This window comes from Mustela erminea, chromosome 15, assembly GCF_009829155.1.
Source record: "Mustela erminea isolate mMusErm1 chromosome 15, mMusErm1.Pri, whole genome shotgun sequence".
NCBI lineage: Eukaryota > Metazoa > Chordata > Mammalia > Carnivora > Mustelidae > Mustela > Mustela erminea.
Window position 1 is genome coordinate 73,206,057 of NC_045628.1, and position 144,179 is coordinate 73,350,235.

General features: G+C 38.9%; 1 protein-coding gene across 1 annotated transcript; it reads right to left on the bottom strand.

Annotated features, from left to right (window-relative positions):
• Nucleotides 1-1,332: 1,332 nt before the first annotated feature.
• Nucleotides 1,333-59,109, bottom strand: RXFP2 (relaxin family peptide receptor 2). Its single transcript, XM_032314842.1, has 18 exons — nucleotides 58,999-59,109; nucleotides 42,487-42,633; nucleotides 39,976-40,053; nucleotides 36,929-37,034; nucleotides 36,012-36,083; nucleotides 28,729-28,800; nucleotides 28,058-28,129; nucleotides 26,507-26,578; nucleotides 25,381-25,452; nucleotides 21,458-21,529; nucleotides 19,927-19,998; nucleotides 16,548-16,619; nucleotides 16,369-16,440; nucleotides 14,163-14,234; nucleotides 11,315-11,544; nucleotides 10,284-10,694; nucleotides 7,114-7,332; nucleotides 1,333-2,892 (listed from the first exon to the last, which is right to left on the bottom strand). The coding sequence occupies exons 1-18, from the start codon at nucleotides 59,039-59,041 to the stop codon at nucleotides 2,633-2,635; spliced, it is 2,214 nt and encodes a 737-aa protein (XP_032170733.1). The 5' UTR covers nucleotides 59,042-59,109; the 3' UTR covers nucleotides 1,333-2,632.
• Nucleotides 59,110-144,179: the final 85,070 nt, after the last annotated feature.

Consider the following 144,179-nt stretch of genomic DNA (forward strand, 5'->3'; position numbering starts at 1 on the left):
AGCAAATTACCCAATAATGACTTGATCTGGTACCAGAGTCCCCTTAAGAGACAAACATCAGGGTGATGGGCCTGCATTTGTGGACTCATGATACCCTATAGAGACTAGGTGGTTGGGGCTGCAGAGCTGTAGTGTATGGCGGGGTAGAGGGATGGTTTACTGCCACCTGGGAGCTAAAGCTCAGGTATGTGTAATCCCACTTAATTTCCCTCATCATCAAGGCCTCTTGCAGCAACTGCAGTGGGCATAAACTCTAATTTTGATTACAAATAAACCTTAAGAACAAAACAAAGTGATGTATGTAAGCTTACCTAGGTCTAACACAGATAAACCATGTACCCTCTTTTTGTATACTCATTTGAGACTCCATGTCAATTTTTTAGAGTATCTTTATTTCAAGACCAGACATTAGTAATACATAGAAACATGGTGAGAATGTGGATTGGATAATTTGCCCCCATTTTTTCCTACTGAGAGATGGCACAGTCTATGGCCTCTTATATTCTCAAGTCATGTTTACTTGCTGTTTGTATTGTCATGGGAAGTGGTTCAAAAACAGAGGTGGGTATTTTCATAACCATCCAGAAATACCAGGTTTAGAAAACAAGTGTAACCTAATACAAAAGACCTTACCCAATCCAAATAAAAGACTTATTTGCTAAAATCAAACATATTTCATACAGGTTTCTAGTCATATAACAGTACGGAATAAAAGTGTAGATCATTAACCCATTAGTATTCAGTTTTATACTATTTGTTGGCTCACAACTGACTAGTATAGAGCTTCAATTTTTCTGTGAAATATGCTGCCAACTTCCCATACCTGGCCTTGTGCTTTTCATGTCTGTTACTTAACAGTGAGAGTGTAGACATTCACAAACAGTTCCCAGATGCTTGATGCATGGGTCATGCCTGATGCTTTTCAAGAATGAGAGACACACATTTGTGCTAAGATTGAAATACTCTGGGCTCAGGGTCTATTGCTTATTTATGTTCCTGATGTTGTGAAATGTATTAGGAAACAAATCATTTGATGACCAAAGACTGGCAAAGGACATTTAATAAAATGTCAGCAAATAAAGAAAAGAAGCTGGGAAGTAACTCACTGTAGTGAAAAGACAAGATGGAGGAAAGTTTGAAACAATAAAGGAAAAGGACAGCCTACTTAATGGAGAGGAAAATTATTTATAGAATCCTAATGGAAAGATTTGACTGATGCAAAAAAATATTTCACTTGATCAAAACAAAATGGTTCTTTTAGTCACTATTAAGCAATAACAGGTAAATTACCAGAACTGCTGTGACATATGAACTCTAAGGTTCTTTCTTGGATGCTACTGGGTCCCCATAATAGGAGGTAATCAGGAGTTCTCAGTCAGCTGCTTACATCCCACTCATTAAAGGCACTCAGAATGAAGCCAGCAATGAAGACATTCAGTTATTCCCTCATGCTTTGGAAAAAGGGGGAAGAGAAAAATCCAAGATATGTCTTGTTAATTAAGGTGTTGTGTTTCCTAGCTATAGTCTCTGTCAGGAGAAACATGGTAACAGCTAATAATCACTATCTGTAGACTTTGCTTTAACATAAACATAAAATAATATGTGGACAAATGCAAAATATAACTTTATTTACCCGATTTTTTTCACATATAAACTTTTATGATAACAACATGTCCAGGTCTTCACCATTACTTTTCATCCTCAAAAATCAAATCTAAACTCACTGGCCTTTTTGTTAAAAAGAATGAGAATTTCTCTGAGTATGCAAATGGTCCCAATCAAACCACTGTTCTTAAATCCCCTTTAATATCGCTCATCAATGGGTTCTGTGAAGGCAGAACTTTCTAGCAATAGGGATACTGCTGTACGGAAATTAGACCTGAAAGTTACTAAAATATAGCATTGACAGTTCAGGTGCCCCATTTTTCTTTGTGTCTTGGGAAAACTGAAGAAAGATATCTTGTTTGAGATCTCAGCTCTATCGACATTAAATAATATCCAAGAAGGCAAACGGTACTAGGTTTAGTCAGTGTGTCTTTCTGCTTTTCCACTGGATGCGATAGCTTTGTGTGAAGATCTTCTTTCAAAGTTTCTACTCCTTTGGCCTCTGGAGGGCCAGGCTTGAGGCAGGTAAACATCTCAGAAATCTTTTTCCATCAGAACAGCAGGATGCTGATGATTTCATTTAACATTGAAAAAACAATGGAAGAGATGCTAAGATTATGTTATTATGGCTACACTGGAATTAGATGTCCTGAATGTTTTTATTTTGTAGACAGTGCAACCCAACTTATAAGCAGACTATGCAGTGCCAACATGTGGGTGTTCACTGGTAGGTTGGTCATGTTGACTAGCTGTAGATCAACTGCACATCAGCCTACTATACACGGATTCACTCATGCATGTCAGGAACATAAGGGTGAGAAGAACCCATACGTATAGTTCTTGGCACTGTTGATAAATAGTACAGCTGTCCCTGGAATGTGGTGCAGGCCAGAAGTCATTCTGCTGTGCTCTCTGTGTAGAAAGGTTTGGTGTTGGTGGAGATGAAAAGCATTGCAGACATCATCTTCCAAACACTGTACTTTTCTTAAAGGTAGTCCACTAAAAGTCCAGGGATCTGAAACCATTACTAGGAAATTGGTTTCACTGTACCATCCCCAAGGGTTATTTTGTTCAAAACCCCAAGTTTAAGTGAAGAGGAATCATCTGTCCACACAATGGATGTAGAGAGACTCTTTTTTTTGGTTTTGAAAATCGATTTCCTTCGATGTTTGTGCAGCAGCTGTTTCAACTTGTCCTTGAAAAAGCTGGTTGTGAGAGTGTAGAGGATTGGATTCAAGGCACTGTTTACTGGAAGGAAAAAAATGACTATCCAAGAGATGACTGTGCCTGGAGAGGGAAATGAAGTGTGGAAAATTTCATGAAGTGGAAGTGTTAAACAACACAAATAACATATAACATTTTGTGGTCAGTGCTCTTTGGGGAGGGCTACCCAGTTCACTCAAGTTTTCTTTCACCTTATTGGAAATCTGTCTGTTGGAGGAGCATAGGAACTATGAATCCAACGTCCTACCATTCTGAATTTCAGTAACTATTTGGTAGTTTGTTGTAAGGTCAAATGAGAGGAAGTATGTAAAATACACTTTATAGATGTAAGTTGATATGTAATTTATTTTTCTTGTTTTCTTGATAGAAAAGTAAGAAAATGAGGAAATACTTCTTAATCAATATGTCAGTGTTGAGAAAACATCTGGTCCAGGGTCATATCTGACCTGGGTCTTAACTCCACTCTTGAAAGCCTTATTGCCCACCCCCTATTCCAACCATCCTTTCCAGAGTGGAGGCTGAAGTTGTGAAGAGCAAACAAGAATACATCTTCCAACTTAATCAATCTTATCTTGTGAAGCATTACAGATACTAGTTAGAATATTAAGGGAAAGATGCCACAAAAAGTCCTTTGTGAGGAGAAATTTGTGATGGTAGTGTCCTTTCCAAATACATCATGCACTTGGTTGGGATGAAGTGTGTTTTCCCCTTTATGCACAGCCTGCTCTTAGGGCCAGACACTTAGCTACGGGACTATGGGCAAATTACCTAAGCTCCCTGGACCTCAACTACCCTATCTGTGAAAGGGGCTGATGATAACTTACTTGATCGAAGTCAGGGGGCTGGGTCAGAGTCGGCGGCTCTGCTGACGTCCCTCTTCAGCACTAATACCTGTGATCCTCTGACCCCACCACACTATGCTGCCTCTTTCCACGTCTCCAAAGATGCAAGGAACTCCCAGCTCAGATGAAGAGCTGAATTCTAAGACCAGGAATATGTTCCCTGTCCCACCCCCTTTGTCACCTTCTCTTTCCTACCCACCCTCACAATTTTCTTATCCTTTAAACACCATTACTTGTTCTTCTTTGCCTTGTTTTGTTCCTTCCATCTTTTCTGTTCTTCTCTTTCTTTTCTATTCTTCCTGACTGCTTATCTGGCCTTTCCTCCTCTCCTGCTATCTCTCCCTTCTCCTTTTTCCTGTTTGCCTTCCTCTTTTCCTATCCCATCTTCTCTTTCTTGTCCTTATTTATTTTTTTTGAACTGGAAAGAATATGGAAGAAAAATATCTATATTTAGCATATCTTAGATTTATTAAAGTTTCATATTACTATATCACTTGTATTTATTTTTTTTTAAATTAGACAATATGGACAGTGCATGATTGAAAAAAAAAACAACAAATCAAAACAGAACAAATTAAGTTGCTTTTTGTCTGCTACATCCCCAAATGAAATTGTGACCAGGAATGAGGCTTCCCATTCAGTCTCAGGGTAACTCACTTTATAAGGTCAGCAGGTGAGTTCTGAGAAAGGAGCGCTAATGCTGCCTTATCTTTCAGGCTGATCACACATACTATCAGTGACATGCCATGGTGGAGCACACCCCAGAGTTCTTGGAGGGTGGGCACAAGATGGGTTTAGTTCAGTGAGTACAGCATTTCCTACAACACATGGGAAGTCAGGCAAACAAGAAGGGGCTTAGTAAAAAATGATCAGAGCTACTCTCCTAGGTCCACTGATGTATTCAAGACAAACCTCAAAGTACTCTGCTACAAACATAGAAAAAGACTGATGGATTTCATAAGACACTTTTTTTCCTATTCCAGTTTCCCATCATGATCTGAAATGTCATAAGCTTTCAAGGACAATGACTACTCCTATAGTTCTCTGGTACCCTGGATCACCAGACATCTCCTGATTTTAAATCAGACAGTGTTATGGGATGAATTTTGTCCCCCACCCCAAATTCATACATTGAAGTCCTAACCCCCAGGACCTCAGAATGTGATTATATGTGACAGCCCTTTAAAGATGTCATTATGTTAAAATAAGGACATTGGGGTGGGCCTTAGTCCAATTTGACAGGTAGGTGTGCTTATGAGAAGAGGGAAACTTTCCTATATGAGAGATACAATGGGAACAGGCACAGAGGAAAAACCATGTGAGGACACAGTGAGAAGGTGGCCATCTGCCAGCCAAGGAGAGAGGCCACAGCAGGAATCTGTTGACACTTTATTCTGGAATTCCAGCGCTCCAGAACTGTGAAAAATAAATTCTGTTGCTTCAGCCACCCAGGTCGTGTTTGTTCTGTGTTATGGCAGCCCGAGCAGAGTAATACAGAGAGAAGGGCCTCAAGGAGCTGACAGACTCACAGAATAAGAAAACTGGAAGGAATTCGAGAGGCCTTATGAAAATCTTCTCAGTGCGGTGAGGTGACCTCCCTACATTTCCTCAGCTGCTCAGTGGCGGGGTTAGGACAGAAACCTAGGACTCCTGCCTCGCTTGGTCCTTCTTCCACCACACAAGGCTGCCTCCTCCCACACCCAAGAAAATCAAGTGCCTGAGGTGAGGAAGGACATCAGAAACATGGAAAGAGAAGCTGGGGAGGTTGATGAGATCATCCTGCCGCCCTGTTCCATCATTCTTGGACCAGCGCAGCATCTTTTGTTGAAAATGCATGTATTAAATAACATTATGTGAAAAACACTGTGGAAAGATGAATGAGACATGGTCCCTAATATTCTGAAGCTTATAAACTGAGGGGAGCGATGAACATATTAAAGAATAACACTGGTAAGAAGTGGCTCAGATGAGGCTAACAAGTAAAGTATGAACAAAATGTTACAGACATTTAAGCAATTGAGTTGGATGGGAGTGGGTTGGAGAGGGGTAGGGAATGGCACCATGGGTGAGTGAATATTTGGGTTGAATTTTGAAGGATGAGAAGGGCTATTTAGTAAGCTTAAGTCTTACAGATTGAAGATACAACACCGTTGGAGAGAACAACTTCAGCAAAGGCAAGGCATTAAAAAGGTGCCGAAGAAAAGAATCCCAATAATTCTGATTGGGCCTGGATCACAGAATGCCTGAGGGCAGAGTGGGAGGTAACATTTCTCAAGCTGATCCCAGCATTTGGACTTTATTCTATGAGCAATGGAGGCCAAAGGCCATTTTAGTCCTGTTAAATTTGGAATGTAAGGGTATAAACATTGAGATGCCCAGGAAGCTGTAGTAGACCGGACAATTCAGACTGGACAATTCAGCTCTCGTCTTAATGAACTCTGCTCCTCCCAGCTTCCAGGTTGTCCCCTACCCCTAAGTAATGGCACACACATTCTTGTGTCCTCTGCTCTCCCTGCCCAGTGGAGGTTCCTGAGTAGTCAGCCCCGATTGCTCTCTTGACCTGCACATTCACACCTTACATGGCTTCAGGGATGCCTCTGCCTTGCGGTCAGGCTAAATGGACGACAGGTGAAGGGGGAGTTGTGGATGTTGTGTCATTTTGCAGTGAGACAGCGACAAGGCCTCCCATGACTCTGCACAAGCTGGAGGGACAGAAACTGTTCCAGCTGTTGGTTACTTGTACATTCATCATACTTTTGTAAGTGCTTCTGAAGTGCCAACCCATGTGTAACACTAGAGTGCCAGGATGAATAAGACCCAATCTATTTCACAAAGTTAGGCCAAAGCCCCAGGGTGGGGGCTCTCCATGGCTGTGATTTCTAGATCCTAGAAAGGGATTCAGATGAAATCCTAACTCATGAAAGAATTTTTCCTCTGGCATGTGGGTGGGAAACCTGGCCCTCTGGATGAAGCACTTGAACAGAACATCTGACATTCTGCAGCTTGTGTGACAACCACAGGGTAAGGACCATAAAGTAGACCTGCAGTTCTCAACCAGGGGTGTGTGTCTCAGAAGCACGAGGGGAACTTTCCCAAAATCCCAGGGTACAGCTCTTTGCCCCTATAGATTAAATCTAGAAGCCCAGGGAGGAACCTGGGCATGTGTATTTTGATTTTGTATGTTAACTCTTGATTAAGAATCACTATCTAGGGAAATGAGTTAGTTATTTTTCCTAGCTCCTGTTTTCTCGTCGTTCTTGTCTGGATTATACCACTACCCAGTTTCTATCTTAGATTATAAAATGTTGAGAAAAATAATAGCTGTTTGCACCAAAGTTGTAGTTGTTTACAGCGAATTTACTATACGTCAAGCACTGTATTCTGACCTCGTCAGGAAATGTAAGATGGCACAATGTACTTGGGAATAATAGAAGGGACTGACCTGGTATTTCCACCCGGAAGAGGGAGAGAATTTTAATTACAAATACAGGAATCCAGCAGATGGCATCAGAGAACACTATAAAAAAGAAACGATTTGCAACAGCCACCTCTCTTCCAATGTGATTCCTCACTTCTGAAGTCTGCAAGGCAGTTTTTTTAATGGAACAGAACATAATAGTATAGGAAAACACAATGATGAGAAAAGCCAGCAAGTTCACACCTGTTGGAAAAAGCACAGCTTTTAACATCTCGGTGTATAAATCAACAGTAAAATACTGTTACACAGATGTTCATTATGGTGCCTCTTCTTACGCTGTACTTCCAAGAAACATTCTTTTGTATAAGCCCAGTTGTAATCAGCTGAAAACCTTGAATCTAAGCTTATAAGCTAATGGAATTGCGTTTGCCAAATCAAAAAGATATTGGAAATACACAAAACTTTTATGAAGAGTTACAGATCTCTGAAATTCAGATCTAGGTGTGTATCATGAGGCAAATTTTAGCCTTTTTAAAGTCAGAAAAAAGCTATTTTCATTTTTTGCTCTCTGCAGATTCAAATCTTAAAGGATTACTGTAACCATATGTACACCTCAAAGAATAAATATGATTCTGTTTCTTTATCTTATAAGTATGAACAAGATAACCTTGGAATATCCTAAGTAAAAATAATATATAGAACAAAAATCCATTTTTTCAGATACCTTATAGTAATTTAAGCTAAGATTCAGAACCCTTTAGACTTGTTTTAGAAAAAATATATATATAAGAAAAAATAATAAATTCAACTATGAATTTTTTTAGGGTCAAATATGTTTGGACGATTCTCACTGAACATCACTATCTTATAGTGTTGACTTCTCAGTCACTTTGTTATATTTTTTCTATAATAAAATTCCTAAGAGTAATGATCTTATTTCTCACTATGAACATAAAATATGCACAAAATTTCAAAGTTGTTTAAAAAAATGTTCTTCTGAATCTGGACTATGTAAAACAGGTGAAGTCTAAAGGAAAGTTCTATAAATTCCCAGTGTTCTATTGTTTTTATCTAAAATATTTCACATTCCACAGAATCTCATAATAAAGCCATACAATAGAATTTTATAAAATTGGTTTATGTTGGGCCTCTTGTCAGAAACTTCAGTTAAGAACAATAGAAAATGACTGTTAAGATGACCCCCTGATGCATATTATGAAAACAGATGTGAACAGACCAAAAGTGTGTGTTCTGAAAGCGACATAGGGATGTGAGAGGTTAGCAACAGAAGATACTGGGCGAGGGGCATAAGGAAACTATACTATCTTTGCAACTTCTTTCTAAAGAACACAATTATGTGTTCTAAAATAATGAATTCGTTTAAAAACTGTGTATTCTTATACTCTTTAAAGAGAAGAAAGGGCTCTAGGACTCCTACTCTCATAGGTAAACCAAGTATATATAGATGATGAGATACGTGTGTGTGTGTGTGTGTGTGTGTTATAGTTACTATCTCATTGTCTATCTGGAATACATCACAGGTGCTACACCCATTTTAGCCTATCTCACACCCATTTTAGCCTATCTCACAACCTTTAAGATCCAGCCAAACCTAACTCCTTGGCCCTTCATCTGAACCTGTTCCTTGGTTATGGACCTCTACATCCACTATGTCTTTTTCCTGGAATAGACTTCATTTAGCTAATACCTCCTTATCCTTTGAGCCCAAGGATTTCAATTCATTTCTACTGGAAAACTTCCCCTGGTGCTTAGATTTGTGGCTCCTAGAACATCCAGTACTCCGTTTTTACAGCATTTGTGAATCTGTGATGTAAGAATGTGTTTACTTGTCTTTATTCCCCTTTCTAGTGGTGGTCTGTGAGGGCTGATCTGTTGTATCTCCAGTGCCCCAAGTAGTGTCTGGCCTATAGCAGGTGCTTAATAAATCCTTGATGAATGAGTGAATATAATGTAGTGTGTGTGTGTGTGTGTGTGTGTGTGTGTGTGTGTATCTACAAAGTGCATCTATGCTAGGAAGAGCTTACAATATCCATGAAAAAATAGCTATAGGACAGGTAGTATGTGAAGAGTATTATTAAAGTGGTGCTAAGAAAGTGTATTTCTCAGAAGAAGAGAAGGAATAGATGAAGAGCTGGGACTGGTGGTTAGAGCCATTTTGTGATGTGTTTTAAGTGACTCATTGACAATTGACCTTGAGAGTAGCAGGAAGTCACTGAAGGTCTTGGAAGGGGAAACAGTCTTTTGGATATTCAGGTAGGGAACAGGTTAACAGGAGAGAGAATGCCTCCAAGGCCAAATGACAAGTAAGGGCTAATGTAATAAACCTTATTTATAAGCCCTTGGGGGTTGAGGTAGTGAGGTTTTACATGAAGGTGCCAGTAGGTACAGACTAGAGGAAATAGAAGGCAGAGGCATAGTTGGATGAAAAAATTATCCAATGTAAAAGAAATGATGATAGAGCTTATTGACCACTTTGAGGAGTAGAAAAGATGAGAAAAAGGGAATTAAAATGATAATACTCCCCTAGTTAAAAAATGACATGGAAATTTTCTTTAAGCAGGAGGGTTACCTATTAGGCAATAACAAATGCTTTTTTCTAACCTTAAAGAGCTAAACTTCCCATTCATTTTTTTTTTTTAAACAGAGGAAGTAAGATCTTTTAAAAATTAGGGGGAATTAAGAAAACTGAAAAGTGAACCGTTTTATTCAGCACTCTTACATTGTTGACTTTAGAGCTGCATTTACCAAAGACAATAAACATTCTTGGTATTTCCATTCCAATAATCTCCTGCCAATGAGTTTCCAGAATTTTATTATTATTATTTACTTATAAGTCATATCTAGATTGTAAGAATAAATGATTTCAGATAACTTGGTGGGGTCACAGTTCAAGGCACTAAAGCTCAGAGTCACGGTGTGAGAATCAAAGGGTCTTATAGATAATAAAAGACTATCCAGAGATCTTGACAGTATGCTTTTGTTTCCCCTACTAAATCTCTATAGTTAAACGTTTAATAAAAACTATCAATACTTAGTAAGAACTTTTCTTTCAAAAAGGACCCAGTCTGGAGTAAAACTGTTTACTTTCTGAGGCGGACAAACACACCTTTGCTAAAATTTCTGGTATTTCCATCAGAATTACGTTGGTTCAGAAAATGAGAAATATAATTTACCTAGGAAAATTCCAAGAGAATACCCTTTGCTTCCAATATCTTCTGTTTGGTCATAATACAGTGGGAAACATACGCCATTTTTTCCATAAAAGTTTCCAAAATAATCTTCATTCCAAAATGGAATCACAGCTATTAAAAATCCCACAATCCAGATGCAAATGAGGATGACTGATGTCTGCCCTTTTCCCGGACGGATGTTACTGAAGGGAAAGACAATGACCAGGAACTTCTCCAAAGTCAAGTATGTCAGGAGCAGGACGGAGACTTCAGTAGATAGCATGGCCAGAAACCCCATGAGGCGGCATTCTAAACTCTCCATCCACAGCAGCGCATACTTCTGATATTGCCCGCGGTATTTTATATCAAAAAAGCCAATGAAGAACAAATAAATACCCATCAGGCAGTCTGCACCTGTTAAAGAACCAATACAGTGTCTGTTGGTAGTTTCCAGCGTCTCTGTTTTGGTTTTTTAATTAGGTCTTCCTCCTCCTTCTTGTATTAAATGAACTAATATAAACACTGACAACAGTCTCTAAAGGACAAGGACTTCAGGAAAGTTCTCCTAATTCTAAAGTACCACACTGGGTCTTTGATTTATAGTTAAAAAAAAAAAATGGCAGAGTGTGTGTGTGTGGGGAGGTGGTAATTTGTGTGGGGCAAGTTAGTTTTTGAACAGCAAACAAATAGTACTTGCATAGTTAATAAAGAGAATGTTTTCTGGGCTTGAGGAACATGGGTGCAGAGTTTAGTTTATAATCCACAACCTATCCTCCATAATCTGTCCATTGATTGATTCATTGGCTCCCTGTTACCCCATTTCCAAGATATAACCTCACACAGTGGGTGCTGGGTCACTGCAAACTCATGCTATCGAAAACAGAGAGCCAAAGAGAACAGTAACTTCATACTTAGAGAAAAAGCTGCACAGCTCATATAATTTATATTAAGTGCCATTGTTGAAGGCCAATATGTATCTTGTGCACAGGTCACAGAAGACATCCTAAATCCATTTAAATAGGAAACATACTTACAACAAAGGATTTTGATGGACGTAGCGTGAGTCGTATTTTCAGCTTTAATGAAAGATCTCATGCCAATGACAAAAAGATTTCCAAAGCAGGTTATGAAAGCTATAACCCACACAAATATTCTGAGGATATTGTTAGCCAAGAGGTCCTCAAATGAAGAAATGCCGTCAGTCAAGGGCATACATATGCGGACATGGGGAGCATAGGAGCAGTATCGAAAGTTTGTGAAATAACTAAATTCAAAGGGAAAAAAAGAGTCACTTTACAGCAATGACAGAGAAGCTACAGTTGCCATCCTGTATCAGAGCTACCGCTCTGTCAGGTATGCAACTTCACTAGGCCTGTTTATTTTTGTGTAGTAGTGATTATGCAATTATAGAATCCTCATTAAATAGGACGTTACTCTAGGCAGTGTGCTTCTTGGGAAGATGAAGAACCCTAAGGACACAGAAATTCCGTGCCTTGACTGAGATGAATCAGGGGGACAGGAGAATATGAAGTCTCCAGGACTCCATTTTCCTCATCACATTGGATGATTCTCTAGGGTGTTATAAAAAGGAAATTGTCTTTGTTACACTGATCTACAGCAAACATTCAGGGACTTGGGTTTGGGATGTAAAGGACCTATAGCAGCTCACTGAAAACATCTCTGTCTTGTACTTTGTTTTAAGTATACTCACTTAACCAGCCTCTTTCTCCCTGACACTGGCAGGAAGGGAGGGTCTCTGAGACTAGGAAAACTCAGTCTCACGGGAGCTAGGAGAAGAAGCAGATTTCATACCAGGGCCTCATAGGGCTTAAACAATTTCTAGAGGCAAATATAGGTTTGTGTTGGATCTAGGTGTATGGACGCTTGAAATGTTTGAATTGGGAGTTCATGTGGCTTATTGCCATTCTCCAAACCTGTGTGTTTAGGCTTCCCCCACCGCCCCCATAAAACATATTCCATTTTTGTTTTCTCATACCATCTCTCGTAGCTCATTTCTCTTTGTCTAATCCTTTTTTTGCCATCTCCCCATTCAGTTTTGAGACTAGCAATGTGAACTAGCTTTACTTGGCCGTGGACTCAAGGTCCCTGCGGTTGACTGGCTGCCCAGACCCACCTCACCTTCCCTTTCTTCATTGTTCGTTCCATTCAGGCATATTGGCCTTCTTCCAATTCTCAAAGGAGCCAGGCTCACCCCCCTCTTGTCACTGCAGTGCTTTTGCTGTTCCCTCTGCCTGGAAGATTCTTTCCCTAGACATTGCCAGACCTGGTCCCTCCCTGCATTCAGGTCTGCTCAGACATCACTTCTCTCTTCGATGTAAACCATCTGCATCCTCTTTGTGTCCTTTCATCTTGCTATATTTTTCTTCACAGTGTTTTTTTCACAATTTATTTGTTCACTTTCTGTTTCCCAAAGCTAAATGGAAGCTCCATGGGCAGACACTTCTGTCTCCTGTTTGTCCTGGGTTCTCAGATCTAGAACAGTACCTGACACATGGGAAGTACTCAACAAATACTTTCTAGGTGAGTAAGTGAAATGTGGAGAATTTAGTGCTGGGCTTTTCAGGTAGAGAAATAGGGGGCAATCATTGCCCTCAAGCAGCTGACAGTCTAGCTTCCTGAAATCATCTATCCAATTAAAGGAACTTGATATATAATTGCCTTTTTATCTTCTCCTTGCCTGGAGTCTTTGGCACACACTTGACTTAACCTCTTTGTTCCTTTAAGTTTCCATTATGTCCCCTGTCTTCAGATGGACCCAGCTTGGGTCTCTTGGCTATTCATTCTCTCCTCCTGCTGTGACCATGGCACTGGTTGGCAGGTGGAAGGGCAGGGGATTATGAGGTGGGGACATATTTCAATAAATGATGGACAAATAAGTTGAATAACTAGGTCACTTAGTAGGGAAATAACCAACTTAACACATTTTCTGTTAATTGTTCGGTCCTTCTTGACCTCAACCCAAGGTTCATATTTTAAGTGACGCCTTCTCTATCAAGTTCTGAAAAGGTTGAATTTCTCTATTCTAAGAGGACTTCAGATTCTACCCCCAACAGTGAAATGATAGCCTCATTAAGTAAGTATCTACTGGTGCCACAGAAAGAGAAATTATGAAAAACCATGTGGATATGCATTAAGTACTTGTCTTTTAGTAATCACACCTGCTGCAGACTTAAACAAAATGTTCTCCCAAAAAAGCACCTTCACACCAACCATTTCATCCACTTGCTGCACCCAACTTGTAATCTTACACCGAATCCTCCCTATTGTTGTGGATAACAAGGGTTAATTTTTGAAATCATGAACACATAGATTACACAGTTGATAAAGAAATGAATCATGTCATAAACATATATATTAACACAACTTACACAGTGTACTTTAGCCAAATATATTAAAGTGACATCAAAAACTACTATAAAGATTAATTACCTCCATTTTGTAATGCACTTAGTAACAGTAACAACACCTGGAATTTATATAGCACCTTTCTTCCTAAGGGCTCAAATCTTAGAGCAGCCGACTGCTCATTCATGTGAGGTGAATTAATGTTTCCAGGTCTCCTGAGTACCATTTAGCCAGGGACTTCATCTTGTGTAATGTGTGGCATTCTGGTACCCTGATCTCTTATTGGGCCTCAATTGGATAAACAGCGTGTTTCCAGAGAGAAGTGTCATTCGTGTCGGCACATCATTATATTGAACTCTATTTGAACAGGGACCAAAGGTGACAAAATTAAAAAGTTCTCAATAAAAAAACTTTTCTTGCATATAAACACATTGCAGTGATACATTAGACAGTTTATACTAGAATATTGGCAATACTTGGCCATGCTTACTTCTCCATTCTTTCATACATACATACATGTGAGAAAGATTCGTCATGGGTTGAAACATCCGTGTGTTTATATTTGGAATCTCTATCCTTTCCAGGTCTCTGGAAAATATGCACAATAGGTTTCATGTTTTCAGGACTGAACTTTAATAATTGCATTGTGTGTCATATGCTAGATACCATACTTCAAAGTCTTATTACCAGTCCAAATTAGGATGAAAGTTTTACAGTAAGCTATCCTAGAAGATCGCCATTTCTATTTATGACTTCTGTAAGTTGGAGCTGATTTTGTCACTTCATATGCAGAATTACATTCTAATAGAACATTCCCATACATTTCTTTGATTTAAAAATGGCAGTGGTGATTTGTGTGATCATTAAATTGGCTGCCTCGTTTGATTTTATAGACCACGCCATGTGAGTTTTAGAGGCTTTCAGACAGGAACTCGTGTTTCCAACCTGAGAAAATCACTGAAGTAAGTTTTGTGAGAACCTGGATTTGAATGGAAGCATAATGCCTTTCCTTCCTCCAACCCTATGAGATATCCTTGGAGGGCTCCAGTGGGAACCCCTATATTCCTCATTTATCCAGAAGCTTCTTCAAATACAGATTCTTTGAAGATTGTTTAGGGTGGCATGAATTAAGGGAGTCTGCCATGTTCTCAGGAAACAGATGGAGAGAGGAAAGTCTAAGAAAACGGAAACATTTACTTTTAAGGTTTATTTTGAAAGATGTTTGATTCTCACTCAGTTTCTTTTTTGGCTGATCTGAATAAGGATTTCTTGACATGGTTCTGAGTTTTCCTTTATCCATGGAGTCCTTCACAGAACTATCACAGAATGATAATCAACATGTCATGCCTTGTTCTTTGGCAGTCAGAAATGAAACCTTGTGGAGCAATTATACTCCAGAATTGTCCCAGGGCCTCTTCTGTAGGAAACTCTTGAGTCATTTTTAAAGGATTTGTTTCCCTCGTCTTTCTTTTGCCCTCTGGCTTTCTCCTGGATTCACCACAGTTTTCGCTCTACATGGATTGTGTGATTATTTGATTAATAGCCAATAGTCTCCAAAGGGGCAGAGGTTACTATATCTTGGGTGCCCAAGCCAGTGCTATGGATAAATTGGTGACCAGCAAATGTTTGAAAAGTAAATGTGTAAATGAATTAAAAAAAAAAAAGAAATGAAACAATAAAGAAAAGTGTTGGGTAAATTGTTTCTAATTTGATTTTTAGAAAGGCATGCTATGATAGCATGATATTTTAGCTTTTAGAATTCAGTGTACAGTAAGTGAAAAATCATTTTGTTCACATCCTAAGGCCTATTTTATATGAAAAAACAATATGCTATATATATATATATATATATAACATATTTAACAAATAACATATATATAACATATAACACACACATATAACATGCATATCATTGTTCTTTTTTTTTGTATTCTTGCTTCTTAAGAACAGGAACCAAGTCTTTTTCATCAGTGGATGCTCACCTATACATATTGAAAGGGAATCTAAATCTGAAATTAATTTCCAAAAGAAAACTATTTAGCAAGAGGAAAAAGTGATATTAAAGATTAGTCTTTAGAATTAAATGAACAAAAGCTTTAGGCTGTGGTCACGTAACGTGTATGCCCTCTGCGTAAAAACAAACAACAAACTTGAACCAAAAATGGTTATTTCTGGGAAAGGAATGAGGAAGTTCAAAGAAAAACTGGCAGAGTTCTTGACGGTATTTAAACCTAATACATTTGAAATTTAAAAATACTAAACAACATTAAGTGCCTGAATATTCATATTGGTGGGATAATTTTTTTCTTTACTTTTGAAATATAGAAAGCATACACCATAGATCAATATCAAGGAAACTGTTGTAGCAAAGGGGAAAAGAAAAAGCAAGCAAGTCTTACATAATTGTTTTTTTTTTAAACCAGTTTTTCAGTAACCAAACTACAGAAAATTTAATTTTTTGGGAGGATTGCAGGTTGAGATTTTTCCATGTAAATCTGGTATAGGTAACTTCAAACAAAGAAATGTTCTTTAAACATATTGAATGGTTTTCGTTGTCATGCAGTACATACTTGATGATAACAATGATATTTACAACTGTCTGATGATACATGTTCAACTAAAAAGCTCTCTGTGTATAAAGCACCCATTTAAAAATAAATGTGGTTCTGAGTAAAGTACATCCACTAAAATGATAATCAACATGTCATTATATTTCACTTACAGAGACTGAAGTTGTTTAAGACTTTCAAACTGGTTCTTGTGGAGATACAAAAGAGGATTGGACGACAGATTCCTTTTGTACCATCAGAAAGAGGGAGGAAAGAAGCATCAGGAGGTTATTATTTTGGAAGCTCAAGATATTGCCATTTAAATCTGATGATGGTGGGAAAAAGAACTCACAGTTTTTGTAGAAGCTTCAGGTCTTTAAAAATGTGAGGTGGTAGCTCCATTATCATATTGCTAGACAGGTCCCTGTTGATGACAGTGAAAACCCAACACAGTTACATTGGAAATAATTGACAGGGTTATTACTTCTTACAATTATCATCATCCCATTTGACATAACAGAAAATATGATCTAATTTAACCAACCTGATAACTTGTTACAAAACAAGGCTGAATGAGACAGACAAATGGATATGTTTTCCATCACTTTCAGACATGTGACATTTTGCTCATCCAGTTCCTGTCTGGAATTTCCTCTCAGTCTCTTTCCAACACATTCCAACCTGGCTTCAGTGTCTACTTTGGGTAATTTTCTCTGTTTCAGGTACTCTCTGTACACTTCAATCATTCATTATTTCTTTGACTCCTCTTTGTTTCAAGTATGTAGTCTCTTGTTTATCCAACTGTATTACAAGCTTTCTGAAGCCAAGACCTATGTCTTCTACTTATTCTGCATTCCAGATAAGACAGTATTGGCCACATATTATCTGCCCAGACACTTTCAAATGAATAAGTTTGCACATTTTAAATCTATTTTAAAAAAGATATTAAAAATGTAGAATGAAATATATTAGGACTGTCCAATCCACGAAGAATCATAGGGAACTGCTTCTGTAGAATGTAGAAAAGGATTTGCTCATATCAGAAGGAATCAGGACTCTTCAAGGGTCCAAAATATCCTTCTGAAGGAAAGATGTTCCAAGGTGAAACAGACGTGCAATTGCTTAAGACTCAAGCAAAAGATCTTATCTATTTTTGATGTTTTGGAAATGCTGATGAATATGTGGAAGTTATGAATAACTAAGACTCACGTCTCTTTCTAAAGAACCTTACAATTAGAATAAACAACTAGATTATAAAACAAGGAAGTAATGAAGTAAGTGCTATTATAGATATACTGATAAAAAATGGAGGAAGGAGTTAAAAGTCAGGAACTGTTTGAACAAAGCTTTATGATTTTCATAGGTAGTATAAAAGAAGAACAGCTTTTTAGGTGAGAATTAAGCAAGATCAGTGAAATAGAAACTTGAGATTCAATGACCACTTCTGAAGTTGGCAAATGGTCCAGCATGGGTGGAGGATGGAAAGCATAGTGAGATACAGAGGAAATGAATCTGGAAATGAGCATGGAGACAAAATAGAAGGGCCATGAATACATTCCAAGGCAGAACTTCCTTGGATAGTCCAGGGCATAGTACAGGCATCAGAACCAAAGAGGATGCTTATAAAAAGGGCACATTCCTGATGTCTACTCCAGAACTATCACCTCAGAATCTCTGGGAGGGAGCCTGGTAACATAGTATGATGAATATGTGGAATATGTGGATAACACAGTATCCCTCGTGATTCTTCTGAACATTAATGTTGAAAGCTGGCAACAAAGAGTGAGAATATGAAGCAGGAGAGCGGCATATTATGCTCTGGTTTATGGGATGATGGTTCTGTCAGAAGCATGAAAAGTCGGAGAATCAAACAATGGAGACCAGGCACGAGGCTTTGGCCCTGGACCACATGAAAGCTGATGAGGGCTTAAGGGGCTCATGGGCAGGTCTTACCATCTGATAGGACATGAAATGTAAGGAGGTTTGGAGGGAAAGGAAGAGGCTTCAAGCCTGGCTGCCAGGAAGGATGCCATACTGCTATGATGGTAAGTTCAGGGAAAGAAGCTGGCAGGAGGTAAGGGTCATCTAAGAATCCATTGTAACAGATTCCTTTTCAGGTGCTACCATGGTATTCAAGTGTAGATGTCCTGCCAGCTGGGAGTTCTGATCTGGGGCTGCAGATAAGACAGGACACCTGGGTCTAGAACAGAAGGGAAGCCACAGGTATGCAAGGGTCAGAGAGAGCACAACAGAGCAAGATGATGATGTCTTGTGCGGCTAGAAAACATCCTGCTAGTGTTATGTTGAAAAATTAAGTGCAGCCTTTTGGAAGAAAGGACTTTAGTGGCCTCACCTAAATGTGCTTTTCCTCTCCAGCAGGGTTTGTTGTCATGAAGGCATAGTAAAATTGTCTAGCATTTTTGTAAATTCAGGAAGTAAAAGTGTCTTGTTCAAGTTAGTTCTGTAAACTTCTGAATTTCTTGCTTTCACTTACTGATGAGCAGTGGATTGGAATAGATGATTGGTGATGTTTTAAAAAACAAGCTAATATCTCTTAATCAGGCTCTTTTTTGGGGTGGGGGGGTGGGAACGTGTGTGGCTCTGCCTAAGCATAGGATGAAAAGAGGATTAGAATATTTTTCAAAATGTGGACTCCATACCACTGTTTCCTTATGTTTGTAACATGCTCGTGTGTGTCCTGGGCTGCTTGCCTGCTCAACCCTATATCCCAAATCCCTATCAACCCTCTAAAGTCTCATCAGGAGTGCCCTTGTGAAGAATGAATGAGCGATTCTGAGGGAGCTGCCTTTCACTTTTTGCCATAAAATGACAATATTTTTAGTTCTAATGCAGTGTCTTGCACATACTAGGTACTTAGTAAATATAGGTGGATTTGGTTTGTGATACTTAAAAATTCATTTGAGTCAATTATTCATGAATTAGTTTTCAAATTACTCTTCCTATTTTCCACAGTACTTCCTGGATTTTGAAGTGAGATATAAAGAATGGGGGAGAGATTAATTAAGAAATTAATTTCCATTTTTAGGCTTCATGTCAGGAGGAGTTCTGTACCCAAGTCACGTCCCTTTGTAATGTAACAGACTTAGTTTTAACTTCCAGTGATACACAGTTATGGGGATAGCAACAAATTAATAGCAAGATAGATGCTTTTAAAAGTTTTAGCTCTACAAAACCTATCTGAGCAGAAAAAGTTACATGAGCTCTCTGAATATTTTTCAATAAACCCGATCATTCTAGACATTTGTGTTTGCTTCATCAGCTCTGCAAGTCATAATTTCTCAAGGGATAATAAGCATCTTTGTTCCTTTGTTCGGTCATGATTAATATGATTTCAGTCAGTCATTCATTTAGCAAGCAAGTATAGTTATTGAGAATTAACTATACTCCAGCCATTAGAGATAATGATCCTGGAGTTTAAGGAGCTCTGGAAAACTCATTTGCTTCAAAACACACACACACACACACACACACAAACACTCACCCAAGAAAACAGGGAGAGAAATTAGAGTAGGCTAAATCCATATTAAGCCCAGTACTTGATTTTAATTTGCTTTTGACTTTAGGATAATGTTGATTTTCTTAATTGATTTTGAATATCCAGGAGTCTTCAGGATTTGGTTGCCACTAGTGAAAAAGCAGCCTCCCTCGTCACTTAAATTTATAATCTTGGAAGAAGCAATCCTATTTTCCTAGTAGACAATGCTACTTACAGTTCTCCTAAATTTTTTAATGAAGAAAATGTCTTCTCTGGAACAAAATCAATTTGATTTCTAGGCAGAAACCTGTAAGACATGGTGAGAGTCAGCACTGTTGGTCTGTGTCTGCTGTAAGAACCAGTTCTCATTGGGAGATGCCACTGATCCGGGGGTAATTCCACAAGGCCTCCTTTGAAATCTCAAAGTAAGGCTTGTTCTGGTGTGGAACTTAAGGCAAGAATTTCTCACCAAAGATATCCATGTGTTCTCTCTAGGAAATGCTGCTGTAGGTAATTTGAGGGGCTGAGTGTGGTCTATGAAGCTGCATTTTGTTTGGATTCTGATTAATTCAGAAAATGTTCATTTCACAATATGCACACACAGATGTCAAATTTGTTAATTAATTAGAGTAAACTTTGAGAGGATTCTTGTATAAGGCACATTCCTTAGGAAAAGGCCAGAAAGAACCAAGCTTAAACAAATCCCATAGCAGTTTCTGGGGCCACAAATGTATTTTAAATTGGATGGTGGTGGGGAAGAGACTGCTTTTACATTTTCTTTGTCTAGAAATGGAATTCTCCAAGACATACAGTAAAAAGAGGGGGTCTGCCACTAGCTGCTTTACAGAGGTGTTAACAAATGAGATAATGAATGTGACCGTGATTCAAACGCTACATGGAGTTATAAAATAGAAGGTGTCAGTGGAATTTGTTTGGTTTACCAGGATATGCTCTCATTATCTATGAGAAAAGGAATCAACTCTTTGCATCTCTTCAGTGGGATAGTCCCTCTTTAATCATTAAATATGCTAGTCTGCGGTCTGATTGATAAATACATAGACTGGCAATAACCTCATCTCTTAGTTCATTGAAAAACAGTGGTTAGACGACTACAAAAAACTAAACTCCAATTTTTCTTATCCAACCACCTGTGCAACCATCAAACATTACTAGCTGCTTACTACATGTGGAAACTATGATTCAATCCGAAGCGAAATTCTTGTGTTTTTACCAGTGCAAATGTGCCATAGCCGATCCACGTGCGTAACAGTGCCCCCACTTCAAAAAACATAATCAGCAATCAGAATCACCAATCAGAATCTTTGGGAAATCAGAATACATTAGATATTCTTCCCGTAAGAATAAAATTATTATTTTTTCTTTAGAGAGAAAGAAGAGACCTCAAGGGATAATTGCTCACTGGCAGTAACAGCTAACTGTGGTATAGCTAACCGTTTTCACACACATTATCTCATTTCCTTGGTGATCACAGTGTTAGATGCCAGCTCAGCTGAGAGGATGCACGGAAATAATGATTGCCCTCGGCAAGAAGGAGATCAGCTGGAGACCTAAATGCTGGGCAGCTACGTTGAAGGCTGGGCCCCACCATCAAAATCGATAAGTCTGTGTGTACATTTTCTAGGACTGCAGTTTCAGACAGAGGCTGGAAACAAAACACGACTTTAAAATTCCTTGTCAGTGTTTTCTTTTGACTTCCAAATCTATTGGGTTTCCCCTTGGTTTACTGATTTCCATTATATACTTACAGCACTGTGAGTGAATTACATGACAGAAAAGTGGAATTCGTAAGATATTTTATCCCATTGCCTTCCAAATCCCTAAAAGGCATGGAGAAGAAATATTTTCAGTGTTTTTGCACAAATCACATGTCTACAGGCACTTTTGTTGATATAACAGTTCTGAACTTTATATTTTACCTCATTCCAATTTTTATGTTTTCTTCCTAATCATTGCAGGGTTAATGATATAATTAATATTATGCTTCTTTTCCCTTTCCAGTTAATGTTCGAACTTAATAAAATTGAGGGAAAGGGCAGCCCAACATTTTGTGAGTGTCCCTCTGTGCTAGATACCATGCTATTAATTAACATTACATTGCCACCATAATAGGAGTAACCACCATTTATTAGAGTTTTACAGTGTCAGGTACTCTTCTGAGTGTATAAAAGCACTCCTGGAAAGTTGGTATTATTCCCTCCTCCCCCTGTCCATTTACATATGAGGAATGTGAGGCTCTTGGGAATTCACTTAATTTCTGGTCACACAGCTGGTAAATGGTAGAACTGACCTTCTAACCCAGATCTGTCTGTATCTAAAGCCTAGACACTAAAGCATGGCATCATAGACCCTCATAATCTCACATTCCTCTGACATCACACAGATACTTTGGTCTCTATTTTGCTAAAGGAGAAAATCAGGCAAATTTATCTTCCAGATACCGAACACCAGAGTCAGGATATGTATCCATCTGCATGATGGAAAGCAAATGCTCTTTCTTTTATTTTGTTTGTTTTTGTTTGTTTGTTTTTGGTGCTGAAACCCAGAAATGAAATGACCGGTCTTTCTACCATGCTTCTGAGAGGCTACTGCTGAGTGTCGCGCTGCCCCAGTGTGGCTGGGACAGCCCCCAGCATCACCTGGGAACTCCTCAGAAATGCAGACTCTCAGGCTCCATCCCAGTCCTACTCCAGGATTGAGATCTTCGTTTTATTTTATTTTACTTTTTTTAAAGATTTTACCTATTTATTTGACAGAGAGATCACAAGTAGGCAGAGAGGCAGGCAGAGAGAAGAAGGGAAGCAGGCTCCCTGCCGAGCAGAGAGCCCCACGTAGGGGCTCGATCCCAGGACCCCCGGACCACGACCCGAGCTGAAAGCAGAGGCCTTAACCCACTGAGCCACCCAGGAGCCCCGAGGTCTTCATTTTAATTCCAGTATAGTTCACAGACAGTATTATATTAGTTTCAGGTGTAAGATACAGTGAGTCAACACTTCCATACAACCCTCCTTCATTTCCATCACCTATTTCCTCCATCCCCGACCCAGTTCCTCTCTCTCTGGTCACCGTCAGTTTGTTCTCAATAGTTAAGAGTCAGTTTCTTGGTTTCTCTCATTTGTTTTGTTTCTTAAATTCTACCTATGTGTGAGATCATTTGGTATTTTTCTTCCTCTGACTGATTTATTTCACTTAGCATGATACTCCGTCCACATCGTTGCAAAGGTTCTGAGGCCTTAACTAGTCCTCGTATTGTCTGAGATGTGTGCTATCACTGGAGAAGCACTGGTGGAATTAGTGCATCCTGCTAGTGATCCCTTATGACAGGACATCCCACCATCAGGGAGCCCCCACCTTGGGAGCACTCGAAAATTACCTCTCCCAGCAGTTCCAAAGAAGGAGACAGAGGCAGCTTTCCTGCTAAGTCTCTTAACTTCTTTTTATTGTTTGCTTCCTATAATCTTCTCTGTATATGACGATAGCTATTTTGCTGATTCTGAACATTTCTCAGGTTAACATTAAAATCACAAATTCTTTTGTCCTTCCCTTTTAAGTTTCATTTTATAGCCATCCAGGTGGTCTTGTAGGAACTTGATATTTTTTTCAGCCTTAAAATATTGTGGTTAAAATAATAAACACTGTACTCTCTTTAAAGTCCAAATATTGTTAAATGGAATGGGAATAAATCTTTTTACGTTTTGCAAGTATAACAGTAAGGAGTTAAGAGTATAGCCCTACTGATGGCAAGTGAGGGAGGAAAAGCCTGGCCAGGTCAGACTTTTTTCTGTCTCACTGGATTTTTATGGGCCTGACCTCTCAGTTTTTTGTCCTCTTGGTTTAAAGGCCCTTTTCCATGTGTGATCAGACAATGCTACGAATGATAAATTTTTACCGGGTGTAAAAATTTCCCCCTAGTATTTGAGGGAGCCTAGAGTGACCACGAGTATGCCAGAACCCTAAGTTTTGACACTGGTTTCTGATCTACTCTTGGTTGTTGATGTCCATTTTGGGGGGCAAGTCTGGACTTCTGATCTTTTTCTGCTACCATCACTCTTTCCTGTTTGCTTCTCATTGTGCAGATGTGCTCATGTGTTTTCTTTCTTAACAAGTTTCATTCTCATGTTGTTCAGACTTTTATTTCCCTTTCAGCAGTGGCACATTTACATGAGACCTCTATTGCCTTAAAAGTTTTTTGATAACAAGTATATAAATAATAAGTAAGTAAATCAATAAATAAATGTATGTATGTATGTCAGTAAATAAACACAAGGGCACCTAGTAGTTGTAACAAGTAATTCTAAGTCTAGCTCAGAAAGAATCAAAAGCTGAGGTACTGGGGTGCCTGGGTGGCTCAGTGGGTTAAGCCTCTGCCTTCGGCTCAGGTCATGATCTCAGGGTCCTGGGATCGAGCCCCGCATCAGGCTCTCTGCTCAGCAGGGAGCTTGCTTCCCCCTCTCTCTCTGCCTGCCTCTCTGCTTACTTGTGATCTCTCTCTCTCTCTCTCTGTCAAATAAATAAATAAAATCTTTAAAAAAAAAAAAAGCTGAGGTACTAGTTTTATCCTCGTACGATTATTGAATCCCTGATTTGACCATGAGAAGTGTTCTGGGGGACAGTACAATCAGCATTTCACAGGGCAAGAGATCACAACACTGCCTGTCTCTGGAAACTGTGAAGATGAAGGTGGCAGGGAATGGGGAGTAGAGGTAGTGAAACCATGAAGTAAACTAACTAAATGTGGTTTTTTTGTTATTTTTTTTTAAGATTTATTTATTTATTTGAGAGAGAGACAGTGAGAGAGAGCATGAGCAAGGAGAAGGTCAGAGAGAGAAGCGGACTCCCCGTGGAGCTGGGAGCCTGATGCGGGACTGGATCCCAGGACTCCAGGATCATGACCTGAACCGAAGGCCATCGTCCAACCAACTGAGCCACCCAGGCCACCTCAGTTTACATGTTTTAAACAGGTATTTGTTCAAAGCTAACAAGGAGTGGAAATGGTTTAGTACATTTATTTCACAAAGATCTGTTGAGCAGTTATTGTGTGCTGGTCATTGTACAGATGCTGGGATATAAATGCCAAGGTGGGTTTCTGCCCTCATAGAATTTACAGAATGGTGGGGAACAGACATGTAAACCAATGGTTCTATGATAGCGATAGCAAGATAAGTATGCAGTATAGGGACCAACTGGCATGGTGGACGTCTGCCCATAGTGTAAAAGAGGCAGAGGGGCAGGCAATGAAATTGGCTGGCATGTCAGGGATGGCCTCCTGGAGGGGATGTTTAAGCTGACCTTTGAAGGTGATGTTGGAGTTAACTAAAGAATAAAGGAGCAAGACTTTCAGAATCGAAGGGATAATATGTGCTCGGGGAATTGATTGTAGCACTTTGGTGCATCTGGAAGGAAGGCACATGAGGGGGAGGAGGAGGATGGTAGACTAGATGGAGGAAGGGACAGAAAATGGGGGGCCTTGGGTGCTCAAGTGTTAAGTCTGAATTTGACTTGTACACCCACTGGAATTTTCAAAAGATATTTAAACCAGGAAATAACGTAATTGGTTTTGGGTTTTGGGAAGAAGATCACCAATGGCCTTTTTATGTGATCATGAATTAACTTCAGGTCTAGTTTCCTTAATCTGGATGAAAGACAAATTAGCTCCGAAATGCATACTCACATCCAGTTGAGCTGAGGCATTTGGGCACACATCTGTTTGGGAAGGGCTTCTAAGTAGTTATTAACCATAGACCTTTACACAAAGAAGATGTTAATTAGAAGCAAGAAGATATACCACTTTAAGAAGAGCATTTTTATTATTTCCACCATTTGGAAAGTTGCATGCTAAAATCAACACACCCAGATAAAGAATAAACACATAACTACCTCTTCAAAATGGTGTCTGGAAATGTGTGGAAAAGGAAGCAGATGTCAAAGAAGCTATGAATACAAAAGTATGATATATAACCTGGGAATAAACATTGGACAGTTTAATTTTATGAGATGGAACCAAAGTATATATTGAGTAATAATTTTGAAGTTCATGGTAATTTTCCTTGTAAACTTTTAATTTGCAATCATTTCTAGCATCCTACATTTAGAATTTTTTCTTAAGGGAAACATCAATCACTTATAGTATTAAAAGGCCACATCGCAAACTGCATTAAATCTAAGAAGTGACAGCAGGGGGCACTGGGGGAAAGAAGACAACTCATCAGCATGTTAAGCTGCACGATTAATTTATGATATTGTGGTTCCTTCTGGCAAATGGAAAAATAATGATGCTATATGATCAACTATAAAGGAATATAATAATCCCCTGCTGATAAATCATTCCAGTGTATTAATAAACAGTGAGAATGTAATTATGAGAATAACTCTTTTGGTGGGACAAAGATTTTGGAATTTTTAGTGACTCTTGCTGGGCAAAGGCACATTTCCCTCTGTTAAAAGTGTAGTCAGAGCTGAACTCCCAGGAGATTCTGATAGATTTAAATGTAGTAAGCAGATAAAAATGAACACTACCTTTGGTTAACCACTGCAGGTCAAACATGCTTTAGGATTAAAGGAAATTAAAGGATATCAAAAAGCAATCAACCAGTAAGCTTAAATGGTCATGGTCAGCTTTCCTGACCATGAGCCATGGTCAGGGAACTGCAACAGTAACTGTGGTTAGACAAACAGGAAAGGTTTTGACTAATAAAAATGTTAGCAGGCTTGAGTTTTTTAAAGCTCTTTTTGAAAGCTAGTGTTAGATGTCATTGCAATTTATAGACAGATGTATTGAAGGGTAAATGAACACTTACAAGAAAAACAAGGACTTTAATCCAGTAAACAACTTCTGTGAAATTCTGGTTATTGGATTGTCATCTAGAATTCTGAGAAAACATATCACAAACATTTCCAACGTTAGAGACATTTATGAAATAAAACCAGGAAACAAGAAAAGGCTCATGACAATCCTGTCTCCCCCAACACCTGCTCTCCTCCTACCTGCCCGTCCATACTTGGTCCCTATCCTCTTCCTTGAAAGCCCCTCCTTCACCCTGGGTCTTTCCTCATTCCCACTACCCTCCACCCCAGTTCTTACAAGCTCTGTCCTGATTGTTTTCTCTGCCTGCATCCACCTCCCACTGGACTTCAAGACCCGAGTCACACCCTTCACCTTTGGATACTTGGGTCCAGCACAAGCTGAATTGTTAATCAGTTGACTACAGACTCAGTGAAAGCTTTGACCTACTGATTGACTGAACGAAGAGTGAGTGAGAAAAAAAAAAATTCTTAGGAAATCACAAATGGTTCTTTGGTTTCATGGGGTTTAAATGACACATTTAATAAGGTCTATACAAACAAACTCATTAGGAGCTTTGAGGGTGAACGAGCGGAAATATTCATATATTCAAATCACCATTTCTTTTTTTTTTTTTTTTTAAAGATTTTATTTATTTATTTGACAGACAGAAATCACAAGTAGGCAGAGAGACAGGCAGAGAGAGAGGAGAAAACAGGCTCTCCATGGAGCAGAGAGCTCGATGTGGGGCTCGATCCCAGGACCCTGAGATCATGACCTGAGCAGAAGGCAGAGGCCTTAAACCACTGAGTCACCCAGGTGCCCCCAAATCACCATTTCTAACCATATATGGTATTTTCCTAGAAAGAAATAGACTAAAGGGAAATATGCCTTCTTTTCTCTTGTGCCTTTGAAGCCAGGTACCCTTTCCTCTTACTCTCAGGGTTCCTTGAGGGTAAAATTTGGAGAAGGGAGTGACATTGGGCACCTACTATATGCCAGGAGCTCTCCATGTGGCCATTTATATATGCTCTGTGATTTAATCCTCAAAACATTGTTTTTAGAAAGGAACTGTGATTATAGTTTACAGATGAGAAAAAAACAGCCAGCCTCTGAAGATTAAGAAAGTTGCCTGGAACATTAAGCCTAGGACTTGTTGAAGGACTAGGACTAGTTGAAGTTCTGGCTTTTCTACTAGGCCAGACCAACCTACAGAAAATGGGCAAACTGACACATAGAGCCTTCTAACTGCCTCATGTTTATTTTTCTGAGGAAAACACAAACATCTGATGTGGGACTCCTCAGTACAGAGCTGGTGGCTAGCCTGGAAAGTAATGAAACACCACAACTTACCATATTTTCAGACCTTTCTATGAATGTTCTGGAAATCAAAAAACTCCTTAACTTGGACCTTAACCATATGAGTTGCTTGGGTAAAATGCTCCAGATTATGTGACAGAAAAATGAGTATAATAAACAAGATCCATAAACAGATGGAAACTATAAGCATTGATGTATATCATCAAGACTGATCTTTTGTTGGGGAAGGAAAAGCTGGAATACTTACAGCCAAGTTAGCTGATGCAAGTCTTTGAATACTCCGGGTCTGAGAGTTGTAATGCAGTTGTGGCTGAGATACCTATAAATAGCATGAGCAAGTCAATTAAGCAAACTCAGTACTCCATTTTAGTCATATATAATTAGAATATGAGCTGCTGCTGATGGTTATGGAGTATGGACATCTGTTTCTGAAAGCACCCAACTGGATAAGAAGAGGGGGAGAAATCAAGGAACAACTGGGAGATACAGATAACAAGCCTAATGTGTGCGACCCTGGGGCCAGGACCAGCACAATGGCCAAAAGTAATGGGTGGAATATTGTATTTTGTTAAGAGTATAAGAGTAGGTTATTTTTGCTTTTGTCGTTTTTGGTTCCATCCTTAGTAGACTAGTATTTTAAGAAAACATACAGGTAAGTTAGCGAGGGTTAGAAAAAACAAAATGCTAAAACATTGTGGAAATGACCCAAACTTGAGAAGACAAGGTTAAGGAGAGCTTTTATAGCTGGTAAAACTAGGAATCTTTTAATAATTCTTTTAGCATAATAATTAATCTAAGTACTTCGTGATAACAGTTCCTCCCACTTCGCTATAGATAAGTCAAGTCTTCAAAAATGACCATTCTACCTTTAAAACCTTCACTTAAAATTGTGCTCATAATTATAAAGAAGTTACTTACAATATTTGCAGGTTATGTAATCCAAAAAATGCTTTCCTGGATATGTGTGTAATACAATTATGCTGAAGAAATCTGGTTGGAATAAGATAGAAGAGTCATGTGATTATGGTTTAGGCTTTTTATCAAGTTGTTGAATGTGGTCTGCACTTTCTTCATCTAAAAACAGTTTGTGAAACTGGCTTATAAAGTCCCAAGTCCTACTTTTATGTTGGGCAGTAGAGGCGTTGCCCATGAGAGATGGCTGTGAACTAGCTAATTCTTCTTTCCCGCTAGCACCCATGCAGTGAGATTTCTGCCATCTCTGGTTTGCACTGCTGAGCTCATGTGTGATGAGTTTGAGGGTCGAAGTGGTTTTGTTTTGCAGTTTTCTTATTCTGACTTAAGAGAGATACGCCCCATGTGAGACCAGCCAGTCTCACTGTTGAGCTTTATTTTTTCAGGACAGGGTTCTAACTTTAATTCCCCATTTCTCTTCATTCTATTCCCATGGGAAAAGGAGAGGGCAAGTCTTATTCTTTTCTATTTTGAGATGCAGAATGAGAAGCACAAAGGGAATTAGGTGCTCAAGGTCAGGAATGGCACGAGTAGTTGAACCGGAGCTAATACATCTACTTCAGCTCACCAGGTCATGATTTACTTAACCCCTGAAGCAATTTTGCAATATAATATTCAATACTAGCACTGTTGAGAGTATCTAAGCAAATAATTTCCATTTCCTGTGCTCATTATACAATGGGAGGTTAACCTTGCATTCATATTTTCTAAAGGTATTTAGGAGCAGGAAATGTCCAGTAATAATAGTAACTAATGACTACATCGTCTTTTGAATGGCTTCCCTATCTCTTATTTTTATTTTATTTGATTCTTTAATCTTATACAACATTTTCTTGATTGTTAGAGTACTTCACTGCAAAACTATTCATAGAACATGTTCTCCTTCAGCATCTGACTGTACTCTGAATTTTGTTATAATGTAACTATTCATTCCCTAGCTAAGCTTCCCAGCTGTTGAGTCATGAAGGCATTATAGGTGTGTCAGGATGCTGAAGCTCTCAGATGTTCAGGTAGCTAGGTAAAGCGGAGATGCTGTACCCAGTTATCAGCTAATGCATCTATTACCCTAAGCGTTAAATATTGTCATTTTCTCTATGTACCGCCAAGTGGAAAATGTTGGTACTACAGAGCACAGGCATTACATCCATAGATACACAAAATATCAATTTCAATCCCACAAAGTAAACTTGAAACCCATAGAGACCTCATACCCTTCCAACCCTTCTCCCCCTCCACCATGTCTATGAAGAGATGCTTCCCATTGCAATGTAAGTTGTGCTTTTGGTTTTCAAGTTCTGCTATGAATAGAATGAATCCATATAGATCAATATCTGTTTTAGCATTTCAGAGCTCTTGAGTGATGTAATGAAAATTAATATAATGAATTATGTTAAAATAGTAAAGGAGAATAGAAAAAGAATATAATGTTATAATACAGGTATATTGAAGTTTCTCATGAAGATAAGATTTACCACCTAACTAGTACGATTTATATTTTATTCAAGATAATGAATTCAAAAGTGGAATGCACATTTTACCTACATGCTCTCAATCTTGAAGAGATGGGCAGTCATAAATTGTGAATTTGACTTTGTGCTTTCCATCTGCATGACTCACTGGACATGTATAGCCTCTCTGCCTTCCCTGATATGAGTTAAGATTCCAACTCCTTAAATAACGAAGAGCCTCTAGTCTTCTGGTTTGGCTTCAGCTTGCTGGCTCCCCACAGATAACCAGAGTCCCAAGTCCCCTGTCTCAGACGTAGGCTAGTGAATTTTAACATGATCCTGTGCTATCCCCTTTTCTCTTTGCAGAACAGAAACTTAGTGAGTATGAAGGAAAATTTGGAAACATGACAATTTGGCAAGTGGTGTCCTCTTTTTATTCAGAGATGAGATATGAGCCCATTTAATATACTTTACATTGAATGGCTTTTCTAAGAATAACTTACTGGTTCATGAATTCCTGCTGTTTCAGCTGTCAGGACTTTTCAAGCAGAAACGCCAGGAATTTATGTACCTGAAACTAAAGCAAATAAATGCTTTAATGACATGCATGTTTATAGGCTATTTTTTAATGCAACATTTTGTATTCATGAACCAGGCAGACTCCTTGAGCTACATTTTGTTGCCAATGATTGCCTTGACCTAGAACCATGTCTAAGTAGGAATTTCTAATTTATATAAGGTTTATGTTACAATAGGGAGGAGAACTGCTATTGGTTTCCACGGTAGTGGTGACAGAGTATTACATCAATGTTATAAATTATATTTTATTTCTCTGAAAGATCATCTTAAATGTCCTCCCCCCAACATTAGAAAGTCTTGATATTTTAAAAGGTTATTAAAACGAGTAATCTGATCAACAGTAAAAGCATTCAGCTAAGTTGAACAACATTTAGTCATCTGGCAATTAAAATTTCATTTTGATTTCTAAGTTTATTTTTTTGGGATGCCAAACTGACCTCAATCTACTGAATATTTAGAGCTTTCTAGACCACAGACTCACTCAAAGTAAGATTCAGTGATCTCTTAGGATATATCCCAGTGCATAGAATGATGAGCGTGATGTTGGCTGTGGGCAAGATCACAGAACAGGCTATTTCGGACACTGGCTGTGAATGCCTCAGAGAGAGAGTAAACAGGGTACTACATGAGAATCAGGGCATGTTGGGCCAACTTGATTTTTTTTCTTTGAAAAACTGATCAGTCCTAAATTCAAACAACTATGTGCCTGACCTTGCTTATAGGTCTACTAGGCATTGATCAAATGGCTTTATGATGGTTTTATGGACAAGATAAAGAACAATATACATTATTTGAAGGATGATGATGGAGGAGTCAGGAAAAAGTATTCGGCACTGTCCTCTTCAATGTTTTATGCATGATTTGGGAAAGGTGGCTCATCTAATTTTCAGATGACAGAATGCTAGAAATACATACAGCGAATACATTGAGTTTTCCAAAAAGTTCTTCACAGTCTGATAAGAAAAGCTGACTCTAACAACATGAAACTGAATTGAGATAAATTTATGGACCTACCACTAGCTCTCAAATGCCGAGTGTACAAATGCAGGATGGAGCAGCCATCCCTGAGCGGAAACAAATGTGGCATGGGATTGGGAATTTTAGAGGCATGATTGGTAGGACTTAAGGGAATGAAGTAGCCACCAAAAAGCAAATGTAAGCTTAGGGCATATAGAGTTTAGGAAGGAAGTGTTGCTAGCTTTCTCCTTCCCTGCTCTGGTTATGTCACAGTGAAAATATTGCATTTATTCTAGATACTACATGTAAGGCAAATGTAGGTGAACATATACAGATTAGTGTGACCAGAATGATGATTAGATATGAAACCGGGTCCTTTTGGGGGAGAATTCTGCTTGAAGAGACTTGTGGGTGTGCAGGGTAATAATAACCAGCTTGAAATACCAACAGTTACATGGATGGTTGATTGGGTGTATTCTGATCAGTTTCATGGCATAAGTCCTAAGAAAGATGGGAAGCTTTGCCAGTAGTATAGAGTTTTGTGACAGGACAAAATTTATTAACACTCCTTAAAATTTCTTTTCCTCGGCTTGCTCTCATTCCCTTCCTGGCTTATTTTTCTCCATGGCCCTAATCAGTATGTAATACACTAAGTATTTTTAATTTTATTATTTATCCTCCTCCCTTGTACCTTAAGCTCCATGAAGAGAGGGCTTTTTTGTAGGTGCCTGGTACCTCACAGGTATCAAGAAATATTCATTGAAAGAATGAATGAACATGTGGTTTCTTCAGCATTTACCCTCCTGTTGAATGCCACCAAGGGTTCTGGGGGTTGTCCATTCTCCGGACACCTTCTTTTGGGCATGGTTTGGGCTTTGTGACACGGGTTATTTGGGTTATTGTAATGCAGAATGGGGAAGGAGAAGACGAGAGTAAGACTGGAGGGAAGGGTGTGTCTGAGGCGAGGGCCTGGAGAAGGAGGAGAAAAGGGCCTGGGGATACTCATGAACTCATGAGCTACTTTGCGATATTTGGGTAATGTTTATGAAGAACTTGAGTTATTTTCAAATCAAAGTTTGGTTAATGGATGTTTTCATCAACAGTAACAATATTCTGAGACAGGACCATGCAACTAAGCTTCAAAGGATCACAGTCAGAGGTCTGGGTTTGAGGCCATACTCTAATAATTGTCAGCTGGCTGCCTTTGGGCAAACAACCCTTCTTCTCCAGAGTAGGTATCCTCATTCCTAAAAGGATCTCATGATGTCTGCCTCGACCTCACAGATTTTGGGGATCAAAGTCCAAGTGGGAGTTCCAAATGCCGACTTCTTTGTAAACTTTAAAAAGTGCTATATAAATAAAAAGAATTGTGTTGTACTTTGCCTATAATAGATAGTTAGTGAATATTTATTGATGATGGTCTCCTGATCTCTTTTCTCTCAGTCTCCAGGAGAATCAACCTGCCTAGAAAGCATCAAATAGCAGCTTGCATTGAGAGAGCCTCTGCTGGGTGATGATGTGGCCCCTAGGCTTTCTCATACAAAGTAGAAGTCAGTATTTACTTGGATAATTTTCCAGCTGATCTGGGCAATTAAGGTTAATCCCTATGTTATTTTGCTGGGAAAAACTGGGGCCTTAATTATCAAAAGGAGTGATTCCATATTCTTCCCCTAAGTGGGCTAGCTTATACTACGGTAAATAAGTGGTCCACAAAAGGACTTGGTCTGAGTAGCTGAAATTTAACTGTCTTTTGCTTGATCCTCTGGTGATGGCTCTGCCTTCCCAGAAGTCAATTTGTCCCCACTAAGAGGGCAAACATAGAGAAGGGAGTTCTGCATGGGGTAGGACAGTATGGATCAGTAGAACACTCAATCTGTTGCTAGAATGATTTCTTTCCATCTCTAGTTTCTGGTTATTATAAAATAAATACTGCATCGGGCATCAGAAGATAGGGGCTCTAATTCTGGCTCTTCCACTTCCTAGTTGTAGATCCTAGTTAAATCATTTAACCATTGCAGACTTTAGTTGCCTCCTGAATAACAAGATTTAATTAAAAATTCATAAACTTTCTATGACTCTAGATCATAGAATTGAAAAAGGTACCCTACAGCATGAGCCTTTCCCCCCTTCCTTTCTGCTATTGTATTTTTCCTCCCTTGAGCATTATCCTGGCAGTTGCAAGCACAATATGGATTCATAGAATGAACATGTGATTCTAAGGAATTCCAGTAACATTAGCAGCAGTATAGTGAGGATTTCCTCTCTGGAGGAATCTGGAAACCCAGAGAACGTGCACAGCCACTCCATGGTGATGATGTCAACATGACCACATGCTCCAGGATGGTATTTATAGAGATGTGAGATGATATTTACAAAGGCTGTAATCAAACGCAGGCATGATTATCTCTGTTCATATAAGATTCTACCTCACTCATGGACTTCCTTCAGTGACTTCTTTTCCTATATGAGAAAATCTGTACCTAAATTCATGAACAGGGGCGCCTGGATGGCTCAGTGGGTTAAAGCCTCTGCCTTTGGCTCAGGTCAGGATCCTAGGGTCCTTGGATGGAGCCCCATATTGGGCTCTCTGCTCACAAGGGAGCCTGTTTTCCTCCTCTCTCTCTCTGCCTGCCTCTCTGCCTACTTGTGATCTCTGTCAAATAAATAAATAAAATCTTTAAACAAACAAAAAAAATTCATGAACAGCATAGAATTGTTGATGGCATTTTAAACCAAATACGTCTGTCCAGTATCATCCAAAGATCAGATTATTTTTATTCTTTTTAACATATTTCACATTTCTAGAAACTTTCTACACTGAAGGATAAAACAATATGATTGTACTGCCAAGGGACCTTACAACATTACCTTGTTATTTTTTTTTAAGATTTTATTTATTTATTTGACAAACAGATCACAAGTAGGCAGAGAGGCAGGCAGAGGGGGCGGGGAAGCAGGCTCCCCACTGAGCAGAGAGCCCGATGTGGGGCTCGATCCCAGGACCCTGAGATCATGACCTGAGCCCAAGGCAGTGGCTTAACCCACTGAGCCACCCAGGTGCCCCTACCTTGTTAATTTTTAAATCTAGTGTAACAATCATCTTGGCAAGTATAAAAACTTGATCTCTTCATTATTCCAGACTGACGGGGCTCAGAGGAACTGATATACAGTAAGCAAATTCATGAGCATTTGAATATTCTCAATTTCTTTATTTAAATAGGAGGTATCCAATTTCACCAATAGAAATGTTCTTATATCCTATCCAAGATAACTGCCCAAATACTTCAGTATGAATAATTTGGGAAGTTAATGCACTCATCATAACATCGCTTGGTGAGCAAGGAATCAAAGCAAAGGTAATCTCCATCAAAAGATAGTTCATGCTAGTTATGGTGGAAATTAACAATCCAACCCTGTCCTCCAGAATAGACTTCTCTAGGGAGTATATCTCCCAGATCCTGGTTTTCTTTCTTGGAAGATAGCATCTTGATACTTTGTTTCTCGCTGACTACGATTTCTTCATTGCTGACTGTGCTGTATTTATTAACATTTTCTTTTCTCAGATATGCTAATATCACTGATTTCACTAAGATTGTGTTTTGTTCATATTATCCTAGGAGATAGGCTATATTCTTTCATTATGTATTCTAAATGATCTGAACATTCTGGTGTATACTAACATTCCTCTTTAAAAAGTGCATCAAGTGCCTCTGAATCTACAATATCATTTTCCAAATGATCTTGGAAATTCATATGGAACTATGTGTTTTCTTATGGAGATGCCTGATCTCAACTCCAATTTAATTTTCTAAAAATAGTTTAAATAAAATCAATTCAGCTACTTTAAATTATGAAATGGAAAGATAATATGCTAGTTTTCAAAGCTTAATTTACTAATATTAATTACATTTGGAAAAATAAATTACCTGATAAAGCTTATCAAGTTTATATTTCATTTTAAAAATAAAAGGCAGGGGTGCCTGGGTGGCTCAGTGGGTTAGAGCCTCTGCTTTCGGCTCAGGTCATGATCCTCGGGTCCTGGGATCGAGCCCTGCATCGGGCTCTCTGCTTGGCAGGGAGCCTGCTTCCCTCTCTCTCTGTCTGCCTCTCTGCCTACTTGTGATCTCTGTCTTTCAAATAAATAAAAATAAAATCTTTAAAAAAATAAAAATAAAAAGATAAAAGGCATCTTAAATAAAACATCAAAAGGATTTCTTCATAAAAGCACTATTAATAGCTACTTACATCTGTTTAAGTTCTGTGTATTTGATGAAAACTTTATCTGGAAGACTGTGAATTTTGTTTTTCTTAAGAGACCTAAAATAACAGTTAAAGCAGACTTCATTATGGGTATAATGGGGAACCAAAGTTATCCCTAGAAAGTGCATGCTTGAAAACAGGATATTTAATGATACTCCATGCAACTTAACACACATCTGAAAATGACTGTAGTAACTGAAAATTTCCTCACATGAGAATAAGAAGTCCATAAAACAAAATTAAAGCAGTTTGCAAACATTTGACAAGTCTGGCCAGTTAGTATCATAGACTAGAATGTCTATTGTGATTTAACATCTTTACTCTCTGGGTAATTTAACAAAATACAACAAACAGAACCACCACCACCACCACCAACAACAACAAAAACAACAGATAATCCTAACCAAATCAAACTTGCTCAAATTATAACATGACTGTAAATTCTGAGACTCTCAGAACATTTTTACAAAGTACAGGAAAACTTCCACAGTGATAACACAGCTAGCTTCATAGACCTTTTATATCTTTGCAAACTTGGACAGTTATCACTATTTAAAACAAGAGAAAATAAGCTAGTGGTTTTCTTTTTTATTTCCATCTTTAGTTGTACAGTATTGGCATTTTGGTAAAAACAAGAGATCAGAAAGTAACTGAAATGAACACTCCAGACCACAGACATTTGTGAGCTAAATGATATCCAGGCAATCTAACACTCTTTAAAACCTGTTTTCTCTGGAGAAGAAGCGTGAGGAATTCTCTGATGGCTGGTGGTTTAAAGGGAGCTTCTATTATTTTGCTAGTATACAAGTAACATAAAACAGAACAAGGGGAGGTTAGATTAGACTACATGGTTTTCATATGACTTTATAGGCAAATATCAGCATGTTGTGAATTCTACTCACAGTAATGTCGTATTGTTGGAAATCCTTGGCACAGACTTTAAGCCGACATTTACACATTCCAATTCAGTTCCTTTGCAGTCACAGGGTTGTGGATACTGATTTAGAACTAGGGGGCAAAAGAGTAGTATTTCACTGGGGAAAAAATACTTTTCTTTAATTATGACCTTATCTCTAATAAATGATATTGTTCTCTCTTCATTGAATGTATAACATTTACACCTTCAGGGCACTAATATGGGCCCATAATAAAAGCAAGTAAGAATTCTCACCTAGTCAAATACAGGCTAATGTGATGTTTCATCTCAGTTCTAGCTTCCAGTGGTCATTTCAGAGGCACTTAGCAAGTGATTAGAAAGAAACCACAGAAAGGTTTAAATGGCAAAAAAGTGTATAGTGAAGCAAGATTAAGTTCTCCTCGATGAAAAACATTATTATGATGGAGTAAATCTGTAATGGGTATAATTGTGTCAGTTTAATTGAATTGCATGACACAAAGAGGTTGCTCAACAAATGCTTGTTGATTAAAATTAAATTTCATTCTTTTTCCCCTTTCAAACTTCTGGAGCTGGTAAAAAAGAGATGCAGTTTCTGCGAGACCCTCCATTGTGCCTTATTAAAATCGACCAAGTTAGATCCCCTCTTACTGTGGTTCTTTGTTTTTCATTCCTATAAAGATATAGTGGAAGACAAAAATTGTAGAGAAGCTATAAGGCTGAGAGAACCAAAGATCCATCTATCTGAAACATTCTGAAGGGAAAAAAAAAAAACCAACTTCTGAATTTACTGTGAAGAAGCTTACATAGTTATTAAGATAATGTCATATAAAGGAGTGAGAAATCCAAGGAGAAACCGGGCCAAGTTGTCCCATAGGACAGATAATCACACTGTGTGTGTGTGTGTGTGTGTGTGTGTGTGTGTATGTGTGTGTGAGAGAGAGAGAGAGAGAGACAGAGACAGAGACAGAGGAGTGATATTTATGGAGCACTTGATTTTGCCTCTGATCCTATGAGTAACTCTTTTGATGGGAGCTAAGAAAATGAGGATTATTTTCCAATTTTTATATTTGCTATTATGTATTTAAATCTTTATAAGTTCTTTCTAATTGCTCTGCTTCCTTTAAATCACTTTATCCAAACTTTAAAAAATCAGTTTCACTGAATTTTGGTAAATTCAACAAACGTTTATTGAGTACTTGCTTAATTCGAAAGATGTATTCTAGTGTATAAAATTCTGGATTCTATGTTGTTTATAAGTTTATGCTAATTAGCTCAACTTCTTAAAGCTGAGTTCAGAATGTTTACTTCAATGTTTATTGACATTAAAAATAGTGGTTATTATTAGATGGAAAACCTAGTGTTTGAAACTTTTATTTCCTAATAAAAAAATCCAATGTAGTCAAGCTGGGCCTGTTGTCTAAACCAGCAATGTGAGCATAGATCCCTCACCTGTAAGTCAGTGATACCCATAAACTCTGGATTCTTCTTTATAAATGCTTCTTACATCTCTCTCTATCTCACTTTTCTCACTGACATTTTCTGGGCTCAGATTCTGAGTATTAGTCTGAAGTATTATAGGAAACATAATGATTAGTATCTCTTTCACCATACTTTCTCCTCAGCCTTGGCAAGGTTGACATTTGGGGAAGCTCATTCTCCACTGTGAGGGGCTGTCCGTACATTAGAGGATGTTCAACAGCATCCTTGTCCTCTACACACTAGATGCCAGTAGCAAACACCAAGCTGTGACAACCGAAATGTCTCCAGACAATTGTCAAATGTTCTCTGGGGGCAAAAGTTGCCCAGGGCTGAGGACTGCTGTTCTATCCCATTCTCTATAATTCTGTCTCACACACGCCCCTTATCATGTGCTTCTGCCTATTCATTAAAAGAAAATAAGCCCACAATTTTGGTGATTGCCCAAAATTGTGTACAGCAGTGATCTGCACAATAGGATGCATACAAAGTGACCTATTGTGGTTCAGGAAGAAAATACTAGAACTTTCAGTTATATTTATTTTTAAACTTTTAATTTATCATTTTTATATTTGATCCTCCTGTGATGTATATGAAAGCATATAGTAAGTGGTGATTATAAACTGGTTGTTACAAAGTGTATAATATAGTGTTAATATAGTGTTTAGTGTAGGTGCATTATATATACATAATATTATACATACATAATTGTACATGCACCTTCATAATTATGCCTATATATACATTATATGCATGTATGTAACATAGGTATGTATAAAGACATGATTTTATGTACAGGGTAGAGGCCAATGTCTAAAGTGTGCACCCAAAACCTTTTATGGGCTGGCCTCATCTTCTAGGTCTAGCTCCAGCTCCTCTGCCCCATGCACTCAGAACCACTGGGAAAGACATCGTGATCTTTACACCTTCCTACCCCAGTGTTTTGCAGATCTTGCTTCCCAGCTTGTCCTGTTACCTCCACTCATTCCTTCATCCAGGGACTTCTATGTCCATCTCAATGTCATCTTCTCTGAGAATCTTTCCCCACCCCTAACACAGTCTTCATTTCTTCCAATGGGCTTTTTACATTCCCTTGTGCAAACATCATTCCTGCAGTTTAACACTACGTTGTACCTTCCCTGCTTCCATGAGGATTTGTCTTTCTTGCTGCAGTATGAACTATTTGCGAGTTGCAGCCACATCTTATTTATCATTGTACACTCAGTCCTTAACATAAGGACTGGAAAGTAGTTGGTGCTCAATATCTTTATTGAAACACTTTCTTCAGTAAAGGGAAAAAGATCTTTATTATTTGTCATAATTATTGAACATCTATATATTCTGGTAATCATAGGCTAATACATCAAATAAACATGAATAAAGCACGCTGTTTTCTTCCATCTCTCAGTCCCATGGCAGACAACAGCAGACAACAGAGCAGCTGACCAGTGAAACACATTGAACTGAAATTGAAATTCCAGAGGGAATTTAATCACACTCCCCATATGAATCCATGCACCGCAAATCATGTTGCTCACAAAGCTGATACTGAGTCTTTGAATCAATACCACTTACAGCACTCCTGTGTTAATGCCACATTATTAGCATTTCCATGGACTGTGCCAAATATAGTCGCCCATCCACTAGTGTCTCCTGCGAAATGGTGATGAATATGTGTCAGTTATTCTATAATTCAAATATCAAATTACAAAACAAAAGTATAAGAAATTGATAATGAAATCAGTTAAAATCAGTTTAAGTAATTGAATGATAACATAGATGGTAAGGGAGAAAAAGCTAGGCCAACATTTGGAGTTTTCCCCTTTTTTGAGGTTACAAATATTTCAAATGTGTGTATTGAAAAATATGGAATGGAAATAGATGACTATTTTACATATATATCCATCTTGAAAAATGTTACTTGTTTCTAATGCTGACAGTTTAAATGTTTCATCTTTAATTTTGAAACCCTCAGAAGAAAATACAATCTGAATTGTTTTGTCATCTGCATATTGCTGCATATGTATATGTAGTTACGTACTTGATAGGTTTAATGACTAATAATAAAATATGTGTCACCTGACCTTCTTAATAAAGCAAAAGCAAAGTGCCTTTTAATTAAGACCATCTGTTTCTATGGAGTGAAATCATATTTTCTCAATGTGTCCGAGGACACAACATGCTTATTTGCCAAATTCCTTTCTCCTTTTCTGCAAGAAAATTCTACTCTTTTTAAAAGAGAAGACTGGTTCTGAAATATCATTTCTTCAGTATTTGCTATTAAAATGGTAAGATACATATTATAATACACCATACTAAAGTTCATACAAATAGAAGGGTAAATTTAAATAGTTTTCCACAGGTCCCCTTTGATGCCTGAAACCTTTAACTCGTTTCTATTTTTTTTTTATTAATACCCACAATGGTTTTTCAAATGATTCTATTTGATGCCTTCACACAAATTATTTTTATTTGCATTCAGAACACCCTCATGAGGTAGATAAACATGCAGGGTGTCTGATTCCCATGCAGTGGAGAGGGAATGCCAAACATTTGACTGACTCCTATTGGCATCCTGACAGCTGCCCTCATCACTGAGCAGTGTTTGAGCACCTATGATATACTCTATTGTCTTAGGCTCTGGAGACACCAAAACAAATAAGACACAAAGAAGAACTCTTCTCAAAAAGTTCATGTCTCGTGAAAGAAGTACAGTGAAGAGACAAGGCAGCCCTTAGTATGACCATACAGGTATAGCAGGATGCCGTGGAAACAGAGAGAAAAAATGCTTATCTTAGATCGGTGGGAGAGCTTCAGGGTAGGGAAGAGGGGCCAGGGAAGTCAAGTGTCTCAGGTGAAAAGGGGACGTGAACTGCATCCCAAAGAGGAGCATGAATGATCCACAGAAGGTGAGGATGGTAGGTTCCATGAGTGGGAAGCATGCATGAATACTCGAGGGCAGGAAAGCAGATTCTAGAGACAGACACCTGGCTTTTCTGGACGATGTTGTCTCACTTTGATTGCTAGTTGGGCAATTCCAAGGAAGGGCAGTTCTGTGTGGTAGAAAACACACAGGATTTTTTAAATTGCGGAGATCTGGGTTCTAGTGTTTACTCGCTCATTAGCTCAGTAACTAGACATGTCAACTTCTTCAAGTAAAAATATACTTCTTCAAGTAAAAATAGTATTATATTAGACAATATATACATTCCCAACATACAGATCTGAAATGGCCTGTAGGACTTCTGGTGATCTGGCCTCTGTCACCTCCTCACCCACTATATCCTTGTTCACTCTGCTCAAGCCATACTGGCTTTTCTGTCCCACAAACATATTTTCTTATTTCACTGAGCCTCAGGGCCTTTGCACTTGCTCTTTTTTTGGTCTGAAACTATGTTTCTCTACAATTTTTCATGGTTTGGCTCTCAATTCAAATGCTATCATCTCAGAGAGGTTTTCTCTGATTGCATCTATTCTATCATTTTGTTTTCTATTCTTTGTGGCACTTACCACTCTCTGAAATATTTATTATTTAAATAAATATTAATATTTAAATACATTTCATTTATTTATGTACGGGTTTATTGTCCTCCTTGTTCACATTGCCCATGTGAACTCCTTGAGGGTAAGACCTCCTCTCCCTTAAGCCTGCTCTGGTTGGGTGAGTTGAACAGCCCCTGGCACATAGTGGGGACTCAATATAGATCTGTTCAATAAATCCATTCTCTAGACAGAGTCCATTCACACTTTATGAAAGGTATTCTTGTAGCTGAACCAAATTACCGAGCCAAAAAGAGGTAGTCATAAGAAGACATTTAAAATTAGAATATGGGCATCCAAGTAGATTTCAAAATATGACTTCAATTTTTATCAATTTTATATTTCTGATTTAAGCAACTTCTACCTGTGAAAATTCTGGTCATCTCACAAATAAATTTGGGGCGCAATTATTTGTGTTACAGTAGGATTCCCTGGAGAATACCAAATCATCTCTTTCCTTTCAGGACAATTATTATTTGGTCCACGCACACTCTGAGGGCATTCACAAGGGGAGGTGGGCATCTGGAGCTGAGTGGGGAAACTCACCACAGTTGTCCTCATCAGCCCCATTCCCGCAGTCATCCACACCATCACAGTGAAAAGCACGGGGTAAGCACTTGGTAAGATTCCCACAGGGAAAGTATCCTTTTTGGCATAAAGGAGTGATTGTACTGCCTTCAGTCAGTGGAAAATCTATGCAAAAGAGGGGACAGAAATATTGTTAATATGGCTAAACTCTTTTCATGGCATCCCATTTAAAAGAATCCTAAAAGTTGAGTTTGTCTGATGTTATTATTCCCAGCACACAATTTCTTTGAATAATATTCTTAATTATAACATTCTAAGCAATCATGGTCATATCTAACCCCAGCTGTATCAACAATGGGACCAACGTTCATTTTGAACTAATTTCAGGAAGGCAGTAGTAAATAAAACTAAAGTAATTTGTCTTACTTTCATGTGAAATCAAAGAGTTGTCCACTCTTGGAAACAGAAACATAAAGCCATGGGCTAACAGAATTAAATAGAAGGATTTATTTACTTTTTAATCCTTTATGAGAAGGAGTTGAGGTGACATAATAAAAATATACATGCAAAAGGACAGTTTAAGAGTGAATTAGAGAGAAATCTAGAACTACATTTGAATAGGGAGATATAATGGTAAGTAATGACACGTAACACTCACTGAACTTACTGTGTCCCAGGCCAATTGCACAAGGGGTTTATCTCAGTTATTCCTTCTACCACTCTATGTATGGGGGATATTTTCCTTTATGTTTCAGGTGTAAGGAACTTAAGTGCTGTCATCAGTTTAGAAAGACATAGAAGGTTTGTTCTCTGTCCTTCTGCTATATTAAAAAGTGTGATATCACCAGTCCAAGGGAGCTCCTGGCCTTGATGCCAACCTTCAGTGGCAGAGATAGGAACACCTTGCTAATGCCCCTTGCTCCCAATTAGTATTACTAATTAGTTATACTGAATTAGTTATACTGAACCACAGTCATGACTGAGTGCCTCTCTTTCAGTCAATTTTTGTGAAGTTTTGTCTTGCATTCCTTTAAAAAAATACATGACTTCCACAATTATACTAGAGTATTTGCAGAAAGCATCTCTTTATTTTCTGGAAAGTACTCTTTTGAAATTCAAAGAATGTCTCTTACATCTAAATTTCTGAAATGTTTTTGGTCATCCTATCCACAGAGTAATTTTGTCAAATTACATTCTTTTTTATTCCTTTTTTATTTTCTCATTCGACCTAGTCACTATTCAGTTTTTGTCCTCTCTTATGTTCCATGCACAAGGAGACTATTTTTAATCCGCCCTTGAAGAGAACTTACGCCCCTTGAAATGCAGCTTCCTGCTTTAATTGATACCTTCATAACACAATGTATGGGGAGAGAGGATATGAGAACTAAATTGTCTTTCCTAGGGAGGAGGTTCATAAAAAATAGTTTAACATCTTAGAAAACATAATATTTGGTATGTCTTTGCTCACTTTGTCTAATTTTCACTTCCCTTTAATAAGTACACACAGAGACACAAAGAGAAGCTGGCCCTCCTGAGGGACAGCTGGACATACCAATGCAGACTCTACCCCAGAAGCTGCTGCTGCTCCATCTGCTACACCTTCCCTAGATGGGGAGGGTTGCTCTTGGATGCTTTTCTACACATTGGATTATTGTTCTTACCAAAGCAAAAAATACTTGTTTTGCTGTTGTTGCAGTGGTCGATGAGTGATTTACCTTAGCCAGTTGGCATAAGACTGGTCAGGTCTGACTGTTTCAGGGAAATTCTGCTGCATGGCTCTGGGAGTTGGCTTCTTAAGCCTATTCACACAGGGAAAGGTGTACTGAGTCACATATTTTTAAGTCTCTCCTTTCTTGTAAACATTTCTGTAGAGGAAAGATTTATAAAAAACTAGTAGTCCTCCTGTGTTTGGAATGTAGATGAGTGAGAGTCAATATATCTTAGTGAAGCAGCTTTGAAATTTTTTATGATACTAACTCACAGACATGTATTTAGTGTCACAGTTCAGCATACAAACAGACTCACACTGAAAATAAAATTTCTTGAAATATAACTTGCTTTTTACTTTGTGGGATATACTCTGATCATTGCTATTCTATCTTACTCACATTTGGGATTACAAGCCACTAAACTGATCTCATGATCCACTAATGGTATATGACAAATATTCATTCGTGATGAAGTACTCTGGGGACCATCAGACCTGCCTAGACTGGAATTCTCTCTGCCACTCACTAGACTTTAAGCACACTACTTAAGCTCAAAATTTAGTTTCCTCATATTTAAAATAAAGTTCATGTAATATCCTCCTTATGGATGTGTTTCAGGAGCTAAATAAGCTAGTGCTTATGAAGTACTAGAGAGTGCCTGGCCAATAATAAGCCCTCAGTTAATGTTGGTATGAGGGCAATTTCAACACAGAGCAAGAAAATAGGACTTTAAGAAAGAAACTCTAAAGTAGAAAGAAAGCTTGCTGTGCCTTAGCATTGAAGAATTTTTTATGTGATTTCTAAGAAAAAAATAACAGGGACCAAACGAAAGCTTCCCCTACTTCCTCAGGTTTTTCTATTTGAAAATCCATATGACATATATGGTTTCTATTTTAAGCAGCCTCAAATCACTTTGAAAGCTAACAGGGAGTTGTAAGTGTCAGAAAAGCAATGAAAATGCCCTTACAACCTCATAATAATAGTATTCTCTTAATGACCTAGTAGAGGTGATTAGACATTTCATTAAAGACAATTTTGAAATAGAAAGCTAAGACATTTTGAAGGCAATATATTGTGTTCCCTTGGGGGTTTACCATGAAGGTAACCTTGAATTCCTTGCGGGCTGAACCTAACTAAGATCCATCTCCCAGATGCAGATTCAGAGCAAGATAAGTAATCAACTGTCACAGACAAGAGGGAAAAACCTTATTTCCCTGTCCCTGGAAGGAAAATGGAATACATCTGGCCAGTTAAGGTGAGGAAAGGGGAAGGGAGAGACTAACCATGTGCAAACTGAACTTATCAATTACATTCCTCTTAGCCCCTATTTTGCACTTAGGCATCTTCCTGAAGACATTCTCAAGGTATAAATTTTATGTGGAAGGAAAATAAATAAATGAAATCTATTTCTTATGCCGTCCCTTCTGTATCCTAAATCCCTTTTGTTGAAGTGCCTGGTGCTTACTTGATGCTCAGTCATTTTTTTAATGAGTGAATGAATAAATGGATCATTTAGGGATAAAAAGAATTGAAGGAAGAGCTCTTTTCAAGATTTAAACTTCTCAAAATTGCAAGCTTGTATTTTAATTTTAATAACAAAAATATTGTTTAGTTTTCCAAGTACTCCATTTATTATTTTTTCCACTCATTATATAATTTAAAATAATTAAGAATTCCTGCAGTATTTGGCACATACTGAAAAAGAATCAATAGCAGTCTGTAGAAAGCATATTCTGCCATCTAGTCTTCCTGCCATCTGTGGAAGTGGAAAGAGATAAGTTTTTATTGAAACTTAGGGATTATTAAAATGGAGGATGCCTACATAAAAGCTATGTTGATAGCTTCTGCAGCGATTTCTATGGGACTCTTGCCAAACACACAGCTGAGGGGAGGTTCGAACATGTGAGAGAAAATTGCTCAGTGAGTGCTTCTTCTCTCTTCTGGTCAATATTCCGGACATGTCCGTGAAAAGAGCTTTTTAAATGACTCCTTGATAGCCTTTTGAGGCCAACTGGACTGCTGCCCAAGACATTTTTTGTTGCCTGCCAACGCCTTCCTCGTGTTACTGGGAAACAACAGGTGAAAATGCTTTTTTAGGCCCTCAGTTTAAGAATCCATGGAGATGTGCAAGTCCCTCTTTGTTTTCTCTGATTCTTTGCCAATAATAGTCCTGTGTGAAGCTGAAGAAAGCACTTTTCCCTTCAACCTGGTGTTCTGGCTGAGATTCTTTCCACACTAACACCAGGGATGACAGCTCTACAGTCTCAGGGGGAATATACAGGATCCCGGCCAATGAGGCCATTTCCCAGAATGCTCCACTCCTAGTGGAGTTCAATTCAGATGCAGATGATGCCTCTGCTATTGACTGAAGAGCCTGCTACTCTTTCCTCTAAAGAGAGGCAGCACCAGGAGAAACAGTTATTCCACATGCAGAAATGTTAACAGTGCCTTCGATGTGCTAGGTCATTAGGGTAGACAACGCCTAATCCCACCTAGAGCTGAGGTGCTAGGATGTCTAAGAGAAGCATCAACTCTGTTCATGATGCAAAGCAAAAGCAAATCCAGCTCATTCACTGAATCCACCTTCTAGAAGCCCTCCTATTTCTAGGAAGAGTCTGAGCATCATAGAAGCCCACTCTTGTGGGATGGATGATTTATTGTTTGGGGGTAACAAGTAAAGTCTTTCTAAAAAACTTTTATGCTAAGGTGAGTGGACAGAAATTGGCCTCTTGTTTGTTGTTGTTTTTTTTAACTTAGAAATCTTATGTTTTTATGCCTCTGTGTGGTCCTCCCTTCCCTGACAGTATTGTGTGACCATATCAACCAGGTTGTATAGGATTCAATCCAGTTTTATTCATACATTTACCCACCTACTTTTCATTTTAAAGACTGCTGCCTTAACAGAGTTTCTCTAAGCTTCTATCTCTGACATGTTCTTCTGGGACAAACCAACCATCTCAGCCTGCGCAAGTCCCTCAGGATTCTATTCACAGATGTTCTGCAGAAACTACCACCCCATCTCCCTCTGAAGATGATTGTCCAATGTTTGAACAAACAGATTGGGGGAAATGATGAGAAACCAGGTAGAACAGAGTATAAGCTCAACAGATGTTTAAATTAGAAAACAAGAGAACTTCAAATTGCCAGTATCACCATCAACAAGGATGGATCTCAGACCCATGTTTTCCTTCGCTGGGCACCTTTATGTGGCTTATGAACTAAATGTTGTGTCCCTTGATGGGTTATAAAAGATATAAGGACAACAGGAAGACTTACCTTCCAAAAATATCTCTGCTACTCACCATTAAACTGCTTAAACCTCACCTTAAGGATGAATTCATTTAAGTTAAAATATTGTCTTTTAGTATTTAGATACCTAACTTGTTCTTCATGAGTTTGAGAGACTTTTCTTCTTAAAACCTGCCTGAGCACAATGCACTCGGAGAATGATCACCGTGGTGGATGAGAGGCAGAAGAACATGGAAAGAGTGCTTGTGAAAGTGAAGCCTGATGGAAACTTGGCATGAGAAGTGTGGAAGGGAGTGAGGGTGGCTCCCTTTCCCTTCTCTTGCTCTTCCAATTCATCCCCAGTCTGCTGACTGCTCTGTCAAGGGAATTTCATCAGCTCTTCCTCCTGTTGCTGGTAATTCTCCACAATTCTATTTCCACTGACTTACAGATTTACCTACATACAAAACTCTGCATGTGCCTGGGCAGGATGTACCTCACACAAGCATGGGGCACCATTCACATAGACAGCTGGTATTGAGCCAATAGAAGCCAACAGTCCTAAGCTGAGGCCCTGAGGGCTTCTTTGATGACAAAGGATGAAGATCTCCTTCCCTGCCTGTGCTGAAGTTGTTCATCTATGTTCTATATTCCACTTGACCTCATATTCTCAGACTCTCACTCGTTAATTATCATCTTTTACTTCTATATTTTAATATCCCTGTTTCTCCACCATTTTTAAAAAGATTTTATTTATTTATTTGTCAGAGAGAGAGAGAGGGAGAGAACAGAAGCAGGGGGAGCAGCAGTCTCCCTGTGGAGCAGAGAGCCATCCCAGGACCCTGAGATCATGATCTGAGCTGAAGGCAAACGGTTAACCGACTGAGGCACCCAGGTGTCCTTCTCCACTGGTTTTTAAATATTAATCTTATTCAATCAGATCTCACCTTCAAAACCAACCAACCAACCAGCCAATCAAGCAAACAAAATCAACCAACCCATCAACCCAAATTCTACTGTATCTGCAGCAGAACTGAGACCCACTTCTCTCTTCAAAATTAAATTTCTCAAAAATTCATACAAGTCAATGTCTCCACTTCTTCATCAACCTTTCTGCCTTCAACCCAAAGTGTTTGGTCTTGGCCTTGATGCTCTGCTAAAAGTCTCCCATTGGAATCATGTCCTCTTTGTTATTAGAAGCAGTAGATATTTTATAGTCTTCCTCTTACTCAGTTCTCTGTAGCATTTGACACAGCCAACCACAGCCACCAGGCTGAAAACCTTTTTCTCATGGCTTTGTGATATCTCACTGCCCTGGTTTACTTCTGCTCCATATTCTCTAAAGCTCATATATCTCTATATATCCCATCTATATCTATATCTATATAATCTATATCTATATCTCATTGATGCTTTGGCTCCTTTTTCTTTGTCAACACCCTAAAGATCATTGATAAGCATATGGTCAAAGACTTCTGAGACCATCAAGTCAATTAAAAAATTAAGAGGGACCTGCAACAAGTTATTAATATTTTAGTTTGTCAAATAAGAAAAAAAAATTAAAACCCTAAATTACAATTAGGGTATTACAATAATGATTTATTAGAAAACAGCATTTTATCATTAAAAATTACACCAAAAAAATTACACACGAAAAAAGACAATCCTTTAAAGGAATACACTTAGCTTTATGAAAAAAAAAACAAACCTCATTTATTTATGCTTTTGGACTGGTAAAACTTTCGTTCCTGATAGCAGAGGCCTGGAACATAGTGTTTGGAACTATGTGTGAGAAAATCGAATTTGGCAATGTTATTAGAATTCTTTAGAGAGCTTAGCCCTCTGGTCTATAACTCACAAATATTTTCATTCAGTCTGTCATTTGTCATTAATTTTGCTTATGACAGGGGCTCCAGAGATGGATGTATCAAGTTCTGACTTTAAAATAAGTATGCAAACTAAAAATAGAAGGTAGCTTGCTTGATTTAATAAAAGATATCTGTAAGAACTGGTAGTATATAATATGCTTAATAGTGGAATTTTGAAGGCTTTCCCTTTGAGATTGGGAACAGGACAGCAATGTCCACTATTTCTACATCTGTTCAACACTGTAGTCGAAGACTTTAGCAAATGTAGTGAGACAGGCAAGTAAATTGATGGTTTAAATATTGGAAGAGAAGAAATACAACTGTATTTATGAATGATATGATTGTGAACATAAAAACAAAAAAATTACTAGTATTAGTGAATTCAGCAAGGTTTCTGAAAATCAACGTCATTTCTATATGCCAGCAACAAACAATTAGAAACAAAAATGTTCAAAAAATACCTTCTATTATAGTATCAACAGTGTTCTATATTTGGGGATAAATCTAACAAAAATCTGCAAGGCATTTATGTAAAGTATGCCAAGTGACATTAAAGACACAAATAAATGGAGACTTAATATTTTAAAGATGTTAATTCTTCCCCCAATTGATCTACAGGTTCAAAGAAATTACAGTAAAAATCCAGGAGTGTGTATGTACATGCACATAGAAATGGATACATTGTTTCTAAAGGGCACATATTTCTAGAAGCTCAATAAGAGCCTGGTCAGTCTGGAAGAACGTGTGCAAAGCAAAAGGATTTATCTGTAAACTAAGACTTATTACGAGGCTACAATAATTTGTGTAGTGTAATACTGGGAGGGAAAGGGTGAACAATAGACAAATTGAATAGAATAGAAAGTTCTGAAAGAGACAGATGTGAACGTTTGATTTATGACCAAGTGGCACTGCAGAACAGCGGTAGGGGAAAGATGTTTCTAGGTGGATTATATTTAAATATTAAAGGTAAACCAATAGACTTTCTGGAAGATAAGAAGGGAAAAGTCTTTATGGCTTTGGGGTAGAGATTTTAAGGAGACTACAATAAAACAAATGAACAAACAAACAAAAAACCAGAAAAGAAACAAAAGCATTAATCATAAAGGAAAAGAGACCCGAATTAGACTATATTAAAAGTAAGAAGGTCTGTTGCAAAAAAATGAAAAAAGATACCATTAAGAAAGTGTAAAGGCAAGCTACAGAGTAAAGGCAAGCTACAGAGTAGAAGATGGTTCAGAAAATTTGTAATTAGAATATACATATGTGTGAGTGTGTGTGAGTGTATGTGAGTATGTGTATGGGGGGCGGGGAAAGGGAGTTCCTATAAATTAATGAGTAGAAGAGAGTAAATAGAAAACGGGCAAGAAACTGAAGAGACATGTAACAAAAGCGTATACACAAATGGCCAAAAACATTTGGAAAACCATTAAATCTAATTAGTACGTAGGGAAATGCAAATTAAAACTATAATCTATCACCACAGACTACCAGTATGACTCTAATGTTAAAAACCACTGATTCTATACTTTTTAGCGAGGATGTGCGGCTATGCAAACTCTCATGCCCCAGTGGGGTGTTCCTTGGAGCAAGGGTTTGGGAAACCATCTGTCATTATCCGCTAAACTCAATGCCTTGAAAGCCTGATGAGTCAGCAGTTTTATTTCCGGGCATGTGCCCAGAGAAATGCACGCACCTGTGTGTCCAGAGACTCAGACAATACTCACAGAAGCATTCTTCATAACAACCTCAAACTGGAAGCAAACCCAAATGTCCTCAAAAATAAAATAGATAAAAATTGTGGTGTGTTCATTAATGGCATATAATATAGTATTGAGGGGTGCCTGGGTGGCTCAGTGGTTAAGCCAATGCCTTCGGCTCAGGTCATGATCTTGGTGTCCTGGGATTGAGCCCCGCCTTGGGCTCTCTCCTCAGTGGGGAGCCTGCTTTCCCCTCTCTCTCTGTCTGCCTCTCTGCCTGCTTGTGATCTCTGTCAAATAAATAAAATCTTAAAAAAAAAAAAATATATATATATAGTATTTTTTTTTAAAGACTTCTGATCTACAGAAATGTAGGAAAATCAATTTATGCTGTGTGGGGTTTTTTTGTTTGTTTGTTTAGATTTTATTTATTTATTTGACAGAGAGATAGAGAGCAGAAGTAGGCAGAACAGCAGGCAGAGGGAGAGGGAGAAGTAGGCTCCCCGCCAAGCAGGGAGAGTCTGATGCGGGGCTTGATTCCAGACCCTGGGATCATGACTTGAGCCGAAGGCAGAAGTTTTAACCCACTGAACCACCCAGGTGCCCCTGTTTTGGCATTTTATTTTATTTTAAAGATTTTATTTATTTGTCAGAGAGAGAGAGGGAGAGCGAGCGAGCACAGGCAGACAGAATGGCAGGCAGAGGCAGAGGGAGAAGCAGGCTCCCTGCCGAGCAAGGAGCCCAATGTGGGACTTGATCCCAGGACGCTGGGATCATGACCTGAGTGGAAGGCAGCTTCTTAACCAACTGAGCCACCCAGGTGGAGGCGTCCCCCTATGTTGGCATTTAAAAAAAGCTTTTATTTATTTATTTGAGAGAGAGAGAGAGAGAATGAGCAGGGAGAGTGCAGAGGGAGAGGGAGATGCAGGCTCCCCGCTGAGCAGGGAGCCCCACAGGGGCTCTGTCCCAGGATCCTGGCTCACTGACTGAGCCACCCAGGAGTCCCATATGTTGGCATTTTTGCTTAAGTTATGTACCATTGAAAGGGAGAGGTGGTTAGTTTCTCCTGATTTCCAGGTAGATTCTATGTAGGTGGAGGTAAGGTGGCCCACACTGACTTATAGTATATGCTCTATGTCTGGGAGTCAGGTTATAGTACAAATAATTTCCTCATGCTTTCCTCTTTACAAAACTCTTGCAGTTCACCGATACAATGGATAAACATCACATTGCATTTGAAAAACCCTGTGCTCTTTGTGAGGGCCACTTATTTTTCCAAGTAGATAATTTTAATGCTAGTTATAGCAAGAGTGGCATTTATAAGTGGAAGTAGGAAACAGCCAATAAAGGAATAGTCTCTGAGCAAAGGAACAGAATTCTTCACCAACACTCAGCATGGAGTATTATCCCTTTCCTGACTATAAGTAAGTTTACCTAAACACTCTCTTATCTCACTCTCAGAATTTAAGACTTTTGAGGGCGTATTTTTGCGGTAGCCTGCCACGGAAGAATGGAAGTGAATCAATATCCTTTGAATTTCTTATATTTTGTGAATTTACATGAAAGAGAATTAAGAGTAGAAATAGCTACAATAATAGATAAACTATTTTTAGCCGATGTGGTTGAGCCTGAAAATCTCAGACACACGGGGGAGTATGAGAGAGACACAGATGTGGGTGGGGGAGGGGAGAGGAAGGGAGGGGAAGGGGGGGAAGGGGAGTGAGGAGAGTGTCTGAATTCGCACTCTTGTCCTGCCATAGGCAGATGACTATCTGGCATCCGCTGACTGGACCATAATCAAACAAACAAACAAACAAAATGGGTAATGAAAACCAGGGGATGAAAGAAAAAGAGGAACTCACTCTAAATCAGAAGAGTGCCTCCCTAGTCATTTTGTCATGGATTGACAGATTCTTCCAAAAAAAAAAAAAAAAAAAAAAAGGGAGTGGTAATTAACATCAGGACTACCTCATAGTTAAATGTGCAAATCATTTATATATTTTTTTCTACCCACTAAGAGACTGTATAGTGATCATTAGACAATATGGGTTCAGCTATTCCCTTGCTAAGTATTTAATTTGTTCATATAATTCTCAAAATTAAGAAAATTTCAAGTAGAATTAATATGTTACATCATGCAGTGAACCCAATTAGCAGCCTGATGTGCACAAGGAGTATAGCCAGGAATCAGCATCTCTTCTTGGAAAAAAGCGTACTTCTATTTTGATGGGCTAACTTTAATACCAGTGTTTCTAGAAATGTTATCCATAAGAAAAATTTATCAGATCACCTGGCCTGATTCTGTACAGTGCAGAGTCCTGTGCCCTAGCCTAGACCTACAGAATCTACTGGGGGCGGAATCCTAGAATCTATTCCCTAAACATCACCACAAGTGGTATTTAGAAACCCAGCAGTTATAATGATATTATGGCTGAGGCTAAGAGATTATTTGGTATGCTGAAGGCAAGGCTGGTAAAGGATAAGGCAGTGACTCGAACACAGTTCTGCTAACCCTGTCTAGCCTCCTTGCCACACTGCTACCTCCCCTACCCTAAATCTTACATTCGTATGGCACTTCATTTTAGTACTCCAAATCTCTGGTTTGTGAGCCTATCAGTGTCCATTTTCTGATAAGCAAAATCGGAAGAATGAAAACTACCTTCTTTTCTGAGCTTCTGCATCAAGGTGTTCTGATATGAGCAAGTTCTGAATATGCTCCCCACAACTTTTCCATAGGCACAAAAAAGATTGAAACTATGTTTCTTCATTAAAACATAAAGCTCATAGAGAGGACTCTCCACAAATATGAACAAAGCAAAAGCCACGGAGTTAGCACCGTAGGTGGGACTGGATGAGCACTAGGCCTGGGCACGAAAACCCTTTGTGATAAGGACCGAATGCAGCCCGGGCCAACAGGTGCGTGGACCTACAGGGCCGAGATCCCGATGATGAATGGGGGATGACCACCCAAGGTTGTGAATTGGAAATTTCCCTGCCCATGCCAGCAGCGAAAGAAGCAGTAGTGCTTTGCAAACTGAACACAAAAGATTCGGAACTGGTAAAATCACCAGGATTCAAACATAAACTACATCTCAGATCTGAACACTTCAGTGGGTGATGTCGAGGCGATGATGGGATCCCTCCGAGGGAGAGGCATGCAGGAGGAAAGTCCCTCTGACTTTATGAAAATGTCCAGGGCTTCAGAAAAGGGAGGATTTATCCCTGGGGAATTAGATGATAGTATTTTAAAAAGCAGTGTAAATCTGTATGATTAAAATTCTCAAAGAAATAATGGAAGGAAAAATATAATGAGGTAGGAGTGGAAGTTTATAAAACCAGAACAGACAGATTTAAATACAGTTGGAATTATTGAAATGGAAAATATCATCGCCAAACATTTTTTTAAAAATCTGAACAGATTGAGTAAAAAATAAACTGGAATTACAGGAAGGAAGAAATAGTTAAAATGATCTCTCTCTTTCATTGAACACTTATTCTAATAATACAGAACTTCCCTGGGGAAAGAAAATAGTCATATAGCACTGGGGAGAGTCATGTGGCATGGGACAGTTGGTAATCCGAATAGGGTGATCGTGAGTACAGATCTTTAACACCTTAAAAGAAACCCAATCGGTGAAACGTTTATTTGAGAATTTATAATTTGCTTTAGAATCTAGAAAGTTAATATGATGCATATGCTATAAATGAGATAACATTCCCTGCTGGGTGTGGGGCAAAATCATATAATCAAACACATATTTAAATTCACAAAATATAAGAACACACATTTATCTGTATCACAATGTGTGAAATTTTTCAATAAAATGATAAGTGAAGAGTCTATATGGCTTACGGTCAATTTTGACAAAAGAGTTTTTTATATCCTCCGTTTTCAGAGCTTTCTGGATTTCAGAATTGTCAGGCAATTACCATGGACCTAAAACACGAGTGCGCGGTGGGGTTGAAGTTATAAGGAGACACGATATGTATAAGAAATGAGCTTGTGTTGGGACACGTGCTCTAGCAATGTGAGCCAAAGAAATGAGGACCGCCGACCAGACCAGGAGCCACTGGGACCAGCCACAAACAACAGCAAGGAGACAAGGGCCTCAGAGGGGGACAAGACAGATACAGGAAGTTCTGGGCAGGAAGCTCAAGAGCGACAGGAGGCCATGAGAGGCGAGGCATGCTTGAGGAAGGAGGAAATGGAATGGCAGATGGATTCCAAGGGGAGATGACCAGACAGATGCTAACAATCAAAGCAGAGTAGGTATAGGAATTAGGGGGCTTGAGCTATGGAAAGCGGGAAGCTTGAGTCTGAGAAGGTAAGAGCTCCAAGAACAAAAGAGTTGAAAAGTGGAGGCAGCAAGATGAGAGAGAAGAGGTTTCAGAGGCCAGGAGGCTTGGAGGAGACCACAGTGAGAGGCCGAGCTGGAGAAATGACAGCAAGAGAGGCTGCGCAGGCATCTGAGATGGGTGTGTGCAGAGGTGAGGAGAAGAGGGGCTAAACGTGGTGGGAGGCGAATCTAAGCAAGGGTCCGCTGTGGGACTGCAGGGGATGGGGGGGGCCCTTTTGGGAAAGAGAGAGGTGTAAGCAAGAACAGAGGTAAGGACAGAAGCCAGAAGAACAGTGGAGAGAAGGAGCAGCATAAGACAAGTGGTCTACCATTTTATCAATAAAGCCAATTCCTCATTTGAAATTGCTTTCTAATCTTATGATGTTCAAAAATTTATTTAGTCACAGGAGCATAAATAAATCAGTTTACTTTGATTGGAAGACACTCTTCTGAAGTATTTAACACGGTTGAAATGATTGCAAATTTAATTTTTTTCTGCACATACTCAATGACTGGAAGTATGGAGTGAGAAACTGATGAGTGTGAATAAAGCATAGAAGACAGGTTTTTTTTTTTCATTTTCAGATAATTCATGTAAAACAAGCACATTAATTTTTTTCTGATGAATGTTAAATTATATATTAACCAAACAAATAAAAAGTAAACCAAGCCACTTTGGGCTCTTAAATACTATACCTGGATGTAGAAATATATATATATATATATAATATATATATATTATAAATATATGTATAAATATAAATACTAATATATATATTTATATATAGTATTTAATATGTATTCCAGAAAATGTTGTGCATTTATCATTATATAATTATGTACACAAAAGCTATTCTTAGGTAACTGAATTTTATTCAGGCCACAGTTTTCTAGGATAAAAGTGTACCATATTTCAATACTAACTTATTTGAAGGCATACCAATCTTTTCCTCTAAAATCCAGGCGACAGCCAATTTTGTTAGTTCTAGTAAGAGTCCTTAAAACTCCTAACATATCTGGTCATATTTGTTTGTAATAAGATGAACAAATGAATAACGTCTGGTCCAGGGTGTATTTACTTAGTGCCTTTAGAGAGAACATATCTCAAATAGCCTTCCCTTCTGGGTTTCTGATATTTTCCCTCTTGGCTCACAGTGGGCTCCTTTCAGCCTTCAAGCAGGTGAGTTTCTTTTTCATTAGTGGTGCCTCGTTAGCCTCTCTGTATGACTGGCTTGCAGTATAATTGATTTTCACAGCTCCCAGCAGCATGATGTAATTGTGTGAAATTAAAATTTAGTTGAAAACCTTTTCTGAAGTCACAGCAACCAATCAGAAGTGACGTTACTTGGAAAAGAAGCCTCCAAGCTGAGCTTTGAACTTGTCCACTAGGGGGCAGTCAAATACTGCTCACTTCAAAATACTGTTTGAGCCCTATTTCCACTGACTCCATATTTTGAAGGTTTGCAAGTTATTTAAATAGCAACTGGTAGTTACCGGGTAGCATTGGAGGCATTCATGCTATTAATTTCCCACAGAAGCCCGGATTTTTTGGTTGGTAATATTGTCCATAATTAGTCCACAAAAAACTTTTTTTGGGGAGGAGGTGGTTTGAGGCTGGTTAATAAGGATACCCAGTGAATAAATTGATAAAATACATGTATGGAGTTATAAGAGGATATGTTATCTTTACTTAACAGTTAATGTCTGTAGCTTAAGTTAGTCAGTTTCATTCATCCCTTAGGCATTCAAGGGTGATCCTAGCCAGAAGAGAAAAGATCATAACAAAATGTCTACATTTTACTTTTGTTTAGCTGTGGCCTAAGAATCTATCGCAAATATTTAAGTAAATTTAAGAAGCAGTCTGTGCTCTTACATAATTCTGAATGACTTTTCTTTATTATAGCCTAACTGCTTTATCTATCTATAATTTTATTGTGAAAAAGAAGGTTCACTAATTATATAACAAGTGATTATTATTTTTATAAAAAGGAGTAAGATATCAAAGCATTAGTATGTCTAATTTTGAAAATAAATAACTTTAAATATAAAGGGTTAAATTGGCAGTTAAAAGTAATGTAAAATCAGAAAATGAAAATTTCCAGGGAATTACAATTGAAATATTTATCAGGGTGGTACTACGGATCTGAAATACGGCATATACTTAGAAATAAAACCCAAAATCATCTGTTTAAAATTTCTTTCCTTCTTTTTTTTAAAGAATACCATTACATTATGGTCAACCTTAAAACATTATTTCAGGAATAGATGTTTTTCATCCCAAAGATTTTGTTTTTCAAAATCAATTAAATGCATTACCACAAGCAAAAGCAGTACTATAGTAAAATTGGTTAACTATAGTTGCAATCCCCTGTACAGTTAAGAATTAAGGGCACAGATGACCTCTATAAAGTGTTTTGGATCCAAGAACCTATTTCTTAACTTCTATTCTTAAAAATCATACTAAATGGAATATTACAAATGTACATAAGATATGAACCAAAGGAAGACCTTAAATCAAAGAAATGGACTGCTTTCTACAACAGTACTTCATGTCAAGTGAATTCATATATTCTTTCTCTTTAAGAAACACGTAAGATCACACTTAAATGATAACTTATGTTTTCATATAAGAGAGTTTAAATTCCAAAATAAAAATCATGCTAAGTGTATTAAAATAATATTTTAAAATAATTTCAAACAAAATTTTAATATTTTAAATTCAAACTAAATTTAATATTTAAAAAATCTTTTATTTGTTAGTTTGTAAATAACTGCTCATAAGTACTGCATTTTATTTCGAGATTATAAATGTTCAGTTGAGTTCATTTTTGAGTTTATTAAAAACCTATAACAAATTTCTCAGAAAATAAAAATAATTTCAAATTCTTTTACTCTCAGTTTTATCAAAATTCTTTAAGAAAAACTATGTACTTAAACAGATATTTTGAATAATAATAATAATAAAACTCACATGCTGTGGGTCTTATATAGAGATATAAGTGTACAAGCTCATAACAAAACAAGTCTATATTTTTCTTTAAAAATATGTGAAGATTAATTTTTTTTCTTAACTTTACAAGAAAAATACCACTAACTTGCAAATTACCAGCTTGGCTGAAATAAAAATCTTTAAAAATTAAGAACAGTAAAGAGAATTATCTAAATAGGTATACTTTTGTACATTTTAAATGATTTTATTTTATATAGGTTGGTCCTTCTGGAGAGCTTCTGATTTTTAGATTTATCTGTGGCTTTCTTTTTTTTTTTTGCAGTTCCCAGTTTAACTATGTTAACAACGAAACATAGCAACTAACAGTTACATGCATTTTATGAAGCTATTTCAACAGGTTGAAGTTTCATAAGGCAACATTTTAATTTATTAATTTGTCATCCTTTTGTTACAAATACTAAAAATTATTTTCTCCATTATAACTGACATGTTCAACATTGTTTTTTAAAGATGTTTTATCTACGATTTTAGTAACACATAAAAGCAAGTTTCCATGAAAAATTTGTTGCTAGGATGGGACTATAAGCAATTAGTGATCATGACAATGATCGTGTAAACTAGATGTCTGTTTCTCAAACACTGCACCGAGTCTATTATAAATATGTTAGAACTAAATAGAAATATTCTATTTCCTATTCTTTTGGAATTGCACTCATTTAAGCGAGAAAGTAGCAGCCTTACCTTTGATATCTATCAGGACGATGAAATGAAGGAGAAGGAACATTGCAATCAGTCTGAGGTTGAAGAGATGTTTAATACCAGAAAAATAACAATAGGTTTACAGCAATTGAAGTATTGGATGTATCCTCCTTATACCTCCGAAGGAGTTCTGATATAGTAACTTCTGTCCTCCCATGTGTCTGAGCATGCTCACAGCTAGAACCTTACTGGCATGAGGGGAGACAGTCTTGTCACTAGCAGCCTATCTTTTTCACTCTTTCTTTTCTGTTTCATTTTATTTTAAACCTACAGTTGTATTCTTGGTCGTTATTTCATTATAGGATGGACAGAGAGGCACAAAGAAGACTTTGGAATTGTTAGATAGGAAACATTTTATTTAAATCATGTAAGAATTGTTTCCCCTCAAAGCATGTAGCGCAATTTGCTCTTACTTAAAATCCAAACATACACAGTTCTTACATAGGAAGGGATATAGATTTTCACTGATTAGGTGAGGAAACTACGAATATGTTTTTTAACGCAAGAAACAAATGACAAAAAGTTACTTACTGACTAATACACAGAGAATACCTATGCAAGTGTACTTAAATGTTTTCAAATAATATACAGAAAGATAGTAATAATGAAAATATATGGCCTTGGGTTTAATAGTCACTGTAAAACACTTGCACAATATTTTAAACATTTACTTCTTCTATAACCATATTCCTTTTTGAAGTGGATAATTTTATTCTTGCCTTCAATTCTTGTTGAACGCCTATTAGAAAACATGAATTACAGCTTAGTTCTTACATCCTGAGAGCGGCTTCTAACACAGCAGAGTTAGTGCAAGTTCAAGTATAGGAAGGGAATTTTGGTCGATTCTCACATTATCAGAAAGACTTCTACGCAAGTTTGTTGTAGGATTTTGTTCTCCGAGTATATGTTTTACTAACTGAGAAATGCCTACATAGACATACAAAACAGTTTGTAGTCTTGATTTGGACAGAGGATTTTTTAGGTGAATGATACGGATTCTCTTACATATTATAAATCGTGTTGTTAATGATACTGTTTGAAAAACTATCCTTTGATGACTGGATATTGTTGTCACAAATCATAAGACAAGGGGTTTTCATCATTCTTTCTTTCATTCCAGCCTTTGATAGAATAAGGATTCAAAAGGAATTTGAAAGAGAAAATATTTTATTGATCACATAATGTACTATTTCTTTCTCTTTTAAGAAGTGAGCTAAATTTTTCTCCAGATACATTTAGATGTGTTCTCTCCTTTTTCAAACCAAGAAGGCAACAAAGGAATCAAGTATAAGATGAGAAGAAAAAATTCAAAATCTTTTCTTACATTTCAGGCACCTTTTTCCTTCACTAGCCCTGGAGTCTTTTCAAATAAAAATTGCCTAAGTTCACTTTAAAAAAATCAGGGTGATCAGTTTTTCTTATATTTTCTGTTTTGCTGTCAAGTGGATGGATGCTGGTTTCTGGTATTGAAATATTGAGCATGAATTTTTAAGTGTAAGAAAATGCCAGGAATTGCCCATCACAAATCTATTTGAAGTTTAAGTATATAGTTCACGAAAATACAATTTTTAGAGAAAGAAGAAATGTCAAGATTTCAAAGAATTTACTAGGCTCCTTCATGAATACTAAGCCTTGGAAATAGATTTAAATAGCTAAAAAGTTGAACCACCAGCCCTTCGTGTTAGGCTTTTCAGAGCTAATCTTTGAAATATTAACGCACACACAAAATTCGGAACTCAGTAATTACAAATAATAGTTAAGAACATTTATGATTTCTAAAGGCAGAAAAGGACAAGTATGGAAACATTTTTCATTTAACATGTTATAACTTCAATTTATCTAGTGTGAACATTCAGCCTTTTGAACTGAAACTGAAATGGTTGAAATGTGCACAAGATATGATGTATGTGTTTTAAGAAGGGTAAATGAATTTACTCTTGAAGACACCGCTGGGGAGGAAGTTCCAGAGAGGGTTTCCCACAGAGCTGAGAACAGATGTGCAAACTGATTCATCCCAGGATATTAACTTCGAATTTGCACAAGTGTGCTTTATTGATCCTTGTCTGAATCTAATCATTCCTTTATGCCAGTCCCTGATGGCTAGCACCCCTGCTTTTAGGGAGAACAGTAAAACTCATGTAAATATGTATTTACTATATAGAACAATTCAGTATCATTCTGCATAGCTGGAGGGAGTTTATTTACAGAAAGCTCAGATTACCTAGTCAGGGGTAGAGGCAGGTTGGGGCATTTTCCTAGTTTCCACTGTAACTGTTAATCTTGTTTTAGACACCATTGTTACACATAAAGCTCTGAGCTCCAGGACATAATTTATTTAAATATTGCCAGAAAGCCCTGATTTTGACACAATCTTAGAATTATGTGATAATTTTTTCATATACGCTATAATTCATTATCTTGCCAAACTAATGTTTTCATCAAGATGTTTCCTGAACATTCACTGTGCTTAATGCCAGTATGGGCTTGAAACACCTCTTGCTTCTACAGATTATTTTGCTTTTTATTCACAAAACCTTATCCATTCACTATTTACTAAAATTTTTGGTTTGGGGAGAGAAGGACAGAGTGATATTCAATGAATGAGTTATAGTAATAGATAAGATTTGTTCTCAAAAAAGTAAATTACAAAATAATAAATATCAGAATTCCAAGTTTATGACAGCGGGCCAACAATGGCAATGTTCACTTGCGTAGTCTACCTACCATAAATAAAGTTATAGTAAAGCCTTAATAATTCAGCCGTATTAGCCAAGTATTTGTGATAATTATTGTTAGCCTTTCTTCATGAGATTACGTCACTAATTTATCATTCAGTGAGTGATATTTTGAGTAACCTTTCCAGCAGGGGTAACAGATCTATACGCACCCTATTGTCAGAGAAAACGGGACTGAATCCTATGTAGTCAAATGTTCTACCACTAAGCTATACCCTCGGACTGAATCCTATGATCTCATTAGCACAAGCTGTCAGTCAGTTAAACAAACCCGTCTTGATACTGGGCCCATTTTGAGTGAGAGAGTCTAAGTTAAGCCTTCTAACTCTGATGTTCTACGTTTAAAATAATTTAAGTCATGCTCCATTTATCTGGGAATCTCAACTCTTGGCAAACGCAGCTTTTAGGAGCATATCTATGAACCCAGAGGAAAAAATATCACCAAGACATCCACTACTAACAGTGTGGTAGATTAGATATTCTGAAAGGTCTTCTTGCTTGAAAATAATAGCTACTGCATAAAACATTTTTTATTGCATTTCTGAAGTCTTTGAAATGAGGGGAATTAAGTAGAAGAGGAAAAGAGAAGACAAAACAAAACCAAAATGCTGAAATGACAATGAAGAACAGTGAACAAAAGGAAAGGGCAAGGTGCCCCTGCAAACGGATGTGGATATCAGCACTGCAACTTTTAGACCAAGCCTTGAGTCAATGGCAAGTTCTGAGGCCGCATGTCTGTCTCCTAAGAGGACACAGCTGAGCACTGTTAGCACCATTCTAAACAAACAAGAACCCTGTAGGAAATCTCCATTTAGATTCTTAGGATTCACCCAGACTAACATTAGCTCATTATCAAAGATCAATGGAGCGCCCTTGGGTGAAAGTCAGCAGAAAAAGAAGCAATAGATTTAAAACCCCAGCAGTTTCAAATATTGAAATGATTAGTTACAGAATATAAAATGTTCAAAGACAGAGACATATGGAATTACAAACATGAGTAAGAAATAACAAACCATTCAAAGGAAAAAAAGAGAATTTTTAGAAGTGACTAGCATATTATGGAACTTAAGAACTCAATAGGTAGGTAAAATAGTTGTTAAGATATCATTGGAAAAGCCACTCTGGAAAACAGCATGGAGGTTCCTCAAAATGTTGAAAATAGAACTGTCCTATGACCCAGCAATTGCACTACTGGCTATTTACCCTAAAGATACAAACGTAGTGATCCAAAGGGGCACGTGCACCCAAATGTTTATAGCAGCAATGTCCACAATAGCCAAACTATGGAAAGAACCTAGATGTCCATCAACAGATGAATGGATCAAGAAGATGTGGTATATATACACAATGGAATACTATGCAGCCATCAAAAGAAATGAAATCTTGCCATTTGCGACAACATGGATGGAACTAGAGCGTATCATGCTTAGCGAAATAAGTCAAGCGGAGAAAGACAACTATTATATGATCTCCCTGATATGAGGAAGTGGTGATGCAACATGGGAGCTTAAGTGGGTAGAAGAAGAATCAATGAAACAAGATGGAATTGGGAGGGAGACAAACCATAAGTGACTCTTAATCTCACAAAACAAACTGAGGGTTGCTGGGGGGAGGGAGGTTGGGAGAAGGGGGTGGGATTATGTACATTGGGGAGGGTATGTGCTTTGGTGAGTGCTGTGAAGTGTGTAAACCTGGTGATTCACAGACCTGTACCCCTGGGGATAAAAATATATGTTTATAAAAAATAAAAAATTTAAAATTTAAAAAAAAAATAAATAAATAATGCTACCATTAAAAAAAAAAAAAGATATCATTGGAAAAAAGTTATACATTGGAAAAGGGGGTGAAGAAATTACCCAGAAGGTAGTACAGGCAATGAAAAAATTTAAGAAAGTTAAAGAGATTTGAAGGAAAGCATGAAAAGTTTTAACGTTCAGGTAATTAGAGTTCTAGAACAAGAGATAATGAGAATGAAAAGAGACAGTATCTGAGGTGATAATGACTGAGCATTTTCTAGAAATGATGAAATATAAAATTTACTCATATAGGAAGATCAATTTCTAGTGGGCAGTGCAAATAACAATAAGTCCACTTCTAGACTTTTGGCATCGAAATGGTATAACATCCAATATACAGAGAAGGTTTAAGAAGAAACCAGACAGGAAAGAGAGCACCGGCAAATGCTAGACTTTTCAACAACAATGATAGAGGCCAGAATAAGAACTACGGCTCTCCAAGTTCTTGGAGAAAATAGCTGGCAACTAAAACCTGTGTATCCAGGAAAACTATGTTTTAAAGGGACCATTAAATAAAGTCAAGCATGGGATCTATTAGAAAGGTTAAGTAAGGGCGCCTGGGTGGCTCAGTGGGTTAAGCCGCTGCCTTCGGCTCAGGTCATGATCTCAGGGTCCTGGGATCGAGTCCCACATTGGGCTCTCTGCTCAGCAGGGAGCCTGCTTCCTCCTCTCTCTCTCTCTGCCTGCCTCTCTGCCTACTTGTGATCTCTGTCTGTCAAATAAATAAATAAAATCTTAAAAAAAAAAAAAAAAAGAAAGGTTAAGTAAGTACCAGAATGAAAGATGGAGATAAGAAGTTCAACAGCATTTCAGGGAAGGGAACAATGGTTTGAGGTACAGAGACTATTAGGTAAAACTGGAGCTCTGCCCATCTTGAATCATGGGTTGAGAGATTAGATAGTAACATCAACTATTCTCACAGTGATATTAAGACATAGTCCAGGAAGGCTTAAGGGAGAAGGAAGTCAAGCAGATTCTTGTGTTTGTGTAAAACTGAGAGAACAACAGGATGGGTATTCAAAGAATGTATCAGAGGTATTATGGTACATTATTACTCCTAATTCTTCCACTCCCCCTGAAAGGATTACACACACCCATTTTCTGTTGTGTGATTTGGCAATACTTCTTATAGGTAGTGTGTACTTCTCTGATCCATTGATTTTTTTCCTTGGCCATGAGACCGTTTTGATCAATGCGACGTGGCCAGATACGGCATGTGCCACATTCCAGCGGAAGCTTTAAATGTCTTTGCATTGTGTGGCGTGGCCTTTTGAGTTCCCCTACTCCTTAGTGGGATTGAGGGTGACATGCAGCATGCTTGACTCTGAGTTGAGCTAAGCCCAGAAGAGCGACAGATGACCAACAGACCTGTGAGCAAGGCGTGCATGTGTATTATGGAAAGCCACTAAAATTTTGACTTTATTGTTGCTCTTTTGATTGCCACAGCAAACTTGATCCAAACAGATAGCTAGAAGTCATCAGTCCTGTCATTCATTTTTCAGGACAAAAGCTGAAGACATTGACCTAGAGGCATGTGCTATGTATATTGAATAAGTTAATGTGCAAATCCCATTTTTCTCTGTAGAATTTTTCTTCTTTTGGAATACCCCCTTCGTGATACTGTTTTCCTAAATTTCTTAGAGTCAGTTAAGTAGGGACTACTTCCAGAGGGGGCATTCCTGCCGTTGTTCACAAAATGATTCTTAAACTTTAACTACATTCTTTGATTTTTCTGAAATTCTGTGTAATATGACTAAACTTCAGTATGCACTTAGTAAATATGTGCTGTTTTCTAGTGCATTTGTATCATGGTCTCTAAGTGCCTACCTTTTAAAGCTTCAGTTAACATAAAATAAATTAGAACACTATTTGATGACTGCTTTAATTTTCAAGTCTGTGTATTGAGTTTACCCTGAACGAATGTACTTTTATTTATAAAGCATGATCATGTATATTGTTGGATAATGACCTTTGATTTAAAGTGAAAAACCACAAGTCATTTTTATCTCGATTCTTTTCGAATTCATTAAGCCAGCTCTTCGTTTTATAGGATCATAAAATCAGAAACTTGGCAAAGCCTGCTGAAGCCCTCAAACCAGCTAGAATGCTCATAATGGCCATTATGCTCATTCTCTTCCCTTACTTCGCCTCTTGCTTAAGGATGAGCACTGATCTGTGCACTGTTTCCTCACAGTGTTACTTCACCTTTTGACAGCTGGATGAAATATCCAGGCAAGCGCCTACAATGTTAGTTGCAGATGCAAGAATGAGCAAGAGGAAGGCCCCAAGCGATCAATACATTGGATCATCTTGGATGACAGAATTAACTGCTCATCGTTAAGCACCTTGTCACAACTCATGATGGGTATTTTTATTTCATCTGTTGACATAGGCATTCAACAAACACTTACTGAGTTTAACTGTGGTTTAAGCTGAAGAGTGAGGGAGTGTGACTTGTAAGGAGGCCTGGGCTGACGGGAGCTGTGGGGGAAGCCAAGAGCTTGTGTGGAATTGAAATGATCATGTGAAATGTTTTTTAAACCATGGAGAGAAAGGTAGACTTTTAGTGTGTGGAAGGGAAGAGCTGTTGAGAAGCTTTTTTTTTTTTTTTCCCCATTTCATTTTATTTTATTTCTTTTCAGTGTTCCAGAATTTATTGTTTATGCACCACACCCATTGCTCCATGCAATACGTGCCCTCCAGAATACCCATCACTGGGCTCACCCAACCCCCCACTCCTCTCCCCTCCAAAACCCTGTTTGTTTCGCAGAGTCTGTGGTCTCTCATGGTGTTGAGAAGCTTTAACCAAATAGAAAGGGAGAAAAGTTGGCATGACCACTATGGAAGTTGAACAGGGAAGGACAGATCTGCAGGTGGAAGGACCCATCAGCTCTACTGCAGTGGCCCACAGAGACGCATGAGCCAAGACTGTGGTGGAGAAAATGGAGAAGAGGGAACAGGTGCAAGATATATTTAGGAGGTAGAATTGAAGGTATATGATGAACAGTGAGAGGAAGGGGGAGAGAGGGAAGTCTTGGTGACTCTCAGATCTTCAGATTGAGCCATTTAGTATGAGAACTAAGAGAAGTATCTTACCAGACACAGCACTGAGTGACTATTTCCATGCGCTGAATTTGAGGGGACTGAGGGACATCTCAATAGCAGTGTCTAGCCAGTAGGTGGAAATAGAACTTAGGATTCAGGAATGAGATATAGTGTGGGAAACGAGATCTCATTCGTGAAAATAATTACAAATAATTACAAATATTATTATAACAAAGGGATTAAAATGCTTCAGCCAAAAATTTTAAACCATCTAGTTGCTATACATCAGATGATGGTCATTAGAAGCTTTATTTAAAAATCATTAGAACCCCCCCCATCATTAGAATTCTAAGGCGCTCAAGGTACCAGGGTTACATGTAGCTAATTTCAGACTACTATCTCATGAACATTCATTCTATGAGCAGCATACATGAGCTCCATTTGGACAAAACAAAGGAAAAAAGCTAAGAAAAGAAAAATTTTAATACCACCTGGGTAGTAGATGAGATTAGGTAAGTGATGATATGCACATGTGCATATCCAAGCACGCATGCAGAAAATTAGCTAGATCTGGTTAATATGATGCCATTGGATTTTAGAATGGATAGTTAAGGCACACGAAGCCAGCAAACAAGTGAGAGTAACCCCAAAACTCTGTGAAAATTTTATGGAGTTCTATTTTCACAACTTTTGAGTTAGCGGCTAACTTTGTGAACAAACTGATGAGCCCAAAGAGCTCACGGCAAACACAGGGCCTTGTATGTCTTTAGCTGGCATACATTGAACTAGTTTTGGAGGTTTTTTTTTTTTTTAGATTTTATTTATTTATTTGACAGATAGAGATCACAGGTAGGCAGAGAGGCAGGCAGAGAGAGAGAGGAGGAAGCAGGCTTCCTGCTGAGCAGAGACCCTGATGTGGGGCTCGATCCCAGGACCCCCAGACCATGACCTGAGCCGAAGACAGAGGCTTTAACCCACTGAGCCACCCAGGCGCCCCTAGTTTTGGAGTTTAAAAACTGTTTTAATTACTAATTTTAGTGAATTGAGTCTTTATAACAGATATCAATGACACTTTGAACGCTATACTTGAATGCTTCTCATTTAATGTATTTATATAAACAGATTGCCTTTCAATTAAAAAGTAACCCTTGACTATGATCAGTTTTTCACTACATGAAACTCTGAGCTCAGGATATACTGCAGAATCATTGTTGTAAAAACATATTGGATTGCTTTGGATTTGGCAAGTCTCCCACCCATGGGCCAAATTTGGCTCCCAGCTCTAGTTCATCTGAATCTTGGCAAATATCCCCTATGTGAGTTTGGGGCCTGCCAAGAGCTTCTGCAGCCCCCAGTGTGATTTTATGGCTGGGATTATTCCATTTGGGGAAGAGTCTGTGAATGTTTAATGAGGCACTATGGAGAACTGTGCAGTGCAGTTCAAAATGTCAAAGAGCAGCAGGGTTGGCTTCAGGTGACTGCCCCTCAGATAGCAGAATCCTGGAGAACAGCAATTAACCCTGGACTTCCTCTCGTATGGAAACCACAGGGCTTCTCCCTTGCTTTCACTCCTCCCTTCTTTCTCCCCTTCCACCTTTTTAGTGCTGCTCTAGGCACATAGGAGACCCTCAGGAAATACTGTGATGTTTCCTTATCAGTCCTCCTCTTTACTCTGTGTGTTTCTCTCCATTTCCCTTACCTTTCTGGTCTGTTTTCTTTCTCCTTCCATGTCTCCCTGCTTTAATTAATAAAATATGAAGCTCAAATAGATTTTGATTAAAATAACTTTCATTCAATAATAGAATTAAAATTTCTTCCCTGTGAAGACTGTTAGGATTCATGTAATTCATGGAGGAGTTGGTAAATTGCCCATGTTATAGTTCATGGAAAAGGAAAAAAAAATTGTTTTTAAACCTTAATTGATTTCTCTGCTTAATATAAGTTCCTGATAGAGCTGTTTTATTCCTTATCATTACTTGATGAACTAAATATCATTGTTATAAAAATACTAAAATGATTTTTAAGGTACCAATACTGAAGAAAGCAAGTTTCTTTCCACAATATTACTTGACTCTTAAAGGTTTATTTTAAATACTCAGGGTATTTAGTCATTTTTGTCTTTTAACTTTTGAAGAGAGAGACACTTTAAGAAAAATAGCATCCTGATTCTAAGCATATTACATAAATCAAGAACAGATATGTGCTAAGCAAATGATACTTAATTATGGTTAGAAAAAGTGCCCTGGTGAAAGTAATCTCTTTGGATATTCCTCCTCTGAGATGTCTTCCCTAGAGGTTCTTTCCCAACTCGAGGTGGTGCATGTGTACTGCATGTGCTTTGGGATTCCCTTGGGGTCTCATTGCAAATGAGGTAAGATGGGTAACTCAGCCAGTGCTGAAGTAGGGGATGGAGGGACCCCTGAAGCTAATTACTGATGGAGAAAAAGCAGAGCTGGGAAGGTCTGGAGAGTGTTTTTGAGTTATCACATCCCTGGGTAACCCATAAAGAAGTAAGCGTAAAATAGTTCAACATCAAAATGTGGGAGCAAAATATCGAGAACTTACATGGGTGAGGTCTGCATCAAATTACACAACGAATCCAAGAACACAGAACTTCTGAAGAGCTGGGAAGAACTCTTCAGGCCCTTGGAAGCTGTTTTCTTACCAATGCCAGAGTAGCTGCAACAGTCTTGAACTCCACTTCCTTTTGGAGAAGTTGGCTACAAGCACAGGAAAGATGTTTCTAAAGAAATGAGAGCCTGCACTGAACAGAACATGCATTGGAGAAGAATGTTGTTTTTCAAAATTCATGTGAAGCTGTGCAATGGCAAAACTGGAATAAAAATAACTCGAATAGCAGAAATACAAAGACAATAAGACAATGCAAGGACCAATAAGGTAGATATGCTGAAAATCATATCATTGAGTCTTTGCAGACATGGGAAAGGAAAACTAGTCATTCTAGCCCAGTTTCAAAGGAATACAGAGTAATGCTGTGAAAGCCAGGATATAGAAGAAAAGACTCTGAATGGGAACAGAATAGAAGCGTTTCCTCCAGTTAGTTCCTGAGCAAGGAAGAATTAGATGTTGACATTAGCACAAGCAAAGTGTTGGTGATTTGCTTATCCACAACTCAATTAGTCACTGCTGCAGAGTGAATTCTATAGAGTTACTGAGTCATTCCAATTGGTTCTTTGGTTGTATTTTCAATGCCCTATTTAACGGATGCTTGCAGATCAGAAATTGTAAAACTTTTGGTAGTAATTTCAAACCTCCATAAAAATAGCAACCATATTATTAGTACAAAAAATGTCTGTATACTCTCTAACCAAATTCAATTTTTGTTACTGATTTGTCCTATTTGGTTTGTCACTTGCTCTGTTGATTGATTGATCAATCTATTTGTCTGATCAATCTATCTAATCTATCCAATCTATCTAATCTATTGATCAATCTATCTAATCTTATATACATTTTATTCTGGATCACTAGAAGGCTAGTTAAATACTGGATGGCCTTTAAGTACTTCAATGTATATTTCATAAGAATAGGTATTTTCTCTTATATAACCATAATATACAGTCAACATCAGTAAATTTAACTTTGATGCAACACCTTAATCTTAACCATCCATATTCCAATTATGTTAATTGACCAAATGATGGTCTTTTTAGCATCATCACTCTGGTACAAGATCTAGATGAGGGCTAGGTGTTGCATTTGGTTATTATGTTTCTTTCTTTCTTTTGGTTGTTATATTTCTTTATTTTGTTTCAATCTGGAATATTTCTGTAACCTTTTGTTGCCTTTTATGACACTGATATATTTTTTTAAATTTTTTATTTCTTTTCAGCGTAACAGTATTCATTGTTTTTGCACCACACCCAGTGCTCCATGCAATCCGTGCCCTCTCTAATACCCACCACCTGGCTCCCCCAACCTCCCACCTCCCAGCCCTTCAAAACCCCCAGATTGTTTTTCAGAGTCCATAGTCTCTCATGGTTCACCTCCCCTTCCAATTTCCCTCAACTCCCTTCTCCTCTCCATCTCCCCTTGTCCTCCATGCTATTTGTTATGCTCCACAAACAAGTGAAACCATCTGATAATTGACTCTCTCTGCTTGACTTATTTCACTCAGCATAATCTCTTCCTGTCCCGTCCATGTTGCTACAAAATTTGGGTATTCATCCTTTCTGATAGAGGCATAATACTCTATAGTGTATATGGACCACATCTTCCTTATCCATTTATCCGCTGAAGGGCATTTTGGTTCTTTCCACCAGTTTGGCAACCATGGCCATTGCTGCTATAAACATTGGAGGTACAGATGGCCCTTCTTTTCACTACATCTGTATCTTTGGGGTAAATACGCAGTGACACTAATATTTTTGAGGAATATATTCCCTGTTCTTCACTTTGAAAAAATACCCTGGTTCTCATTTTGGAGTTATCTGATATTTCCTTATGTTTAGATTTGGGTTATGCTTTATAGGCCAGAATACTAAAAAGTGGATGTGTTCTCAGGGCATCACATTGGAAGGCATACAAATTCCATTTGTCCTTATTAATAATGTTAATATAATTACTTGGCCAAGATATTTTTGATTTTGCTAATGTGCACAAATAATTTTTTTAAATAATTTTTACGGATTGCAAACTAATAAGTAATCCATAGGGAACCACTTTAAAACCAGATATTTTCCCCCTCAAACAAGTTTCTTCCTATATTTAGCATCCATCAATTATTGCTGCCTGATTCAGTCCTTACTATGATGGTTGCAAAATGCTGATATTCCAATTCTAGCACACTTTCTAGATTTACTAGTGCATAATAAGCATACTGTAGTAAATAGGAACTCACTTTTCTTGCTCCAATAATTCATTACTACAAATGCAGTTTATCCCCTTCAAGTTGGCTCCCATGTCCATGACATAACCTCATCATATCTTTTTGATCACTTGTATACTTCATGGCATGAGCAGACACTACTGTTCTACCCCAGCCTAGGAATCAGTCTCTTCTTCAAGGAGTTCTCATCCTTATGGTAGAGGATGGCATCAGAGATGACTATTTGGGAGAACTAGTTCACAGCTGCACTGAAGAATGTGGGGGGATGGTGGAAGACCTGGCTAAGGCTTTGCTTACTGACAGAATCTGAATGTGGTTTTGTTTTAAAGTGTGTTTCACTGGGGCGCCTGGGTGGCTCAGTGGGTTGAGCCACTGCTTTTGGCTCGGTCATGATCTCAGGGTCCTGGGATCGAGTCCCGCGTCGGGCTCTCTGCTCAGCAGGGAGCCTGCTTCCCTCTATCTCTCTCTCTCTCTGCCTGCCTCTCTGTCTACTTGTGATCTCTCTCTGTCAAATAAATAAATAAATGTCTGTTCATGTCCTCTGCCCATTTCTTAATTGGATTATTTGTTCTTTGGGTGTTGAGTTTGCTAAGTTCTTTATAGATTCTGGACTAAAATAAACAAGTCAGGAAATGACAGATGCTGGCGAGGATGCGGAGAAAGGGGAACCCTCCTACACTGTTGGTGGGAATGCAAGCTGGTGCAGCCACTCTGGAAAACAGCATGGAGGTTCCTCAAAATGTTGAAAATAGAACTGCCCTATGACCCATCAATTGCACTACTGGGTATTTACCCTAAAGATACAAACGTAGTGATCCAAAGGGGCACATGCACCCGAATGTTTATAGCAGCAATGTCCACAATAGCCAAACTATGGAAAGAACCTAGATGTCCATCAACAGATGAATGGATCAAGAAGATGTGGTATATATACACAATGGAATACTATGCAGCCATCAAAAGAAATGAAATCTTGCCATTTGCGACAACATGGATGGAACTAGAGCGTATCATGCTTAGCGAAATAAGTCAAGCGGAGAAAGACAACTATTATATGATCTCCCTGATATGAGGAAGTGGTGATGCAACATGGGAGCTTAAGTGGGTAGAAGAAGAATCAATGAAACAAGATGGAATTGGGAGGGAGACAAACCATAAGTGACTCTTAATCTCACAAAACAAACTGAGGGTTGCTGGGGGGAGGGAGGTTGGGAGAAGGGGGTGGGATTATGTACATTGGGGAGGGTATGTGCTTTGGTGAGTGCTGTGAAGTGTGTAAACCTGGTGATTCACAGACCTGTACCCCTGGGGATAAAAATATATGTTTATAAAAAATAAAAAATTTAAAAATAAATAAATAAATAAATAAAATCTTTAAAAAAATGTGTTTCACTAGCAGAGGAGAGGGGACTGGGAACTGGAGAATGAACAGGAGGCTACAATTGACATACTTAATCCACGAATTCTGTTGCCAGTGAAGATCTTCACAGGCAACCTTGCCCTCATTCAGAAACTTTTGTGTGGTTAGGACCTTGGTTTATTGTGGGGAGTTAGATTGCTTCAGCATCTAGATTGTAAACTTCCTAAAGGACCATTCATACCTGATCACCTTGTACCCCCAAACTGCTTTGTACACTGCTGATCACCCGGTAATAGGTGATTAGTAAATAGTTCTTGACCAAAGAGCCAGCAAAGGTCAAAGTAAAATGGGGTTAAGACTCTTTACCACCCTCAGTTCTTCCTTTGTCTTCCAGGATATCAAACATTCCCATTCCTTTCTCTGACTGCTTCCACAAAGAACTTTGTTTTGTTCACTCATTAATCTCCTCTTTCCTACCTCCTTGAATGAGTGAAAGCCTTGGGTTTCAGTCCTTTACGCTCAGTCTTCCTGTCTCTATGCTTTTGTCTAGTAACTCTTATTTATTTTATAATTCAGCCATCCTATTCCAAATGTGGATCTCCAGCTCTGACTCAGTCTAAGTGTCAGTGTCATGTCTTTTTTCTTTTTTTTTTCCTTTGAAGAGGAAGGGCAGATGCCGCCTACCCTTTTTAACAATTTAGTTTAATTGTACTTAAATTCAATTAATTAACATATGCTATATTATTTGTTTCAGAGGTAGATTTCAGTGATTCACCAGTTGCATGTAACACCCAGTGCTCATTACATCATGTGCCTTCCTTGATGCCCATCACCCAGTTACTGCATCCCCCCACCCCCATCTTCTCCAGCAACCCTCAGTTTGTTTCCTATATTTAAGAGTCTCTTATGGTTGTCTCTATCTCTCAGATTTCATATTGCTTAATTTTTCCCTTCCTTCCTCTATGTTCCTCTGTTTTGTTTCTTAAATTCCACATATGAATGAAATCATATGATGATTTTCTTTCTCTGATTGATTTATTTCACTTAGTAGTATAATACCCTCCAGTTCCATCTACCTCATTGCAAATGGCAAGATTTTGTTCCTTTTGATGGCGGAGTGATATTCCATTGTGTATATATTCTACATCTTTATCCATTCCTCTGTTGATCGACATCTGGGTTCTTTCTATAGTTTGTGGACATTGCTATTGTGGATATATATAGCTATATATAGCTATATTATATTATATATAATTATGTTATATATAATATAGCTATTGTGGACATTGCTGCTATAAACATTGGGGTTCAGGTGCCCCTGTGGATCACTATATTTGTATCTTTGTGGTAAATACCCAGTAGTGCAATTGCTGGGTTGTAGGGTAGCTCTATTTTTAACTTCTTGAGGAATCTCCATACTGTTTTCCAGAGTGGCTGTACCAACTTGCATTTCCACCAGCAGTGTAAGAGGGTTCCTTTTTCTCCACACCCTTGCCAATATTTGTTGTTTCCTGAGCCGCTAATTTTAGCCATTCTGACAGGTATGAGTTGGTATCTCATTGTGGTTTTGATTTGTATTTCCCTGCTGCTGAGTGATTTGGAACATTTTTTCATGTGTCTGTTGGCCATTTGGATGTCTCCTTTGGAGAAATGTCTGTTTATGTCTTCTACCCATATCTTCACCGGATTATTTGTTCTTCTGGTGTCGAATCTGATAAATTCATTTATAGATACTAACCCTTTATCTGATAAAACATTTGCAAATATCTCCTCTCATCCTGTAGGTTGTCTTTTGGTTTTGTCAACTGGTTCCTTTGTTGTGCAAAGGCTTTTTATCTTGATGAAAGCTTCATGTCTTTGACTGGTGATGGGACATTTTTAATTTAATATCCCATAATCACTTACTTGTTTCCTTTTCCAGTATCTCCCCTCCATTCAGGCCCATATACTCTCACATCTACCTACCAGGGAGGGCTCCTAACTGGGCTGTACTATGTCTCTCTAATGCAGTTTATGTCTCACTCCTAGATTACCCACCCTGAAATAACATTTGACACATTGGGTCAAAAATTTCCATCATTCCCCACTGCCTTCATAATTAAATCTGGTGCCTTTATCTTGACTTTCAAAGTCTTTCTCTCTAATCTTATTTACCACTGGCCACTCCATGCTTCCTTGACTCCTGACAATCAATCCACCTTAACAGTTTTCAAATACGCCCATGATTTTTCACCTATAACTTGTCACTCACGTACTCTTCTTCCTGCCTGCAGTGGTTGCTCAAGAATCTATATTTGCTCAAGAATCTACCAGTATGTGATGTGTCCTCTAAGATCTGGTAAATGTCCTGCTACTTTCTTATCAAACCTTTTCCGGATTTCCCAGCTCACAGAGATTCCTCCCTCCTCTTATGGCAATTTTTGTCCATAATATACAACTCATTGCTATCTATATAGCTTTGTGATGTTATCTGTTCCTTTGGTTATATGTTCTCATTCCTCTTCTAAACTCTAAGCTCTTTGATGGCAGAGACTTTGACGCACACAGTGCATTAAGTGACCTGGCTAGTTATTCCTTTATAATTACTTGCTCATTGCTCATTTGTAATATAAAAGCAAGATCATAGCTGATTTCAGAATAAGGCATAAAGAATAAAAGTTGGAGACCTTTCCCTAATCCTGGGAACTTTGTTCTCATGATCAGTAATGAGACAGGACATTTAAACCTGCCTTTTCAAGTATGGTTAAACTTGATTCTTTTCTAATTAGTAATTCAGTTCTATCATTATAAATTTAATAACTGATAACTTTTCACTTCCATAGATCACTTCATAGTTTGCAAAGTGTTTTTACAGACCTCGTTTAATCTTTATGACAACTTTGAAACAGGAAGGGTTGGTATGATTCACCAAGCTTTTTATGGGTGAGAAGTTAGGGCTGATGGAGTTCAGATGGCTTGCTCAAGGTCATTTCACCACTGACCATGTATCTTTTAGCTCCTTGTCCAATGCACTTGTACTATTTTAAAGATACACATTTTATGATTATTTCCCAGTTGTGGTAAGATAGGACTCACGACCTCTGTTTGGTCTGTCAGCTCAAAACGAAACCCCAAACTTGTGTGGCTGAAAAGACCAAGACCAAACATGCCCTGGGAAATGGAACAACAGTGTCCAAACCCATTGCATTTCAAGTTGAATCAGAAAGCCAACTTCATCATTTTTAATGAAGAAAATGACTGCCAGAATCATTTGGATAAGGAATGTCAACACATTTTTCTCCCAGTAGTTAATCCTGTTTTGGAAACCAAACATCAATTTATTATATTTGAATAGAGATTTTTATGGTTATAGTTTACAAATCACTTTCAAATACATATTCTCTTTTGATCTACCCATCATCCCTGTGTCAAGCAGAACAGATATGATTACCCTCCCTTCAATAGGAAGGGAGGTTGCTGGTAGGCTCCCTGGGGCAGAGGTCATATAGATCTTCCCTAATACCACCTGATTTAGGGTTCTGGAAGAGGGACACACAAGGGCAAGGAATCTTACATATATTATGGCATTTATTAAAATTAATTACTGTTCTTCCCCAAAGCCCTGACTTTCCCGTGTGATTAGTTGTGAAATGAACGGGAAACAAAAAAGAGTTCTTTGAAACAGAAGGGTGAACAGGAAAATTATATAAAAGAACAACATTAGAAGAAGGAATTAAGACATCTGGATCCCACCTCTGGTCCTGAGGAGAGATAAAGAGGGAGAGTCCCTCTTGAAAGGGATAAAGAGGGATATAAAGGGATAAAGAGGAAAAAATCCCTAGAGATTGTGATGAGGGAAAAATAACCTGGAGAATAATCCAGGTGCCAGAGGGGTGTGGAAGTCAGGGAGTCTTCCTGTTCTCAACCTTTGCTGGGCAGTGGGACAGCAAACCACCTGCTGTTATACTCAGTGAGTGTGTGGACATTGGCTGTGCCCAAATGAAGAACAAAGAATCATTAGCAAGCCAGGGGTGCCAGTGAATCTCCAACTAACTATAGAAGTGAAGCCAAGAGAGGGTTCCCTCCACCAGGTTCCAATGATCTCCATAGATGAGATTTACTGGTGGGTCACAGAGCAAAGGGGTTCTCAGAAAACTGCAGAAACAGAAATCTCTAGCATGGGGAATAGAGGAAGTGCTATGGAACACAGGCAACACCCAGAGCTTAGAGGAAGTGCTGTGGGACACTGACAGCATCCAGACCCCAGGACCCAAGAAGCCAGGCCCAGAGCAGTGTGAGGACAGAAGGGAGTGTGCTGGTCCTGGAAGAAGGAAAAAGGTGGCCTAGTCTTGCCCAGTGTGACATCTGAAGACAGGGCAGCCAGGAGAGCAACCAGGAAAAAACTCCTGGGATTTTCCAGCCAGACAGGAGAAGTAGAGGTAGAAGATCCTTCTTTATATCATAGCTCATCATAAAACAAAAACACCAAAACAAACAAACAAACAAACAAACAAACCAACCAACCCAGCAAAATCCATACCCCCCAGGTCACTTATACATGAAGCAAGAAAAATTTAAAGAGGTTACAATGAAGATCCTTCCAAGGAAAGTGTTCCATGCTTGTGAAAAAGAGAGAGGGTCTTTGGTTTAATCTACCAAGTAAAAAAACAAGCTATACATAAACACCACCAACACCTGGGAGCTTGGTACAATGTTCTTGGTAAGAATAAGAGCTCTTGGCTGGTCTGGATGTGAATGAAGGCAGACATCTCTTGTTAGAAAAGTACATCACATGCAGCTTTCAGGAAAGTTCTTTGTACCTGCTCAACTTGGCTCGAGCACAAAAGAAGAATCATCTTACCAACCAGTGCCTGTAGAATTACAGACTTTGGGTTTAATGCCATTGGCAGGGAACAAAACTATTTGAGACACTGTGGTAGTGTGTTAGCTCACCAGGGCTGCTATAACAAATTACCACAGACAGGGTGGCTTGAAAAACAGACATTTGTTTTCTCACAGTTCTGGAGTTTAGAAGTCTGAGATTAGGCTGTGGGCAGGTTAGGTTTTTTCTGAGGCTTCTCTCCTTAGCCTGTAGATGGCTATCTTCTCCCTATGTCTTCACGGACACTTCCCTCTGTGTGTGTGTTTATGTGTGCCCTCATATGCTCTCTTAAAGAACACCAATCATACTGGATTAGGGCCCACTGGAATGTCCTCATTTTAACTTAATTATCTCTTTCAAGACTGTATCTTCAAGTACAGTCAAATCCTGAGGTACTGAGGGTCAGGGCTTTAGCATATGAATTTTGGAGGACACACTGCAGCCCATACCAGGCAGGCACTCGTGAAAATGAGATCAGAACAAACCTTTTGTGAAATAATAAGAAATAAAATATATATTTGTGTCTGCCTCTGGTTCCTGATAATATTTGGTTTTTGACTCTGGTTCTTGACACAGAGCTCCTCAAACACTTGTCATTTCCTGTGTCAATAGGAGTGTCTTTTGTTCTAATAAAGTGGCTTTCAGTGGGCTCCTGGATGGGCGCTGGTCACCAAAAAGACAGAGTTATGGTTAAAAGCTTGGAATTTTGGCCCCTCCTCTTTTTCTCAGGAGAAGGGAGAGGGGCTGGAATTGAGTTAATAATTGATCATGTCTACATGATGAAAGCTTCATAAGTCCCTAAATTGCAGGGTTCAGAGAGGCTTCCCTGTGAATGAACACATCCACAGTCTGGGAGGGTGGCACACTCCACTCTACCAGAACAGAAGCCCCTGCGTTCAGGACCCTTCCATACTTCACCCTATATATCCCTTACATCTGGATGTTCAATTGTATCTGTTCAAGTATCTTTTGTAAGAAGTTGGCAATAATAAGTGAATGGTTTTCCTGAGTTTTGTGATTTGCTTTAGCAAATTACTGAACCTGAAGAGAGGATCATGGGGAGCTTTGATCTGTAGCCAAGTTGGACAGAAGTTGTGGGTAACCTGGGGACCTACTGTTGGTGATTGGTATCTAAAGTAGGGAGCAGTTTTACGGGATGAAGCCCTTAACTTACGGGATCTGAGCTAACTCTGGTTAGAGTCAGAAATGAATTGAATTATCGACTACCCATTTGGTATGGGAAATGTGGTGGTTGTGGGAGGGAAAAACATACATCTGGTATAAGGAGTATTGTGAGTTTGAGAGAAGGAAAACACGGTGTGTTTTTCACAGATACACTTGTACACTTTTCTGGGAAAACAAACAGCTCATTTAGAAGCAGGATCCCAAACTTGGGACTTTAAAATTGGTGGATTTGTTTGTAAACATCTAAGGGTAAGACTGTAGGGTAAGGGAGGACCAAGGAAACATGCTAAGTGGCAAGCTCAGAGAAAGTTTTTCCAAATAAGGATGCCAAATAAGGACTTATTTGCCAAATAAGTTTGACTCAAACTTACTTTTTAAAAAATTTTATTTAAAAAAATTTTATTTATTTATTTTTTAAAAGATTTTATTTATTTACTTGGCAGACAGAGATCACAAGTAGGCAGAGAGCAGACAAACAGAGAGAGGGGGAAGCAGGCTCCCTGCCGAGCAGAGAGCCCAGCCCGATGCGGGGCTCAATCCCAGGACTCTGGGATCATGACCTGAGTTGAAGGCAGAGGCTTTAACCTACTGAGCTACCCAGGCATCCCTCAAACTTACTTTTAATATTGAAATGTATAGTTTATCCCATATGTCTTAATAGGTATTATCTCTTGGTCTCCATTGAGGTATCTTTCTTTGTCATAAATTTTAAAAGACAAATTTCATTTAATAAGTTGCCTCTATAATTCTTACTGTTCTGCCAATTGTTTTTAGAGGCTGAAAAATTATAGGCCTCTTCAATTTCATTTAATCCTGATATCATATATAAATGTAATCCAATTAAATATAAAGGAGCTCCATCAAAAGATTCTCCCCACAAGTCAAGGTACTCCCAAACTTAAAACTTTCAAAATTAAGTCTTGTGCACGATTGAGTCTCTTCTTTGTTTTTCCTTGTCTCTAATAGGGGAAAAGCCAGAAAATTTGTTTTCAATAAATACAATTCACTAGAATCTTCAAAAGCTGGAAGTTTTGGCACTTCATTTGTTTTGCCCTTTGATGAAAGATTTTTCAATTGACTTTGGGGGGGAAATGCAGCTAACATTTAGAAGACTTATTTACAAACGAAGTTCCAGAACATTGTAGGATATTAAGATTGGCTTACAAAACAAAACAGATCTTCAAAGACATAAACCGTTTCCCCAAATCTATGTCATGATGGGCAGCTGAATTGGTTTGCTGTGGCTGCTAGCTACAGATTAGATGGCTTAAAAACTAAAAATTTATTTTCTCACAATTTTGGAGAGTAGAAGTCTGAGATCAAGGTGTCAGCAGGGTTGGTTTCTTCTGAGGCTTATTTCTTGGCTGGCAGATGGCCATCTTCTTCCTGTGTCCTCACATGGTCTTTCTTCTATACATGTCCATGTCCTAATTTCCTCTTCCTGTAAGAACACCGGGCATATTGTATTGGACCCATTCTAAGAATCTCATTTAATCTTAATGATCTCTTTAAAGACCGTATCTCCAGATATGGTCACGTTCTGATGCACTGGAGGGCTAGGACTTTAATGTATGTATGTTTTTGGAATGAGAGACACAATTTAGTTCGTAACAGTTGCAAAGAGAGAAGGCACACACTGTGGCATATTTTGTATTCAACACCAGGAACATCATCAAACTCTCCTCCATTATCTAGAGATTCTCCTTCTTTTTACACAGGCATCTGGTTTTTGGTGTTCTCTCTACTCCCTCTGAAGCCCAAGTGGAGCCTGCAGAAGACAGGTGAGAAGCAGAAAAATTCTTACTTTATTTGTACTCATTTAATCAGGCTTTTGTTCTCTCTTTGGTGGATGTTTAAACCTGATTATCTGGGTGTGGTTGTAAATGGGCAAAGATGACTCTTTTGTGACCTTCAAAGGTTCTGCATCATCAACTCTTGGCCATAGTAGCTATGCAGTCATCTCTGACTGCCACTTGGGGTTGCTCCACTGGCTGCTGAGAACTGGATGACACACGCCTCCAACCCGTCTCTTAGGCAATATTTAAATGGCTCCCAATTGACTTTCTCTACTGAGTGGCCCACATTTCTTCCAGGAAAAAAAAAAAAAAAAAAAGCTCTCTTTTCCTCTCGTTCCCACAGTTTTAAACTTCAATTACTTGAGATGTCATTTGGGATGCCTAGGGTAGACACAGCTGAAGATGCCATTGTGAGGACACCAACGGTATGTTAGTGAGTCTGAGGCTCCAGAGGTAGTGAATATCAGGGATTCTGAGCAGAGCTGGGCTCCACAGAGAGAAGAAGAAAGCTCCCAGAACAATGTGCCAAATGTGGACACCTATTTTAGAGGAACTGTGTCTATGCTCAGAGCCACTTATGGTAGAAAACGTGCAATCCACTTGTGGCTTCACACTCCCAGGAACCTCATGCCATTGTCCTATGGAAATGATTCTGCAATTCCTTCTTCAAATTTCAGAGGGTCAAACTCAGTTCATGGGGCTGTGTAACAACAGACACCTTGCCACACTTCCTCCTCTTATTTCTCCCTTCCTTCAAGTCCCTACTCAAATCAACCTTCTCCCTACTATCCTTCACACAACCAAAATCATGTGTACAAAATGAAAACAAAACAAAACACCAAGTGATGAGGGATGTTGTCTCTCCTGCTTAACCAAAAAATGTCTGGTTATAACTGGAAATATGCTAGATAGCCCCAAATGTGGTTTCAGCATTATTATCATCACTATTTTTAGCCAATATTTTTTGGCTCTTTCTATAAAAATGATGCTGTTCTAAACACTTTTTAACCACTACTTTTTATATGTATCATTAATCCTCACAACAACCCCATGAAGTAAATACTATTATAAATATGTAAGAAAGAATGTAATACAACTAATAAAAATCATGTTAAAAAAAAGAATAATTAAGGATATGGAAAATACTCACAGTACATGTTAAGTGGAAAAAGAAAGGTGTATAAGACCATAGATGTGCAAGGAAAGAAAACTGGAAAAGACAATAACTGAAATTATAATTCCAATGGGTAATGAAATTATCAACTATTTTAATTTTCTTCTATCATATGTTTTTGTATTTTCTAATTTCTTTATAATGAGCTTGCAATACCTTGATAATCATAAAACTGTTATTAAAAAAGAAATATCTAGAAACACTGTGGATGATAAGACAGGGGAAGGATAGTTATAAAATACTAACATTTGTGAAGCTCTTATGTGCCAGCTATAATTTTAAGCATTTATATTAATTAAAGTAATTTTCACAACAACCCTAGGAGGTAGTTACTGTCACTATTGCCTTTTGTTTTTGTTTTATTTTTGTTTTGGTTTTTTGTTTAAATTTAATTTAGTTAACACATTGCACATTATTAGTTTCAGGAGTATTTCAGGAGTATGATTTAGTGAGTCATTAGTTACATATAACACCCAATGCTCATTACATCAAGTGTCTTCCTTAATACCCATCACTCAATTAGCCCATTCCTTGACCCACATACCTTCCAGCAACCCATAGTTTATTTCCTATAAGAGTCTCCTATGGTTTGCCTCTATCCGTTTTTCTCTGATTTTATTTTTCCTTCTCTTCCCCTGTGTTCATCCATCTTATTTCTTAAATTCCACATGAGTGAAATCTTATGGTATTTGTCTTCCTCTGATTGACTTATTTCAATTAACATAATACCCTCTAGTTCCACCCATGTCATTGCAAATCTAAGATTTCATTATTTTTGATGGCCGAGTAATATTCCACTGTGGATATATATACCACACCTTCTTTATCCATTCATCTCTCGATAGAGATCTATTGCTCTTTCCATAGTTTGGCTATTGTGGACATGCATGTGCCCTTTTGAATCACTATTTTTGGATCTTTTGGGTAAATACCTATTAGTGCAATAACTCGGTCACAGGGTAACTCTATTTTTAACTTTTTTAGGAAACTTCATACTGCTTTCTAGAGTGGCTGCACCCATTTGCATTCACACCAACAGTGTAAGAGGGTTCCCCTTTCTCCATATCCTCACCAATATCTGAATTTCCTGACTTGTTAATTTTAGCCATTCTGACTGGTGTGAGGTGGTATCTCATTGTGGTTTTGATTTGTATTTCTCTGATGCTGAGTGATATGGAGCCTTTTTTCATGTGTCTGTTAGACATTTGTATGTCTTCTCACTCTTACCTTTTTATAGATGAGGAAACTGAGGCATACACTTGCTCGAGACAGACAGACCAGCATCCAGTCTCACACTGAGGTCTGTTCAATCCTGTTACATGTTCCTGGTTCTCAAGACATGGCCATTAGACACCTAATGCTGCAATCCAGAAGGAGCTTGTTATTAATAGTGACTCTTCAAAGGATGGATTTATATGGCCCCACCTGCTGAGTGTTAAAGCCCATCACAAAGGAAAGATCAGCAGTCACTGATGAAGGGATCTTTGCTGACATTTCCATACTTCTCAAATAACCTGGTTCTGGAAATGGTAACATCAGGTCAAAAGAAAAATCCACTGAGGGGAGCAAATTGCTGAGAAGAGGATAAAGGAATGTCACCACCTGTGATTTCAGAGAGTGAAACTTGGAGGCAGTTGAGGTGGGCTAGGTACTGGAAGGCAAATCTGGGTATGACAAAATTCCTCCTCTCTCAGACTTTCCACAGGTCCTTCCTCTTCATGGAATGCTCTATCCCCGGATACTGGTAGGGCTGAAGCTCACCTCACTCAGGTTCATGCTCAGAGAGGCCCTTCTGACTATGTTGGCCAAAATATCAAACTCCACCCTGCTACCTCTACTCATTCTGTTTTACCTCTTCCTGCTTCCACCTGTAATCATATCATGTAATTATCTGTTTGTTGTCTATTTCCTCTCTCTAGAATGTAAGCTTCACAAAGCCAAGGCTGAGATTTTTTTTTCATTATCTGCCCTGAGGGCCTACAACATGCTAGGTTACAGAAGACTTTCAATAAATTATTTGTGGAGGAATGAATGAGTGATGTCATGAGCAAATGAGGAAGTCTGTAGAATATTAAGAAAGTTGGCATGCTGGTATTTGAGAATAATTACTCTAGCTGGAGAGTTTGGGCACTTGCTAGTGGCTTGGATGCCTAGTCCAGAGCAGCCAACACATTTAGTGATGACAATAGGGAACACATGCTCTTAATAAATCATATGGCTTCTCCATGTTGAGAACTGAACTGGAAGGATGATCAGGGTTTGCTAAGGTGATCACAGATACAGGTTTGAAGAAAGGATTCTGGAAAATAGAAGTAATTCCAGAAAACAGGGCCAAAATGATTTTGTTGCCCCAGAGGGATTTTATGACTTTAAAGCATTTCCTTTCTGGTTAAGAAAAGCTCCAACCACCTTGCAGGGGCTGGCCCATATTTTTTTTTTTGTTTGAAATGGAATTCATTATGATTATGTATTAGAAAATATTATAATTTTTAATCTAAAATATGGAAAAAAAATCTGGATTACTTGGCAACATAGTCCAGGCCAATGATGAAACCCAGGCACTATAATTTGGATCACCTGAGGTATATGATTGGCCACATTATCACTCCTTTGGGATAGAATTGAATCTGTTCACAAATGGGGGAGTCCAAAAACAGAGAGGCAAATTTTCCTGAATTAGATCAGTCATTATCTCAGGTCTAACATACCATGTAGAGCTTTGGCTTCTCCTCTCATTAATTTATTGGTTAAGTAAAAGCCAGATACAACAATTTGAAGCTCTGAGTGCTTGGGGATCTTTGACTAATTGGAAGTTGGGAAGACAGAAGACAGCTGTTCAACTCCTCCAGACTTTTGTAGTCAGGGAGCAAGGGCTTGTAAGTATGTTGTATGTATGTTGCAATGGAAAAGAAAAGTTCTCCCAACATTGGCTTTATTTTATTTTTGTTAACATTCCTATTAAAGTATAACATGTGAAAAGGTATGCAAATCATAACTGCACAGCAGAATACATTTTTACGTAGTAGATACACTCATGTGATCTGTGCACAGATTATGAAACAGAACACTGCAGCAGAACCCTCCTTGTCCTGTGTCACCCTCCAATTCCAGCTGTCCTGTGTCACCTTGTCCTGTGTCACCCTCCAATTCCAGGATCTCTAGGGGATCCACCATTCTGACTTCTAAAACCATACATTAGTTTTGCTTATTCTTTTACTCCATTCACATGGAATCATGCTCATATTCCTCTGGGAATAACCTTCCTCACTCAACACTGCATCTGTAAAATTTATCCATGCTAAGGCCTATAACTGAACTTTACTTATTCTTCATTGTTTTTATCATAAGACACTATCAAGAGCTATCCATCATCCATTATAAATGAACATCTCTGTGGCCACTACAAGTAGTGCTTCCAGGAACATTTGCAGATGTGTCTTTTGGCAAGCATATGTATGCATTTAGTTGGTGATATATTAGGAATGGAATTACTAAGCCACAAGGTATATGTGTGTACCAATCCAGTAGATGCTGACAAAGGGTTTTCCATATTGATTGTTCCAATCCATTGACTGTCCCAACAGCACCACTGCTGTTATTACTGTCATCCATCTGTTTGATTTTAGCTATTCTGATTACTGGGCAGTCTTGCTGCCTGGTGACCTCTTCAATCTATACCTCCTTGATAACTTCTTCGCTTATTTATTAGCCATTTGGATATCCTATCCCGCAACCACCCACCCAGCTCTCCTGGTGACCTTTCCTACAGGTGTGTAATATCCTAAGGTAAGCTGAATGATGATGAAAGATGTTCATGCCCTAATACTCAGAAATTGTGAGTATAACTTACATGGGAAAAGAGACTTTGTGAGTGGGATTAAGTTAAGGTTCTTGAGATGGGAAGTTTACCCTGGATTGTCCAGTTAGACCCAATGTAATCACATGGGTGCTATAAGAGTGAGGCAGGAGGATCAAAGTTAGAACAAGAAGATACAATAATAGAAGGAGAGGTGAGATAAGTAAAGTGAGATGCTACAGTGCTGTCTTTACAGATGGAGGAATGGGCCCATGAGCCAAGGAATGCAGGTCACCTCTGGAAGCTGGAAAATACAAAGATATGGATTAGCCTCTAGATTCTCCAAAGGAACAGAGGACAACACCTTGATATTAGCCCAGAGAAACGGACTTGGGACTTGTGACCTCCAGAACTATAACATAATATACATTTATTTTAAGTCACTGAGTATTAAAATTTGTTACAGTGACAATAAGAAATTGATAGACTTCCTGCCATTTTCAAGAACTTTCAATATACTCAGAATAGTCTCCTCTCTAGATTAAGCATTGTGGACATCCTCTAGCAGTCTGTGGCCAAACCTCCTTGGTCCCATGATGATATTCTTGGATGAATAGGAGTTCTTACCTTCAGTGTGGTTTAATTTATTGTGTTTTATTCTTTTATGGCTAGCAATTTCTGTATTCTATTTACAAAATCTATGCCTACTCCAAGGTCATGAAGACATACTTCTTTTACATTCTGATATTCAGTCAGTTTGGAATTGATTTCTGAGTATGATAGGAGGCAGAGGTTAAGATTCATTTATTTTCTTGTGTAATGCTCATTTGACTTGGTGTCATTTCTTGAAACAGCCACCCTTCCCCTATACCTGTAGTGTCAACCTTTGTGGTATTAGTGTGGGGCCTGGTTCACTGAGCACTTAGTCAGTGACTTTACTTTCACCAAGGGGAGCTCTGGTGTCTTGGGAAACACCCCAGAGGGGCTTCCCTAGGCTGGAATAGTTGTTAAAGGGGATATGCCCTTCTCACATCCCCAGGACATCAGTCTAGCCTCCAGGGTAGGGGCTTGCCTGCAGCCTCTGCCAGACCTCATAGTTCACATTCCTCAAGCATTGTGGCAGGCCCTGTATTGACTACAATAATTATCAGCGTGATGGGAAGGTAGCCACTCAGAACAGGCCCTTCAGGCCTGCAGTAGTACCAAGAAACCCCAAAGAATGTAGAAGAAGATCCTTTTCCCAGGTTCCGTATTTGGTTCAAAAGATATATTCATGTAGTCAGTTCATGAATAAGAAAGCCCTAGAAATCAGATATCAGTTTATTGGACAAGGGCCTCCTTCTCCTTACCCTGGATTATATCTTCCCCTCTTTGATGCTTGAGATTCCTTGATCCTTCCTAGATCAGTTACAGGCCCTGAGTTTGGGCACAGGCCCAGGCTTGGGAGCATATAGAAGAAAGAACTGGGAGGTGTCAGATTGGGAATCCCACTTGCTGAACTGTTGGATGGATGATGGGGGAAGGAAATTTACAGCCTTGATCACTACACCTTGCTCCCACTGAAGAGAGTAAGCTATAGATTCTGCTGTTTAGCACACTGCTTGTTCATGAAAAGACATAATGGTGGGGAAAGGCAAGCTGAGCTTGGACAGGGAGCTGGCTGGATCCTGGCTGGGAGTTCTCTTCACTGAGGCAGCAGTTCTCTCTGTGAGGGTAGGAGACCAAAGCAGTGAGTGGATGTATACAAGCTTCACAGTGGGATGTGTGTGACGATACTGCCAGGAGGAGAGCTTTTTACTCAAATATGTGAACTACAATGTCCATTTAACCATGGGTTTGAGGTGAGTGGGTGGTGTAGACCTGGGTTAGCCTTAAAAGTGTCTTCATGAAAAAAAAAAAGTGTCTTCATGAGGTGACAATTCAAGATAATTGAAGACAATTGACACTTCAAGACACATCAAGACAATTCTCAACACTTGTTGAGAATTGGATAAATCTGAGACCTCCAGATCTCAAAGAGTATAGTCAGAAAGTAAGAGAATGGGAAGAAGCTTCATGAACTTAAACATGTGGCCCTGGCTTGAGAGGAAGCTCCAGCCACACCAGTGTTCTTCTTATACTGAAGCAAGCAGGAGTCAGCCATTTTTTACACCATGGTGAAAGTCAACTGAATGCCTGCATTGGGGATCCTCATTTTTCTCTCCACATAGCCTAATCAATACAGAAAATGTTGAGACTGGGATCACAGAGCATTAAACCCCAAGCTTGGGGTCCTTCTGAGGAGGAGGCCCTGTGTCACCCTGCCCTAGTCACAGGCATGGGAAGAGTTAAGTAGTCGGGACAGAGACCTTATGACCCTTAAAAGAGCCACAAAATTGTTTCACAAAACACATTCGCAGATCCTTGGTGTAGAGGACTCACAGGTTGTGGAACGTCGTGGAGGCCTGTATGCTTCATTGATATGGCAATTTTGCAACTCCAGAGAGACACAAGCTAGGTCCTAGAGGGTCATGCTATAGATCCTCTGTGTAGGAGGCCCATTTTGCGTCTAACTGCCAATTCTCCTCACATTCCTGATTATGTCTGTGTCTGCACTTTGGATTTTCCCCTGGCCTCCCCCTCTTTTTTACACCTTACTGTAAAATGAGCTAAAGGAAACCATTGACACATGTCCACATTCTTCAACAGGATATTTCTATTTATTCTTTAATATAATATTGTTATTTATTTAGGAATTTTCTTTTATTCGGTTTCAGAGAAGGAGGAAGACGTGTGTCTGTACAACCTCAGGATTTGAGGAGTTTTTTGTTTGTTTTTTTTTATTTGTTTTTGCTTTGTTTGTTTTGAGGATTGTGTGTTAAAATTTTCAGCTGTCTGCCAAATAGTGGAGAGGGGAACATTTATGTTTTCTAAAGTTCTATTTGATCATAGTACCATTCCCACGGGCCATGAGGTGTGAGTGTGGGATGATCAAGAAGACAGGTGTCAAAAGTATAACCTGCCAGCTGAAGTGTTGTTCTGGACCAACAGCTCTGTGGCCAGCACAGCTGTGCAAGGGCTGTTCCCAGGTTGCAGGGCCTTCAGGTCCAGGAGAGTGGGGTCTGACTTGACCTGATGACCTGAGGAAGGTGTGTGTAGAGTGAGGTGTGGTGGAGAAGGGTCTATCAGGCTGCCATGGGGCAGAATGTCCCTGATGAGCACAGTGGCATGTTGCCACCATGCCCCCATGTGGGTAGTGTAGCCCTGTGTGAACAGGGCACTACCCTCATTCTCTCTAATGAGCATGACTGACCCCATCAGGAGCCCGTTGCTGACTATCAGGAAAGAACATGGCAGAAGTGGTACCAGGGCTCTATGGAGGGAACTGGTACAGTTAGGCAGGTCTTCACTATCTCCTTCCATCGCCTCTGCACCTCCAAGGCTAACTGATAGCCTGGACTTCCTTGGCCTTTGAGGTTTTCTGGGGATACTTCAGGAACCCTCATCCACTCATTTCCTGGGTGGGGTCCCTCTTCAGGTTATGTCCAAATGTGAGCCATCTGCTCTGGCTAGCACTCACTATACATTCTGGAAATTATTCAGGATTATTTCCTTGTTTATAGTAATGTCCCTAATTTTTCAGAACTGATACAGAAAAAAAAAAAAAAATTGGCCCTTTGGCAGTTTCAGTGGGATTTGGCAGAAAAGCAAGGCAAACCAGTTGGATCAAACAGTTAACTTAAAATATATCATTTCCAATTATTAACTTACTTAAATAAAAGTTATGCCATTTTCAATGAGGAGTCAAGATGGCGGAGAAGTAGCAGGCTGAGACTACTTCAGCTAGCCGGAGATCAGCTAGATAGCTTATCTAAAGATTGCAAACACCTGAAAATCCATCGGCAGATCGAAGAGAAGAAGAACAGCAATTCTGGAAACAGAAAAACAACCACTTTCTGAAAGGTAGGACCGGCGGAGAAGTGAATCCAAAGCGACGGGAAGATAGACCCCGGGGGGAGGGGCCGGCTCCTGGCAAGCGGCGGAGCAACGGCGCACAAAATCAGGACTTTTAAAAGTCTGTTCCGCTGAGGAACATCGCTTCAGAGGCTAAACCGGAACGAAGCCCACGCGGGGTCAGCGTGGCCCCAGGTCCCGCAGGGTCACAGAAGGATCGGGGTGTCTGAGTGTCGCAGAGCTTGCGGGTATTGGAACGGGAAAGCCGGCTACAGAGACAGAGCCGACAGTAAGCTCACAGCTCGGTGTAACCTTGAACCGGTCGCAGGCTCGGTGAGCTCGGAGCGCGGCGGGAGGTCAGGCAGACGGGAGTAACTGGCGCTGTTCTCTGAGGGCGCACTGAGGACTGGGGCCCTGGGCTCTCGGCTCCTCCGGGCTGGAGACCAAGAGGCCGCCATTTGTATTCCTGTCCTCCGGAACTCTACGGAAAGCGCTCAGGGAACAAAAGCTCCTGAAAGCAAACCCGAGCAGATTACTCACCCCGGCCCCTGGTAAGGGCAGCGCAATTCCGCCTGGGGCAAAGACACTTGAGAATCACTACACCAGGCCCCTCCCCCAGAAGATCAACAAGAAACCCAGCCAAGACCAAGTTCACCTACCAAGGAGTGCGGTTTCAATACCAAGGAGAGCAGCAGAATTCCAGAGGAGGAGAAAGCAAAGCACGGAACTCATGGCTTTTTCCCTGTGATTTTTTTTTAGTCTTACAGTTAATTTAATTTTTTTCTTTTTCATTTTTTGTATTTTTTCTCGCTTTCTGGTAAAATTTTTTTTTTAACTTTTACCATTTTCTTTTTTAACGTTTTTTAACCAGTTGATCTAATATATATATTTTTTCTTTTTTATATTTTTCTTACTTGTATTCTTTTTTTTTAAATTCTTTTCTTCTTCTTTTTTTCTTTTTCTTTTTTCTTTTTTTTTCTGTCTTCCTTTTTGAACCTCTTTTTATCCCATTTCTCCCCCCTAACAATTTGGGATCTCTTCTAATTTGGTTAAAGCATTTCTCCCCCTAACAATCTGGGATCTCTTCTAATTTGGTTAAACAACCTGGGGTTGTTGCCACCCTTTTAGTATTTTACTTGCTCCTTCATATACTCTTATCTGGACAAAATGACAAGATGGAAAAATTCAACACAAAAAAAAGAACAAGAGGCAGTACCGAAGGCTAGGGACCTAATCAATACAGACATTGGTAATATGTCAGATCTAGAGTTCAGAATGACAATTCTCAAGGTTCTAGCCGGGCTCAAAAAAGGCATGGAAGATATTAGAGAAACCATCTCAGGAGATATAAAAGTCCTTTCTGGAGAAATAAAAGAACTAATATCTAACCATGTTGAAATCAAAAAAGCTATTAATGAGGTGCAATCAAAAATGGAGGCTCTCACTGCTAGGATAAATGAGGCAGAAGAAAGAATTAGTGATATAGAAGACCAAATGACAGAGAAAAAAGAAGCTGAGCAAAAGAGGGACAAACAGCTACTGGACCATGAGGGGAGAATTCGAGAGATAAGTGACACCATAAGACGAAACAACATTAGAATAATTGGGATTCCAGAAGAAGAAGAAAGAGAGAGGGGAGCAGAAGGTATACTGGAGATAATTATTGGGGAGAATTTCCCCAATATGGCAAAGGGAACGAGCATCAAAATTCAGGAGGTTCAGAGAACGCCCCTCAAAATCAATAAGAATAGGTCCACACCCCGTCACCTAATAGTAAAATTTACAAGTCTCAGTGACAAAGAGAAAATCCTGAGAGCAGCCCGGGAAAAAAAGTCTGTAACATACAATGGTAAAAATATTAGATTGGCAGCTGACTTATCCACAGAGACCTGGCAGGCCAGAAAGAGCTGGCATGATATTTTCTGAGCACTAAATGAGGAAAACATGCAGCCAAGAATACTATATCCAGCTAGGCTATCATTGAAAATAGAAGGAGAGATTAAAAGCTTCCAGGACAAACAAAAACTGAAAGAATTTGCAAACACCAAACCAGCTCTACAGGAAATATTGAAAGGGGTCCTCTAAGCAAAGAGAGAGCCTACAAGTGGTAGATCAGAAAGGAACAGAGACCATATACAGTAACAATCACCTTACAGGCAATACAATGGCACTAAATTCATATCTCTCAATAGTTACCCTGAATGTCAATGGGCTAAATGCCCCTGTCAAAAGACACAGGCTATCAGAATGGATAAAAAAACAAAACCCATCTATATGTTGCCTCCAAGAAACTCATTTTAAGCCCGAAGACACCTCCAGATTTAAAGTGAGGGGGTGGAAAAGAATTTACCATGCTAATGGACATCAGAAGAAAGCAGGAGTGGCAATCCTTATATCAGATCAATTAGATTTTAAGCCAAAGACTATAAGAAGAGATGAGGAAGGACACTATATCATACTCAAAGGGTCTGTCCAACAAGAAGATCTAACAATTTTAAATATCTATGCCCCCAACGTGGGAGCAGCCAACTATATAAACCAATTAATAACAAAATCAAAGAAACACATCAACAATAATACAATAATAGTAGGGGACTTTAACACTCCCCTCACTGAAATAGACAGATCATCCAAGCAAAAGATCAGCAAGGAAATAAAGGCCTTAAATGACACACTGGACCAGATGGACATCACAGATATATTCTGAACATTTCATCCCAAAGCAACAGAACACACATTCTTCTCTAGTGCACTGAACATTCTCCAGAATAGATCACATCCTCGGTCCTAAATCAGGACTCAACTGGTATCAGAAGATTGGGATCATTCCCTGCATATTTTCAGACCACAATGCTCTAAAGCTAGAACTCAACCACAAAAGGAAGTTTGAAAAGAACCCAAATACATGGAGACTAAACAGCATCCTTCTAAAGAATGAATGGGTCAACCGGGAAATTAAAGAAGAATTGAAAAAAATCATGGAAACAAATGATAATGAAAATACAACGGTTCAAAATCTGTGGGACACAACAAAGGCAGTCCTGAGAGGAAAATATATAGCGGTACAAGCCTTTCTCAAGAAACAAGAAAGGTCACAGGTACACAACCTAACCCTACACCTAAAGGAACTGGAGAAAGAACAAGAAAGAAACCCTAAGCCCAGCAGGAGAAGAGAAATCATAAAGATCAGAGCAGAAATCAATGAAATAGAAACCAAAAAAACAATAGAACAAATCAACGAAACTAGGAGCTGGTTCTTTGAAAGAATTAATAAAATTGATAAACTCCTGGCCCGACTTATCAAAAAGAAAAGAGAAAGGACCCAAATAAATAAAATCATGGATGAAAGAGGAGAGAGAACAACTAACACCAAAGAAATACAAACTATTATAAGAACATACTATGAGCAACTCTACACCAACAAATTTGACAATCTGGAAGAAATGGATGCATTCCTAGAAACATATAAACTACCACAACAGAACCAGGAAGAAATAGAACGCCTAAACAGTCCCATAACCAGTAAGGAGATTGAAACAGTCATTAAAAATATCCAAACAAACAAAAGCCCAGGGCCAGATGGCTTCCTGGGGGAATTCTACCAAACATTTAAAGAAGAACTAATTCCTATTCTCCTGAAACTGTTCCAAAAAATAGAAATGGAAGGAAAACTTCCAAACTCATTTTATGAGGCCAGCATCACCTTGATCCCAAAACCAGACAAGGATCCCATCAAAAAAGAGAGCTATAGACCAATATCCTTGATGAACACAGATGCGAAAATACTCACCAAAATACTAGCCAATAGGATTCAACAGTACATTAAAAGGATTATTCACCACGACCAAGTGGGATTTATTCCAGGGCTGCAAGGTTGGTTCAACATCCGCAAATCAGTCAATGTGATACAACACATCAATAAAAGAAAGAACAAGAACCATATGATACTCTCAATAGATGCTGAAAAAGCATTTGAGAAAGTACAGCATCCCTTCCTGATCAAAACTCTTCAAAGTGTAGGGATAGAGGGCACATACCTCAATATCATCAAAGCCATCTATGAAAAACCCACTGCAAATATCATTCTCAATGGAGAAAAAATGAAAGCTTTTCCTCTAAGGTCAGGAACACGGCAGGGATGTCCATTATCACCACTGCTATTCAACATAGTACTAGAGGTCCTAGCCTCAGCAATCAGACAACAAAAGGAAATTAAAGGCATCCAAATCGGCAAAGAAGAAGTCAAATTATCACTCTTCGCAGATGATATGATACTATATGTAGAAAACCCAAAAGACTCCACTCCAAAACTGCTAGAACTTGTACAGGAATTCAGTAAAGTGTCAGGATATAAAATCAATGCACAGAAATCAGTTGCATTTCTCTACACCAACAGCAAGACAGAAGAAAGAGAAATTAAGGAGTCAATCCCATTTACAATTGTACCCAAAACCATAAGATACCTAGGAATAAACCTAACCAAAGAGGCACAGAATCTATACTCAGAAAACTATAAAGTACTCATGAAAGAAATTGAGGAAGACACAAAGAAATGGAAAAATGTTCCATGCTCCTGGATTGGAAGAACAAATATTGTGAAAATGTCTATGCTACCTAAAGCAATCTACACATTTAATGCAATCCTTATCAAAGTACCATCCATCTTTTTCAAAGAAATGGAACAAATAATCCTAAAATTTATATGGAACCAGAAAAGACCTCGAATAGCCAAAGGGATATTGAAAAAGAAAGCCAACGTTGGTGGCATCACAATTCCGGACTTCAAGCTCTATTACAAAGCTGTCATCATCAAGACAGCATGGTACTGGCACAAAAACAGACACATAGATCAATGGAACAGAATAGAGAGCCCAGAAATAGACCCTCAACTCTACAGTCAACTAATCTTCGACAAAGCAGGAAAGAATGTCCAATGGAAAAAAGACAGCCTCTTCAATAAATGGTGCTGGGAAAATTGGACAGCCACATGCAGAAAAATGAAATTGGACCATTTCCTTACACCATACAAAAAAATAGACTTAAAATGGATGAAGGACCTCAATGTGCGAAAGGAATCCATCAAAATCCTTGAGGAGAACACAGGCAGCAACCTCTTCGACCTCAGCCGCAGCAACATCTTCCTAGGAACAACACCAAAGGCAAGGGAAGCAAGGTCAAAAATGAACTATTGGGATTTCATCAAGATCAAAAGCTTTTGCACAGCAAAGGAAACAGTTAACAAAATCAAAAGACAACTGACAGAATGGGAGAAGATATTTGCAAATGACATATCAGATAAAGGACTAGTGTCTAGAATCTATAAAGAACTTAGCAAACTCAACACCCAAAGAACAAATAATCCAATCAAGAAATGGGCAGAGGACATGAACAGACATTTCTGCAAAGAAGACATCCAGATGGCCAACAGACACATGAAAAAGTGCTCCATATCACTCGGCATCAGGGAAATACAAATCAAAACCACAATGAGATATCACCTCACACCAGTCAGAATGGCTAAAATCAACAAGTCAGGAAATGACAGATGCTGGCGAGGATGCGGAGAAAGGGGAACCCTCCTGCACTGTTGGTGGGAATGCAAGCTGGTGCAGCCACTCTGGAAAACAGCATGGAGGTTCCTCAAAATGTTGAAAATAGAACTGCCCTATGACCCAGCAATTGCACTATTGGGTATTTACCCTAAAGATACAAACGTAGTGATCCAAAGGGGCACGTGCACCCAAATGTTTATAGCAGCAATGTCCACAATAGCCAAACTATGGAAAGAACCTAGATGTCCATCAACAGATGAATGGATCAAGAAGATGTGGTATATATACACAATGGAATACTATGCAGCCATCAAAAGAAATGAAATCTTGCCATTTGCGACAACATGGATGGAACTAGAGCGTATCACGCTTAGCGAAATAAGTCAAGCAGAGAAAGACAACTATCATATGATCTCCCTGATATGAGGAAGTGGTGATGCAACATGGGGGCTTAAGTGGGTAGGAGAAGAATAAATGAAACAAGATGGGATTGGGAGGGAGACAAACCATAAGTGACTCTTAATCTCACAAAACAAACTGAGGGTTGCTGGGGGGAGGGGGTTTGGGAGAAGGGGGTGGGATTATGGACATTGGGGAGGGTATGTGCTTTGGTGAGTGCTGTGAAGTGTGTAAACCTGGTGATTCACAGACCTGTACCCCTGGGGATAAAAATATGCTTATAAAAAATAAAAAATTTAATAAAATATAATTTCAGATGGTTAGAAAAAAAAAGTTATGCCACTTTCATATTTGGATAATCTTAAAATCTAGTTTCACAGTGTGATTACGGACCTACACATGTTGACATAAGTCCTCGTGTATAATTGCTAAATTGCTTTTCTTACGGTCCATCCAATTTATAGGGCTTTCAATGATATATGAAGATACAAAATGGCAAGACTAGCTCATCATTACCATTTTTTCTTCCCTAATCTGGTAGCTAAAATAGTACCTGCTACTTATTTTAATTTGTGTGTTTTATTCTTTTGAGAATGAATGCGTCATGTTAGCTGCAGGAATGATAGCAAGTTCTATTTGCTCGTTTCACCTTGTTCTCATTATTTTTAATTAAAATAGCTTCAATTCCCTTGGGTGGTGGCAACCCACTGTCTGCTATGACACGTCTGGAGATTTGAGGGTCTTATTTTTCTTCCAGTCACTTCTTTTTCCAGTTTTCTGAAGGGACAGAATTCTCAGCCTCTTTCCTTTCTTGCCTCCTGTGATCATGCTGTCCCCTCTTCTTCATATCTCTCAAGTGCTCTTTATTCCAGGGGCAGCAAAAGAAGAGCGGAACTTAGAAATAAACAAAGCTTCCTAGCATGGCAAAACCCTGAGAATTAAATAGTAGACATCTCTATTTGTAAAAGTGATGTGGGAAACAAAGGCAAAAGAAAATTTAAATTTCCTTACTATGTATACGCCCCTGACAAGTCCTTGAAACAGGCAGAGTGGCATTTCTATAGTAACTTGACTGCTTTGATGTTAATACTTAACTAAGAGCAAAAGGCAATTTTAGCCTGCCCCCTAGGATCCTGTAAGTCTACTTTAACATACAAAAATTCTTTTGGAAACTTCATTTATCTCTACCCACCAAGATACATGTTGGCAGTCATCACCCAAGCATATGACCCACCAATATATACATGGAGGGTCTCATGACTCAGGTTTTACTAGGCCATAATAAATGACATTTTCCCAACAACAGCTAGCCCACTCCAGGTCTTAGAAACCTTGCTTCCAAAATTCCTTAGAGACTTATGCTATCCCTAACCCTCTCTCAACTTGGAGGTATATAATGGGCCACTCCTCATGACCCCAGTGCAGCTCTTTCTGCCCATGGGTCCTGTCCCTGAGCTTTAATAAAACCACCTTTTTTGCACCAAAGACATCTCAAGAATTCTTTCTTGGCTGTCAGCTTCGATTTCTAACCTCTTTCCTACATCAAAAGCACACAGCTGTTCCTGCTCCTGGGAGCTCACTGATCACTTTCCTTCTAGATGCCAGCTTCCATAGCATCTTGTGGCCCACTTCTTCCCAGACCACACGTTGTCAAACTCCCTTCTCCCCTGTCATTCTGGGCTCATGGCCCTCTGCTTTTCAGAGGTCCCAAGCTCCTTATCACTTCTTTGGGCCCTGGCCCACAGCTGTCTTTCATAACCCACAGAGACCCATCTATGTTTTGCCAAACAAAATGCAGTTCTCTCCTTGAGTAATTAAACTAATAATTTTTTTGCCACTTCTTTTTCCTCCCCATTTCACTGGCCATATTTTTTTCCTTTGTGTGTTTTCTGGTCAGGCTCTTTGCTCATTTATCTGTTGTCTTAATGTTTCTCTCATTGGTAAATGCCCTCTTTTTGTTTATTTAAAGATTTCTGAATTAAGTGGGGAAAATGATAATTAACAGATGCTCTCTCCACAATAAATAAAAGATACTATTTCTTAGTTTCTGGGGAAAGTTACTTTATCCCAGGAGGATCAATAAATATTTCAAAAGATTATTATATATATATGGCTTCAAACTACAAAGTAGGAACTCAAGTCTCATTTTAAATATATCGGAAGAGATTTTGCATAATTGAGTTTATTTATCTCTGGCTTATCTTACTCATATAAAATACCATAGATAGTCGACTTCTGAATCCTAGACAAAACAAACATCTGCTTTAAATATTAGACATGTGTTCTTTAGTTTTGAATCTTATTCTGAATAATCTGAATTATCTAGTTCTAGAAATATATTCTACCAAACTCAAATCCTTACTGGTGTCTGTGAGGAAGTTACTTTATCTTTCTGGGTTTTTTTTTCCCAAGATTTTATTTATTTATTTGACACAGAGAGAGAGAGAGAGAGATCACATGTAGGCAGAGAGGCAGGCAGAGAGTGGTAAAAGCAGGCTCCCTGCCAAGCTGAGAGCCCGACGTGGGGCTTGATCCCAGGACCCCGAGACCATGACCCAAGCCAAAGGCAGAGGCCCAAACTGCTGAGCCACCCAGGCACCCCCTATCTTTCTGGTTATTATATCTCAGAAGAAAACAAGTAGATTTTCAGAAAATGCAATTCAAGTTTGTGTACTTTATATATTTTTTAAAAAATCTGAGCAGCTGCACAGCTAATACAAATTAGCAATAAATAATAATTAGCAATAATTTGCTAATTACAAATTAGCAATAAATACTCAGAACTTTTGCCAGCATTTCTCATGTCCTCCTCAATATACATGCAGTAGTGGCCATCTGAAGAAAGAAGAAATCCTCTTTATAGAAAAAAAAAACGATTTGGGGTGAGGATGCAGAGAAAGGGGAAAATTCTTACACTCTTGGTGAGAATGCAAACTGGTGCAGCTACTATGGAAAACAGTGGGAACTTCCTCAAAAAGTTAAAAATAGAACTATCCTACGACCCAGCATTTGCACTACTAGGTATTTACCTAAAGGATACAAAAATATGGATTCGAAGGGGCACATGCACCCAGGTGTTCATAGCAGCATTATCAACAACAGACAAACTATGGAAAGAGACCAAATGTCTATCAACAGAAGAATGGATAAAGAAAGAGTGATATCTATATCTATTTATCTATCTATCTATCTATCTATCTATATATATATATATATATGTAATCTCCATAAAAAAACCCAAATGAACGAAATCTTGCCATTTGCAACAACGTGGATAGAGCTAGAGTATATTATGCTAAGTAAAATAAGTCAGAGAAAACAAATACCATATGATTTCACTCATACATGGAATTTAAGAAAGAAAACCGATGAACATGGGGCGGGAGAAGAGAGACAAATCATAAAACGGAGTTTTAACTATAAGGAACTAACTGAGGGTTGACGGAGGGAGTGGGTGGGGGATTTGTTAAGTGGGTGATGGTATTAGAGAGGGCACTTGGGACAAGCACTGAGTGTTGTATGTATGAATCACTGAATCCCACTCCAGAAACCAATATTGTGCTGCATGTTAACTAACTGGAATTTAAACAAAAATTGGAAGTTAAAAAAAATGATTCAAGAATGATGTACAAAGAGTTATAAAGATCAAAAGCTTCTGCACAGCAAAGAAAACAGTCAACAAAACAAAGAAGCAACCCACAGAATGGGAGAAGATATTTGCAAATGACAGTACAGACAAAAAGTTGATATGCAGGATCTATAAAGAACTTCTCAAATTCAACACACACAAAACAGATAATCATGTCAAAAAATGGGCAGAAGACATGAACAGACACTTCTCCAATGAAGACATACAAATGGCTATCAGACACATGAAAAAATGTTCATCATCACTAGCCATTAGGGAGATTCAAATTAAAACCACATTGAGATACCACCTTACACAAGTTAGAATGGCCAAAATTAGCAAGACAGGAAACAACGTGTGTTGGAGAGGATGTGGAGAAAGGGGAACCCTCTTACACTGTTGGTGAGAATGCAAGTTGGTGCAACCACTTTGGAGAAGAGTGTGGAGATTCCTTAAGAAATTAAAAATAGAGCTTTCCTATGACCCTGCAATTGCACTACTGGGTATTTACCTCAAAGATACAGATGTAGTGAAAAGAAGGGCCATCTGTACCCCAATGTTTATAGCAGCAATGGCCACGGTCGCCAAACTGTGAAAAGAACCAAGATGCCCTTCAATGGACGAATGGATAAGGAAGATGTGGTCCATATACACTATGGAGTATTATGCCTCCATCAGAAAGGATGAATACTCAACTTTTGTATCAACATGGACAGGACTGAAAGAGATTATGCTGAGTGAAATAAGTCAAGCAGAGAGAGTCAATTATCAGATGGTTTCACTTATTTGTGGAGCATAAGAAATAACACGGAGGACATGGGGAGATGGAGAAGAGGAGGGAGTTGGGGGAAATTGGAGGGGGAGATGAACCATGAGAGACTATGGACTCTGAAAAACAATCTGAGGGTTTTGAAGGGGCAGGGGGTGGGAGGCTGGGGGAGCCAGATGGTGGGTATTATGGAGGGCATGGATTGCATGGAGCACTGGGTGTGGTGCATAAACAATGAATACTGTTACGCTGAAAAGAAATTTTAAAAAAAGGATAAATGGGGAGTCAATATAAATAAAATAAAATAAATACAAATGCAAATATTTAAATGTGTTTTACAAATATAAAATAAATCAGAATAAAGGGGTCTGTCATGTTGAGAAGTTGAAGGTGAAATTGAAGAAGTTCTATGCTATTAATCTCCATGACTGGCATTGGATTTCTGTCAAAGGGTTAAATGTGCATCTATGGAGGGATAAGCAGGCTGCAGAAAAATAAGATTTCATGTGTACCAGATCATGGGAGGAACCTTGACACCATCTCCAAGTGGTTAATGAATTCCAGTGTATTCTGGAGAGGTCTCCTTACACGCATCACAGTGCATCTAGGCAGAGGGCTCACCAGCTGGCTTTGTGCTTTATTAGCTGCTATCCAGCAGAGAGTCTGCCAAAATACAGCAAACTTCTTATCAAACTTTTCAGCTCTTTGCTTCTGCTGATTCATGTGGTAATAATTCATAGAAACTGAACAAACCTGCAAAATATCTCCAGTAACTTTGAAGTACTAGGAAGAAAATAATAGGTCTTAAGAACACAGATGGTATTTTTAGGTCTTCTTTAATTTTGGAGACCAAGACATTAAAAGTGAAGAGGAGATCAATGAAAAGTGAAAACTTGTTTACATGGATGATGTAAAAAAACAGGATTTGGTTTTCTAATGCATTTTTTTTTAATTTGTTTTGTTTTGTTTTTACCGTGGGTCTTTAATGAGGAGCAGAACACTCTCCCTACAGACTGGGAAAAACACTGAAAAAATAAAATAAAGTTTTAAAAAAAAAGACTGGGGAAAAAAAGCATTTTCCTTTCTCTCAATAACTTTTTACAGAGGCTAATTATTTGAGTAAGAATATGCTTTTATCAATGTGGGTGTAAAGAAAAATGCTTTTGTAACCCTTGCTTTCTGCCATCACACTAGCCTATAGGAAGGTGAAGGGAAATGTGGCTCACATTTTAATTGGCAATAAAATACTCTTTGGTTCTGAGCATAAAATAAAGTATGGTGAGATTCTAGTATGTGCTACTGTACCATCCTCCACAGCTCTATGCTAAGCCAGGTAGACCAGTAGCTTTTCTTCTCTTGGTGAGCACATGATGTGTGTGTGTGTGTGTGTGTTGAGCATGAGTGTGTGATAGGGGCAGAGAGCTCAAAAGTGATGCCTTTTCTGCAGTCTTCAGTACTCATCAAAATTCCCAGGGCATACTCTATATGGATATGGTAAGGATGAGTGGAATCTTGGGAAGTACTACAGCATTGTTTGGAAAAACTGTTTCAGGAGTCACATGAGATAAGTTCAAATTCTTTCACTTCCTAACACATCATCTGGCAAATCGCTACACCTCTTTATACCTCTAATTCTTCATCAACAAAATGAGGATAGTAGTACCTTGCTTTAAAAAATGCTGACTCTGGTGGGAATGCAAGCTGGTGCAGTTACTCTGGAAAACAGCATGGAGGTTCCTCAAAAAGTTGAAAATAGAGCTACCCTACAACCCAGCAATCACACTACTGGGTGTTTACCCTAAAAATACACATGTAGTGATCTGAAGGGGCATGTGAACCCAAATGTTTATAGCAGCAATGTACACAATAGCCAAACTATGGAAAGAACCTAAATGTCCATCAACAGATGAATGCATAAAGAAGATGTGTTATATATATATATATACATATATATATTTATATCTATAGATATAGATATAAATATATCTTTATAGTTATAGATATATATATCTATATATCTATAGATATAGATATAAATATATCTATATAGTTATAGATATATATTTATATATATTATTTATATTTATTTATATATATTATTTATATATATTTATATATAAATATATATATCTATAACTATATAGATATATCTATATCTATAGATATAAATATATATATGGTGGAATACTATGTAGCCATCAAAAGAAATGAAGTTTTCCCATTTGCAATGATGTGGATGGATGTAGAAGATATTATGCTGAATGAAATAAGTCAATCAGAGAAAGAAAATTATCATATGATCTCTCTGATATGAGGAAGTTGAGAGGCAAAGTGATGGGTTTGGGGGGTAGGGAAGGAAAAAGTGAAACAAAATGGGATTGGGAAGGAGACAAACCATAAGAGACTCTTAATCTCACAAAACAAATTGAGGGTTGCCAGGGAGAGGGGAGTAGGGACAGGGTGGCTGGGTTATGGACATTGGGGAAGGTATGTGCAATGGTGAGTGATGTGAAGAGTGTAAACCTGGTGATTCACAGACCTGTACCCCTGGGGATAAAAATATATGTTTATAAAAAATAAAAAATTAAAAAAAAATGTTCAACTGAACTAAAACAAAAACAAATACAAAGACAAGATAGCAAAAATTAATGAAATAGAGAAAAAATTTGTAAAAGGTATACAATTCAGGGCTCTATGAAACATGAACTTTAATTTATTGCAGTTGAGACTATTGGTCTAATGTTTCCATAAGGCAATTTGATACTATGTATTGGGGGCCTCTTCTTAGTGAATTTCTAAGAATATCTCACATAGAAATACACAGAATTGTAGGAAAACTTTGTGCACACAACTACTCAGCATGACATTATTCATAATAACAAAAATTGGAAACAAAACATTCAATAACACAGGAAGCATTAAACAAATCATAGTATATTCTATAAAATTATAGTACATCCATGAAAACACAATTCGTAGCCCCTGAAAATTATTGGTACCAAGAGTATTCAAAAATGTTAAGAAATGTTGAAGGTTAAAAGTGTGTCATTGATTTCAGCACAAAGATGATGATAGGCAAACAGTCTGTAATGCCAACAATACTTTTTATTGGGCATTTTTATTTTCCTCTTTACTCTATTTTTCCTATTTTTAGTTATCTGTAGTGAATCATACATTTTATATTTAAAGCATTAATTTAGTATAAAAACTGAGCTTTTCAGAGAGCTACAATCATAGCTTCAAGTGGTTTCTTCCATAAATAGATCCTCTAAGAGTACTCTCCAGGCAAGGGCTCACTCATTTTTAAGCTGAAATATGAGGAATCAGAAGGACTTCATTAGGTAATAAAGGGAAAGAGCATTTAAGGCAGGGGAATAAATGGAATTGTCACAGAACATGGGACATCATGATGGTAAGTCTGCAGGAATTGCAGAGAAAGGTATGAGGGTTGGGTGTGAAGCAGATGACAGGTTCATAGAGTGAAAGGCACTGGGGTCTGTTCTATGGAGTTTGGATTTACACCTGCTGTCCATGAGGAGCCAATGGAGTATTTTGAGCAGGGAAATGAGCTAATGAATTTCATTCTGGAAATTGGTACTCTGGCTGCATTGTTGATGATCATAGTTTGTGCCTGACATTCAGCAAGTGTCCAGTAAATGCTTTATTTGAATAAGAAGTGAATATAAGAGGGTTGATCCTTGAGTAGGGAGGCAATACAAAGTCTGTTGCAATATCTGCAAAAGAGAAGCTGGTGGTCTGAATAAAGACAGTGGCTGCTGGGCTGAGGAAAAAGAATAACTTAGAAGGAAATTTGGGACTGCTGGCTCTGGTCTGGCACGTAGAGAGCTTAGAAGTCATCTCCTTGTTTACACAACAACATCAAGAAGATGCACAAACAGGGAATCAACAACTCTTCATAGATTCATCAGAGAATGGAGTTAATAGGCAAAACCACTGTCTTCAATATTAATGAGGCATACAATCAGGTACAGAGAATCACTTCTCCAAACAGAAGTCCAGAAGCAGAAAAGAAGTACTGGTATAGAAAAACATTTAAGGAGTGCCTGGGTGGCTCAGTGGGTTAAAGCTTCTGTCTTTAGCTTAGGTCGTGATCCCAGGGTCCTGGGATTGAGCCCCACATCAGGGTCTCTGCTCAGCAGGGAGTCTGCCTCCCCCTCCCTCTCTGCCTGCCTCTCTGCCTACTTGTGATCTGTCAAATAAATAAATAAAATCTTAAAAAAAAAAAGAAAAACGTTGTACTTGATGGATTGCTGGAAAGTCAGTGTAGACAAGTGTGAGAGCTAAAAGCTCCAGGAGGGCCAAGTCTTAGTAGTGGGTGGGGACACACTTCCATGAGTTTTACCTCCAGGAGACCTTCCAAGTTCCCGATCAGAGAAAAATCCCTTCATGCTTCTGGTATGTGAGGGAGGGGAAGTAAACATTTAAAAATATATCCAGAATATTCTGTTCTTCACAAGACTTGCCTTCAAGAGGAACTATGCAAATAAACAGAGAGTAGAATAAAATATTTAGTGTTAAAGGAAAAAACATCACCAATCTAGAATTCTGTATGCATTGAATCATCCTCCAAGTGAACAAGATGAGAATTTGGAAGACAGAATGAATCTGAAGAGGTTTTAGTGGCTGCTTGGTTTGGGATGAAGTGGTGGGTGAGTGGGAGGATATTATGGGTATTTTCTCTCTGCTGTAGAGACTGAGTGGATTAATCAGGAGTGAGTACAGGAGGATGAGAGTGCTTTGAAGAGTGAAGAATGCTTTGGAAATAATGAATATAAGATATCTATGTAGAACAGGCAAAAGAATTTGGGATAGAGCTGTAAATTTGTGTATCCCCAGGATGTTAGTATCAGTGGATTTGGTTCTATCATCCAGGAAGATAGTATTGAATGAGAAAGAGGGGACTGTGGATAGAACCCTGAGAAATAGCAACATTTGAGCATGTATCAGTTAGGACTTGGCTGCCAAGGAAAATCTGAATTGTGTCTTAAACAAACAAGAGTTTTATTTTCTCATCTAACAAGAAATCTTGAGTGGGCAATTTAGTAGGTGCAGAAATCTAACTTGTGTTTCTGTTTAGCTTCTAGTCACAGGTTTGCTAAGGACAATTCCAGCCAAAGTGTCTTGCATTTCAACAAAGGGAAGAGGGAGAGGGTGAGGGAGAGGGTGCCTGTTATCAGGAAAGCAAAGCTTTGCTGGGCATTCCAGATTTGACTTCTGTGTAAGTCTCATTGATTAGAAGTTTCTCAAGAGCCTGCCCTGGTGGGAAGATGGCTGGGAAATATAGGCTGGGAATGGGGACTGATGAGCTAACCAGTAGTGTCTGCTGGTGGTTAAGAGAGGAAAAAAAGAGACTCTGGGGGAAAACAATGATAAAAGTGGCAAACCAGGAAGGTGAGGGGTTGTCCACAAAACAAGAAAAGAGTGTTCCAAGAGCCATGGAGCTTTATTTTTCCAAATGCCTCAGACAAATCCAATGAAATAAAGACAGATACATAAATGATGAAAAAACCACTGGTCACATTAGCAGGGAAGTTTTAGTGGTGTGCTGTGTTTTGGGTCCAGATTCCAATGGGTTCAGTAATGAATAAGGAGTAAGTCTGTGGGACTACTCCTTTTTTTTTTCTTTTTCTTTACTTGCTAGTTGCAAAAGCACACATGTGCAACATATATGTAAGTCATGGGACATAGTGATGAAATGAATACTACTGCGACTGCACCTTCCTGACCCTGAGGACCACTCTCTCAAGAAATTTGATTCCAAATGATGGAATAAAGCAAGTGATGTAAGCTAGAGTGGGGAAGAAGGCAAGAAAGGTATTTTTCTTTTTTTCTAAATTTTATTAACATATAATTTATTATTTGTCTCAGGAGTACAGGTCTGTGAATCATCAGGCTTACACACTTCACAGCACTCACAATAGCACATACCCTCCCCAAAGTCTATAACCCAGCCACCCTATCCCTACCCCGCCCCCCAACCCCTGGCAACCCTAAGTTTGTTTTGTGATATTAAGAATCTCTTATAGTATGTCTCCTTCCCCAGTCCCATCTTGTTTCATTTTTTCCCTACCTATCCCACAAAGCCCCTGCCCTGCCTCTCAAATTCCTCATATCAGGGAGATCATATGATAATTGTCTTTCTCTAATTGACTTATTTCGCTTAGCATAATACCCTCTAGTTCCATCCACATTGTTGCAAATGGCAAGATTTCATTTCTTTTGATGGCTGCATAGTATCCCACTGTATATATATACCACATCTTCTTTATCCATTCATCTGTTGATGGACATCTAGGTTCTTTCCATAATTCAACTATTGTGTATGTTGCTGCTATAAATATTTGGGTGCACATGCCCCTTCGGGTCACTACATTTGTATCTTTAGGGTAAATACCCAGTAGTGTGATTGTTGGGTCATAGGGTAGCTCTATTTTCAACTTCTTGAGAAACTTCCATGCTGTTTTCCAGAGTGGATGCACCAGCTTGCATTCCCACCAACAGTGTAGGAGGGTTCCCTTTTTTCTCCGCATCCTCACTAACATCTGCTGTTTCCTGACTTGTTAATTTTGGCCATTCTGACTGGTGTGAGGTGGTACCTCATTGTGGTTTTGATTTGTATTTCCCTGATGCTGAGTGATGTTGAGCACTTTTTCATGTGTTTGTTGGCCATTTGGACGTCTTCTTTGCAGAAATGTCTATGTCCTCTGTGCATTTCTTGATAGGATTATTTGTTCTCTGGGTGTTGAATTTGCTAAGTTCTTTATAGATTTTGGATACTAACCCTTTATCTGATGTGTCATTTGTGAATATCTTCTCCCATTCTGTCAGTTGTCAAGAAAGGCATTTTTTCAAAACAGCAGATTGGGAGGGTGAAGATACAGGAGAGAGTAGAAGTGTGTCTGACAGTGTTGCAGGGCCCATCACAGGGGATGCAGGAGACAAGCCACAGGTATTAGGCTAGTTTTGCAGGGTGTGCTCTTCCCGAAGGAGTGGTTAGCACTTCTCTTTCTGTGAAAGGGGCAAGTCTAAGAGAGATTGATTAGCACTAGAAAGAGGGACATAGGGCAAAGCTCTGGATCCAGTCTTCTTGAATTTGGCAGGTATGGAAATGGCACCTTTGTCCAAACAAAATTCATATCTTAAAGGTGAGACAAAGATAACTTCAAAAAGACTCTCTCAGGGAACGAAAACTAAGCAATTCTTGACAATATTCACCTGTGTTTGCCATCCCTTTTTAGTTCATTACCATGACACCTGATATGTGCGCACTGCTTTCTCCCTCTGCTCTCTGGTCCACATGTAGGAAAAACATAAAGTTCTTTTCAACTTTCTCCCTATCCAGGACTAAAATCTTCTGGATTAAACAAAGAAACAAACAAACAAAAAAACCTTCCAAATTAATTGAGTAAAACTGAGAAATATTTTCGGAATGTAACACGTATTGAACTTTGAAAATATCACCTTTGGGCTCCTTAGTAACAACCTGTTTTTCTCCCACATCTTGGCAGCTCCACTCTTGCCCAGTAACAAATGTTTATTTGGCATTGATTATGCGCCAGGGATGGGCTAATTGTTTCAAATGAATTATCTCACTTGGTTTTCATACCATTTTAGTGAGATAGTTGTTAGTAAGTTTATATTAAAACCTTTTGTAAATGAAGCTACTGAGGCTGGGAGAGGTGAATCAACTTGCCTCAGTCTATAAAATGTGTCACTGGCAGAGCTGAGATTCAAACCCATTCATGAAGGATGCCCTACTCAACTCTATCAAAACAGCCTAGATTTGTCTTTCAGTTCCTGGAGGATCTGCTGCATAGCAGCAGGGTGAGTACCTCAGGGAGGTACTCACATGCAACAAGGTCTCCTCCTCTCTATCCTGCTTTCCCTCTGTTTGATGAGTTGTAGATGTTACATCTCTTTCCTGAAGTAAAATCTCTGGGATTAAACCCAGTACTTTAGCCGAGGTCTGGCCTGTGCCTAGGATGATGAGTCTATTGCTTTCTTTGTAATGAACATAAGTCTTATGTTCATGCAAAACTAGTCTGTACATTTATTTCTGTCAGTTCAGTGTTGTCCAATCTATATTGTATGACAGATTTGTTTTTAAACTAAATGAAGAGTTTTATATTTATCTTTCTTAAATTTTATCTTGTTTGTTTCACTTGTATGTTGTAGCATGTCAAATCTTCTCAAACATCTTTCTATCCAACATATTAGTTTTTCTCCAACTTTCTAGCATCTGTGTACCTTCATTAAGGAGTTCAAGGACAGAGTTCCATTACCCAACAGATCATTTTTAGTTGCTACTGATCCTCAAATAAGGCTGGATTTTAAAACTTAATCTGATATGAACACACCTAACTATACTATCATGTGGTAATATTTTAAAAATATATTTTGACAAAGATTTAAAAGATCCTGTTAAGTGGCCTGTTTTTTCCCTCCAAATTTTTATTTAAATTCCAATTGGAATACAGTGTAATATTAGTTTCAGGTATAGAATTTAGTGATTTGGGGCATCTGGGTGGCTCAGTGGGTTAAGCCTCTGCCTTTGGCTCAGGTCATGATCTCAGGGTCCTGGGATCAAGCCCCATATCAGGCTTTCTGCTCAGCAGGAAGCCTGCTTCCCCCCTTCCTCTGCCTGCCTCTCTGCCTACTTGTGATCTCACTCTCTGTCAAATAAATAAAATCTTAAAAAAATACAAAACAAACAAAAAAAGAATTTAGTGATTCATCATTTATATAGAACACTAGTGCTCATCACAACAAGTGAAGTAGCCTGCATTTATTGAAGATATAATGTTCTAAATTTGCAAACTCAGCTAAGCAAAATGTAATTACACTTTTTAAAACATATTATCTATCTTGATCATTATACCCATTAACAAAGTTCTTAACCTAGGTTAGTCCAGGTAAAGTGTATCTATCTGACTGCCTCTATTTCTTTTAGTAACATATGAAGAAAGATCATTGGTAAAGCAAAGGTCACAGAGAAGAGTGAATGGTGTGTGTGTGTGTGTGTGTGTGTGTGTGTGTGTCTGTGTGTCTGTGAGAATGTGTTTGTTGGGCAGTGTTGAACAGAAAGAAGATAGGAAATTGCTTTTTTGGAGAGTGGACAAGTATACATATTAAAAATGTGCTCATTTGAGATTGTCACTATGAACTTGTAGAGAAGTGTGTATACTTGATTGTGTATTTGTGGCATTGTTGACCTGCGTGAGTGCAGGCAGGGAGCAGATGGATAGTGGGGCTTGTGGGTGCATAATGGGGCTTGCATCATTTTTCAACTGTATAAGGCTAGTTAAGTGAGGATGGGAAGAATGAGGGGGTTAAGTTTGTAACTGTGGTGTATGGAATTTATGCTGAGGGAGAAGGGACACAAGCGTAAAGGGAAGGGTGATAGTAGAAAATGGTTAGGTCAATGCTTTGGTAAGTCTAGGGATTTCTGAAGCAGTGCTCGGGGTAGGTGAGTTAGAAGGAAGAAACGTAGTTCTCAGAAAGAGAGTGTTTTAAAATTCTAGAATACCTGCTGAGGTGGAGGAAGTAACAGGTCATTAAAAGCAAAGAGCCAGAGAGTTTGACAGATCAAGATGCTGAGTCAGTTGTCTACATGGTTGCTCAAGTTGTTAGAATGAGGACAGGAGTAGTGGTGGGGAAGTGAAGAAAGCTCAGTTGATAAAGTCATCACTTGCTGAATGAGAGGGAGTGGTGTGGTTCTACAGATGACAACAACAAAGAGGAGCAAGAGGTCATGTGTGATGGTGTGAATTTCAGGTAGTATGTTGGAACAACTGGATGGTCTGGACTCCAGCATCACAGGGATATCAGATGTTCCACTGGTGCCTGTACTTTTTTCATGTTCATTTGGATGTTGTGGCATAGTAGGAAGGGCTACAAATACAGAGTTTAAAAAAAGAAACAAAACCTCCTCTTTACTTTCCAAAGAACATTCAATGTTAACTATGTTACAATATGCTTAATGTACCCCCACTGGCAATGGCAAGTATTTGGAGAACAAAGAAATCAAGATACTCCAGGGCTGGTAGTGAATGGTAAGTGAAAAATATACCAACAATTCAAGTGTATCTTTGACAGCTGGGGAAGAAGTTTCAGTCTAGGCATATGGAACAGAGGTTTTGCCTGGAGACCATAAAGAAGAAATCCCAAGCTACTAAGAGAAACAGAGCTGTAATTGGACTCACTTAGCAAAAATAAAATTTAGATAAAGTGAAAGTTCTCTTTGAAATTATTGTGGATCATTTCTTATAATCCAGATGAACAATACCCCGAAGGCTGTTTGGTTGGATTTTTTTTCCATGACTTATAATGAAGATGAATTCAGTTTGATTTCTGATTATGTAAATTGAAATTTATAGCAAACACATAAAAGATATGAGTGTAAGACAGAGCTACATTTTATAATGTATTTTGAACAGATTTTGCCACTAATTACAGCAAATGGAAAAAATTAAATAATGTAATATAGAATTTGTTAAATCCAAGAGTAAATGTATAATGTATCATCCAGGAATATAATGTATAATATACCATCTCTTTTTTGTCACCTATAGAAATACTGATGTGTTTTCTATCACATACTTAAATTTTATCCATCTAGAAAGAGTGCCACTCAGGTGGTCTGACTCTAAAGGTCATGTTCTTTTTTTTTTTTTTTTTAAAGATTTTATTTATTTATTTGGCAGACAGAGATCACAAGTAGGCAGAGAGAGAGGAGGAAGCAGACTCCCCGCTGAGCAGAGAACCCGAGGCGGGACTCTATCCCAGGACACTGGGATCATGACCTAAGCCGAAGTCAGAGGCTTTAACCCACTGAGCCACCCAGGTGCCCCACTTTTTTTTTTTTTTTTTAAGATTTTTTTAGGAGGAGGAGGAGTTAAGATGGTGGTGAAGAAGCAGGCTGAGATGACATCAGGTAGCAGGAGATCAGCTAGATAGCTTATCTAACGATTGTGAACACCTACAACTCCAATGGGAAATTGAAGAGAAGAAGAGCAACAATTCTAGAAACAGAAAATCAATCACTTTCTGAAAGGTAAGACCTGCAGAGAAGTGAATCCAAAGCAACGGGAAGATAGACCACAGGGGAAAGGACCGGCTCACAGCAAGCGGCAGAGCAATGGAGCACAAAATCAGGACTTTTAAAAGTCTGCTCCACTGAGGGACATCTCTCCAGAGGCTAAACCAGGGTGAAGCTCCCACGGGGTCAGCGTAACCCACGGGTTCACATAAGGACAGGGGGTGTCTGAGTGTCGCAGAGTTCGCAGGTATTAAGAGTGGGGAAGCCATCTACAGCGACAAAGCCAAGGAGTGAGCTCTCAACTCGGGTTTACCTTGAACCAGGCACAGGCTGGGTGAGCTTGGAGCGTGGCCGGAGGCCAGGGAGACGGAGTGACTGAGTACTTTTCTCCAAGTGCGCGGCTGGAGGCCAGGGAGATGGAAGCAACTGAGCACTTTTCTCCAAGCGCGACCAGAGGCCAGGGAGACGGTAACAATTGGGCGTTCTTCTCTGAGGGCGCACTGAGGAGTGGGACCCTGAGCTCTCAGCTCCTCCAGCCAGAGATTGGGAGGCCGCCATTATCATTCCTGTCCTCCAGAACTCTACAGAAAGGGAAAGCGTTCAGGGAACAAAAGCTCCCAATAGCAAACCCGAGTGGATTACTTAGCCTGGCCCCTGATAAGGGCGGGGCAATTCTGCCTCCAGCAAAGACACTTGAGAATCACTACAACAGGCCCCTCCCCCAGAAGATCAACAAGAAACCCAGCCAAGACCAACCTGACTTACCAAGGAGAGCAGCAGAATTCCAGAGGAGGAGAAAGCAAATCTTATCTAGACAAAATGACAAGGCGGAAAAACTCACCACAAAAAAAAGAACAAGAGGCAATACCGAAGGCTGGGGATCTAATCAATACGGACATTGGTAATATGACAGATCTAGAGTTCAGAATGATGATTCTCAAGGTTCTAGCTGGGCTTGAAAAAGGCATAGAAGATATTAGAGAAACCATCTCTGGAGAGATAAAAGCCCTTTCTGGAGAAATAAAAGAACTAAAATCTAACCAAGTTGAAATTAAAAAAACTATTAATGAGGTGCAATAAAAAATGGAGGCTCTGACTGCTAGGATAAATGAGGCAGAAGAAAGAATTAGTGACATAGAAGACCAAATGACAGAGAATAAAGAAGGTGAGCAAAAGAAGGAACAAAACAAAACAAATACTGGACCACAAGGAGAGAATTCGAGAGGTAAGTGACACCATAAGACGACACAACATTAGAATAATTGGAATTCCAGAAGAAGAAGAAAGAGAGAAGGGAGCAGAAGGTATATTGGAGAGAATTACTGTAGAGAAATTCCCTAAAATGGCAAAGGGAACAAACATCAAAATCCAGGAGATTCAAAGAACACCCCTCAAAATCAATAAAAATAGGTCCACACCCCATCACCTGATAGTAAAATTTACAAGTCTTAACCACAAAAAGAAAATCCTGAAAGCAGCCCAGGAAAGGAAGTCTGTAACATACAAGGATAAAAACATTAGATTGGCAGCAGACTTATTCACAGAGACCTGGCAGGCCAGAAAGAACTGGCATGATATATTCAGAGCATTAAACAAGAAAAACATGCAGCCAAGAATACTATATCCAGCTAGGCTCTCACTGAAAATAGAAGGAGAGATAAAAAGCTTCCAGGACATAGGGAACTACTGGGTACTTACCCCAAATATACAGATGTAGTGAATGTTTATATCAGCAATGGCCACGGTCTCCAAACTGTGGAAAGAACTAAGATGCCCTTCAATGGATGAATGGATAAGGAAGATGTGGTCCATATACACTATGAGGTTTTATGCTTCCATCAGAAAGGATGAATACCCAACTTATGTAGCAACATGGATGGGACTGGAAGAGATTATGCTGAGTGAAATAAGTCAAGCAGAGAGAGTCAATTATCAGATGGTTTCACTTATTTGTGGAGCATAACAAATAACATGGAGGACAATGGGAGTTAGAGAGGAGAAGGGAGTTGGGGGAAATTGGAAGGGGAGGTGAACCATGAGAGACTATGGACTCTGAAAAACAATCTGAGGGGTTTGAAGCAGCGGGCGGTGGGAGGATGGGGGAACCAGGTGGTGGGTATTAGAGAGGGCACAGATTGCATGGAGCACTGGGTGTGGTGCAAAAACAAGGAATACTGTTATACTGAAAATAAAAAAAAATTCATAAATCTGGAAGGATAAGAGGGGAAAAAAAAAAAAGCTTCCAGGACAAACAAAAACTGAAAGAATTTGCAAACACCAAACCAACTCTACAGGAAATATTGAAAGGGGTCCTCTAAACAGAGAAAGAAACAGAGACAATATACAATAACAGTCACCTTACAGGCAATACAATGGCACTAAATTCATGTCTCTCAATAGTTACCCTAATGTTAATGGGATAAATGCCCCAATCAAAAGACACAGGGTATCAGAATGGATAAAAAAACAAAACCCATCAATATGCTGCCTACAAGAAACTCATTTTAGACCCGAAGAGACCTTCAGATTTAAAGTGAGGGGGTGTAAAACAATTTACCATGCTAATGGACATCAAAAGAAAGCTGGAGTGGCAATCCTTATATCAGATCAATTAGATTTTAAGCCAAAGACTATAATAAGAGATGAGGAAGGACACTATATCATACTCAAAGGGTCTGTCCAACAAGAAGACCTAACAATTTAAAATATCTATGCCCCTAACTTAGAAGCAGCCAACTATATAAATCAATTAATAACAAAATCAAAGAAATACATTGACAACAATCCAGTAATAGTAGGGAACTTTAACACTCCCCTCACTGAAATGGACAGATCATCTAAACAAAAGATCAACAAGGAAGTAAAGGCCTTAAATGACACACTGGACCAGATGGACATCACAGATATATTCAGAACATTCCATCCCAAAATAACAGAATACACATTCTTCTCTAGTGCACATGGAACATTCTCCAGAACAGACCACATCCTGGGCCATAAATCAGGTCTCAACTTGTATCCAAAGATTAGGATCATTCCCTGCATATTTTCAGACCACAATGCTCTGAAGCTAGAACTCAATCACAAGAGGAAATTTGGAAAGAACCCAAATACATGGAGACTAAACAGCATCCTTCTAAAGAATGAATGGGTCAACCAGGAAATTAAAGAAGAATTGAAAAAATTCATGGAAACAAATGAGAATGAAAACACAACGGTTCAAAATCTGTGGGACACAACAAAGGCAGTCCTGAGAGGAAAATATATAGCGGTTCAAGCCTTTCTCAAGAAACAAGAAAGGTCTCAGGTACACAACCTAACCCGACACCTAAAGGAGCTGGAGAAAGAACAAAAAAGAAAGCCTAAACCCAGCAGGAGAAGAGAAGTCATAAAGATCAGAGCAGAAATCAATGAAATAGAAACCAAAAAAACAATAGAACAAATCAACAAAACTAAGAGCTGGTTCTTTGAAAGAATTAATAATATTGACAAACCCCTGGCCAGACTTATCAAAACGAAAAGAGAAAAGACCAAAATAAATAAAATCATGAATGAAATAGAAGACATCACAACCAACACCAAAGAAATACAGACACGTATTTGAACATACTATGAGCAACTCTATGCCAACAAATTTGACAATCTGGAAGAAATGAATATATTTCTAGAGACATATAAACTACCACAACTGAACCAGGAAGAAATAGAAAACCTGAACAGACCCATAACCCATAAGGAGATTGAAACAGTCATCAAAAATCTCCAAACAAAAGTCCAGGGCCAGACGGCATCCTGGGGGAATTCTAACAAACATTTAAAGAAGAATTAATTCCTATTCTCTTGAAACTGTTCCAAAAAATAGAAATGAAGGAACACTTCAAACTCATTTTATGAGGCCAGCATCACCTTGATCCCAAAAGCAGACAGGGATCTCATCAAAAAAGAGAATTACAGACCAATATCCTTGATGAACACAGATGCAAACATTCTCACCAAAATACTGGCCAATAGGACCCAACAGTACATTAAAAGGATTATTCACCACGACCAAGTGGGATTTACTCCAGAGCTGCAAGCTTGGTTCAACATCAGCAAATCAATCAATGTAATACAATACATTAATAAAAGAACAAGAACCATATGATACTCTCAATAGATGCTGAAAAAGCATTTGACGAAGTGCAGCATCCCTTCCTGATCAAAACTCTTCAAAGTGTAGGGATAGAGGGCACATACCTCAATATTATCAAAGCCATTTATGAAAAACCCACGCAAGTATCATTCTCAATGAAGAAAAACTGAAAGCTTTTCCAATAAGTCAGGGTGATTGTTATCACCACTGCTATTCAACATACTACTAGAAGTCCTAGCCTCAGCAATCAGACAACTAAAAATTAAAGGCATCCAAATTGGCAAAGAAGAAGTCAAACTATCACTCTTTGCAGATGATATGATACTATATGTGGAAAACCCAAAGATTCCACTCCAAAACTGCTAGAACTTGTATAAGATTTCAGTAAAGTGTCAGGATATAAAGTCAATGCACAGAAATCAGTTGCATTTCTCTACACCAACAACAAGACAGAAGAAAGAGAAATTAAGGAGTAAATCCCATTTACAATTGTGCCCCAAACCATAAGATACCTAGGAATAAACCTAACCAAAGAGGCAAAGAATCTATATACTCAGAAAACTATAAGGTTCTCATGAAGGAAATTAAGGAAGACACAAAGAAAAGGAAAAATGTTCCATGCTCCTGGATTGGAAGAACAAATGTTGTGAAAATGTCTATGCTACCTAAAGCAATCTACACATTTAATGCAATCCCTATCAAAATCCCATCCATTTTTTTTCAAAGAAATGGAACAAATAATCCTAAAATTTATATGGAACCAGAAAAGACTTCGAATAGCCAAAGGAATATTGAAAAAGAAAGCCAAAGTTGGTGGCATCACAATTCCGGACTTGAAGCTGTATTACAAAGCTGTCATCATCAAGACAGCATGGTACTGGCACAAAAACAGACACATAGATCTATGGAACAGAATAGAGATCCCAGAAATAGACCCTCAACTCTATGGTCAACTAATGTTTGACAAAGCAGGCAAGAATGTCCAATGGAAAAAAGACAGCCTCTTCAACAAATGGTGCTGGGAAAATTGGACAGCCACATGCAGAAAAATGAAATTGGACTATTTCCTTACACCATACAAAAAAATAGACTCAAAATGGATGAAGGACTTCAATGTGAGAAAGGAATCCATCAAAATCCTTGAGGAGAACACAGGCAGCAACCTCTTCGACCTCAGCCACAGCAACATCTTCCTTGGAACATCACCAAAGCCAATGGAAGTAAGGGCAAAAATGAACTATTGGGATTTCATCAACATCAAAAGCTTTTGCACAGCAAAGGAAACAGTTAACAAAACTAAAAGACTACTGACAGAATGGGAGAAGATATTTGCAAGCGACATATCAGATAAAGAGCTAGTATCCAAAATCTATAAAGAGCTTATCAAACTTAACACCCAAAGAACCAATAACCCAATCAAGAAATGGGCAGAGGACATGAACAGACATTTCTGCAAAGAAGACATCCAGATGGCCAACAGACATATGAAAAAATTCTCCACATCACTCGGCATCAGGGAAATACAATTCAAAACCACAATGAGATACCACCTCACACCAGTCAGAATGGCTAAAATTAACAAGTCAGGAAATGACAGATGCTGGCGAGGATGCGGAGAAAGGGGAACCCTCCTACACTGTTGGTGGGAATGCAAGCTGGTGCAGCACTCTGGAAAACAGTATGAATGTTCCTCAAAAAACTGAAAATAGAGCTACCCTATAACCCAGCGATTGCATTACTGGGTATATATCCTAAAGATACAAACGTGGTGCTCTGAAGGGGCATGTGCACCCAAATGTTTATAGCAGTAATGTCCACAATAGCCAAACTATGGAAAGAACTTAGATGTCCATCAACAGATGAATGGATAAAGAAGATGTGGTATATATACACAATGGAATACTATGCAGCCATCAAAAGAAATGGAATCTTGCCATTTGCGATGACGTGGATGGAACTAGAGGGTATTATGCTTAGCGAAATAAATCAATTGGAGAAAGACAGCTGTCATATGATCTCCCTGATATGAGGAAGTGGAGATGCAATGTAGGGGGCTTGGGGAGTAGGAACAGAAAAAAATGAAAGAAGATGGGATTGGGAGGCAGACAAACCATAAAAGACTCAATCTCAATGATTTTTTAAAAAATTTATTTATTTGAAAGAGAGAGAGTGAGAGAGAGAGAGAGAGAGAGAGTGCATGAGAAGGGGGAGGGTCAGAGGGAGATGCAGACTCCCTGCGGAGCAAGGGGCCCAATGTGGGATCAAGACCTGAGCCAAAGGTAATAGCTTAACCAACTGAGCCATCCTGGTGTCCCTAAAGGCCATGTTCTTAATCTTTAAATCCTGCTGCCTTATTGGGGCACCTGGGTGGTTCAGTGGGTTAAGCCTCTGCCTCCGGCTCAGTTCATGATCTCAGGGTCCTGGATCAAACCCCGCATCAGGCTCTCTGCTCAGCAGGGAGCCTGCTTCTCGCTCTCTCTCTGCCTGCCTCTCTGCCTACTTGTGATCTCTCTCTCTCTCTCTGTCAAATAAATAAAATATTAAATCCTGCAGCCTTATTTACGAACTTTGTCCTGTGGACAGTACATGGAACCAGGCTGGGCTGGGTGTCCCTTGTGGCAGAGGTAGGCACTATGGAGGCCCTGTGTAGAGCGCTCCTCCTTTCCCTGGCCTGTATTCAGCCTAGGCCTCTAGGCCATACAGAAGAGCACTGTCCCTATCTTTGTGGTTACCAACTTGCACGCCTCAGAAAAATGACTGGATGACAAGAGTCCTGCCACGAAGCCCTTCCCTGAGTAAGCACCTGCCCTTCACAAGGTATGTGCAGTGAAAGGTAGTCTCCTCAACCAAAATCACATCCCACCTCCTTGAGGACCTGGTTCCTGTAATTCCTGATTGCCTCTGAGTGAACATTTTCTATGACTAAACCCTCCTGCCTATTGGAAAATCCTTTCCATTTTTACTTGCCTTTACTTTGTAGGGGGTTCTTGAAATTGAAATGTAAATGGCTTAAATTGAACTTTGTTTTTGGGCTGGTTCCAGATATAACCTCACCACTCCTCATAACAAATCTAGGTTTGGCATAGTATCTACATACTTAGTGCAGAAAGATTTGCTCTGACCAGAACTCTCAGTGTCTTATTACTCCCCCTGAGAGCTATGTGTACATGAGAAGATTATCTACTGATATGGCATCAGACACCTCCCCTTACAGCATGGCACACTCCTAATAGGAGAAGAAAATCCATATTAGCAAGTTTAATGTTCTGAATGTGGTAATGAGACTGGTTTAACTGTGTTACCCCATCATTCCCCAAATTATTTGACAATAGGATTCTTTTTTTAAAAAGTAGAATATCTTTAAAAAATAAAAAATAAAAAAAAGTAGAATATCTGTTAACTCACTGGAGAGGGAGAGTGTAACGGAATCCATTTTGGGAAATTTTGGCAAGAGAGTGTATAACCAAAATTATAATCAAGTGATAATCTAACAGACTTCTTCAGGTTCTAATCTCAAAGAAAAATATGATTAATACTTCTTGCCAATTGGTTCAATTAGTTTTCTTAGTATTTGCATGGGGTCAAAAACATTGCTGAGAGTACTTCATGCAAATTCTGAATTGTTGAAACATAAAATCATCTTGTGGTTCAACAAAGGAAATGTACTATTGATGTGAAGTGTAACTTTCACATGATAATACATTTAATCACTTTTTAGTCTCTATGAAAATGAAGAGATCTTAGAGATCATCCAGTTCTACTCAGTTTGCAAATGAAAAACCTGATCACACAGTTAGTTACCAAGAGAGAACAGGAATAGAAGCCTCTCAGGGTACCTCGGTGGCACAGTCTGCTGGGGAACCAGATCTTGGTTCTAGCCCAGGTCATGATCTCAGGGTTATGAGATAGAGCCCTGTGTTGGGCTTCATGCTCAGCATGGAGTCTGCTTGAGATTCTCTTTCTCCCCCTGCCCCTCTCACTTTTGCTCTCTCTGTCTCTAAAAATAAGGAAATAGATCCTTTCTCTTTTTAATTTAAAGACTTTATTTATTTGACATGGAAAGGGAGCACAAGTAGGCAGAAAGGCAGGCAGAGGGAGAAGGAGAAGCAAGCTCCCTGCTGAGTATAAAGCCCCATAGGGGCTCCATTCCAGGACCCTGGGATCATGACCTGAGCTGAAGGCAGATGCTAAACTGACTGAGCCACCCGGATCCCCCATAAATAAGTAAATCTTTTTAAAAATCTGAAAAAAAAAAGAATAGAAGCCACCTGATTCCATATTTCCATTCCCACTTAGTAAAGACTTTGGTTCCAAGTGAAATCTGAGCATGAAAGACAGACTTTTATATATTGAATATATATACAAGCATACCTTTAGATCCAGACCACAACAATAAAGCAAATATCACAATTAAGTGAGTCATTTTTAAAAATTTCCCAATGCCTAGAAAAGTTATGTTTATATATATTTGTTTATTATGTTTATATATATATATGTTTATATATATAATATATTTATATATAATATATAAAAATATATATATTATATATAATATATATAAATATAATATAAATATAAATATATTATATATAAACATATATATATAGTTTATACTATACTGTAGTCTTTTAAGTGTGAAATAACATGATGTCTAAAAAAAGTACATACCTTAATTAAAAAATATTTTATTACAAGAGGGGAAGGGGGTTGGGGGATGGGTGAAGGAGATAAAGGTGAATAAGAGGTACAAACTTTTAGTTATAAAATAAATAAGTCATGGAGATGAAAAGCAGCATTGGGAATAGAATTAATAATGTAGTAACATTTCATTGTGACAGGTGGTGACTATACTTATCATGGTGAGCAGTGAGTAATGTATATAACTGTTGAATCAATACATTATACACCTGAAACTAATGTATCATTGTATGTTAATTATGCTTTAATTTAAAAAAGTGAGAGTTAAAAAAAATTCTTTATTGCCAAAAATGCTAACCACCATCTTGGGTTTCAGTGAGGCATTATCTTTTTGCTGGGAGAGGTTTTTGCCTCGGGGCTGATGGCTGCTGACTGATCAGGGTAGTTGTTGATGAACACTGGAATGACTGGCAATTTCTTAAAATAAGACAACACTGAAGTTTGACACATGGGATGACTCTTCCTTTCATGAACAATTTCTCTGTAGCTTGTGATACTGTTTGATAGCATTTTATCCGCAGTAGAACTTCTTTCAAAATTGTGGAGTCAATCCTCTCAAACTCTGCTGTGAAGTTGATGTAAGATTCTAAATCCTTTGTTGTTCTTTGAACAATCTTTATGGCATCTACAACAGGAGCAGTTTCCCTCTCAAGAATCCACTTTCTTTGCTCCTCCATAAGAAGCAGCTCCTCATCTGTTCAAGTCTGACATGAGACGGCAGGAGTACGGTCCCATCTTCTCGCCCCACTTTTAACTCCAGTTCTCTTGCTGTTTCTACCACCTCTGCGGTGACTGTCTCCACAGATGCCCTGAACTCCTCCAAGTCCTCTGGGAGGGTGGAAACCAACTTCTTTCAAACTCCTATTAATGTGGATATTTTGACCTCTTCCCATGAATGTTCTTAATGGTATCTAGAGTGGTGAATCCTTTCCAGAAGGTTTTCAGTGGACTTTGCACGGATCCATCAGAGGAACCACTCTTTATGGCAGCTATAGCCTTACAAAATATATTTCTTAAAGAATAAGTCATGAAAAAAAAAAGAATATGTCATGAAAATTGAAATTACTCCTTGACTTATGGGCTGTAGAATGCATGTTGTTTTTAGTAGGCACGAAAAGAACATTAATCTCATTGTGCCTCTCCATCAGAGCTCTAGGGTGATCAGGGGCATTGTCAATGAGAAATAATACTTTGAAAGAAATCATATTTCTGAGCAAGTCTCAATAGTGGGCTTCCTGTATTCAGTAGACCACATTGCAAACAGATGTGCTGTCAGCCAGGCTTTGTTGTTTCACTTATAGAGCACAGGCAGAATAGGTTTGGCATCATTCCTAAGGGCCTTAGACTTCTTAGAGTGATAAATGAGCATTGCCTTCAGCCTAGTCATCAGCTGCATTAGCCCATCATGAGACAGTCTGCCTGTCTTTTGGAGCTTTGAAGCCACACATGAACTTCTCTCTAGCCATGAAAGTCCTCAGTGGCATCTTCTTCCAATAGAAGGCTGTTTCTTCTACATAGAAAATCTGTTAATGGAGTGTGGCCAGCTTCTTTGCTCTCATAGCTGGATGTTCTGAAGAACTTGCTGCAGTTTCTCCTCCAGCCTTTGCTGCTTTACCTTGTACTTTCTGTTATGGAGACAGTTTCTTTCCTTAAACCTCATGGATCAACCTCTGCCAGCTTCAGACTTTTCTTCTGCAGCTTCCTCACATCTCTCAGCCCTCATAGGATTGAAGAATTAAGGCCTGGCTCTGGATTAAGCTTTGGTTTAAGGGAATGCTGTGGTTGGTTTGATCTATCCAGGCCACTCAAACTTTCTGTGTATCACCAGTAAGACTGTTTCATTTTCTTAAAATTAGCATGTTCCCTAGAGTAGTGCTTTTATTTTCTTTCAAGAGCGTTTTCTTTGGACTCATCACTTGGCTGTTTGGCATAAGAGGCCTTGTTTTTGACCAGTCTGGACTTTTGACATGCCTTCCTCAGTCAGCTTACTCAGTTCTAGTTCTGGGAGTTTTTTGTTTTGTTTTGTTTAGTTTTGGTTCTTATTGTGTTATGTTAGTCACCTTATAGTACATCATTAGGTTTTGATGTAGTGTTCCATGATTCACTGTTATTCACTCTTCACTCATAGAATCCAGCGTTCGATGCAATATGTGCCCTCCTTGATACCCATCACCAGGTTAACCTATCCCCCCAAAGTGAAACACGTCACTCTTCCTTTCACTTGAGCACTTAGAGGCCACTGTAGTTTTATTAATTGGCTTGATTTCATTATTATTGTGTCTCAGGGAATAGGAAGGCCATGAGAGGCAGAGACAGGGGATGGTTGGTGGATAGAGCAGCCAGAATACACACAGCATTTATCAATTAAGTTTGCAATATTGTATGGGTGCAGTTCATGACACGCCAAAATAATTCCCATAGTAACATCAAAGCTCACTGATCACCATAACATATATAGTAATAATAAAGTTAGAAATATTGAGAGAATTAACAAAATGTAACACAGAGTCAAGCAATAAGGATATGCTGCTGGAAAAATGATGCCCATAGACCTGTTCCATGCAGGGTTGTCACAAACCTTCAATTTATTAAAAAGAAAAAAAAAAAAAAAAGAAAACACACACACACAACCCAATATCTGTTGTTGTTGTTTTTTTAATAAAAGAAAAGGTGTAATAAAGCGAAGCACAATAAAGTGAGGTATGCCTGTGTGTAATTTATTCTCAATATTACAGCAGGTATAATGGGAAGCATATTTTCATTTCACCCTCTGGATCTCTCTGAAGTTGGGCATCTTAGGAGTTACACAAAATAGGACTTTTTCAGATATCATAAAATATTTTTAGAATGCTACAAGCACAGAAATCCAGACATTAATGGCAGAAGTACCATCCTGTATGAATTAGAGTTTATCTTCCATGAACATATTTATAGAGTCCACTCAAGACATTTACAAAGCCTAGTATGTCTCTGTTTCATATAAATATGAAAAATGCTCTATAAAATTTCTTTGGAGAGGAAATTCACAGGTTTGTCATACTGACAGTTTCCATCTGCTAATAGAGTTGTTAGTAAGTTCAACAAAAGTACTAGGCACACAAGGCAAAACTTTTTTGCCTCCAAAAATTTGCTATAACATCTAAAATAAAACTATATATCACATTTTATTACACAACTTTTTACATTTCCTTTCTTTTCTTTGACGCAAGTGAAAATAAAAATTTCTCTTATTAATTCATCAGCAAATATATTAAATTTTTATTTCCTTAGATCATCCATGACACTAAAAATTCTGTCCTTACACTATTTGATAGGAAGTAAAGCAAAAATACCAATTTCATCAAATGGAAATCACCAATATCTATCAAGGTCTGAGTTGGGAGACTTTCCAAGTATCAAGAAGTATATTTCACTGTGAAAAGTGAAATAATATCTAAACTATGAATTTCTTCAAAAACAATTTGGAAGGAGTCCATATTTGAATCAATTTATCAAAATAAATGACTTTATTCAATTTAAACTCAAAGGAATTGGATGAATTTTGTGCTTACAATGAAGTGAAAATAATTCCAAATTGGAATTTTCTAAAGTGAGATAATTTCCTTACATACTTGAGAATTTTCATGCCCTGATTTGGGACTTCAGGGCTAGCTTTTAAGGAATTCTTCCACTTGCCTATGTAATATTTTTACTGGAAAACACTTTTCTTCCTAAGAAATTTCAGAATTAAATGTCCTCTCTCCAATTTTTTCTATATCACTGTCACATATTCCTTCATTACAATAGGCGTGGTCAGGTATGAGAAAGATAAACACTCCACAGAGGAAGAAACTGTCAAACGACACATTTGAAGTAGAATTTATTCACTGCTTTTGTAGAGTTTTGTTCTAGAACAGTCTTTTGGTAAGAATATATATATGTGTGGCCAATTTAATGAAGAGTCTCTGCCAAGTGGTTCTAAACATGAAGCAGTTTTCTCTTTTCTAAACATTATTTCCATCTATGCTCTTCTGACATCTCTTGTGATCCCTTAATTGTATCTTTGGCAGATTCTAGATTTTTTTTTAAAGATTTTATAGATTTATTTGACAGGTAGAGATCACAAGGAAGCAGAGAGGCAGGCGGAGAGAGAGGAGGGGAAGCAGGCTCCCTGCTGAGCAGAGAGCCTGATGCGGGGCTCCATCCCAGGAGCCTGGGATCATGACCTGAGCTGAAGGCAGAGGCTTTAACCCACGGAGCCACCCAGGTGCCCCAGATTCTAGATTTTTTGGATCACTTTTAGTTATGATAATCTACTCCAGTTCAGTATTTCAAGTTTAAACTGAATTTGAGTTTCACCTTGACCTTCTTCTCTTCCACCCACAATGTGGTAAATTATTAAGGCTGTGTAAGAATCTTCTAGTCCTTTTTTTTTTTTTTTAAAGATTTTATTTATTTATCTGACAGAGAGAGCACACAAGCAAGGGGAGTAGCAGGCAGGGCTCCATCCTAGGAGTCTGGGATCATGACCTTAGGAGTCTGGGATCATGACCTTAGCCAAAGGCAGAGCCTTAACCGATTGAACCACCCAGGCACCCCTCTTCTAGTCCTTTTTAATAAAATTTAAAGATTTTAAAATTTTTTTTTTTTTTTAAGGAATCTTCTAGTCCTTTTAATGAGGAAATGGCAGGAAAGCACTCTCCACAGGCTTTCAAGTTAGGGTGGCCATATGACTTGTGTTTGTGCAATAAAATTTAAGCAGAAATGACATATATCACATCTGGGTAGAGGTATGAAGGGCTGGTGGATCATTTTCTGCATTTCCTTGCTTCCTCCACCACAGGTCCAGGTAAAGCCTCCCTCAGCCTAGGTCTTTAAGTGACCACTGAGAGCACACTCCCCTGCCAAACTCCCACACTCCCCTGTGCTTTAGAAATATAGCATGAGTGAAAAGCAACCTGTTAGGCTAGGCCTTTGAGTGATGGGCATTTTCTGAAAGCGTGCAGGAAAATGTAGCCTGTTCTGGCTTCTATATCCCAGCACAGGCTTGATCCATGAACCTGTCTGCTTGGGATCAAAGGACATGATGGGGGTGCCTAGTCTGTCTCTGCAAATGGCTTCTCTCAATTAGGTCTGGTTCCTTCTAGCTTGGAGAGAGGCAGGAGGGAAACAGAGAAGACAAAGAATATCTTATGGTTGCATGCAGGTGGTGGGGAGTGTTGCTTGCCTTCCTCCCATTGTATCTACTCTTGGTTGTCCTCTGCTGATACGGTAGTCTCTGTAGACAGACCACATAGTGTTGAGTGTCTCTCTGTTGCTGAGGATCCCTTCAGAGAGAGACACTCAATTGCCCTGTCTGCCAGGCCATACCTCATCTTGCCTTCTCCATACTTCCTGCTGCTTGTCCTCTAGTCCAAGCTCTTTAACAAGGTCAAAAGACACGACAAATCGGAGCGAGGATATCCTTTCCTTCCTTTTCTTTCCAGGCATGTGATGCTACAGCCTTTTCTTGCCTCCTAACATGAGCTTCACCATCAAGCCTGTGTCTTTAGGAATCCATCTTAGAAGTAAACACAAGTTTCCATGTTTGTACATTCCTATTCCAGAGGACACTCCAGGCTTTCCCAAGGACTCCTTCACCACATTCAGGCAGCATCTTGCTGGAGAAGAAGAATCAAGCTTCCTTTCTTACTGGCACTTCTCGTAGATGCACATGGGTCTTTTGCATTCTCCTCCTTTACTTGGTTTTGGAGGGCCTGGAGAATAAACCCTGCATGAACACCACAGTCCCCATAAGATCAATGATATCCACTTTCCTCCCCCTCCCAAGACTCCTTTTCAGAGAGACTTGTGAGGTGGGGCTGGAAGTAGGTGGTGATTAGTTGTCATCCGATCTGGGGTGGGAATGCCCTGGCTTTTATTGTTGTGGGTTCTCTTTAAAATGTGACTCACCATCATCATTGTCTGATTCTGTGGTTTGACAACCAGGTAAGTCCCACTAAGCATTATGTCACACTTATATTTGGAAATAAGTTGATTGTCTGGAAGTACTAGGGGACAGAAAGCAGGCCACTGACTCAATTACTCATGTCTTCTTTCATTTAAATATTTATCAAGATTAACTATATCTCCGGCACTCTTCCAGGTGCTGGGATATAGAGATAAAAGGCACTCCAGCGATTAATAATTTACTGGAGGAGCGATGATCAGAGTATTAACTATTACATGATGAATCATATGGAACTCTCTAGAGGAGGAAGGGAGAGGCCCCAACCTAGGCTTGAGTTTGGGGAAGGACAGAGGATGAGCAGGAATAGCACAGGTAAAGCAGGGCTGGGGAAGTGTGATGCAGCAGTGGGAGCAACAGGAGTCAGGGCCCAGTGTGCCTGCTAGGGCTCAGTCCGGCCAGCCTTGGAGATCGAGGAGGAAAGGTTGAGTCTTGAGGGCCCCTGCATGTCCCTTAAAGAATTTGAACTTTATGAAGAGGGCAAAGAGAACTCCATAAAGTGTTTAAGGAAGGGAACAAGACAATATTACATTTGCACTCTAGGAGGTGTGCTGCCAACAGTGTTGGGGATAAGGCCACAAGTAGGTAAGTCAGTCGCAATGATCCTGGAAACAAAGGACAGTGTTAATTGGCATGTTCCTGTCAGTGAGGACTATGACCTTGCAATCAAGTAACAAACCAATATAGGAGACTAGAACCTACTAGTTCTCTGCCTTTATTGTTACACCAATATAGGAGAGTGTAACACGAGAATGAGGTGATTTGTGTACTTGGAAATGATGCCTGCATAAAACCGTACATTTATTTGTATCATATTTTCTCTATCTGGTTCTCAGACAGAAATCTCAAAAATGCCAGACTGGGGGGTTTCACATCAGATATGTGGAAACCGATTTCAAAGCCTTGGTTTTAGGCTTGTAAAAATAACTCAGGTCAATCTTGTGAAACACATAGTGTAGGAGTCATTTGAGAGTTTCAGCCTCATCACAGAGCTTTCGCATCAGCTAGTCATCCTGTTCAAACCTTCCCCAATCAAAAGGGAAGGCTGTTTTCTGGAACGGCTGGCTTCTGAAGTCAACTATACATCTTTCTAGTATATGCCTGGGTTCTAGATCCTGTCCCTCAAGGCCAGTACGTGACACTATGGAGCATGGTCATTATATTCAGCTATTGTCACTGGCTGAAAACTGAATTCAACTTTATATTTTTCACCCCCCAAAGTGGTAGAGAAGTCACTTGCATTTCAGCCATTTTCTCCAGTCCAATTATTTCCCACTTGGTGGAACAGTTGGGCTTAAAAAAAAAAAAAAAAGTTTGCAAATTAAAGGATGAATTTTGGGGGTAATATTCTTGCAATAGATCTATCTCCAAATTAATTGGTTCCATAAGAAAGGATATTTGTTTAAAAGTTTCCTTAACTGGAGGGACACAGCAGCAATAATACCCATCCCTCCCGCATAAAAACAAAAGAAAAAACGAAACAAAAGTACTCAACCATTTTTGCTATTCACACTGTCCAGAAGCTTTGTGCTTTTGTTTTGCTGCATTTGGGTTTTTTTTTTTTTCATGAAACAATAAGATACAGTCTTCTATATGATATAGTCTTCTGAGAGCAGAGGATTTTGTTGTTGCTTTTTTTTTCTCACTACTATATCAACACACTATACACTTAAGTTTTTCCTTACTTTATCTCATTTTTCTAACTTCTCCTTCTGCTTTATTGAACAGTTCTGTATTCACCTATTCCTCTGTTTATTCATTTATGCATACTCTAAAGATTTGTGATTGCACTGTTACTCTTATGGAAAAGAAATTATGTAGCTGGAAACAGACATTTCAGTACCTTCTCTCTTGAGGGACACATAACTGACTACATCTTTTAAGGTTTGTTTTTCAGATTATCTTGGCTTTTTGGATACTTGATGAAACAAAAGCACATTTGTCTCTATTTTAAAATCTGCCTCATTATATACTTTTATACACATTTTCCTCTTCAATGACATCAGCAACTTGAACTTTTTATCTTTATCATGGAAACTCAGCTTGTACTTTTCTTATAAATGTACATTTTTCCCTTGATTTAATATCAGTTTAACATTCTTAAGCTATTTTAGCCTCCAATTCTTCTTTTGAAAAGATTGTATCCCATATTGAACAAACAGGTCTCTGAATCATAGAACAATAGAATTAGATACCTGCCTTCCTCACCTTGTCTTATTCTGGTTATTAAAAAAAAAAAAAAAAGCATACAAATCCTGCCCTGGACACAGTTCCATCTGAACACTGAGTTTTGGTCACTTGAATATAGATGGTCAACTCCACTATACTCAAAGGACTCTACTCAGGCTGCATGTGGGGCTACCAGCAGATGCCAGTGGTCTGTGGAGTTGGCAAGGAACCCTCAGCTGCTACCCTAACAGGGTGTTCTTCATGTCAGTAACAATTATAGTATTGTCTGTTCCACCTGCTTCCCAGAGGGAATCTAGCTGTATGTTGGTTTGCTTCCTGATGGATCTTCTGGATTCCTGGAGTTTCTCTTTCTTTTCAAGGCTCTAGCTCCCATGACAGCCCCTTCCATGACAGCATGACTTGCATTCTGGCTTCGTTGCATTAACTTAAAAGATGTGAAAACTTTGTACAAAATTTTCAAAACGGGTCTCTGGAAATACTCTAAATATAAGCAAGTTTTAGAAAATTCTTCTAGTGGTGGTGGGGAAGATGGCTTTTGGAAGGATAGGTCTCTGGAAAGACTTAAAGCATAAGCATGTTATATAGTGTTATATCACATCCTATTTTTTAAAGAAACACATGATTCCATGTGGTTTATAATGAAAATAGTTTCTACTGCTTTTTGATGTTTGGTATTCTTCTAGGTAACTGTTACTAAAACACACAGGTAGGAGACATCCAATCAGCCAAAGCCACATACGTAGAGGTCTGCTGTTGCGCCCTATAAAACTAACCGGTAAGACCAAGGTGGGGTCGCTCTCTTTGGAGGCGGGCCTGGCCAGTCAGTCTGACTTCTAATGCTTGGCACAGAATAAAGTTTTACATAACCTTCACTTTGTCTCAGCCTCGTTCCCCTGGCCGGTCAGTCTAACTTCCAATGGTTGGCATAGAATAAGGCTTTGCATAACTTTCACTTTGTCTCAGTCTCGTTCCTTTGATAACAAACCCAACACTCATCACCCACAGCCTGTTCTCAAACCAGATGTCAGTGTGATGCTTTTAAAGAGGATGGGAGAACCTACTGGTCCCCGCTTAAAATCTTGCAGCTTAAAATCTTGCTGTCTCAGTGCAAGTGGGAACCTGAATTCTTCCAATGGCTTACTGGGACCCATATGATCACCTTTCTGAATTTTTCTCTTATCACTTCACCTTCACTCCCTGCACTCCAGCCATACTCTTCTCCCTGTGGTTCCTCAAACACACCAGGCATAACCTACATCAGGGTGTTTGTGCCAGCATGACAAACCGTCTGCATGCGTGTCCTGAAGAAATCTGATGGCCAACTCTTCCACCTCCTATACGTCTTTGCTCAGATGCGTCTTCCTCCATTAGTCTGTCCACTTTATTTAAAAGTATCCCAGATTGTCTCGATACCTGGTTCCTCTTAACTTTTCTTGGTTTTATTTTTCTTATAGCATTTATCACTTTTCCAACATATGACAACATCTTTATTTTTAGTTGTCAGTTTTCCTCTACTTTCTAGGTATGTTTGTCTGTTTTGTTCACTGATATGGAACAGCAGACACTCAATAAATATATACTGTTGAATTAATAAATTTACAGGATATATTCCCTCTAAAGGATTCAAGACAAGTTTAATGACTATCTACAGGGTGGCCAAAGAATTATGCACTTCATCTCATTTGATCTTTCTGTAGCCCCATGAAGTAACATTATCTATACTTGAAAAACATGCAAACAGACTTAGAGACACTTAAGGCAATTTTTCTAAAGGTTCTTATTTAATTAGGGATGCTGGAATTTGAATTTTGGTAAACAAAATCCACCTTTATCTCATTATATTATGCTGGTTCCAACTCCTAAACCATCTGAAGCCCAGCTCCCTCTTCTTCTTTGTTTTTTTTTAAATTTTTTATTTTTTATAAACATATATTTTTATACCCAGGGGAACAGGTCTGTGAATCACCAGGTTTACACACTTCACAGCACTCACCAAAGCACATACCCTCCCTAATGTCCATAATCCCACCACCTTCTCCCAACCCCTCTCCCCTCAGCAACCCTCAGTTTGTTTTGTGAGATTAAGAGTCACTTATGGTTTGTCTCCCTCCCAATTCCATCTTGTTTCATGATTCTTCTCTTACCCACTTAAGCCCCCATGTTGCATCACCACTTCCTTATATCAGGGAGATCATATGATAGTTGTCTTTCTCTGCTTGACTTATTTCACTAAGCATGCTACGCTCTAATTCCATCCATGTTGTCGCAAATGGCAAGATTTCATTTCTTTTGATGGCTGCATAGTATTCCATTGTGTATATATACCACATCTTCTTGATCCATTCATCTGTTGATGGACATCTAGGTTCTTTCCATAGTTTGCCTATTGTGGACATTGCTGCTATAAACATTTGGGTGCACGTGCCCCTTTGGATCACTACGTTTGTATCTTTAGGGTAAATACCCAATAGTGCAATTGCTGGGTCATAGGGCAGTTCTATTTTCAACATTTTGAGGAACCTCCATGCTGTTTTCCAGAGTGGCTGCACCAGCTTACATTCCCACCAACAGTGTAGGAGGGTTCCCCTTTCTCCGCATCCTCGCCAGCATCTGTCATTTCCTGACTTGTTGATTTTAGCCATTCTGACTGGTGTGAGGTGATATCTCATTGTGGTTTTGATTTGTATTTCCCTGATGCCGAGTGATATGGAGCACTTTTTCATGTGTCTGTTGGCCATCTGGATGTCTTCTTTGCAGAAATGTCTGTTCATGTCCTCTGCCCATTTCTTGATTGGATTATTTGTTCTTTGGGTGTTGAGTTTGCTAAGTTCTTTATAGATTTTGGACACTAGTCCTTTATCTGATATGTCGTTTGCAAATATCTTCTCCCATTCTGTCAGTTGTCTTTTGATTTTGTTAACTGTTTCCTTTGCTGTGCAAAAGCTTTTGATCTTGATGAAATCCCATTAGTTCATTTTTGCTCTTGCTTTCCTTGCCTTTGGTGTTGTTCCTAGGAAGATGTTGCTGCGGCTGAGGTCGAAGAGGTTGCTGCCTGTGTTCTCCTCAAGGATTTTGATGGATTCCTTTCTCACATTGAGGTCCTTCATCCATTTTGAGTCTATTTTTGTGTGTGGTGTAAAGAAATGGTCCAATTTCATTTTTCTGCATGTGGCTGTCCAATTTTCCCAGCACCATTTATTGAAGAGGCTGTCTTTTTTCCATTGGACATTCTTTCCTGCTTTGTCGAAGATTAGTTGACTGTAGAGTTGAGGGTCTATTTCTGGGCTTTCTATTCTGTTCCATTGATCTATGTGTCTGTTTTTCTGCCAGTACCATACTGTCTTGATGATGACAGCTTTGTAATAGAGCTTGAAGTCCGGAATTGTGATGCCACCAACGTTGGCTTTCTTTTTCAATTTCCCTTTGGCTATTCGAGGTCTTTTCTGGTTCCATATAAATTTTAGCATTATTTGTTCCATTTCTTTGAAAAAGATGGATGGTACTTTGATAGGGATTGCATTAAATGTGTAGATTGCTTTAGGTAGCATAGACATTTTCACAATATTTATTCTTCCAATCCTGGAGCATGGAACATTTTTCCATTTCTTTGTGTCTTCCTCAATTTCTTTCATGAGTACTTTATAGTTTTCTGAGTATAGATTCTGTGCCTCTTTGGTTAGGTTTATTCCTAGGTATCTTATGGTTTGGGGTGCAATTGTAAATGGCATTGACTCCTTAATTTCTCTTTCTTCTGTCTTGCTGTTGGTGTAGAGAAATGCAACTGATTTCTGTGCATTGATTTTATATCCTGACACTTTACTGAATTCCTGTACAAGTTCTAGCAGTTTTGGAGTGGAGTCTTTTGGGTTTTCTACATATAGTATCATATCATCTGCAAAGAGTGATAATTTGACTTCTTTTTGCTGATTTGGATGCCTTTAATTTCCTTTTGTTGTCTGATTGCTGAGGCTAGGACCTCTAGTACTATGTTGAATAGCAGTGGTGATAATGGACATCCCTGCCGTGTTCCTGACCTTAGAGGAAAAGCTTTCATTTTTTCTCCATTGAGAATGATATTTGCAGTGGGTTTTTCATAGATGGCTTTGATGATATTGAGGTATGTGCCCTCTATCCCTACACTTTGAAGAGTTTTGATCAGGAAGGGATGCTGTACTTTGTCAAATGCTTTTTCAGCATCTATTGAGAGTATCATATGGTTCTTGTTCTTTCTTTTATCGATGTGTTGTATCACATTGACTGATTTGCGGATGGTGAACCAACTTGCCGCCCTGGAATAAATCCCACTTGGTCGTGGTGAATAATCCTTTTAATGTACTGTTGAATCCTATTGGCTAGTATTTTGGTGAGAATTTTCGCATCTGTGTTCATCAAGGATATTGGTCTGCAGCTCTCTTTTTTGATGGGATCCTTGTCTGGTTTTGGGATCAAGGTGATGCTGGCCTCATAAAATGAGTTTGGAAGTTTTCCTTCCATTTCTATTTTTTGGAACAGTTTCAGGAGAATAGGAATTAGTTCTCCTTTAAATGTTTGGTAGAATTCCCCCGGGAAGCCGTCTGGCCCTGGGCTTTTGTTTGTTTGGAGATTTTTGATGACTGTTTCAATATCCTTACTGGTTATGCCTCTGTTCAGGCTTTCTAGTTCTTCCTGGTTCAGTTGTGGTAGTTTATATGTTTCTAGGAATGCATCCATTTCTTCCAGATTGTCAAATTTGTTGGCGTAGAGTTGCTCATAGTATGTTCTTATAATAGTTTGTATTTCTTTGGTGTTAGTTGGGATCTCTCCTCTTTCATTCATGATTTTATTTATTTGGGTCCTTTCTCTTTTCTTTTTGATAAGTCTGGCCAGGGGTTTATCAATTTTATTAATTCTTTCAAAAAACCAGCTCCTAGGTTCGTTGATTTGTTCTATTGTTTTTTTTGGTTTCTATTTCATTGATTTCTGCTCTGATCTTTATGATTTCTCTTCTCCAGGGCTTAGGGTTTCTTTCTTGTTCTTTCTCCAGCTCCTTTAGGTGTCGGGTTAGGTTGTGTACCTGAGACCTTTCTTGTTTCTTGAGAAAGGCTTGTACCGCTATATATTTTCCTCTCAGGGCTGCCTTTGTTGTGTCCCACAGATTTTGAACCGTTGTATTTTCATTATCATTTGTTTCCATGATTTTTTTCAATTCTTCTTTAATTTCCTGGTTGACCCATTCATTCTTTAGAAGGATGCTGTTTAGTCTCCATGTATTTGGGTTCTTTCCAAACTTCTTTTTGTGGTTGAGTTCTAGCTTCAGAGCCTTGTGGTCTGAAAATATGCAGGGAATGATCCCAATCTTTTGATACTGGCTAAGGCCTGATTTAGGACCGAGGATGTGATCTATTCTGGAGAATGTTCCATGTGCACTAGAGAAGAATGTGTATTCTGTTGCTTTGGGATGAAATGTTCTGAATATATCTGTGATGTCCATCTGGTCCAGTGTGTCGTTTAAGGCCTTTATTTCCTTGCTGATCTTTTGCTTGGATGATCTGTCCATTTCAGTGAGGGGAGTGTTAAAGTCCCCTACTATTATTGTATTATTGTTGATGTGTTTCTTTGATTTTGTTATTAATTGGTTTATATAGTTGGCTGCTCCCACGTTGGGGGCATAGATATTTAAAATTGTTAGATCTTCTTGTTTGGCAGATCCTTTGAATATGATATAGTGTCCTTCCTCATCTCTTATTATAGTCTTTGGCTTAAAATCTAATTGATCTGATATAAGGATTGCCACTCCTGCTTTCTTCTGATGTCCATTAGCATGGTAAACTATTTTCCACCCCCTCACTTTAAATATGGAGGTGTCTTTGGGCTTAAAATGAGTTTCTTGGAGGCATCATATAGATGGGTTTTGTTTTTTTATCCATTCTGATACCCTGTGTCTTTTGACAGGGGCATTTAGCCCATTAACATTCAGGGTAACTAGTGAGAGATATGAATTAGTGCCATTGTATTGTCAAGGTGACTGTTACTGTATATGGTCTCTGTTCCTTTCTGATCTACCACTTGTAGGCTCTCTCTTTGCTTAGAGGACCCCTTTCAATATTTCCTGTAGAGCTGGTTTGGTGTTTGCAAATTCTTTCAGTTTTTGTTTGTCCTGGAAGCTTTTAATCTCTCCATCTATTTTCAATGATAGCCTAGCTGGATATAGTATTCTTGGCTGCATGTTTTTCTCATTTAGTGCTCTGAAAATATCATGCCATCTCTTTCTGGCCTGCCAGGTCTCTGTGGATAAGTCAGCTGCCAATCTAATATTTTTACCATTGTATGTTACAGACTTCTTTTCCCAGGCTGCTTTCAGGATTTTCTCTTTGTCACTGAGACTTGTAAATTTTAGTATTAGGTGATGGGGTGTGGGCCTATTCTTATTGATTTTGAGGGGCGTTCTCTGAACCTCCTGAATTTTGATGCTCACTCCTTTTGCCATATTGGGGAAATTCTCCCCAATAATTCTCTCCAGTATACCTTCTGCTCCCCTCTCTCTTTCTTCTTCTTCTGGAATCCCAATTATTCTAATGTTGTTTCATCTATGGTGTCACTTATCTCTCGAATTCTCCCCTCGTGGTCCAGTAGCTGTTTGTCCCTCTTTTGCTCAGCTTCTTTATTCTCTGTCATTTGGTCTTCTATATCACTAATTCTTTCTTCTGCCTCACTTATCCTAGCAGTGAGAGCCTCCATTTTTGATTGCACCTCATTAATAGCTCTTTTGATTTCAACTTGGTTATATTTTAGTTCTTTTATTTCTCCAGAAAGGTCTTTTATATCTCCCGAGAGGGTTTCTCTAATATCTTCCATGCCTTTTTCAAGCCCGGCTAGAACTTTGAGAATTGTCATTTTGAACTCTAGATCTGACATATTACCAATGTCTGTATTGATTAGGTCCCTAGCCTTCGGTACTGCCTCTTGTTCTTTTTTTGGTGGTGAATTTTTCCATCTTGTCATTTTGTCCAGATAAGAGTATATGAAGGAGCAAGTAAAATACTAAAAGGGTGGCACCAACCCCAGGAGAATATGCTTTAACCAAATCAGAAGAGATCCCAAATCGTGAGGGGGGAGAAAGGGGATAAAAAGAGTTTCAAAAAGGAAGAAAGAAAAAAAAAGAAAAGAATTTAAAAAAAAGAAAACGAATAAAGAAAAATATAATAAAGAAAAAATATATATATTAGATAAACTAGTTAAAAAATGTTAAAAAAGAAAAGGGTAAAAGTTAAAAAAAAAATTTTACCCAAAGGCGATAAAAAAACAATGATAAAGAAAAAAAATTAAATTAACTGCAAGACTAAAAAAAAAAATCACTGGGAGAAAGCCATGAGTTCCGTGCTTTGCTTTCTCCTCCTCTGGAATTCTGCTGCTCTCCTTGGTATTGAAACTGCACTCCTTGGTAGGTGAACTTGGTCTTGGCTGGATTTCTTGTTGATCTTCTGGGGGAGGGGCCTGGTGTAGTGATTCTCAAGTGTCTTTGCCCCAGGAGGAATTGCACAGCCCTTACCAGGGGCCCGGCTGAGTAATCCGCTTGGGTTTGCTTTCAGGAGCTTTTGTTCCCTGAGCGCTTTCTGTAGAGTTCTGGAGGACGGGAATACAAATGGCGGCCTCCTGGTCTCTGGCCCTGACCAGCCGAGAGCCCGGGGCCCCACTTCTCAGTGTGCCCTCAGAGAACAGCTCCCAGTTACTCCCATCTGCCTGACCTCCGGCCACGCTCCGAGCTCACCGAATTGTGTCTGGTTCAAGGTAACACCGAGCTGTGAGCTTACTCTCAGCTCTGTCTCTGTAGCCGGTTTTCCCATTCCAATACCCGCAAGCTCTGCGACACTCAGACACCCCCGATCCTTCTGTAACCCTGCGGGACCTGAGACCACACTGACCCCGTGTGGGCTTTGCCCTGGTTTAGCCTCTGGAGCGACGTCCCTCAGCAGAACAGACTTTTAAAAGTCCTGATTTTGTGCTCCGTTGCTCCGCTGCTTGCCAGGAGCCGGCCCCTCCCCCCAGGGTCTATCTTCCCGTTGCTTTGGATTCACGTCTCCGCCAGTCCTACCTTTCAGGAAGTGGTTGTTTTTCTGTTTCCAGAATTGCTGTTCTTCTTCTCTTCGATCTGCCGATGGCTTTGTAGGTGTTTGCAATCTTTAGATAAGCTATCTAGCTGATCTCCTGCTAGTTGAAGTAGTCTCAGCCTGCTATTTCTCCGCCATCTTGACTCCTCCCCAGCTCCCTCTTCTTAATCACCACTGTATCTATATTATGATGTCCAAGGTGGTAGCTGCTAGATATATGTGGTTATTGAGCATTTGAAATATGGCTAGTCCAAATCAAGATGTACTATATGTATAAAATACATATAGATTTCAAAGACAATAGGAAGGAAAGGAAGAGTGAATTGGGGTAAATCAGAGGGGGAGATGGGTGGGAGGATGGGTGAGCCTGGTGATGGGTATTAAGGAGGGCACGTGTTGCATGAAGCACTGGCTGTGGTGTATAAACAATGAATCTTGGGACATTGAAACAATAAAATAAAAAATAAATAACTGAATAAATAAAACAAAGACAGTAGGAAAAAGAATTAAAATATCTTGATAGTTTTAAAATGTTTATTATGTTTTGAAATAATATTACAGATATATTGGGTCCAATAAAGCATATTATTAAAATTAATTTCACCTCTTTTGTTTCACATTTTTTAATGTGACTCCTAGAAAATTTTAAATTTCATACGTAGCTTATATTTATATTGGATAGTATTGCTCAAGACCATTTGTCTCTGGCTCTGTAATCATAAGAATTCTCATTTCCATTTCTTCCAGTTAAAGACAATGAAATCTCCATAAGAAAGAAAGATAAGATGTATATGTATCACAAATCTGTCAACCCTACGTCTGGTCAGGACAGGATAGAAGCTTTGAAACGTTCTAAAAGTTCAACCTGCTCCAAAACACCTCCACAGATAATCTTCATGGATTTCCTGCCATTAGACTCATTCCTCTGAAATATTTCCAAGAGCCATCATTAAAATGAAAATGTCTTTGCAATGAGTCATGGCAAAACGGCATAGATCAGATTGTCAAATGATCTCTGGAAGGGCTATTGGGTGTATGGTTTTTATCAGGGACGTTAACAAGACAGATTGTAACCTCAGGTACTGGGGCTCCACAAATGGAGATTTGGAAATTTTCAATAATGATAAATACCATAGACTACTTGTTGGTGTCATCATAAAAGAAGATGCAAGTTCTATGACATGGAACCACATTTATGTTATCCCTATGTTGAGAGTTAGTGACTATTACCTCTGAGTTGATTTACGCAACCCAGATATCCATATTGCTTAATGCTGGTGCTGTTAAATAGAGAGTTAGGTGGGATGTCCCTAAATACTTTTGATGCCTGAAATTTTTTAAGTTAGATATTTTGAAGGTTATCCAAATATTTTAATTTTCATCAGGAAGACTTGAAATGACTTATTTAACTATCATGGAGCATGTGTGCTTTTCAGGCGACTCCAATCTATTGCCATTCTTTTTTTTTTTTTTTTTAAAGATTTTATTTATTTATTTGACAGACAGAGATCACAAGTAGGCAGAGAGGCAGGCAGAGAGAGAGGAAGAAGCAGGCTCCCTTGTGAGCAGAGAGCCCGATGTGGGGCTCCATCCCAGGACCCTGAGATCATGACCTGAGCCAAAGGCAGAGGCTTTAACCCACTGAGACACCCAGGCACCCCTATTGTCATTCTTTAAGTAGGCATCATTGTTGTCACAAATATCTGAAAATGGGAGACAGAGAGAAGAAATAAAAAACTATTTAACAATATCTTTGTATTTGAGAATTGGTTGAATTGTCATGTTTCCATTAGTAGGTAATAAATTAAATATAGTTCTTTACTGATTAAATATGTTTCAAAAAGAAGAGAAAGATGTGTAATATCCAAAAGCCAAGCCATTTATCATTTATTAAGAGAAATGCAGAAGTTGCCTAAGAAGTTAGGAATTAAAAAATCATGAGGTAAAATTCAGCCAATATCCCAGCCTCCAGAAACATTCTATAAGGAGAGAACAGGCTTGGTACAGAATATTCTAACGGTGGCTCTCACAGAGAAGTTTCCTCTTGAGACATGTATGCCACACCTAATGGAATGGCACAGCCCTGAAATACCACGTGTTTAAGCCACTTGTTAAAGTGCATGTGAAATAACACTAAAAATCAATTGTTAAAAAATGCTCAGAGAAAGTTTGATATCCATATAAGAAACATATATTACTAATGTGATTTTTTGGTTATCCGTTACTTTTGCAACTCACTTAAATATCAGGGAGAAATTTTTTTTTTTAAGATTTATTTATTTATTTATTTGACAGAGATCACTAGTAGGCAGAGAGGGAGGCAGAGAGAGGGAAGCAGGCTCCCTGCTGAGCAGAGAGCCCGATGTGCCACTCGATCCCAGAACCCTGACACCATGATCTGAGCGGAAGGCAGAGGTTTAACCTCTGAGACACCCAGGCGCCTCTGGGGAGAAATCTTTTAAATTAAGCTTTTATTTTAGAACAATTTCAGATTAACAGAATTATTGCAAAAATAATACAGGGAGTTCCCATATACCCCTTGCTCAGTTTCTCTTATTATTAACATCTGACATTCATGTGGTACATCTGTCACATAATGAGTCAATATTGACAGGTTTATCAACTAACGTTCAGATCAAAACTGAGCTTTTTCCTAAAGTCATTTCTGTTGCTGGACCTCATCTGGGATTCCACACTCTAAATCTCCAGGGACACCTTGCAGCTGTTAGGAGGAGCAACTGGCCCTGAGACAGTGCAGTGGGACGGTAGGTTTAGGTTGCTGTAGCTTGGATCTCCGCAGGTGGGATTGGGGCCCTGGGCTTCCCCACTCCAGGACAGTTCGGCCCCCCTGGGGCGTTGTGCCTTCTGGAAGGCCGCGGATTTGTAACTTGAGCACGGTCTGTTTGCATCCACGGTAGAGCGGTGGGAAGCTGTGTTCCTCTGCACCTGGCCAGGCCCATGGAGTGCGGCGCCCTGCGGGCACGGAGGACGAAGCTTTGGCAAGGATTGGGGTTTCTTTGATGGGTGGTCTGGGCCAAAGTCCTTGTGGAAGAGTGTGAGGTCAGCTACCTCCCGCACCCAAGGAACCCAGGGCACCTAGGTAGTGCCCGTTATCCCAGGAATTCCCCTGCCACCCCGAGATCCTGCCCCATCAGACTTCCTTCAGCAAGAACAGATGTAGCTGCGGAAGCCTGGACCTGATTTTCCCGCCCCCTGAGCCATCATTCTCCCCCTACCCCTCCAAATTTACTCTCCCCACACACCAGAAGCCACACAGCACAAACTGCCGGCTCCAGCTGTGGCCAGTTTGCCTTGCTGGGAAACCCTGTGCTCCATCCACCCAGACCAGGCTGGCCCTATCCAGACTTCATAGATCCTCCTTGGGAAAGAGAGAAAAATGCTTGCGCGGTTTCCTGGAGAAGGCCGCTGTAATTACCACAGCTTCTCTACAGGTAAGTCCTCCAGGCCACCCCCATTAGCACCAGGGCTCTTGAAAGATTGTCCCTTTGTCTTTGGTCTTCCGCAGTTTGAGGAGAAGTCTAGGTGCAGGGCTTTTTGTTTTGTGTGTGTGTGATTACTCTGAGCTTCCTGGATCTGTGGTTTACTGGTCAGAAATTTTGAATAGTTCTCAACTTTTATTTCTTTGAACATGTTTTTGCTCTCTTTTCTCTTTGTAGTTGGAAATGCTACTTGACATACAATATTATATTAGCTTCAGGTATACAACATAGTGATTAAGCAATTATATACATTATGAAATGTATTGCCATCGTAAGTGTATCATCTGTCACCATATGATGTTATTATAATATTATTAACTGTCTTGCCAATGTTGTACTTTTCATCCCTGTGGCTTACTTATTTTGTAACTGGAATTTTGTACCTTTTAACTCCCTTCACCTGTTTCACCCACTCCCCTCCCCTTTGGCAACCACCAGTGTATTCTCTGCATTTGTGAGTCTGTTTCTGTTTTGTTTATTTTTTAGAGTCTATATGTAATTGAAATCGTGGGTATTTGCTTTCTTTGCCCAACTAACTTCACTTACCATAAAACCCTCTAGGTCCATCGATGTTGTTGTAAATGGCAACCTCTCATTCTTTTTTATGGTCTGAGTAATACTCCTCTGTGTGTGTGTGTGTACACACCACGTTTTATCCATTCACCTGTTGACAGATACTTGGGTTGCTTAGTATCTTGGCTATTGTAAACAATGCTGCAATAAACATAGGTGGGTGTGTATCTTTGCAAATTAGTGTTTTTGTTTTCTTTGGGTAAGTACCCAAAAATGAAGTTACTTGCTCATGATTTTCTATGTTTAATATCCACTCTATTTTCCATAGTGGCTGCACCAATTTACATTTTTACCAATAGTGGGTGAGGGTTCCCTTCTCTCTAATGCCTAAGGCTTGCTGTTTCTTGTGTTTTTTTTTATACAAACCATTTGGACAGGTGTGAGGTAATATCTGATTTTGGTTTTGATATGCATTTCCCTGGTTAATAATGTTAAGAATCTTTTCATATGTTACCATTTGTGTGCCTTCTTTGGGAAATTGTCTATTTAGATCCCCTGACCATTTTAAAAAATCAGATTGTTCCTTTTTGGGGTTGAGTTGGATTAGTTCTTCATTTATTTTGGATACCAACTCCTTATTGAATATATCATTTGAAAATATCTTTTCCCACTTGAAAGGTTGCCTTTTTGTTTTGTTGATGGTTTCCTTCACTGCAAACTCCTTTTTATTTGGTATATAGTCTCAATAGCTGCTTTTTGATTTTGTTTTTCTTGCCTAAGGAGATGATCCAGAGAAATATTGCTAAAGCCAATGTCCAAGCATTTACTACCTATGTTTTCTTTTAGGAATTTTATGGTTTAAGGCCTTATATTTAGGTTTTTAGTCCATTTTGAGTTTATTTTTATGTATGGGATAAGAAAGTGGTCCAGTTTCATTCTTTTGCATATGGCTGTCCAGTTTTCCTAACCCATTTACTGAAGAGACTGTCTTTTCCCCATTGTATGTTCTTGCCTCCTTTTTGTAGATTAACTGACAACTTAAGTGTGAGTTTATTTCTTAGTTCTCTGTTTCTATCCGTTGATCTGTGTGTGGTACCATAATTCTGTAATTACTACAGAGTTGTAGTATATCTTAAAACCTGGGATTGTGATAACCTCCAATTCTGTTCTTTCTTGAAGTTTCTTTGGCTATGAGAGTTCTTCTGTGGTTCCATACACACTTTAGGATTATTTGTTTCAGTTCTGTGAAAAATGCTATTGGTATTTTGATGAGGATTGTTCTCGTTTTCCTAAGTCTTCATCTGGTATGCCCATACTATGGCACTTTTTGTTATTATTCTTCTTACTATTATTTTCTTTTAGATTTTCAGTTTGAGAAGTCTGTGTTGACCCATATACAAGCTCACTGATTCTTTCCTCAGCTGAGTCCAGTTTACTGTGGAGCTCACTCAAGCCAACTTAGGATAAACCAGGCATCTGCTGAGCACTGGGCTTAGCCGCGCTTACTTTCATGGAGCCCTTATCTTAATGGAGGTTCCCAGAAATTGTTTATTGTCATTCAGTAACCAATTCCTCCTCCTCTCAGATAGCAAGATAACTAGTTCAGCAGTAGAAGGAAGTCCTTTGATCTCAGGGAAGGGCAGACACTCCGTCAGATTCAGAGTCCATATTATAATTAGCCTAACACCATCATTGTAATCCCATTTCTCTGTGCTAGAAATTCAGTATTCCTGTGTCCTCTGTAGTTAAACAATACAAAGGTACATTTTCTAGTATTCCAAGGAGAATTTTCTTCCTAAATGCAAAAAGAGAGCCTTAGGAAGTAGAAACCTTTGTTCATCCCTTCCTTCTTTTGTGGGGATTTTGCTCTAAGGATGTGAAGGCTCCAACTATAGAAGTCATTTTGTGACTCTCAGGGGATAAGCAGGAGGACTCATAGTTAAAATTGGTGGGTAGCAGTGGAAAAGGCTGGAAAGAGCTCTGAACCACAAAATGAACTGTGAATCCACATTCCTCCAGTTAATGACCTGTGGCTTCTATCAGTGCTTCTGAGAACATGAGTAGCCACTTTTTCCCTAATTCTTTGAGGATGAATACTTTTGGTCTTCACCCTGTTGCATGAGCTAAATCCACTGATCTTGTGCTTTGACATTGTCACACAGTCAACTTGCACTCAGAGCATCTAGACACCCTTGATTTGTGTGACTATTTGATGGTGGACTTGTAACAGACAGTTCATGAATTGGTACTTGTCTGCAAATCCTATTTTGAGTGGCACTTAGTAGTTAGCTCTCATTTAAGGATGGCTTGGTAGATACCATGTGTCAGACATTAGGACAATTAGGTTTTTTTGCTATCAGATGCTTTCTAACTACTACACAGGAGACAAGTAAATACTTGAATAAGTGAGACAAATACACAGACACACACACCAGTTTGGTAGGTCTCTCACAGGTGCTGCTGATTTACCAGAGCCCCTTTCTTTACTGTTCTCGGCTTTAGGAAGGTGCTTCCAAACCAGTGTTCTATGTATGCTCTCATACCTTATAGGGTATGTTTGTGTCACACCCCCATTCATATGTTGAAACCTAATTGACATATGAAAGTGGGGTTCCAATTGGGGACGTGATTAAGTTATGAAGGTGGAGCCCTCATGAATGGGATAAATAGCAGTCTGCAACCCAGAAGAGCGCTCTCACTAGAATTTGACCATACTGGCACCCTGATCTAGAGCTGTGAGAAATAAATTTCTGTCATTTACAGTAAAAGTCTGTGGTATTCCGTTATAGTAGCCCAAACTGATTAAGATACAGGGACTTTGGGGAACCATTTTTTTCTGTTGTTCTATCTAATCTTCTTACTACCTTCTGCCTCTATCACGATTCTGAGAAGAGCCCAGACCAGTGGCAGGAGTAGATCTTTCACTCTGCATCGCCATTGTCCCCAACACCAAAGGCCTGCCTGATGGGGCTTTGGCCCCCTTTATCAGGAGAATCTTCATTCACTCTGACAGAAGCATTTGCAGAGGCTGTCCTTCCAGAGAAGCCCAGACAGGTGTGAATCTTGGGAGGGAACATGACCTGGTCTCAAGCACATGTGTGTGCATGCAAACATGTGCACAACACACTTTCTAATCATCAAACTAAACAGAGTAACATGCCCCTTTGCAGACAACTTTGTGTCTTTTTCTTCTTCGGACTATGCCTGTGAACTTTTGAACCAGAGTTTGCATGAATAATGTCTTTGTGGAAGAGGTGATAGAGGAGGATTTATCTTATAAACTGAATTCTTTTAGCAAAAGCCCTGGGGAGGGGGCTCCCCAGGAATTGTATTCATTACCCAATTCTTGGCAATTGAAAAATCTTACTGGATTTCTGGAAGGCTTGCCTATCTGGAAAATACCACTTCCAAGAGGATAAAGAAATATGAAGAGCAGAGCAGGGAAAATTGTTTAAACTGTAAGTGTGCATCTGGTTAACCAGGTCATAGAAATGCTTGATCAGAAATAGTGGTAGGGGCACCTGGGTGGCTCAGTGGGTTAAAGCCGCTGCCTTCGGCTCAGGTCATGATCTCAGGGTCCTGGGATCGAGCCCCGCGTCGGGCTCTCTGCTCGGCAGGGAGCCTGCTTCCCCCTCTCCCTCTGCCTGCCTCTCTGCCTACTTGTGATCTGTCTCTGTCAAAGAAATAAATAAAATCTTAAAAAAAAAAAAAAGAAATAGTGGTAGCACTGTGAAGGAAGAACACAAAAGAATTGTGTGGGAAGAGACCTTTACCTTCTCTATTTGAAGTGAATGATACTGGTTCAGTTTGTAACTCAGACACTGAGGGAGGGATCATCCTACAAAGTAATTTCCTACATTTCCTTCTTAGCACAGACCACGGCATGAGACTGATATTTTATGCCTTCTCTGAATAAGTATTACTTAACTCCAATACTGGGTGGAATGGTGTGTCCCCCTACCTCTGCAATTCATGTCCCCCCAGGACCTCCAAATGTCATCTTATTTAGAAATAGAGTTTTTACAGATGTAATCAAGTTAAGATGAGGTGTCCTTGTAATAAGAGGGAAATTTGGTCATACCAGGGAGAGGCCATGTGAAGACAGAGGCAGAGACTGGAG

Bases quoted from the DNA above. Each gene is read 5' to 3' on its own strand.
- RXFP2 (XM_032314842.1), bottom strand. From the start codon at position 59,041: ATGTTCCTTCTCCTTCATTTCATCGTCCTGATAGATATCAAAG. The intron at 19,999-21,457 runs GTAAGTATATAA...CATGTCTTACAG, and splicing joins TGTAATTCACTCACAGTGCT to GTTTCTGCCTAGAAATCAAA. The intron at 7,333-10,283 runs GTAAATTATATT...TTTTTCCAACAG, and splicing joins TTCTCTTGGAATTTTCCTAG to GTGTGAACTTGCTGGCTTTT.